The sequence below is a fragment of the Melanerpes formicivorus genome, unplaced genomic scaffold (assembly GCF_026170545.1).
Source record: "Melanerpes formicivorus ecotype bairdi unplaced genomic scaffold, bMelFor1.0.p_v2 SCAF_14, whole genome shotgun sequence".
NCBI classification, from domain to species: Eukaryota; Metazoa; Chordata; class Aves; order Piciformes; family Picidae; genus Melanerpes; species Melanerpes formicivorus.
The window spans coordinates 3224432-3336013 of record NW_027142366.1 but is presented as its reverse complement, the minus strand read 5'-3'; the positions used below and the strand labels follow the sequence as shown (position 1 = coordinate 3336013).

The following is a 111582-nucleotide window of genomic DNA, read 5'->3' as shown; positions in this document are numbered from 1 at the left end:
AAACCCTCTTGCATCGTTTTGATTGTCCCTTTGTACTTGGCTTAGCGAGGCTGCTGCTTGAGTTTTGGGTCCCTCCCTCCAAGGAGGGCATTGAGGTGCTGGAGTGGGTCCAGAGAAAGGCAACAAAGTTGGTGAAGGGTCTAGAGAACAAGCTTTTTGAGTTGCAGCTGAGGGAACTGGAGTTGTTTTGCCTGGAGAAAAGGGGATTTGAGCCAGGTGGGGGTCTGTCTCTTCTCCTGAGGAACAAGTGATAGGATGAGAGGAAGCAGCTTCAAGTTGCACCGGAGGAAGTTTAGGTTGGACATTAGGAACAATTGGTTTTTTCCCCAAAATGATTGTCAAGCCCTGGAACAGGCTGCCCAGGGCAGTGTTGAAGTCCCTGCTCCTGGAGGGGTTGCAGAGCCGTCTACACCATGTTGAGGGACGTTGTTTAGTGGTGGACTTCTTAGAAGGGTTGGCTTAGTGGTTGGACTAAGTGATCTGAAAGGCCTCTTCCAACCCAAAGGATTCTGTGATTCTCCAGATCTCTGTGATGTTGCCTGCAGCCTTGGCCAGCTCACCCAGCTCAGGAAGGGTGGGGAAAGATGGGGTCCCTGTCCTTGTCTGTCCCTTCAGGCACTGTCCTGCCTGGAGCACCTTCCTCAGGGATATGCATCCACTCCCTGGACAGCTATCCCCACTGCCCCATGCTGTTGCTTGCTTTCCTCCCTTCCCTGGTTATGCTGGGGAGCAGAGCCTTCCCACTTGCTTCTCTAAAATGCTGGGGGATTGCTGCACCCTGCTAGCCAGAGCTGCCTGCCATCCATCCATCCATCCATCCATCCTGCCATCCATCCATCCTTCTGACCATCCATTTATTCTTCAGTTTTTCCTTCCTCCTTTCTTCCATCCATGGGACAGCTCCTGCTGACCCCATCGGTCCTTCTGATGCCAAAAGCATTTGCAGGGTACAATCTCTCCCTGCAAAGCTCCTGCCCTAAATGCAAGTCCCTAATTAATCTCTCTTTGCAATTAGCTCCGGGCGCCCCAAATCCCCCTGATGTACCTATAGGCGGTACCTACAGGCAGGGGGATGATCGTGCTGTGTTGGTTGGAATAACCCTTCCCGCGGCCCCCGGGGCTAACCCAGCCCCCTCCACCGAGCCGGGGCTGGTGGAGGGAGAGGATGCTCGGAACGCCCTGGGGTTGGCGGGGAGGGAGGACCGGGAGGGAGCTCAGGAGGAGGGGAAGCGGGAGGAGGCGGGGGGACGGGAGGCAGAGCCGGGGCCGCCTCCGCTGCTCGCCGACAGCCGCCGCACTCAGCTCCGTGCCCTCCCCCCTATCCCCCCCCCAACCCCGCTCCCCGGGCATGGCGGGGCCGGGGGCTGGTGGCCGGTGGGGCTGAGCGGGGCGGAGCGGGCGCAGCGCCGGGGCCGGTGCCGCAGAGCAGCCGCCGCGGAGGGAGGTAAGAACCGCCGCGACCTGTTGTTGGACACGGATGGGAGCGGGGAGACGCCTCCCCTCCAGCCCCCCCTGTCCTCCCCGGCTCCGAGCATCCTTCCCGCGGGCGCGGCCGAGGGCCGGGGTCCCTCCCCGCTGCATCCAGCGAGGAGCCCGGGGACCGGGGGTGTTGGATTCCCCCCGTTTATTGCAACTTCGCTGCTTGCAAGATGTCGGGTACCCTTTAGCCCGGGGGAAAATCGTTTCTCTGCCCTGACAGGGTGGCGGGGCTCCTGCGGTGCTTGGGGATCTGCAGTGCACGGGGAGGCTGCACTGCCTGGGGGCCCTTAGGAACTTGGGGTTCCCCCCTCTGCCCGGCCCTGCAGGTGCCCTGTCCCCGCGTGAGACTTCCCACCCTAGCCGTGATGGAGGGACCTCTTCCTCTTTCTTACGGCTTCAACTTGCACTGCAGGAGGTTTGCCTTGGAGATTAGGAACAATTTCTTCACCCAAAGGGGTACTGGGCGCTGGAGCAGACTGCCCAGGGAAGTGGTGGAGTCGCCATCCCTGGAGGTGTTCAAAAGACGTTTAGATGCAGGGCTGAGGGACACGGTCTAACAGTTGTGTACAGGGAGATGTCAGGTTGTGGTTGGACTCAACGATCTTAAGGTCTTTTCCCATCAGGTGATTCTATAGTTCTCTCCCACCCTGGAACCCAAATCCCCCCTTGTGTAGAGGGGTGTCTAGTCCAAAGGGAAGGCATAATTTGATTGACCCTGGCACAGGGATGCTGGAGCGAGGGCTGGTCCAGCACCCAGGCTGTGCAGAGCATCCCAGGGGCCCCAAGAAGTCTGGGGTGCAGAGTGTGGGATATATCCAGCCAGTTTACACTGTCTGTTTAAACTTGCCTAATCTCACCTCCCTGGGGCTTGTAGTTGTTTTTTGAAACCCTCCATGGCAAGCCATGAAATCTGCTTCCCCCCAAATGCAGAGTGTACTAACCATCATCAACACAGGCTGCACAAAACTAGTTGAGGGGTTAGACTGAGAGGAAACAGCCTCAAGCTGCACCACAGGAGGTTTAGGTTGCACATGAGGAACAATTTCTTCCCCAGAAACGCCAAGCTGTGGAACAGGTTGCCCAGGGCAGTGAGTGGAGTCTTCAGCCCTGGAGGGATGAAGCTGTGCAGATGTGGTGCTGAGGGACATGGTTTAGTGGGGACCTGGCAGTGCTGAGTTAATGCTTGGACCTGGTGATCTTAAAGGTCTTTTCCAACTTAAACGATTTAGTGATTCCATCTCCTCCAGCTGGGATCTCCGCTATGGAAATCCCTGCAATAGGCTTTCCCAGCATCCCAGAAGGTGCTTCCACGCTGGGTTTTGTTGCCTGGGGGTAGCAGCAGGAGCGAGGCAGTGCTCAGTGAAGAGGATCCCAACCAGTTCCTCCACAAGCAATGGGATGGAGCAGTGTCCCTAGCCAAAATAAGCCCCCCTGGGGTGTCCTGCCTGCGGTGCTCTGGGCTGGGGGTCTTGGGGCCCATCCCAGCATGGCGTAGGGTGGGGTCCCCAGCCTGGCCGTGTCCAGGCCTCTGCACAGCCTGGGGGCCGTGGCAGGTCTGCTCTGTTTCCACCAGTCCCTGCAGCAAGCAGGGGTTTAGGCTCCATGTTTGCACTCTCAGACTCTGTGGCCACCATATCTGCCACCCACCTCAGGGCCCCCCCAGCATCCAGCCCATCCTGGCAGCCAGAGAGATGCTGGAAAAGCTCTGCTCCTGCAAACGCCACTTCTGGCAGGGAAACCAGACAAATCACTGCCATTGATTTTTTGCTCCCTTGCCTGCCTCACCCTGCTGCCTTGGAGGAGGGTTTCTTATGCCCCCCACCCCCCAGCCAGATGGGTGGTCTGCAGGTGGTGGGCACAGAGCCGCGCTGGCATCTACTGACTGCCACCGGTAAGGCAGAGCAGACCTATCCTGCCCCAGCCTGGGCTGAGCTGTCCCCAGAAGAGATTTGGGTGGCTCTGAGGAGGGTCACTGGAGGGTGCTCAGATGTTTGAGGAGCTCATTTTGGGATGCATGTGGTGCAGACTCTCTTGGGTAGCTGCTGAGCACCTTCCTGTGTGCCACAGTGCCTCGAAGACCTTAAAAGTCTGCTTGCATCCAGTCCCCTCCCTGAAAAGGCTGCAGGAGCATTGTCAGCTCGGGCTTGGTGGCTCTGCCCCAGCCCTGAGCAGCAGAGATGCTGAGGGAGGCCATAAATCAGAGCAGGCGTGTGCTGCCTGCTGAGAGCGAGGGCTTCCTGAGGCAGCTGGGATCTTCCCCGGCAGCTGCCCACCCTGGGTGGCTTTCACCCCTTCATCTCTCTAATTGCTTCTGGAAATCACAGTGGTGCTTGGAGGTGCCATCATCCCAGTGAGGTGCTGAGCTGAGCCGGGGTGAGTGCTGTGGCTCAGGCAGACTACCCTCCCCAGATTGCTGCTCACCACCTCGAGCCCAAGGGACCCTGCTGGCAGCAGGGAGAGCACTTCCCGGGTGGGAAAAGCACAGGAGGGCACTGGGACATCTACCTGACAAGGAAAGGCTGAGAAAGCTGGGGCTGGTTAGCCTGGAGGAGATGAGACTGGGCGGGGGGAAGATCTTCTCAGTGCTGATCAACAGCTAGAATAAGCACCAGGAGGATGGAGCCAGGCTCTTTGTAGTGGTGTCCAGGGGCAAGGGGCACAAAGTGGAACACAGGAGGGCCCAGGTAAACCTAAGGAAGATTCCTCACTTTGAGGGTGACAGAGCACTGGAGCAGGTTGCCCAGAGAGGTTGTGAAGCATCCATCTCCAGAGGCATTCCAAACCTCCCTTGATGTACTCCTGGGTGCTCTCTTCTGGATGACCCTGCTCTAGCAGGGGGGTTGGACTGCATGACTTTTGGAGGTCCTTTCCAGCCCCCACATTTCTGTGACTCTGTGAACGTGGCAGGGTGAAGGCTCTGAGCTACCTGTGTGCTTGTGGACCCCTGGCAGTGGCTGGGGGACGATCCCCAGGAGGGAACACAGGAGCTGTGTCCCAGGGGTGTCCCCACTCTCCCTCCCAGGTCGGCCACGATGGGCTCGGTGGGAGCTGAGCGCTTCAAGGAGCTGAGCCCGGTGGGGACCCCAGAGGGCAACGTGGTGATGAGCTTCAGCTTCGACAGCTACCAGCTGGAGGAGGACGAGCTGCAGCGGGGCAGCCAGGCCAAGGGCGTCCTCACCTTCATGGAGCCAGGTGAGGGCAGGCACGGCCCCAGCCCACAGCCAGGTTCCCTGCTGGTTTCCCACTCTTTTTTAGGAGCTTCCTGAGATGAGTTGCATGGCCACAAATGGCCTGAAGTGACCTTAAATTGCCTTTTTTGGGGACCTATTTGTGCCCATGTGAGCCACCACAGCATCCATGGTGGTGGGCTCTGCAGGTTGGCAAGGAGTTGAGGGTTCATGCCCCGATTCTCACCCCCAGCATGCAGCTCTTTCCCACGAAGGGCTCAGGAATGCTCCTGGGATTTACCCCAGCCCTGATCCACAGCCTGGGGCAGCCTTGCTCAACTCCAGCCTCGCTCAACTCCAGCCTCCCCTCGACCTCTCCTGCACCCTGACTTCGGCTGTTTGGTTGTTCAACTGCAACTAAAACTCATCAGCCCCCAAAGCTGTGGGTGTTTTCCTGCCTCTTGGGTCTCTCTTTGGGATGCCTTTACCTAGGGAGGGTGTTACTCAGGGCTGGGGTTATTTATTTGTGAGACTGTGGGATACTGAGCCACTTGCTGTGGGTGGAACACCTCCCTCATGTACCATAAAAGATAAGGAAGCACCATCCATCTCCCCAAGGCTAGCCTCTGCTGCGGGTCCCATGGGTGCAGCAGTGCCACTCTCACGTCTTTTTCTCTTTCTTTCCTCTCCTGGGGCAGTTTCTGAGGATCCTGAGCCCCAAGATCGATACCATGGGATCTACTTTGCCATGCTGCTGGCTGGGGTGGGATTTCTCCTGCCATACAACAGCTTCATCACTGATGTGGACTACCTGCACCATAAATACCCAGGTAACTCTCCAGCAGTTACAGCATCCCAGACACCCCAAAGCTGGGGGAGAGCTTGGCCCCAGTTCCAGAGCAGCTGGGCCCCTGCCACCCCACCCCATCACCTGCCTCTCTTCAGGGACCTCCATTGTCTTTGACATGAGCCTCACCTACATCCTGGTGGCTTTGGTGGCCGTCATCCTCAACAACGCGCTGGTGGAGCTGCTGAGTTTGCACACCCGGATCTCCGTGGGTGAGTGGAGCTCCCCCTGCCCCTCAGCAGTGCCAGCTCCTGCCTTCCCACCACCACCTGCCTCCATTTCCCACTTGCAGGCTACCTCTTTGCCCTGGGGCCCCTGCTCTTTGTCAGCATCTGTGATGTGTGGCTGGAGCTCTTCAGCCGCAGGCAAGCCTATGCCATCAACCTGGTGGCCGTCGGGGTGGTGGCCTTTGGCTGCACAGGTATGTGAGACAGCTGCTGGCACTCTGGCAAGCACAGCCCACCAGACAGGGGGTGGGAAAACAGCCCCATCCCCAAGAGCCTTGGGGTCTTGGGGCAGTTCCTTGCTCTGATGGCTATAAGCTGCCCCTCACACTCCCGCTCCATCCCCTCCACCTATGTCTGGGCACTGCTGGACAAGGGCACCAGCACCGAGCTGTGCATTTGCCCCAGACACCACCCATCAGGGCCACCACGGTGGCTTTGCTATGTGGGCTACCATGATGGCTTCTCAAGTCTCTGCTCCTGGTGGCCACTCTTGGTGGGAGTAGCCATGGCAGGGTAACGAGAGAGGGCAAAGAACTTTTGGGGCAAGGAGGCCTCATGTGCTGCAGCAGCAGTTCATGAAGGGCACAGCTCCCAGATGGCACAGCATGGGGGGGTACCCCCAGGGTCTCTTCCCCTTCCCTGGCGTTTCACCTGCAGCAATAATTCCTCCTTCTCCCCCTGGCACATGCTCCTGAAGTGCAGCAATCCAGCTTCTACGGCTACACAGGGCTGCTGCCCAAGCGCTACACCCAGGGAGTGATGACAGGAGAGAGTAAGTATCTGTGGCAGCGCCCAGCCACGTGGGCTTGCATGGGGCAGGGAGGGGGTCACTCCTTCACCTCCTCCTGGGGTCCCAGTGTGTCATACCCAGAGCCCTGCTGTCCCCAGCACAGATCAGGGACACCTCAGGCTGCTCCCCAGCAAAATGGTTCCTAAATCGCTTGCAACACTTGCTGTCAAGATGGGCTGGGGATGTCAGCCAGGAGCTGCCTTCAGTGCCCCAAAATTGCTGTAGCTCCTCCGTACCTGGAGGCACAGGGGTCCCTGAGCTGCGGGGTTCAGCAGGACCCAGTCCCAGCAGCTCTCCCATGGCCCCCAGGCACCGCTGGGGTCATCATCTCGCTCAGCCGTATCTTCACCAAGCTGCTGCTGTCAGACGAGAAGGAGAACACAGTCATCTTCTTCTTCATCTCCATCGGCATGGAGCTGACCTGCTTCATCCTGCACCTGCTGGTGAAGCGCACTCGCTTCGTTCGCTACTACACAGCCTGCTCCCGCCAGGGCCTCCCCGAGGGGCGGGGGGCCGGCGACCCCGGGACCGGCTACCGCGTCCACCACGACGTCACTGCCGAGGACATCCGATTTGTAAGCCGAGGGCCAGGGCTTCCCCGCTGGCCCCTGTGGTGCCTCTCGCTGCTGGAGCTCAGCGCTGGTGTCCCCTCTCTCCCTCCACCCAGGAGAGCCGGCAGCGAGGGCAGCCAAGCTCTCCCCGGGGCAGCCCAGGCGCCGAAGCGGAGCTGGCCGGCAGCGGCACCTACGTGCGCTTCGACGTCCCTCGGCCCAAGATCAAGAGGAGCTGGCCCAGCTTCAGAGGTGAGTGCTGGGCTGGGAGGGGCCAACCGTGCCAGCAGGGCAGCACTGAGCATCTTGCAGGCAGGAGCGGTTGCTGGCCCAGGGCTGTGAAGAAGGGTCAACCCTTCCTGCGTGTGCCCCAACCCATGGGGCAGTCTCATCTCCGGAAGCAAGGGAGGGCTGCAGGCTGGGGCTGAGCGGAGCTGCCTGTCCCCACCAGACATGCTGCTGCACCGCTACGTCGTGTCCCGCCTCATCTGGGCCTACATGCTCTCCATCGCCATGACCTACTTCATCACCCTGTGCCTCTTTCCTGGGCTGGAGTCGGAGATCCACAACTGCACCCTGGGGGAGTGGCTCCCCATCCTCATCATGGCCATCTTCAACCTCTCCGACTTTGTTGGCAAGGTAGGAGAAAGGCCAACAGCAGTGCAGGGTGGGCTTGGCTCCTTTTGTGTCCTCTTCCAAAGCCACCCTCCACCAAGGATCAGCTCTCCCCCCTGGGTATCTTAACCAGGGTGAAGTTGCTCACTGGCATAGCCCAAGTTGGGCTCCTGCAGCAGTTGGTCTTCCCCCCATCTCACCTCCTCCTTGCTGCTCCGTGTCGAGCACCAAGGTGCCCTCCCCAGCCTTCTCAGCCACTCCAGGATGATCTCTGCTCCCTGCTGCAGATCCTGGCTGCCCTGCCCTATGACTGGAGAGGCACCCACCTCCTCATCTATTCCTGTGTCCGTGTGGTCTTCATCCCCCTCTTCATCATGTGTGTCTACCCCAACGGGAAGCCCACCTTTGGCCACCCCGCCTGGCCCTGCATCTTCTCCCTCCTCATGGGCATCACCAACGGCTACTTTGGCAGCGTGCCCATGATCCTGGCTGCTGGCAAAGTGAGCCCTGAGCAGCGGGAGCTGGCAGGTAAGACTGAGCCCTCCCTGGGAATCCCGTGCTGGGTGGCCAGAGCAGCCTGACACCCTGTGTCCCTTCCCCCAGGGAACACCATGACTGTGTCCTACATGACAGGCTTGACGCTGGGCTCCGCCGTGGCCTATTTTGCCTACAGCCTCACCAGTACGTCCCACAGCAGCTGCTTCTACACCGAAATCTCCAACGGCTCCTTCACCTCAGGGTACTGAGACCTGGGGTGGGGTGATGGGGACAAGATGGGACCTGCTTCCCACTCTGGTTCCCCACTGCCCCTCTTGGCCCACATCCTTCCTGGAGGAGGGAGCCTGGAGCCAGAAAGCTGTCCTGGGGTGGACAGGGACCGGCACTGTGTTGGCATAGGGCTGCGGCATCTCAACACAGCCCATGCTGCCCAGGCAGATGCTGTGCAGGGATACTTCTCTTGGTGCCATTCCTCCCCTCTTGGGAGACAGCCCTGCTGCTCCTGGGGGGCTCCCCATAAGCCATGTGCAGCTGTTCAGTAGAGGCAGGGGGGGTTCTTCTTTGTGCCAAGCCATCACCAAGAGCAAGAAAATACTGCCAAATCCCAAAGGGCAGAGGACCTGTGCTGGGGAGAAGGGTGGTGGAGGGGTAGTGAGGAAGAGCAAGAGAGGAAGCAAGCAGACTTTCGAAAGATGAGCCTCAGCTTTCATCAGTGGTGCTGTAGGTTTTCAGCAGGTCTGGCTTGAAACGATGATCTTCCCCAAATATGCCAAAAAAGACCCAACTCACTTTTGCTGATTGGGAAAAAGTCTCTTTTGCTTGTGTCTTGTTTTCACCCTGCCCCTGATGGCAAGTGAGGCAAGGTCTTGGCTTCTCCACCCTCACACTGTGGATCATCACAATGGGGCAGAGGGGAGAGGGGCTTTTGAGGCCACAGCAGGGCAGATGCCACCCACAGATCACTGCTGAGCTTCAGAATTTATTGCAAGGGACATAAATGAGGCTGATGCCACATGAAATGTCCTTGCAGTGCTGCCTGGTCATTAGCCATGCTTATGGCACGGCCCTGGCACTGAAAGCACTTGGCTAACACCAGGCTGGGCTGGCAAATACACACAAGGTGATGCCTACTGATTGTCCTGTGGGGTTTTGGGGTGTTCCTTGCCCTGCTCCCCATCTCCAGAGTCCCCACTTGTCACCTGAGATGGCTGGACTTGTCACCAGGTCCCATCAAACCCCTGCCAGCCTGCAAACTGCTGCTCAAGTGCAACACTTCTGCGGGCAGCAAGCGGGAGAGGGATGGGGCTGAGTGGAGCAGAAATCAGCTCAAGAATGTGCCAGCAGCAGAGGCTGCTGCTGTTTGGGACTGGCTGCCCCTCACTGTGCCAGGAGCTGGCGGGGGCCACTTCCCAAGGGAAAAAAGCCTAAGGGCTGGAGGTGATGGGAACAGGAAGCAGCAGGCACCAAGGCTTGGCAACCCTGAGCCGGCCCCACCAGCACCAGCGAGCCTCACCCTGCTGAGCTCCCAGCTGCAGCTCACACCAAAAGGAGCAAACCCAGCATTTCATCCTCAACACAACATCCATGCAGGATCCAAGGAGCTGCCGTGAGTGTGGTCCCTTGCACCTTCCACCCCCCCATGCCCCACTGAGCAGAGGCCTCTGCTGCAGGAGGAGCACCCATCATCCATCCCATCCATCAGTGCCACCCCACAAGGGGACCGTCAGAGAGATGAGGTCTCCCCAGAGAGCCGCACAGAGCCTGGCTCGGCTCCCAAGCCAACAAGGGATCGCTGAACCTGCTCTGGGAGGGGGTTTGGACGAGATGCAGAACACAGGAATGAACCAGGCTGGAAAAGACCTTTGAGATCATGGAGTCCAACCCATCACCCATCACCAGCTGACCAACCAAACCATGGCACTGAGTGCCTCAGCCAGGCTCTTTATAAAGCTCACCTCCAGAGCTCCCTTCCACCCCCCCCACCCTTCTGTGATCCTGTTGCCACCAGAAGGAGGTAAAACTAACCCCAGAAGTCACCACAGGCAAAGACAAAGGGGGTGGGGGGAAAAAAAAAAAAGAAGGACTTCATTGGGTTGCTTTTTTTTTTTCTTTTCAATTAATTTTTTTTTTGTTTGGGTTTTTTTTTTCCTCTTTTTTTTATGAAAAAGAAAAAATAATGATCACACAGAGTTCTCCAACAAACAGAAGAATGCCAAAAGAAGAAGAAGAAGAAGAAGAAGAAAACAACCAAAAACCAACAAAAACCAAACCAAAATTGGGTTTAAACAAAACAGGAACCCTCCCCCCTCCAGGGAAGGAGAAAAACCAAACAAAAAGAAACCCCCAAAACAAAACAGAACAAAACAAACAAAAAAAGAAAGACAAAAACCTGGCTCTCCTTTCCTCTCGATTGTCTGAAATATCCTTGTGTTCCATAGAAGGCAGTGGGTTTTAAGTGCTTTCTATTTAACATTTTTTTAGCATAAAATCTTTTCTCTTTCTTTCTTTCTCTCTCTCTCTCTCTCTCTCTCCCTCTCTCAGTCTCTCTCTCTCTCTCTCTCTCCTCTTAAAATAAGCTCACACGAAATTTCGCTTCTAGAAGTACAGGACAGGACACTTTTGAGCAGGGAGGAAGCGGGGGGGGAGGTTGGAGGGAGGAGGGGTTGTGGGGGGTGTGTGTGCCTGTTCCCAGATCATTTACAATCACAATCCAACAGGAAATAAAAAATAAGGTTCTAAGAGTCAGGCTGTGTGTGTGTGTCCCTCTCTCTGCCGGCCCTTGGCTGCTTTTTGCCTTCTTTTTGGGGTGGTTTGGGGGGGGGGTCTGCTGTTGTCGCTGTTTGTTTTGCTGTCACTGTTTTGCTGTTGCTGTTTTGCTGCTGTTGTTTTGCTGCTGTTGTTTTGCTGCTGTTGTTTTGCTGTTGCTGTTTTGCTGTTGTTTTGCTGTTGCTGTTTTGCTGTTGCTGTTTTCCTGCTGTTGTTTTGCTGTTGCTGTTTTCCTGTTGCTGTTTTTCTGCTGCTGTTTTCCTGTTGTTGTTTTCCTGTTGTTTTCCCGTTGCTGTTTTCCCATCGCTGTTTTCCCGTTGTTGTTTTCCCGTTGTTGTTTTCCCGTTATTGTTTTCCTGCTGTTGTTTTCCTGTTGCTGTTTTCCCGTTGCTGTTTTCCTGCTGCTGTTTTCCTGTTGCTGTTTTCCCGTTGCTGTTTTCCTGCTGTTGTTTTCCTGTTGCTGTTTTCCCGTTGCTGTTTTCCTGCTGTTGTTTTCCTGTTGCTGTTTTCCTGTTGCTGTTTTCCTGTTGCTGTTTTCCTGTTGCTGTTTTCCTGCTGTTGTTTTCCTGTTGCTGTTTTCCTGCTGCTGTTTTCCTGCTGTTGTTTTCCTGTCGCCGTTTTGCTGTCGCCGTTTCATTGTCGCCGTTTTGCTGTCACCATTCTGTTGTTCACACATACATATGTATATTTTTTTGGTGGTATTTTGTTGGTTGTTTGTTGGATTTCTATTTGTGGTGGTTTGTCACTTTCTTTTTTTATTTATTTATTTTTTTTTCCTCTCCTCCTCCTTTTTTTTTTTTTTTTCCTTCCTTTTATTTTTTCTTCCTTTTTTTTTTTTTCTGTATAATTTCATAACTTTTTTTTTTTCACAGTTTTAAAAAGTTTATATTTATATATATATATTTATATTTATATTTATAATTAAAAAGTTGAATCCTTTTTTTTTTTTTCTTTCTTTCCTCCTTTTTTTTTTTTGTTGGTGTTTTTTGTTTGTTTGTGGTTGGGTGGTTGGTTGGTTGGTTTGTTTTTTTAAAGACTTATAATACAGGAAGGGGCTTCAAAGAGTCTTTTGGTACATTAAAACTGTACAGGCTTAGAACCGTTTAGCTATCCGCTGGGGCCCCGAGGGCTGGAGATGATGGTAGGAGCTCAGCACCATGTGGTTCATTTGAAGGACGAGGGGTAGCTCTGCAGGGGGGTGTCCCTCTCCCCTGAGCCCTGGCCTCCAGTCTCTGGTACTCAGCAGGTACCAGGGCGGATAGCTTCCGATCTGTCCTTGTCTCTCCCCACCGGAGCCTGGGGCCGTGGCTCCCGGCCGAGCCGGACCCCGCTCCGTGTCCCAGCGAGCTGTAGTGCCAGTCGGTAGTTGCAAAGATCAGTGCGTCTCTTGGAGGTTTTTTTTTGTGTGTGTGTTAAGTGCAAGGATGTTGCATCATTGCCTGGTTCTCCTCTGGTGTCCCCACCAGCCATGGGCAACCTTGGTGAGGCGGTGGTGGTGATGCCATGGCTTCGGTGTGCACCCAGCGGGAGCGAGACAGCAGCAGGTCAGCTCCACGAGAGGGAGGGAGGGAGGAGGTGAAGGTGGTGGCTCTCCAGGAGCCATTGGGGTAGTTGGCTGGATGGAAGGAGTGAGCTAAATGGTCCCCTCCCTGAGCCCAAGGTGGCAGTGGGGCTCTGGCTGTGGAAATGCTGCAGGTGGGCACAGCCAAGCTTCACACTCTGTCCTCGCTCCCATCAAATGGCAGGTGAGGACTCCACAGCAGCTCCACAGCTCTGCTGCAGGCAAAGCATAGGGGGTTAAGCTGGGTGAGGAATGGCACAATCCAATGGCCTGTGGTCTCCTATGCCCCAAGCACTGAGCAGCAGCTTCTCCCAGTCATTTCCTGGCCCCCTTCACTGCACACTCCAAGTCCTTGCTTCCCTCACTCTGCCACAGGCTTGCTCCTCCAGTACCTTTCCAGGGCAGGAGTCACACAGAGTGACAGGGAGGTGGGCTCAGGCTATTCATCTGAGGCAGTGGGAAGGCACCATCCTAGACTGGATGTTGACTCATCTTCCACCCAGCTCCTCCCAGCCTGGACGACTACTTCTACCATCTCTGTGCTGGGGCCAGCTCTGCCCCTTTATGTTCCACACTCCCAGCTGGGGGTCTCCACGGAAAGGGAACCACAAAAAGCGCTGAGAGGATCGAGACGAGGCGCTGAGAGAGACTCATCTCCTTTCTCTTTCACCCTGTCCTTCCTAAAGGGTCATGCGAAACTAAGCAGGAAAGGGAATCTAAGGACGGAGAAGAAGGCTAGCAGGTAGCCTTCCATGTACAGGTGGTTTCCAAGGTACTGATGGGGGCAAATGACACAAAAGGGATCCCTCCTGCTGGGGGGGGTCCCGCTGGTGAAATGATCACAAGACCCATGTGCTTTCCTGGACCAAAAGGAGGAAGGGAGAAGTCGGACAAACACTGCCTTGCTTGAAGCCACTTCCAGAAGAAGCCTCGGGGTTCGAGCATCAGCACCCCACAACGGCATCTTCCTCAAGTCCTGTCTGTAAGTGCTTCTCCAACCCCTTTCTTCAGCCCTCCCCTTCCTCCTCGTGTCGCTCACGCTCTCCTCTCTGTAGTGTGACACAGAAGTGATGAGCATTGAAAGAAACAATCATGTCGTCTGAACAGGCACGTCCTCAGGCTTGTCCCGGCCCTTCCCCGGGGGTGGCACGCGTCCCCCGGGCCATCAGCAGATGACAGGGACCCCGTCCGTGTTGAAGATCATGCCCGTAGTGGGCTCATAGGTCCCTGCAAGGTAGTAGAGGTCCTCACTGTCTTGGTATTTCTTTGTCTTTAGCATCTGCTCGTACTGATCCAGACCAACGACAAGACACTTGTGTGAGATGGTCTGGACATCGTTCTCGTCCACGTGAGAGGACTGGTAGAGGGCTCGCTGCGTTATGGGAACAGAGGGAGGGAGAGGGAAACAAGCAGAGCAATTAGGTCTCAATGCTTACAGCATCAGCTTCAATATGCAGCAAAAATGGCCACCACAGCTGGCCTGGGCTTGTGCTCATGCTCAGGCAGAACTCCCAGCTCATCCCCCAGTGCCAGCCCAGGGCCCTGCAGCAGGCTCCCCTGGGAGGTTGTGGAGTCTCCTTCTCTGAAGACTTTCAAGACCCATCTGGGTCTTGATACATTCCTGTGCAACCTATATTAGATCTATAGTCCTGCTCTGGCAGGGAGGTTGGACTCAAAGATCTCCAGAGGTCCCTTCCAGCCCCTAACATACTGTGACCCTGTCAGCATGGACACAATCTGTCCCATGCACTGAACCTGAACCCCTGCTGATGGGAATGCCATAGCTGCCACGAGAGGAATATGGAGACCAGAAGTTTTATCATCCACACTTGAAAGATGTACATGGAAAGGTGGATGCTGGACAACAACCCTCTCTTCCTTCCAGCATCTGCAGCATTCCCTCCCAGAAACACCCATCCAAACTCCTAGGCACTGCAGACTCAGCAGCAGAGGCAAAAAGCAAAAGCCAGAGAAGCTTAGGAGGCATTTCTCCAGCAGTGTTTGTTATGCAGTTCCCAGCATCCCCTCCCATACCTCCCCCAAGCTCACCAACCTCCATAAAGTCCTTCCTCTGGTTGGATGCCTGCAAAGCTGTGGACAGACTCCTGCCTGATTTCTGATCCCAGCGCTGTGCCCAAGGGTGAGAGGAAAAAAAGAGAAAGGTGAGTTTGGGAACAGAAGAGAGCAAGCAGCTTCTCACCCCCCTCAGCCAAGGTGCCCTGCCTACCTTGCCTTCGTTGAGTTTCTTCCCAGGGTTGGTTTCTTCAGGGTGATAAAACCATTTGACTCTGACCACCATGTTGTTCCCCCAGGACTCCCACATGCTCTGGATGCGGCCGATGTAGGGCAGGTTGGGGCGGCCGGCCGAGAGGAAGACCGCGCAGTCTCCGATGCGGATGATCTCCTTGCCCCGGACAATGGCCTTGTAGAAGAGCTTCCTGGCCTTCCCTTTCATTCCTCGCCTCTGCCAAGAGAGGATTGCACAGGTGAGCAGCCAGGGGTCACCAGGCTCTTCCCCATCACTGCTTGCCTTGCCCTGCATCCCATCCTTTGCTGTCAGGACAGCCACAGCATCCATCAGCACTCCCACGGGAAACTGGGCAGGGGGCTGCAGGCCAACTCCAATCTCATCCCTAACTGGAGACCTCGGCCAGGGACACACCATGCTAACAGATGACGAAGGGACTGGAGCACTGCCCTATGAGGAGAGGCTGAGGGCCCTGGGGCTTTTTAATCTGGAGAAGACTGAGAGGGGATTTAACCAATGTTTATAAATATCTGAGGGCTGGGGGGTCAAGAGGGAGGGGACAGGCTCTGCTCAGTTGCAGCCTGTGACAGGACAAGGGGCAATGGATATAAACTCCAGCACAGGAGGCTCCACCTCAACATGAGGAGGAACTTCACTGTGAGAATCACAGAGCACTGGAACAGGCTGCCCAGAGAGGTTGTGGCATCTCCTTCTCTGGAGGCTTTCAAGACCCATCTGGATGTGTTCCTGTGTGACCTGTGCTGGATTCTATGGTCCTGCTACGGCAGGGGGGTTGGACTTGATGATCTTCAAAGGTCCCTTCCATCCCCTAACATGCTATGATCCTATTAACAGAATTTCACCCCCTGCCAGGAGAAGGCAAAGGGCACAGGTTAAGAGGCACCACCAGGCAAAGGCCAGCACCGAGCACCACAGAGCGGTGGGAGAGGCTCCGCTCACCTGCGTGGGTTTGCCAAACCACTTCCAGAGCTGCCGTGCGGGGAGGAAAGCAGCGATCTTGGGCCGGTTCTCCACGGAGGGCAGGCGCTGGCGCTTGGCCAGCTCCTTGGTGGTGGGCAGGTGGATGCCCTCGCGCTTTTTGGGCCTGCTCTTGTTGCCGCTCTGCTGCGGCGCCGGCTGCTGCGGTGCCGGCTGCTGCGCTGGCTGCTTCTGGCTCTGGGGGTGGGAAGAGGCACGGGACTTCCCTGCCTGCTTGGTTTGCTTGGCTGGGAGGCTTTGCTGCACCGAGGAACTTGGCTGGGCCTCAGCTACTTCGTCGTCGGAGCTACAGGAGGAGTCTTCGTCTGTAGTAGAGGAAGAAGAGGAGCTGGAGCTTGATGAAGAAGAGGTTGATGAGGCTGAGGAAGAGGAAGAAGAGGAGGAGGAGGAAGAGGAGCTGCTGCTAGAAGAGGAGGAGGATGATGAGTTGGAGGAAGAGAGAGGGGTGGATGCTCTCGAGCTGGCTGAGCTGCTGTCCTGAGCTTCCCCTCGGTTCTTCTCAGCCTCCTCTTCTCCTTCTGACTCGGAGCTGCTGTCACTGCTGTTGCTTTCGGACTCCTCCACGGCTGCTGGAGCCGCTGCCTTTTCTTCCTGGTCCTTTGAAGCAGTGAGGGTCTCCACTGAGCCATCAAACTTTCCTCCAAAGCTAGCAGGGGAAGGGTCTCCCTCAGCTGCTTTGGCTCGGGAAGATTTCTGCTTCCCCTCTGCACCCACTGCAGGGGAATAGCCCAGCCCCAGCAGACCCTTGCTGTCCCTGCGACTGCTCAGGTTCGAGTCCTCCAACATCCTCATTGCCTCCTTCATTTTCTTTGTCTTTGGAGACATCACACCCTCATGGTCCAGCTTGATGAGGATTTCGCTGTCATGCTTCCTCTGAGCCTTGACCATGGTGCCAAACTCCTGTGTCTCCTCCGTGGGCCGCCCTTTCTTGGCCTTGGCTTTCGACACCACAGCATCGCTGGAGCCAAAGGCTGCCAGTGTCCCTGGGAGGTCACCATAGGGTTCTGTGCCAAGGATGCTGCTGAACACAGCAGGCTGGTAGGTGGGTTGTGGGGGATTATGCAGCTTAGTGGTAATCTTCATTTTGCTGGCTTTTGACCTCTTTTCCTCTGGTGGGGCGGGAGAGCCTCCAGTTGACAGTGGTTGTGATTTTCGTGAGCCCTTCATGCTCGGCTTGCCCAAGCAGGCTGGCTTCTCTGGGACTGAAGAGCTAACAGGTGAAGACTCAACTTGGTCCTTCTCTTCTGGCAAAGCAGCCTCCTCTGCAGAGGGGAGAAAACACAAAGGCATGATGGTATACATCCAGATGGGCTTTATTACCTCAGACACAGACACCAGTGTTGAGCTGTCTCTAAGGGTGGCTTGTTCCAGACTGCTTAGGTACCCTCAAAGAGGCAGAGGCCTTCACTGAACAGCCAGGCCTGGCACCAGTGCCTGTGAGCAGCTGATGGGCAATGCCCAGCAATGCTGCTTCAACTGCAAGGGAACCAAACTGCACATTTCCTGCATCTTTTGGGCATACTGATGACTGCTGAGATGCTCAGCTGAAAAAGAGACCCTGCTCTGCAGCCTTCACTGAGAGAAGGAGGCTCTTGTAGCACAGGACAGCTTCTGTAGCATACTTCAATCCCCAGAAGCTTCTGAGGCAGCCTCTTGCAAGCTATAGCCACAGCAGAGCAAGCTGATGCATCTGCACTTCCACCTCCAAATCCTGCCCCAAGCAAGAGCTCTTACATGGTGAGAGCAGGAGGGGACTGAACAGGGAAGTCCAGGCTTGGCAGTGGTGACAACCTACCAGCTTTTGCCTTGACATTTGGCTTTCTCCCTCGCCCTTTGCCCTTTGACACAGGCTCCTCTGACCCCAGTGCAGCTCCCTCTTTTCCTTCTCCAGTGTCCTTGCTGGATTTACGGCTACGGCGCTTAGTGCTGGGCACCAGGAGGGCTGGGGAAGGCTCAGCACCTGGAAGAGGTCATAGAGAAGGTGAAATGCAGTCAAATAAGACACACAACAGAGATGGGGTATGGGGAATGTGTCCCCAGCAATTCTGCAACGAGGACTGGGCCATTTCCCTGTGGACTATATCCCACCCCAGCTCTGCACATCCATAACTGATGGTGCAGGACCTTTTGACTGAAAGCCTGCAAATGCACCCCAACATTTCAGAGGCAGGTGGCCTAAAACTCTCTGGTTTTCACAGTGGGAAGTGTCATGCAAAGCAAGACTCACACTGGATCTTGTAGTCGGGTGGGAGAAGCCGGATGTGAGACAGTGGGATACGGCCTGTGTCCCCATCATCAAACTCTACTGTGATGAGATCACCATCTTCCTCCAGATCCAGAGCTCCTGTGGGTTTGGGGGAGCAGAAGATGGGATTAGGGACAAACACCAGAATACAAACCCCTTGTCAGAAGTGGGGACCTGGGGGAAGACAGGGTTCTGCACCAGTCTGCCCACACCTCTCCTAGGATGCGCAGGGAGAGCACAGAAGGCTCGCTCTGCAACAGTGTCCCTGGCAAGACCAAACCAGTGCACCTAGTGTAAAACCTCCCAGCCAGCAGAACTGCTCCAAGAACATAACCACCATTCCAATCTGACTTCCCACCTCTTTCCCCTATTTACCTCTACCCTTGCCAAAATTCACTTCTCTGTTTTCACCACAGTATCTTTTTGGCCTGCATTTGATAACTACTCTCAGCCATCACAAGCTGCTGCTTTTCACCTTCTCTCCAAGAGCAGACAGCTGTGTTCCAGCCCTCTCTTCTTGCAGCAGCATCCCTGAGCTGTAACTCATAAATAATTCTCTCCTTACACACATGCAGTGCAACCCAGAGCCCCAGAGCAAGACCAGCCATGGTCCAGGGCTCTTAAATGGGACCAAGCTGATGTGTCAGAGGCAAAGCTGTGAGTGTGCAGGTGGTTTAGAAACCACCACAACCACAGCAAGCTTTGATACCTGGAGTTAATTCTGGGTTTTTTTGCAGTGTGTTGAATTTCCCTGCTCTTTTAAGCTCCTAATTGGCTCAGACTTCTTCCTATGACAGCACAGCTCCTGGTCCAACAGAAGCATCGTGTCTGAGCTGGGCATGACTCACAGTAAAGGGCCAGGCTCTGACTTCCAGAGGAGAGCTCAGGGCTTCCCTCAGGACATGCAGGTCTGAGACATCCCTGGCTGACAGTGCAGAGCAGTCAGTGTGGACTTACCTCGGACAACTGTGCCTGGGTAGAGGCAGCGATACTGCTGGCTCCAGTAGGCTGCGATCCTGGTGCCCTCGGGCAGGAACCGCACGGAAGGTGGTTTCACATCGATGATCTGGGTGGGACAAGAGGGAGGCAATCACTGACACGCTCAGCACCAGCACAGACCCTCCCACCACACTTGGCAAGGAGCAAAGCAGCTCTGCAAAAGGCCAGGGAAGGTTTCCCTGCTGGGAAATGACCTCCTGTCTGCCTTGTGCCCACTGCTAGTGGGGTAGCTCAACCACATGGCAGTGACCCACATCAAGGGGAGTTCTGCCCAGACTGGCCATGAAGGCAGGACCAAGGCACCCCTGCAGGCCCAAAACAGGGCCCAGACACTAAGGACAAGCCTCACATACCGCTTCCTGCAAGAGCTGCTCCAGGCAGTAAATATGAGGTCGGTTTCCCCTCTCACCTTCCACCACCACACGGTATCTGAAACACAAAGGCCTGGTCAGACATGGTGCATGAAAGACATCACCCCCACCAGCTCACACCTCCCTCTGAGCCTCACCATCAGTTCAGTTGAGAGCAGTTCATGAGAGGGAATTGGATTTTCCTCAGTGCTGATAAACCAGAGTGAACTCACCTTCCCTCCCTGCCAGATTCTGTCAGCTTCTCTCCAGCCAGCTCTGCACAACCCCAAATCAATCCCTGCATCAGCTGGGATCCCCATTCCCACATCCCCATTCCTGACAGACCCTGGGTGGACAGTATAGCCCCTTGACTCACATGTCTGGTGAATGCACTGTCTTAACATGCCCAGCATAGAGCAGCTTGTCATCCATGGGGATGAGGACACGGAGGCCATCTTTCAGCTCATCCTTGTCAATTATGCAGGAGCGGGGAGCTGTGAAGTGTTGGAGCAAGGTGGGGATTAGTGAGCAGCATGCATGAAGAAGTGACAGTAAGGGGAGAAGGAAACCTCATACCCCCAGCACCATCCTCCCCAGGAAAAGGCCAGGAAGTTCTTTGCAGAAAGGGCTTACTGCCCGCAGTGAGTTCCAGGCAGAGGAAAACTTTCCCTCCCTGGTAATAAGTCGTCCCTCCTCTTGGTAGTAATAATAATATGCAATAATAATATTGGCAAGCCAAATTGTCTGGAAAAGTGGTATCTGCACCCCAAGGACCCATGGCTTTGGATGAGGAATGTGTAAAGGTAGCAAAGATCTCTGCTGAGCAGCTCTGGGAAACCTGCCCAGCTCCTCTACCTGTACAGTTAGCCCCAAAGCTCCTCCTGCCCTCACCTGGTGTGGATGGTCGCTCAACCAGCATGCTCAGTGGGATGTTCTCATCCTCTGAGAAGCTGCTGTCTTGGTTGGGTTCAAAATCTTCTTCTGCTGCCATGCTCTCCATGAGCTTGCTGACAGCTCCTCCTTTGCCTCGGTTCTGCAGGAGAGCAAGCGGCATGTCAGAGGCAAGAGTCTGATCCCAGCTCACCTTCGTCCAGCAAAAACCAGCCTGAGGATATTGGGACAAACCTCTCTCCATCCTCAACTCTGTTATCACACAGCATTCAGCAAATGCACCCAAACTTGTTTTTTTGGTTGAACAAGGACCTTTCTTTGTCTGTGTTTACCCCAAGCACCACTGACAGCTGGCCAAAAGCTATTTCACATTAACCACATCCCTCTCAGGGAAGGCAGGGCAGATCTGTGCAGTGGACAGCAGTAGCTCTGCATTCACCACCTCTCTGCACAGTGCTCCTGAGATCCTGACTTCACTAAGCAGGCAGGAGGCACTGCTCCTCTTCCAAAGCACCATGATCCACTTCTGGCTCCGTCACACACAGACACTAGGTTCAGAAGTGATGTGAGAAGACAGTAATACGTGCAATGAGAGCAGACAGGCTACAGCAAGGGAGCAGAAACCAGCTGTGATCTGGCTCACCCAGTGCTGAGCAAGGCAAGTCCGTCACCATCTCCTTGGTCCTTGCTATCCATGAAAGCTCTTCCCTCCACCCTGTGGCAGCCTTAGAGAAAATCCTGCCTGCTCATTAATAATTTGGGGGATGAAGGGAAACGAACACCAGATGGTAGCAGCAGGTACTACCTGATATGACTTCCTTGCACTTGAAGCTTCTCAAATCAGCACTTTCTTTAACACACCCAAGCAAAACCTGCCCAGCTGTATTCCCCCCCTCACACTGCAACAGTGCAGGACAGGAGCAGCCATCCTGCAGTTCACCAAGACTAGAACCAGCCCCTCACCTCTTTTTTCACCTCCTTGGCTTTCACCTTGGCTTTGCTCTTCTTGGTGGAGCTCAGGGCATTTGCCAGGCTGACACGAACATCAGATGGGGAGCTAGGGATGCCAGGAGGAGACATGGAGGAGGAGGAGGAGCAGCAAGGTGTTTCTTTGCCTTTCTTGCGCTGCTGAAATTAAAAACATTCCCATCAGTAAAGAGAGGACTGGCAAAGGTCTGGGCCCAGGGAGAGGGAAAAGGTGGAGCACAGCAGGCTGTGCACAGGTAGGATGGCATTCAGCCAGCAGTTAGTTCACTGACCACACCACACCCTTCCTCTTCCAGCTCTGCTTTCAGGCTTCATTTTGGGAAGAGTTTTTCCACTGCTTTGGAGAGCAAGTCCTGCCCATCATATCTTCCCCCAGAGAGCTCCAAGAAGATCCCAGCTGGGCCTCATGTCACAACTAACTTGTCTAACTCTCCCCACAATCATTACTCCTCTGTATCAGTGTTATGAACTGAGCTGGAGGAAGCTAAGCTTTCAGTCAAGATGAAGAGTCAGCAACCCAGAGATCACTGCCACCACCAGCCAGAGACAGCCCTTGGAAGACACAGCCTTAAAGACCACAGCTCAGCATGCAGGTAAGGTCATGCAGAAGGGGAGAAAAATTTGATGGTTTACTGCAGGATTGTCCACTCTGGCCAATCCAAGATGGGTACATTTGGAGGGTGACAGGAATAACCTCTCCTGTTCAAACACTCTACTGCCTGTGAGCCAGAGCCAAGCCTGACAGCTCCCCCAGCCCATGAGGGACTGGCAAGGGGCAGTCAAGCAGCACTGGGGCAACTGCTGAGACAGGACTCAACTGTCCTCTGCCCATGGGGAGTTAATCAGCCTCCCCTCACCCTCAGCTCCCACATCGATTCCGCCAGCACATTCCTCACCTTGCTTAGCTCCTTCCTGTCCTTCCCCTTGCTGCCTTCCTTTTTGGGGCTCATGGGTGCCCCCTTGCCGCAGCGCCCAGGCTTAGAGACGGGAGTGGAGCTGGGGGGCGCCGCAGGGCTCAGCATGGCCGAGGCCATGGTGGCATCGTGGAGGAAGATCCGCTCGCTGCGGCGCCGGTTCCACAGGTCATCGTCGCTGGCCTCCAGCCCGAACTCAAAGCTCAGGTCCTTGGGGGATTTGAACTTCTTCAGCTTGCGGCCTTTCTCAGAGCCCAGCTTGGCCTTGTCGGCGCTCCCAGATCCAGAGTCGAGGCTGCTGGGGGCCTGGCTTGCTGGGATGCTGCTTCCCTCCAGGGGTCCCTTCTTGCCCCGCAGCAGCCCTGACGGAGACTTCTTCCTGATCTTGATCTCGCTCTCGGAGTCAGTGTATTCAAACTCTGTCCCTAGGGGAAAGATTTAACCATTGGTCAAAGCCCTGGCGGAGCCAAGAGGGTCCACATCCCACTGGAAGCTTCTGGAAGCTTCTGGACTCCACAGGAGATGCTGTGCTTGTTCAATAGAGACCCTTGCTTGCTCCCCTTTCCAATCTGTACTTCCCTCAGATCTGCATTTCTGCCTCACAAAACATTGACTTCCTTGAAGACAAACCCACAAGTCTCCCCTGTTCCAAACCAGAGCCCAACCCATTCAGGCAGTGTGGTTCAGTATGCTCCCTGCCTCCACTTTTTTGCCTTCTGCCATAACCCAAACCCTGCTCTTAAGAGAAAAGATACTCCAACACTTGCCTCTCCACAGAAAGAAGATGCTCAGCTGAAGCAAAGCAACAATCCCACAGGCTGAGCTTTCCACCCCCTCCCAGTAGGAGTCTTCTCCAGCCTCACCTTAGGCTCAGAACAATTTCTTTAACAAACTGAATAAACCCATATTTGAAGCCTATTTTTTTCCCATTGGCCACGAGACACTACAGATCTTTCTATTGGCTCAGGCAATCACCCTGGAGTCAAGAGAGGATCTTTTGTGTGTGTGGCAAATGGAAATCCCCTCACATTGGCCTCTGCTCAGCATCCTAGGCACAGTAGCAGCCAGAGGCCTGAAACCTTGTAGTGATGCCAAGATGTTCACTACCTTCCCTGTGTTCCCCAGAACCTGATGAAGCAGAGCAAGGTCACGTTTCCAGGGGCAGAAGGGAAACTGAGGCAGGACCTACAGACCCAGCAACATGGGCGGGAGGCAGGCAAAGCACTGGATACAAATAGCCAGGAAGAACCTCACCCAAGGTCACACAGTAAGTCTGTGTCAGAACAGGAGACTGAGCCCATTTTGTAAATGATTTATTTTCCAGGGCACTGGACCTCCTGAGGTGGCACAGCACTCCTGGTGATGTGTACAAACATCAGCAGAACCTGGCTGTCCCTCTACAAAAAAGGGCATCAATCAAAGGTCCTCCTCCAACCTGCTGTGGATCTGCCCTCTCTGCACAACTCTGCCTTCAGACCAGTAAGACCTGAGATCAAGCCCTGCTTCCAGCCAGAGAGGTTGACAGAAACTCTTCTCAAGCCCAGTGGTGAAGAGCCCCTGCTGTGATCCCCTCAGTGTGCAGGAGACCCTTGAGAAAGGACACAAAGGACTGAACAACATCCATCTGGGAAAATGAAAACGTACAAGCATGGAGAGCATCTCCTCCCAGTCCTCCTCTTTCAAATACGGTCACCTCCCTGAGTTCATTTGATCTGCAGGAACCTGCTCTCATCTTCTAGCCAAACCTCTTCCCCTGAGACAGTCCCAGCCCTCACAGGAAAAGAGCAAAGCTGTCAAAATTAAAGCTGGCAAGGTTCAAAATGAAAAACCCATTGGAAATTACAACATTCCTTCTCCTCTCCAACCGAGAGGCAATTTCTAGATGCTTCCAGTTTCAAGGAGGGCAGGTTACAAGGTGATAAATTCTTAACAGAGGCTGTTGGAACAAGCTGGCAAAAGCCTAATATAGCATGGAAACAGTGCTAAAACAAGCCAGGCTCCCTTGAAGACATCATTTTCCATTCTAAAGCATGCTATAAATTCCATTATCACTTAATAAATATTAATAGAGAATTTATAAATGGAGCCCACATAGACCTGTCTGACCAAGAGCAATGCCACCAAGGGGCACTTGTGCAGCAGAGCACTGGGAGGGGAAGAAATGAAACTCAGATATTTGTAAAACTGAGAGAGGGACAGAAATGCAGGGTCCAGAGCACTGCAGACACAAACAGAGGAAGGGTGCTTGCTCCAGGTCTCACCCCCCTGTTTCTAGGAGGAAGCTGAAGAGCTGGGCTGATTGAAGGGGTACATCTTCTGCTTGGGTGTCTCTGCTCTCTTGGGCATCAAAGATCAGCTGCATTTGGCACCTGCTTCCTTCCCTAAAATGCACCAGCACTGCCCTGCCTCCAGTGCTCTGTCCAGGGGGACACAGTACCCCGTCACTGGCCTCTCCAGCATGAATGCTAAGGATTCACCAGGTTGGAAAAGAGGGAACTTTGAGGAAGCCTCCAGAGAAACCATGTCTGCATCTGCTAAACCTGCCACACTCATGACTGGCTCTTGTGCTCTTGCTGGGTGATTCCACACGCCTTCCACCATCAGGGCAAGACAGCGTCTGGGTCACAACCTGTCCTCTGGTACCACAGCTGAGACCTTCTCAACTTTCCACCTCGCCTCCATGCCGCTAACCCTGACCACAGAACTCACCCATCAAGCTCTGCCGCTCCTCCTTCTTCTTTGCCTTCTGCTTGGCCTCCAGCTGGATGATGGAAAGCGGAGGGGGCACGATGGGGCTGGGCATGGCGCTGGCAGCAAACCTCGCCAGGAGGCCCAGGCCGCTCTCATCAAGGGCAGAGGATGAAAGCCTGTCGGTGCCGTCTGTCCCATAGTCCTCTGCTTCCTCCTCTTCCTCTTCATCCTCCTCTTCCTCTTCCTCTGAGCTAGAATCTAGCACGCAGAAAAGAGGAAGCCCATTACACATCTCATGGAGCTGTGCATCAGCCACATTTCCACCCTGAACTCGTAACCCTCCTGCTGCTCTGAGCCACCCATGAGCTGAGCCAGAGGATGCTGGCCATGGACACACAACTGCCTGCAGCCATATATCTGGCATCACCCTGCCTACCACCACCCCTGAAGGACACATCAATCCAGGGAATGACAAAGAGGACCCAGTGAAGGCGAGGCAGGGAAGAGCAGGGTGTTGGCAGAGATTTGAAAAGGATGCCATGCACCCCTTCCCTGCAGCTTTCAGGAAGAATTAAAAGCTTAATTCCTTTGAAAATCCCAACCTCGGAGCTGTGGGATTCCCCTCCCTCCCACCACCTCTTCCTCCATAATGAAATCCATTAGTGTAATCAGAACCAGCGATCAGCACGGAAGGGGAATACCAGAGACCAGCCTGCGCCACGGCGGGAGGCAAGGAAGACACAGAGAGGAGAAGGGGCAGGAGGCAAAAATGCAGAGGAGGGGGAGGAAATAATAATTTGAAAGCAATGGAATTGGAATGCATCAGGGGCGAAGGTGTAGGTAGTGTTGGAGACAAGGAGGAGTGTTTGAACACTCTGCCTCTAAACTCTTCCGTGCCTTTCGCTTCCCTCTCTACAGCTCTGGCTAGGGAAGCCCAGCTCAGCACAGGCAGGTAGAGCTGCCCACAACCAAAGTCTTCTCTACAGCTCTGGCTAGGGAAGCCCAGCTCAGCACAGGCAGGCAGAGCTGCCCACAACCAAAGTCTTCTCTACAGCTCTGGCTAGGGAAGCCCAGCTCAGCACAGGCAGGTAGAGCTGCCCACAACCAAAGTCTTCTCTACAGCTCTGGCTAGGGAAGCCCAGCTCAGCACAGGCAGGCAGAGCTGCCCACAACCAAAGTCTTCTCTACAGCTCTGGCTAGGGAAGCCCAGCTCAGCACAGGCAGGTAGAGCTACCCACAACCAAAGTCTTCTCTACTGCTCTGGCTAGGGAAGCCCAGCTCAGCATAGGCAGGAAGAGCTACCCACAACCAAAGTCTAATTCTGGCAAAGGCATCAGCCTTGCTCCTGCCACGGCTGACACCCACCTAGAGCAGTGGGCTGGGGTTTTCCTCTCTGGTGTGTGTATACAGCAGGTATTTTAGGGGTAGAAGCTCTGAGAGTGGCACCTCTCTCCCTTCCTGCAGCACTTCCCAAGAGTCTGTCATCAGCTCAGAGGCAATTAATTTTCACAGCATCCCATCCAGGCAGTGCTGTGAGCAAGAGGCACTACACAAACGCACGTGCACCACACACACACACACACACATATATGAGCACATATACTCATCTATATATAGATGTATATATTTAACTGCAAAAAGTGGGTCTGGAAAAAGGTATTTCATTTCTCTTGAAATTGAAGGCTTAAGTAGGATCATCGAGGTTGCTGGAAAAAAAAATCACCACCACTAGCAGGAGCTCTGCTCTCCCTGCCTGAGCCCACTCAGCTCCCCACCAGCCCCTGCAGCTGAAAGCCAGCCAGATGAGAAGCCAGATCCCTTCAAAATGAGCTGGAATGAACATGAAAATCCTTTTCTTTTCATGTATGCCCCTCTGGGATAGATAACAAAACATCCTCAACTCTTGGTTGCTAAATATATATATATATGTATGTATGTATTACAGCAACACAAGAGGTAGTTTTCCACTTTGGATTATTTTTCTGTGACATGAGAAATAACAGGAACATCAAAACCCAGTGCTCTCAGCCTTGCATTTTACCAGCAGAAGTAATGGCCAGCTACTTTTATTTACACAGATATAGATACAGATATAGAGATACAGAGATATAGATTTAGATTTAGAGATATAGAGATAGAGATATAGATATAGAGATATAGATAGATATATAGATAGATATAGATATATTCCCCCCCCTTCAACAAGCAGAGCTTATCTCCACATCATACATCAGATTGTCACTAATTTTTAGCTGCATAAAAACCCCTTTCCACGTTTCAGTTGCTCAGGCTGGCTCCCTGTGATACAAAAAAACCCCGCTGCTTAAACCTACAGCTCTGCAGTAAATACCAAGAAAGCCACAGCCCTGGCTCACTGCTTGCATAAAAACCACATGCAAAAAGGACAAAAAGCAAAATAAAATCCACAGCAAATTAGGATCAGATTCCTCCCCCTACCAGATAAAGTGGCACAACTGCTGTTTTTCTGCTGTGTTTTGCCAAGATGAAAACAAATCCAGATGAAGTCAGCTACTCCGAGATGTGGAAACCACCTGCCTGAAAAGTAGCAAAACTATGCCCGAGCTCAACGACACACCACAGGGTGTTGAGACACCCCCACACACACCTTCCACACATCCCATTTGGTCCCAAAATTCAGCAGTTCTCAGCAAAACCAGGAAAAAAAAAAGGGAGGAAAATCAGTCAATCAATCAGTCAGTCAACCTGGACAGCCCCTCCTCAATGCTCCTCTGCAGCTGGCCAGGCTGAGAAAGTCTTGCTGAGCAGCTGGGGGAGGACAACAGGCCAAAAAAAGAAGGGGAAAGCTTGCAGGAAAATCCATGACCTGCCCCATGAATCATAGAATCGTTAGGGTTGGAAGGGACCTCAAGGATCAGCCAGTTCCAACCCCCCTGCCATGGGCAGGGACACCTCACACCACAGCAGGTTGCTCACAGCCACATCCAGCCTGGCTGCAAACACCTCCAGGGATGAGGCTTCCACCACCTCCCTGGGTAACCTGTGCCAGGGTCTCACCAGCCTCATGGGGAACAACTTCTTCCTCACATCCAATCTGAACCTACCCATTTCTAGTTTTTTCCCATGCCCCCCAGTCCTATCATTCCAAGACAACCTCAAAAGTCCCTCCCCAGCTTTCTCGTAGCCTCCTTCAGATACTGGAAGGCTACAATTAGGTCACCTCAGAGCCTTCTCTTTTCCAGACTAAACAGCCCCAACTCCCTCAGTCTGTCCTCACAGCAGAGCAGCTCCAGCCCTCTGCTCATCCTTGTGGCCCTTCTCTGGACACCTTCCAGCACCTCCAGATCCTTCCTGTCCTAGGGGCTCCAGAACTGGACACAGTACTCCAGGTGGGGTCTCACCAGATCCGAGTAGAGGGGGCCAATCACCTCCCTCGACCTGCTGGCTATTCCCAAGAACTTAAGGACTGTGCACTTGAGAGGGCAAAAAGGTGCCCAGCAGCTACAGTATTTCAAATGCACCAAGGTGAAACAGATGTAAAAGGCAGGATGGAAGTGGCTATTACTCACACCACGGCAAGCATGCAATACAATAACACACCTGGCAGTTATTCTAACCTCCTGCAAATATATGGTGTCACACCATGGAAAAGACAACTGAAGGGAGTCTCTTGTCAGCATTTTTACCAAAACACCTTTTTTTTTCCCTCCTTTTAACTGCATGAGGGATACAATTTTCAGCCTGAAATAAACACATTTTAACACATTCACAGCTCTCTCCTCCTCCACCTCTCTCATGGCGAGGGCGCAGATCTTGCTAACTCCACTCTGTGTGCACAGCACAATCCCTGCTCCTCTCCCTCCTGATCTTCTAAGGGACAAAAACTAACAGAGAAAAAGGAGGGGTGGGAAAAAAGAACACATTGGAGGTTCTGCTCTGAGATCCACATGCTTCTAATCTAAGCCCTCAGATTTATGGCCAGGGTGGCAAGTAAGCTGCTGGTGCTCTACGGCCATCTGCACAGCTCCTTGGAGAGACTCCTGGTGCCTGGGTTTAATGTGAAGCAGGAGTTTTACTCCTACTGTACCCAAAAATATGTGTGGGTTTAAAATGCAGCATGAACAGATGCCTTTACACAACTGAAACCTCTTGGTTTTTTACCCCCCCTGAAAAAGTGATTTTTGGTTAACAATGGGGAGAAAAAAAAAGACATTCAAAAGAAAACCAAACACCCCCCCCCCCCCCATCATTCATTTCTTTTTTGCCTTCAACACTAACTGGCAGGGGAAACCCCAAAAATCCAAGCTAAAAATACCTCTCCTAATTGATATTTTTAAGAGCATGTATATGTGCATATATGCCCACACACTCAACCACACATGTGCATACAACTCCACAGCCAAAACAAACAACAAATCCACATTTAAATGCTCCTGATGCCAGATAAACTGAAGTCAAAGCAGGCTTTGGGGTTGGTTTTGTTTGGGTTTCTTCTTGTTGTTGGGGTTTTTTTTTGGTTGTTTTTTTTTTTTTCCCCCCTCTTGTAGTTCTTACCTGCATTAAATTAAAATCCAAACCCATTTAAAACCACTACATTTTCTCATTGCTTTGAGCACCTAACCTGCCCTGGTTGTTTTGCTGTAGGAGAGCAGCAAATGAAGAGTTGTTAATGATGAACTGAAACTGGTTAAGCAATTTGGTTTACAGAGACCGATGGAACAAGATGGATTGAGGAGGGTGTGGAAAGGAAAGGCTTGGGAAAAGGGGGGGAGGGGAGGGAAAGGGAGGGGAGAGGAGTAAAAAACACACACTTGAAAAACAGTCATTTCACATAGTAAAAAAATAAGCATGATTTTCTCATAACACCAAGCAGGCCTACAGCATACAAAGCAGGCTAAGTACAGGCAGACTTTAGACAGCTACTGGGTCATTTGACATCTGATTTGTGAAATCTGTCCAAATTCTGGAAGTGACTTAGTTTTGAATGTCCAATTGCAGATTGGTTTGTTTGGGTTGGTGTTTTTTTTTTTCCTGGGATTGATTGGTTTGGTTTGTTGTTTTGCTGGGGGGGGTTTTGTTGTTGTGGTGTTGTTTTTTCAAACAAGCCAATTGTCATTGGAAGAGTTCTTTCCTTTTTTTTTCCCCTCCCCCCCTCCCTCCCCATATGTGCTGTGCTGCTGACTCCAGAAGTACTTATCAAAAATTAAAACCATTACAACTGTCACATGGGAATAACTGCAGGGAACCAGTTGTCCCTCACTGTTTGCCTTTTGTGGTGGTTGGGTTTTTTTTTTTTCCAGTGGGGTGAAATCATCTTCCAGGTCAGGGAACAGAGAGCAGGGAAGAAGGCACTAATTCCTTAAGGAAAACAGAGTGTGGAAGAAGAGGAACTATGGGTCTTCAGAAAGCTCAAGGTGTTAACCTATCTTGATGGTTTTCTAAAGTCCTATGTGGCTTTGGACCTCTCCAGGGTCACTGGATGGACACCCACAAGCTGTGCCCGTTATCAGAACAGCAAGGCTGTGTTTGGTCTGTAAGAAAGGGAATGTGCCTGCCTCTTCTGTCTCAAACCAGGGGAAATCAGATCTTCCTGCAGCTACTTCTACCTCTGACATAGATACTGGCACAGCCATGGGCAGGCATTTACCCTGCAGCTTGCACTGCAGCTCAGAAACCTTTAAGGACAGTGGCAGAGCCTTTGCAGGCAGTGCCAGGGCTTCTCATCTGGGACCCATCTGCAAATCCTTTCGCTGGGGCAAGGGATTCTCCACGAGACGGTCTGCAAACAGCAAAAAGCATTTCTGGAGTCCTCAAACACATACACAGAGGCCAACCTTCCGTGCAAGACTCTTCATGGACAGAAGAAAAGTCAACAAGTGGACAGCAATCATCTTCAAAGTTAAAGTAACCGAGGATGCAAAGAGCTACGTGTCATTATTCATGGAGGCAACAGCGAAACGTCTGAGGCTGACAGATGACAGAAAGAAAAGTTATTTTGCCTACCTACATAACAATGGTCAAGGTTCAGGTTCATGGCTAGTGACCCTCGCTGAGAAGTGTCTGCCCTACAACCAGCCAACCACTTTGCTTCTTTAGTGCAGCGTGAGAGCAAATGCAAGAGACCGACACAGACATTCAAAGCATCATGGATAGGGGCAGGGGTGAAAGGGTTGGTCAAGCAGCTGCAAGGAGAAAGCCAGCACTTCTAGAAAAGCTGAGGTTATTAATCGGTTTAGTATCAGGGAAAGCCATTAGAAAACCCTATTACCCAAATATCCCTTCAAATAATTGCTCCTGAGAAAGAACAACTTAAAGAAAAACAAAACAAAAACAAAACTGGGAAAAAAAAAAGAAAACAAAAGAAAGCAAAACAGCAACAACAAAATTGGGGGAGGGGAGGGAAATAAACCAAACCAAAACTAAACCCCCCCCCAAAAAAAATCAAAGCAGTAACCAATAATCCCTCCCAGCCTCCCCCTTCCAAGCCCACCTCCCACCCCAGGAGGTTTTGCATCTTTGGTTTCCCCACCATCAAATGACACCTCAGAGGGATTTACAATGCATGTCCCCATTTGTTCCAGATTCCCCAACCTCCTCCCATGTCCCCTCCTCCCAGGCTTGATCCCAGCAAACTGGGATTTTCTTATTTACTTAATTTTGGTTATTTTTAAAGCAGACAGGTTACTTGACTAGAGACAAAGCCAATTGAGGGCCAGGTTGCCTATCTGCTTTACCTGGAGCAAAACCAAAAAGCAAATCCCCAAACCCCCCTCAAGAGCTGAGCACCTACAAGGGATTGATATCCTCAAAGTTTCCAACAGCAGCAAAACAATTAAACGAAGGAAAGATGCAGGAAGGAAGAGGGAAGGGAAGAATGGAAGTTAACACAGACTCTTCATGGAAATGTGGCAATCTCACCCTCTCAGAAAATCCACTATCCCCAGAACTTGTTGGGTTTCTCTACAGAGTAATTTTTATGGCTGTGTTTGGTTGGGTTTTTTTTTTTTTCCAAGCCTTTTGCTTTTGGGGTTTGGGTTTTTTTTTTTGGCTTTTCTTTTGACAATGCTTTGGTTGGGTCCAGGCCAGAGCCGCATCAAACCAAATCAGCATTCTGTATCTTTCTGCTGGGTTTTGGTAAAATTTTTATTCAGTTGTTTGTTTATAGTTCTTTTTTTTTTTTTTTCCAGTTCCTTTCTTTGGAGGTTGGGTTTGGAGGGAAGAAAAAGGAACAAACAAACAAACAAACAAAGAAACAAAGAGGTGAGTGAAGGAAATTAACATCACAAAGCCAAAACCAAACAAGAAAATAAAACAACAAGAAGGAAAAAAAAAGCCAAACTCTCCAGCCCCATTTTCAATTAACAGCCCTCTGAGCAGTGCAAAAATACTAAAGGGCTTGTTCTGTGCTACATCCAGGCCTGCCATGCAACTCAGATGATAACTACTGGGGATGCTCTTGCTTAGCATTCAGCCCAGACGAGCCACTTTCTTTTGGGAGCTGAGGGCTCATTAAAATGACCTTTCCCCATGATTATTATTTAATGAGTGAGCTCTAAAACAGAAACCCCTTGTGTCTCTGGAGGAAAAGTCTCAAGTAATCTCCTTTCCCACTGAAGTACTAATGACAGGCTGACAAAAAAAAAAAAAGAGCTGCAAGGAAAAAACCCACAACCTGGGGTGAGGGTGAGGGAGGGAAACTGCAGAGTCAAATCTAATGCAGTAATTGCCACATCCTTGAACACCGTGGGTTACATCTAAGCATCTGAAAAAAGAAAATTTACCACCCAAAAAAGCTTGCCAGTGAAAAAAACAGAAGAATCATTTCTGGCTGTTAAAATGAGATGGGGGCTTTACACCCAGCACCCTCCTGCAGCAGCAACTAGGAGCAAGTGCCTCGTGTCTTATCTACCTGCCTCGAGACAGTCTATCAACAGAGAAAATCAACTGAACAAGAAAAGAAGAACAAAACAGAAATTAACTTAAAGGGGTTGGGGGAGGGTGGGGGTTTGGGTAGGGAAGGCCTAGGCTTTATCTGGACAAAGGCAGCAGGGATATTTGAATAATAGAGAGTACCCCAGACTAGGTTAATTCCAGTTCTACTCATGGGGAGTGGGAGCAGGAGGGGGATGCAGAGCAGGATGAAGTGAAGCGGTAACCTAATTGCCTGATAAGAGACACAGCAAGAGAGACAAGGTACACAGGTTTAGTTAAAAATGAACTTGATATGTTTAATAAAGCTTGGTATACCAAATCGCAGTACAAACATCAAGTCACACGGCCACACAACAGTATCCCGGCAGTAAAAAAGAAACCAAACCAAACAAAACACACACAAAGAAAGGAAAAAACAAAGCAAAACAAAAGAAAGCAAAACAAAACAGAAAAAGAAGAAAGGAAGGGTGTGGGGGGGAAGTAATTAAAAAAAAAAAAGACTTAAAAAAAGGAAAAAGAAGGAAGAAAAAGTAACTAAAAAGGAAAGGAAAAAGAAAAAGAAAGAAAGGGGGAAAAGGAAATTAAAAAAAGGAAAGGAAAAAGTGATGGAAAAAAGGAAAGGAAAAAGTGATGGAAAAAAGGAAAGGAAAAAGTGATAGAAAAAAGGAAAGGAAAAAGAAGAAAAAAGGAAAGGAAAAGGAAGAAAAAAAGGAAAGGAAAAGGAAGAAAAAAGGAAAGGAAAAAGAAGAAAAAAAGAAAGGAAAAGGAAGAAAAAAAGAAAGGAAAAAGAAGGAAAAAAGAAAGGAAAAAGAAGAAAAAAAGAAAGGAAAAAGAAGGAAAAAAGAAAGGAAAAAGAAGAAAAAATGAATGAAAAAAGTAATACAAAAAAGGAAAAAAGAAAGGGAAAAAGTAATTCAAAAAGGAAAGAAACAAGGAATTAAAAAAAAAGGAAAAAGAAAAAGGAGAAAGAAAAATGAAATTACAAAGAAGGAAAGAGAAATGGAACAAAAAAAGAAAGGAAAGAAAAAGAAGAAAGAAAGGGAGTAAAGTAATTTTTTAAAAAGGAAGGGGAAAAGTAATTAAAAAAGAAAGGAAAAAGAAGAAAGAAAAAAGTAATTTAAAAAAGAAAGGGGAAAAAAGAAATTTAAAAAGGAATGAAAAAAATACTGAAAAAAAAAAGAAAGGAAAAAGAAGAAAGAAAAAAGTAATTAAAAAAAGGAAAGGGGAAAAAAGTAATTCAAAAAGGGAAGAAAAAAGTGATAAAAGGAGAAAGAAGAAAGAAAAAATTAATTAAGAAATGAAAGAAAGAAGTAATTAAAAAAAATCAAGTAACTAAAAAAACACAAGAAAGAAAAAGATAAAAAAGCACCTTCCAAACCTCTACAAGGCTCATGCCAAAAATAATTAAGAAAATAATAATAATAATAGTAATAATAAAATAATAATAATAATATAATGGTGGTGGTGGTAGCGAGGAAGAAAGTGAGGGGAAAAACTGAAGGGAGGAAGGGAATAGGAAAGCAGGGAGAGGTGGACACTAAAACCCAGTTGATATAAAAGCTCCAAAAGAGCCAGCCAGTAATAATATCACAATGATACAGGTACAAAAAAAAGAAGGATAAAAAAATCCACCGTCGGGCTGATACAGCAGGCTACGCTGCCAAGAACAAAGATGGCCGCCCTGGCTCCGACCATCAAAATGGCTGACCCCGACCCGCCTGGCCCCTCGCTCGGCCCCTGCCCCGCCCGCTCCCGCACAGCCATGGCAGAGGGGTGCGTGTGGGGTTGCGTTTGCTATAAGCTAGTAACCTTGATCGAACGAGTCCTCCGAGGAGTCGCTGAAGGAAGATCCCGCCTCAGCCTCGCGCAGCAGCAGGCAGAAGGGCTGCTTCCGGCCCGCCGCCGCCTTCGGCTTCAGCGGCCGCCCAGCCGCCGCGCTGCGAGGGGCTGCCTTGGGGCCACCAGCCACCCGGCCACCCTTCCTGGCCACCGCCGCGCTGTAGAGACTGGGCGGCCGCGGTTTGGGGGCGGACGGGGGCTGCGCCGGCCACTCGTCCCTCAGGGATCCCTCCTCCTCCTCCTCTGAGTCCGTATCTGCGGTCAAAGCGGGTGGGAAGAGCGTTACATCAGGGAGTAAGGGGTTAGGGGGGTTGAAGTGGGGTTTTTTGGGGGGTGCTTTGGTGTGTTTCTTTGTGAAGAGGTGCGTGGTGGTGAGAGGGTCGCAAGGTGGTAAAAACCGGGAAGGGAAAATGGCTGCAGGAGAGGCTGTGTGCCACTATTTTCCACAGCCCTCACAGGTCCCTCCATCACAAGTCTTGGGCTCAGCAAGTGGGAGCATGAGCAAGAGGTATCATCTTCTTTTGGTCAGAAACAGGCACTCTCCACCTATGCTGAATGACTCCTGTCCTCCCTTCAGACAAGATCTAAGGAGCGTTTTTAGCTCAGGAGCAAAGAAACTACAGTAGAACACCATGAAGGCGTCCACCAAAGGCACAGCAAAGCCAACCACCAGACGTTGGCTCGAATTAAGTCCTAACCATGGTTGCGTTCAGTGCTGCGACCTAAGTCTCCTCCTCTCCGTGAACCAATTCTTCCACAGGGTTTTCACCATGGGCAGCCCACACAAGCCCAGCTGCCAAGCAGGCAACATGTCTAACTCCAAATGTCCAATTCCAACGTGCCACCTCAGATGTGCAATACAAAGGACACTGAAATGGAGCAGGGACCAAACCACTCCTTATCTGTGAACTACAGCTTTACAAAGCTGCCAAGCCCCATGGGTGGTGAGAAGTTACCCACGGGTCCCCTCTGACATCTGATGTGTGGAACAAAAAGCATATGGTACCCTGGATGCAATAAAAGCAAGCATGAACCTTCACCTCCCTGCTTGTGGGTGCACCATCAACCACAATGTTATGGACATTGTGGTGAGGACAGTTTGTGCCTATGAGCAGCAGCAGATGCTCTCCAGTGTCAGCCCAGGTCGAGCATCCCTCCTCCCCTCTACTGCATTGGTTGCGAAGAGGAAGAAATGAGGAAGTTTAGGAGGCCCAAAGCCCAAATATGCAAACGATTCTGGGCATCTGATTTCTGTTAGAATCTGTCAGAATAGGATGCTCAGTTTGCCTTTGGATCTATGCCCAAGGTTTTCAGGGCTCCAGCTAGAAAACCATGAGGTTAGGAGGCAGAATGACTTGGCCCCAGTCCCGCTTCTCCTCCTCCACAAGAGCAGCCCCACCAGTCATGGGAGGTGCTGCCATATGCTCGCCCTGCCTCCCCAAATCCATCACGCCTGAGTGACCAAATGACAGGCTAAAGCCCTTGCTTTGAACCTGCACACAGCTGAAAAACCACAGGCCAAAGCTGAGCCATTTCAGAGGCAGTTCTTCAGTGACAACAATCCTACTGACCTGGCAAAGGATCCACTAGGAGACTTGCTGGAGAGGAGAGGGCTCAGATAGGAGCTCCCTTGGGTCCAGAAGGGAGTTTTTGGCTTGGAAGCCATAGTACCAAGTGCAAGGGCGCTGCAAAATCTCCCTCTGCCATGAGCCAAAGCTTTTAGCTCTGGCGACAGCCCTTGCCTCCGCTTCCCGCCAGCTCCAGAGTTTAGGAGCCATGTGTCTGTCCTCGGGAGCGAAGCAGAATCAAGAACAGAACTGTTGGGTGGTGTATACAGCACGATCAGCCAAAGGCTGTGTTCAAGTCCATTGGACACAAGAGCTCCTATTTGGCCATGTAAATGGCTCATTTCATGCCAAACATTTGTTCCGTTGGAGAATCCCTAGCTCATCATCTTCCCCATCAGTGACATTTCTGAACTGGTTCTGCACCGAGAAATGTATTTGCTATGCACACAAACACCCCGCAAGGGCTTGAATAGCTGCAAGCCAAGGAAGAGATGTGCATGCAAGTGAGCTAAGACAATTATGCAACCAGACCTCAGACCATAAACTCCACGTCCCTCACATGATCTCTGCCCCACTGTCTACATGAACCATTAAAGATTCTTCTACCTCTGGTTCTGCTGTCCTCCTGACACCACCTGCAGTTCAGATTTGCCCTTCTGTTGCAGGGGTCCCTAGCTCTGCTCGGTGGCAGGAGCCTTTGCCTCAGGTGCACTTTGGGTTCAGACATGGCAATCATTACACAGGATGCTGGGATGGAGATGAACATTGATGAGACAGATGGGAAGGCTGAGCACAGTCAGCCAGGAACCACTGAAGGGCAGGAAAATGCTCATGAACATCAGTGCCCTCTGGCAGGCTTTGCCTTCTCCAACTGACTCCACAGCATAATACTAAAGCCAATTCCACACAACTCGACAAGGACTTCAAAAGTCAATTGTTAAGCACCTCCTGAAGCAGAGACTGTGAGTTCTGACAGGTAGGAGGAGAGTGTCTGTTCCTACCAAAAGCAAGAACGTGGGGCAACTTCTTTTTTAAACCATTTTTCCTCATTGATCACAGGCCAGGAAGAGACACACTGATACCGGCTACCTCTTAGACAGCAAGTTGGGGGGACAACTCATGCTGATCCCAAAGATTCAGTAGCATTGATTAGAGCCACCTTTCCACTCATGAGCAAAACCAGATCCATCTCCAAGACCCAGAAACCACCACCACAAAGCTCCCCCTTCTGCCCCCAACACATTGCACTGTGAGAAGAGACAAATGAGGAGTTACTTACTATAGGAGTAGCTGCTAACTTCAGATATTGCTGGTGAATGGGAAACCTTCAGCTGGTTTTTGACTTTTAACCCCACCTCCATCTTCTTCATTTTGGCAGCCACTTTGTTTTTACCTTCCTTGGTGGTTTTCAGTGACAGGCCCAGGTTCTTGGCCATGCTTTTCTTGTCCTCCTTGCTCGGCAGAGCCTCGTGGGGTGGAAGATACCTGCTTCCACCTCCACTAGTTTTCGGCTTTCCCCCAGAGCTGTCAGCAAACTTGAAGGGGGATTTCAGCTTGTCTTGTTTGGTGAGGGACAGGGCCTTGTCAAGCTTGCTGGCCAGCTGCTCCTGATCTGATGGCACCTTCTTCTTTTTGAGCTTTAACTGCCGAGGTGAAAGGAAGACACACAGGTGAATATAGACAGAATATCACAGCAGACCTGAGGGACTTTCCTAGCCCTCAGACTGGTCTCTCATACACATTAGCTAACAAGGCCTCAAAATTATGGTCTTAAGCCCCAGGTGCCATAACCCACCGTGGCTCTAGGGAGGAAGAAGAGGAAGACATCAGTAAACAGCATGGCTTCACCCTTATTGAGCACCACGAAATCACAAGCTTAACTTAGAAAAAAAATTGCATTTTCTCCCAGAGGAAGTAAGTTCCATCAAACAGCATGTTTTGGAGTTCTCTTTCCTCACCACCTTCTGGTTTTGAGGATAGGTTTGGGTTGGTTTTACAAGCTTCACTCCAAATCACGAGGATTAAAAAATCTTCTTTACCCAAAACCCCAGCCAAATAAATAAGGATTTCCACGTAATCAACTAGCTCCAGAGGCTGGGATGCCTAAAAGACCCAAATACCTCTCAGCAAGAGCATCAGCAGCGCTGCATTACAGCTGTTACATCCTTTTCAGCATTTCCTTGCTTCTTGAAGAAAAGCAAATATACTTTACATGTGCTACAGCCAGATAACAGCAGCTGTAACTCAGGACTTTGCCTGCATGCATTTAGGATTTCATCAGCAGCTTAAAGCTCCAGTAAATATCTCATTGCCTCAACAGGAGCAGAAGAAAACCCTGCATTTAAAATAGCAAGGTTGTGCTCCCCTTCCTCCCTCGCTTCAGGAAATCCATTCCCTTCCACTATCTCATCAGGCAAAGGGGTAAGGCAAGCATTACTCTGGATACAGAGCTAGTACAACGCTGCAATGCTCTGGTTGGCTTGGAGGCTCTCCACTGCCTACCAAACAGGTTCAACCTCCATAAGCCAGCGTTAGCCTTTGCAAACACCCCTCTGCTGCACAGTCAGTCAGTCCTCTCAGGAGGAGCTTCTAAATCCATATGAACTGAAAGCAGATGCTCTAAGATCAGGAGTAGTTGTCCAGTGCAAGTCAACACTATCAAAGCAGGAAAGAGATGTGCATCTGGCCCATGGCTCCATGTTCCCCATGAGGGCACTGACCTCACTTGAGAAGCTGGGAGCTGCATCGTGCTCTTCCCAGCTCTGGTTCCTCCCTTTCATCTTGCCACTGCCGCTCTCCATATCCTCATCCTCTTCCGGGAGAGCCCCTTTGTGCCTCTTCTTCATGCCCTCACCAGTCTCAGAGTCTTCAGAGAGCAACAAGGACTTGCTCAGTCTGCAAGCCAAGGACAGGAGGGGTCAAGGTTGGGAAGCTTTCCTCCTTGTGATCCCCATCAAGCTCAAAAGTGAGGTTAAATGCTTCCTAGGACAGTGGGGATCCTCAGTGGGAGCCAAGGCCACTGCGAAGTGACAGCACTTTGGACAAGGTTTTCCACCAAACAGGAGAGCCAAGGATTCCATCTTGCACACTCTTGGCCACCAGCACAGACGAGGGTGCCTGAAATCAGACACCTTGCAAGGTGGTCTCTGAAAGGAAGTTTATGTGGTGTTCTGAGTAACAGCCACCCAAAAGTGCCTGACTTGGCACAGAGCAGCAGAGGGAAGCACAGACAGCTGAGCTGGCACTGTAGGTCTTTTCCCACCTCTACTTTCATGGACTCTGTAGGTGCAGAGATTCCTGGGCCCCAGGGAGGTGCTTCACTGCCCAGACACTTGCTCTGGTTGCTCAGAGGTATGAGCAAGGAGATGGTAATAAAGGGCCACACAAGGTGACAGGGAGGGACAAGGGCAGTGTAGGAACTGGCTTGCTCAAAGGAGAGGCAAATGTGCTTTACAAGCCTGGCCCTTACGTGAGAGGCATTTGAGACCTACATCTTCAGTCTTGCTTTGGGATTTGGGGGAAAGGGAGAGAGTGAATAAGTAACTTATAAAAAAAATCAAAAAAAATGAAGTAGGTGAGACTAAAGCACATCTGTCACAGCTCTCCAGCTGCCTCCAGTAACTATCCAATGGATGGTCAGTAAACACCTCAAGACCTCTACCAAGCCTCCACTAAAAGCTCTCCTATGCCACCTCCTTCACACTAAGCCTGCTGGCCCAGGTCATATCACCACCACAAAGCCTCTAACACTGAGCAGCCTCCTCAGCTTCCAGGCACTTCTCCTCCCTTCCATCCTCTCCGCTGATCTCCACAGACAGCTAAACCAACACCTCAAGTCCTGGATGTTGGCTGAGGTTGTCTCTCCACCTCCTACACCAGGCCGCCCAAGCGCTCCTGTGAAGCAGGGACATGCACACGCAACACGAGCATGCACGCACACATGCACAACTCCAGCCACCTCTAGATGCCTCCAGCCTTGTCCAGCCATCCAAACACAAAGAGCAAAACACAGAGTCACCAAGAGGACAGAGTTTCAGAAGCGCAGGGTCAGTGGGAGCTGGGCACCTGACTCTGATTTGTTCTCTTGAAAGGACGGTTGCAAAAATATGCAGCACATGGGGAAGTCAGCTGGGAGATGCCTTCCCACTGCAGAGACCTGGCCATCTACAGATGGTCAGATGGCAAATGATGGCGAGATCCAGGCATCCAAACAAGAGCAGCTGGACTCGCGAGAGAGAAAAAAGCAGACGACAGAAAGATCCAGAGACCTGAAAGAGACAAGTCAGGTGAAACCAACTCCCACTGATGAAGGGAACAGAGATGAAGAGCAGAAACACAGGAGGAAGTCCTACAAAGTAGATAACCTGGCACAGCAGCGTCCTTCCAGGTTCTGACACCAACATCCCTGCAACCAGCTCTGCAACACCCGCTTGCACCGTCCGCTCTCCTGAAGACACACGAGGACGCACTCCCCGGCACCAAGAGCTCACCTCCAGGACCCTGCCCAGCCAGCTGCTTCCTATCACCTCACTGCTGCTCACCTCAGCCTGTTCTACTCGCACCCAACACCACAGACACATGCTCTACCGGCGGGGAGGGAGGAGGCTGGCACCGTATTCCCACTGGCAGGACACGCTCACGGCCAGCTCACACGCTGCCGGAGCCTGGCCTGCCAATGCAACACCACGGCAAGCCCCCGCTGCATCCGAGATGCTCTCCCCAAGTCAGACCCTGGTGCAGCGACCCTGTCATTTTTTTGCCCATCTTCCCCAAATTCCAGCCTTACTTTCCACTTTTGCTGTCACTCTTCCCTCTCTCCTTAATGGGTGACAGAGCGCTTGATCCAAGTTTCCTCTTCCTGGGCCTTCCAGGGCCTCTTCTCGCCAAGCTTCTACTTTTCTCGTCATGCTTTTCCCTTTAAAAAAACCACACGCTTCACTGTTAACCAAGGCAACAAAAAGAAATAAAAAAACAAAGCAAAGAAAAGGAAAAGGAAAGGAAAAACAAACAAAAAAAAGGCAAAAAAGCAGATTTTGCAACCAAAAAAAAAGCAAAACTAACAGAGGGGAGGGGAAAAAAGGTAAAAAAAACCAAAAAAGGCAAATAAATCCAAAATGAAGGGGGGAAAACAAACCAAAAGAAAGCAAGCAAGAACGGGAGGCAACCCAGAACCTTCTCCTGCCACCAAACTGCTAAACTGAGCTGCTGAAGCCAAGGTTGACTCTACCACGGCCTCCCAGCCGCCTTCACCAGTGCCCAGGTTGTCTCGGCACACAGCCTAGGAGTGTGTTGTGCAAAGCTCTGGCGGGATGTACCAGAAGAAGAGGAGAGGAGACAGGGAGAGATGGAGGGCTGCTGTCTCTCCTGGAGTGAGAGGCAGTGAAAGCGCCCAGCTGGAAGGAAAAAACCAAACCACAAGGCCAAGTGAGCAGCCAGCGACTTACTCGGAGTCCCTGCGGCGCTGCAGCTTCACCAGCTCCCGCTGCTTCTCCTTGTAGCGCCGCTGCAGCTCCGCCAGCCTCATCCGGTAGTCCAGCTCCATCGCGTCCATGTTCTCGATGGCAGACTTGATGGAGTACATCTGGGGTGGGGAGGCAAAAGGGGGAGACAAGGTCAGCACATGCCCAGACCCTCGCCCAGACTGATGTGGTGTGCACCTGGGGTGACCTGCAAAAGGCCGAGATCTGCAGCCCAGCAGAGACACCCTCCACGCTTACAGTGGAGCAGAGCACCCTTGCCCACAACAAGCACTTGAGCAAGTTGAAGATGTCCCTGCTCACTGCAGGGGCTGTGAACTAGATGATCTTTAAAGGTCCCTTTCAACCCAAATCATTCTAGGATTCTACGAAGCACAGCAGTACCTAAGCAAAACCAGCTGAGTGAAGATGTTCTGTGGCTTATGCACGGGAGGGTATCAGCTTTGAGGCAGAGCAACCCTGGGAAAGAGCCTGCAGAATTAAATACACCCATGGAGTCTCTTTTCCCTTATTTAAAAAGGCACATCAAAATATTCCCTGTCTTGGAAGGCTTAGTTGCTGGGTACAAAATAATTTGTCAGTCTCTCCCATGGGGAAGAGTCAGCAAAGATAAAAACAAGGAAGAACCCTCCTGCCACTATCTTTTTTTATCCCTCCCTGTCAAAGCACTAACACAGGAGTTCTTGCTGGCTTTGTATTACCAACATCACTTCTGGGGCTACCAAAGGTTCTGCTGAACTCAACAGTGTTGATTCCCAAGCAAGGGAGAAAGCTGTATCGCCCCACACAGACTCCTGCCCAGCTACAAACATGAGCAGAAGGGCAGCAGAAGCCGGTGGCAAGCTGGGGCTGAAGAGCAGGCGGTGGTGAGGGGATGTGCTGCGGCTTCAGAGGCTCTGCCACGCTAAGAGCTACTTACAGGTTCATCTTTCTTCTGCATCCAGCTGTACTTTTTGTTGGGATTCAGCTCTCGAGGCAGCCGGATGGTTTTCAGACTTTCCATGAAGGGGGTGGAAAGTACTTCCATGAGCATGTGGGTGCTGGCAGCCAGCAAACTCTCCAGTGTTGGCCGGACAGGGAAACTCTCTGGACCTGCTGTGAAGGGCAGAAAAAAACAGAAGTCTATAGAGGTTCACCTTCCAAGCTTGCTCCTCCAGGAGGCACAAGGAGATGTTGATGTCCCTTTCTAGACCATGGCATGGCAGCTCAACGAGCGTCCCAGCCACCCTTGGCCTTGACTTGAGCTCTCGTGTTGTACCCAGCCATGGTGCAACTGGCAGTTCCCATCACGTCTCGCCTCAGGAAGTTACTGGAAGGTGAGATCTTTTCAGGACCTGCCAAGCTCTTGGAAAGCATCATCTGGAGCTACTGGGGCCTCTTGTGCCAAACCCCGACAGACTGCAGACTCAGTGCCTGCCAGAGGGTGTTACCCTGGCAGCTCTCGGCAAGTGGGGCTCCGTTTCCGCTACGCATACCACAAACTGTCTAGACATGGTGAGGGCCTTTGGAAGGGGAGAGCAGTACAAAAGCCACACGTACCTCAGCCTGCTGCAACAAAAACCCTGCCCCAACCCCATCCAAAGTACCAGCCGCTCCTGCAAGTCATGGCAACGCTCTCCTCGCTGCCTGAGGTGGCAAGAGATCCCACCCTGTGCCTCTGCTCCTCTGTCCACACAGAGACCATATGCAGAGAGACCCAACCTGCCCAAAGCCGGCCAGACTCTGCACCCAGCGACCTACTTTGCATTTCTTGCTTCCGTTTCTCCAGCTCCATTTCTGCGATCTCACTCAACAAAGTGATCCCTTGCAGGAAGGAGTGCTCCAAAGCCTGGTCAGGTAACACCTCCACCTTCATCTGGGAAGGAGTGACACTGGTGGCAGTCAACAAGGAACAAGCTTGAGGCATTTCTGTGGCAGCCACCAAAGCATTCATCCCAGCCAGCGGGTCGCCCGGTTTGATGTCCAGAGCTGGGATTTGGCAAGAAATTGCCTCTTCTGTGTAAGAAGAGATCTCTGGCTCCTGCTCCCCTTCCTCGGTGGGCAGGTTGGGAAAATCCCCTCCCCGGGGCACATCGGCACCCTGCAGATCCATGGCTACAGAGGCCTCCTCCCGCTGGGGTGTCAGGTCCATCGCAGGTGGCTCGTTCTCTGCATGCACCAGTGAGCCTTCATAGTCCATATGCATGGAGCAGGCTTCTGCTCCACTCCTCGTCTCTGCCTGAGGCTCTGCTTCTGCAGGGCAGGGCACAACCTGGTAAGGAGGTGGACAGCTCTGGAGGTCTTCCTGGTCCTGCTCCATAGCACCCAGGGTTTCACCTTGGTGCAACAGGAGATTGCAACTGTCCACGCTCTGCACTGGGACGGCTGCAGAGGCCGTGATGTTCAGAGTCCCCATGTCCTGCTCACAGATGCCTTCTGGGCTTTCCTCCATCTGCACCTCTGATTTCACCCTCTCTTCCAAAGACTCCTCTTCTGCTGTTGCAGGGATGGGTTCCAGCATCTTGGACGGCGACAGGTGGATAGGCTTGACCTCTGGGGAAAGCTCCATGTGCTCAGAGCCTTCAGCAGGCAGGGGGACGTCAGGAGCCAGGCCATCCGCATCAGATGCTGCAGTGGGCTGGAGGAGGTAGGGATAGTGTCTTCCAAAGGAGGGAGGCAGGGACTGGAATGGATATCCTGGGGGGATCTCTGCAAAACATCAGAAGGGACAGGCTGTGTAATGGCTACGCCTTCAAAGCTCCTTCTCTCTCTCTAAGGCACACAGATGGATTCCCTTTGCTTCCATCATCTCTCTTATCTTCCCATTCTCAAGCAGTAGCTGTTCTGGGCACCTCTCTCCTGGCCAAGCTGCCACCAGCAGCAGTGCCCCAGAGGTCCCTTCTGCACCTTTCCAGCTCTCTCCTGCGACTGGAGAGAGATCTGCTTCTTGCATCCTTCTTGCATCCTCCTCCCACTGAGACTTCAGCCCTGGAGGAACCAACCCAGGCTCAACCCAAGGGAAGAAGACAGCCTACAGCCCCAGGTGCCCCTATGTCCCAGGCATTGATGCCAGTTCATCACCACCCCTGGTCCTTGCCTCTACCCTGCCTTTTAGAGGAGCTACATGGTTTTCTCTAGGGGAAGGGATGGAAGCAGGAAAGAGACGAGGAGAAAAAGGAAGGCAGGCACAAACACAAGGGGACTCTGTCAAAGCAGGGCTCTCTTACCTGGGAACAAGGCCTGATACGGACCAGCAGCCTCTTTTTCCAGCTCCAGGTCTTTCTTCTCCACGGTCTCAGGTGCCTCTTCCTTTGGAGGGATGGCAGGGGCAGGGGGTGGAGAGGCAGGGGGCGGGCTGGAAGGATGGGAGCTGGGGGTGGCAGGGTAGGAGTAGGCTGGCTGCGAAGGTGGCTCCTCCATCTTTTGGATCACCTCAGCTTTGAGCACAGACACGGGTGAAGCCCTGGGAGAGAGGGGAGGTGGACTCACAGACTTGCTGTAGGACGTGGAGGCGCTGGGAGACAGCACAGGCGGCTTTCGGTGCACCAGTCCCGGGGCAGAGGAGGAAAGGCCTGATTTGGCACTGTCCAGGCTCCTTTTTGTCACCTTCTCTTCCATATCCACACGCTGCTCGCTCGCCTTCAATCTCTCCTACAAGAAGAACAGAGCAAAATTCAGCAAGGCATCTCTGCTGCTCCTGGAAAAAAGGCCTACCACCAAGCAAGACCAAGACAGGGTCAGAGCAAATGTGCACTGCAATAAGGTGGACATTCCCCACTGCAACACCCTTTTAGGGTGACACTCATCTGTGATTAGCTTTCTTCAGTTCCCAGTTCCAGGGGTCATGTGAGGGGTGGATCAGCTTTCACTTGCAAGCAGAACAAACCATTTCTATTTCCAAGCCTCCAGCCTAGCAAGCCCCCATGTAAAATGAAGGCTGAAAACCAGATGACCACTATAAAAATTAAACGGGTGTAAAAACACCCAAATGAAAGCTCATGACTTCCAAGATGGTTTGATGAGTGGGAGCTGGCTCCAGGATTGCCCCCAGTAGTGCAGCTGCTTCACTGAGCCACTCAGGAAGTGACCAGGGACAACCCCTTTCAACTACACTGAGACATCCTTAAGGAAGGAAGCAAAGTGAGGGCAGCTCCCCTCACACTGCTCAATGGCTTTACACCAAAACCCACCCCAACTGTGCAGGATTCACCAAATGCCTCATATCCCAGGGACCAGGGTAGGATCACTCAATGTATCCACATCCTTGAGACACACTTGCCACACCAGCACAGCTGCTTTTCCCCCTCACACACCCCAACTCCAGACTTGTTTCACATCCAAACAAGAAGCTCCTGAACACCTACCACAAGCTGGGCACTCCTCTGTAGCTCCATGGCGTGGGCTGCTTGCTGCTGCAGGATGTACAGCTCATGCTGCCGCAGCAGCTGCTGATGAGAGAGGAGCTGGAGCTGGTGAGCGTGCTGGAGGGAGCTCCTGGTTGGGGGGTACATGGCAGGCCACAGTGGGGGCGCCCGGTCCATCAGCTCCGCTGGGGAATGAGCAGAGATGCAGTCAGGAGGATGGGAATGGCTGGAGGACTGTAATGGGTTGGGGCAAACCCCCTCCCCACCACGGGCAGGAATAACAACTCAAAGGGATTGCAAAAGTGATGGAAAGTTGAAATAGCAAAACAATAAAAGCAACAATCAAAGTTTTACAGAGAGCCACAAGCACTGTGATAAAAGAGAGAAATCTCACAACATACCCAAGAACGTCCCACCCCCACCTGGGGGTACACCCAAACCCCCAGGGCTCCTTCCTCCCACCCCCACCCAACCCAGCCTTGGGCCTGGGCAGGCCCAAGGGAGGCGGCTCACACCTTTTACCTAGGCAGCAGCTGGGGACAAAAGAGGAAGTGAAGACCCTGCATGGACATTTTATAGGGGAGCAGGGCACTATGGGAATGAAATACCTGGTTTCCTGTGACCACCCCCTGGGCTGGGCCCACCCCTTGGGACCTCCCAGGTGTGGTCTGTGCAGTGGCATCCGGGCCAGCACCCAGCCTAAACCACCACAAGGACTCAGCACCATTCAAGTGTCTCCACCTCAGTCCCAGGGTGAGGGATGCTAAACACTGGGCTAGGCAGAAATGCAACCAGAAATGCAGAGGGGAAACATGCTGGCTTCCCCTTAGCAGTACCACGCCCAGCACCCCATGGGTCCTGGAGCTGTCTGACTCATTTTGCTCTCTTGGCACCCATGGTCTGACTGGCCCTGGCTGAGCCCATGAGCAGATTCTCCTAGTCAAAGATTCAAACTCTACAGGGCCCTGCTGGGAATAAGGAGCCACTGTTGAAGATGAAACATTTCCTTCTCTGAAACACACCTAAGGAGGTCAGCTCCCATCCACACCAGAGCTGTGGCTGCTGGACCCCAGAGCTATGGACACTCCTGTCTCTATCCAGCCCCCTTCAAAGTCTGTTTCATCCACAGCTGTCAAAGCATGGTCCTCAGGGACACACTCACATCCTTACCAAAGTGTGGTAAGTGCTCGCTGGGGATCACAACAAGCTGCCCTGACTGTGGGTCTCTGGCAAACTGGTAAGCAGAAGGGATTGCTCCCCCCATGGCAGGAGGGAAGCCTGGAGTCATGCCCTGGTGCAGGGAAGGGTGACCGAGACCTGGAAGAAGAAAGACACAGTCACAAGGGATGCAGACCACACGTGCCCACATGAGAAGCTGTCTGCCATCTGATTGCTCCAAAGTATCTGCTTCCCCTGGGATCAGGCAGGAGCCTCACTGGGCACTCAGCACCCTCTCTCCCTGCACCCTGGGTGTGGGCATGCCACGGCCACGCCGCTGCCCTGCCGGGGCACTCACCATAGGGATGGCTGGCCAGCCACATGGAGGGGCTCCCCGTCCTGGGGAGCCAGGGGTGGGCTGCCAAGTGCGAAGCTGGGTCTGCAGACCAGCGCCCAGAGCCCGCCAGGCCTGGGCCTCCTGTCACCATCAGGTTGGAGTTCAAACCGTTCGTGGCGCAGCCGGAGGGGTGTATCCGGGCAAAATCTGCCAGCTCCTTGCTCTCTCTGGGGATGGAGGAGAGAGGGAGAGATGGTCCCAGTGCTGCAGGTCACTACATGCTTGCAAACCAGGGTCAGACACCCAAGGACAGCCACCATGGAGGTGGTTAACATCATGTCCACAACAAAACATCTCATCTCTCCAGCCCGCTGGAGCAGGTATGGATTTGCAGTAGTCAAACACAGTTGCTCTGCTGTGGATTCAGGATCTGCCTGTAAGCCCCTGGTATCTCACTCAGAATCACAGAGTGGTGGGGGTTGGAAGGGAGCTCTGGACATTATCATCAACCTGCTAAGGCAGGTTCACCCAGAGAAGACTGCATGGGGCTGCATCCTGGTGGCTTCTGTCTGTCTCCATACAATCTAACTCCTCTCCAGCAAGGCTGGTGCCAGCACCTACACTGGCATGGATGCAATCCTGTCCCATTCTCCAAACAGGCTGTCCCTGAGCAGGACTTGTGGCACTGTGGCAAGAGAGGTCATCTCCTTCCCATCCTCACCTGAGTAGCTTCTCCTGATCCCGCTCCAAGCGCCCTGCCAGGAGGTGGCTGTCCCGGTGGCGACTCCGCTCATCCCCACAGTCATCTTCTGAGCGTCCGTGCCCTAAGAGACAACCCAGCACCATCAGACACAGGAAGCAGTCTGGGGAAAGCTTTCCCCTCTCCTCTGGGCATGGAGAGGCAGTACCCTGGGAGACAGCACACCCAAAGCTGTCCCCAAGCCTGTATCAAGCTCAAGCCCTAAAGCAAGGCTGACCAAGACGCTCTCACTAAGGTGGCTTCTAGTAGCACCCACATGGAGGTGGTTTGAGGTTTGTGTCTCCAGACCACCAAGGCACCCACTCCCCAGGCTAGGCCAGTCTCCCAGGACAGGACAACCACCAGTTTTGGAGCAACAGGACCAAAGGCACCATTTCTGCTGACGGCCAGATCTCCCATCTCAGCAGGAGATGAAGTCCAGCTAAATCCCTGCATCAGATCACACAGTCCTACTTAGCACATCCCACAGGGTGGGGATTTTATCTCTGCACCTTCTGCAGCACCTTCTGCTCTTGTAAAGCAGCCTGGGAGCCCTGGGTATGTCTGCAACGGGCAGAACAGGCACTGCAGACCCTCACAACCAGTGTGCTCCGCACTGCAGAGGGAATCTGACTCCTTGCCCTGAGCCACGCAACAAGAAAGGGTCTGGTGAGGAAGGGACACATATGGCAGATGAGGCCAAGACTCCAAAAAAGGGGGCTGGATGTTTAGCTGGAGAAATGGCCTGTCCAGAATCAGAACAGCTTGTGCAAATGCAGCCTGGCACAGCAGTAACTCTGTCTATGAGAGGTTATGAAGCACCCTCACAGGAGTGAAGAGCAGCACCTTGCCCAGCACTGCCAGGACCAGTACTGGAGCCACCTTTCTCTTATTTCATCCAAAGCCTCTCCCACAGCTGCCTGCCTTTACGGCTTGCTTCTCCCTAGCTTCCTTGTTACACATGCATTTTTTCCACACTCCCCCACTGCCTCTCTCCATGCTGCGCTTTGGGGACATGATCCAATCCTAAATCTCAGCCCTGCTGCTTGCAGTGACCAGCTGGCCAGTGTAAAGGGGCCACAGGGAAGGTGTTTGCTTTCCCTCTTTGCTTCCATGCCTGAGCAACGTTCTGCACCCCACAGGGCTCACCAGTGCAGCACGGCTTTGCACGGCTGCACCCTGGCTTCCTGGGACAGCCCTTCCCAGTGCCCTCACTCTCCTGCCTGGCTAAGGTTTGGCACACAGGAAAGCATCTCAGAATATCAAGTCTACTCTGCTGACAGGAAGGCTTTTCAAAAAGGGCTCCACTGGGTATTGCCACAAACCTGGACAGCCCATGGGGTTTTTTTTGCTGTCAAGTCTCCAATTCCCTCAGCTTTTACTGTCAGAAGGAATCCAGGAACAAGACAACATCTCTCCCAGCTCCTCTCCCCAAGGCTCCTTCCACAGGCTTCAGGCACAAGAGCAAAGTTGCTTTAAAAACCTGGCACACACCTCTCCCTCCCAAAGGACTTTCCAGGGTCACTACACTGCCCTTGCACCCTGCCAGGACATGGCATGCAGTGGCTGCCCCAAGCCAGTCCCTCCCTGATTCACAGAATGATGCCCCACACAGCTTCTGGGGCTTCTGTGGAGCTACACAGCCTCCACAGAACGATGCACAGGGGCTCACAAATCCCTCTGGAGCCCCAGTACCCCTCCCTGCCTCTCTGCCAGCACCCCCACTCACTGACAAACTCCCTTCCACCCTCCAGCCTAGGATTTCCACCCTGCAGCCTCTTTTCCTTATTTCATTTCCCCAGCTGAAGCCCAACTGCCTCTTCAGCGCCAGCCACACGGAACAAGCCCCTGTGGAGCGCACAGCACCAACTCCCTTCCTTGGCACAAGGTGAGCTGCCAGCCCCCTCCAGCCTTTTCTTAGAAACACATTATTTGGTTATTTCACCTCCCTTCCTCCCTCTCCCATCCGCATCACTCTCACTCCGTTATTTATAGCCGGCCTTTATCATCGTTTTCTCATCCCTCACCCAAACACACAACACACACACACACACACACACACTTCTCTTACTCCTCTAACTCCTGCCTAGCCCCCACCCCACCGACTGGCCCAGTCCCTCTTCTGTACAGACCGATGATTGTCCGGACACTGAATGATCATTTTGTCTCTCTATATGAACATGACGCACGGCCTGCATAGAAAAATTCAATCAGTTATGCATGGAGGAAAGGCTTAGGGCCGTCTCCTTGACAACCAATGCCCAGCACTAAATACTTGCCTTTTACTTGCCAAATACTACAGATTAGCCAACTAAAGCCTGCTTTCTCCTTCTTAAAAGGTCTAAACATTCAAGCACCGTCCACTCGGCGCAAGCAAGCTAATGTTATTAGACGAATATCTCCTGGCACGCAAAGTGGGGAGGGGGGGTGGGCAGCCTTTGGGGGGGGGGGGGGGCGAGAGGAGGAGAAAAGCAGTCTTGTTTTCTGTCTGAAAGCCAACTGCATCACTTAGCAACCGGCCCCCAGGCCTGCCAGAATCCAACCCTTGTTTGCAGCCTTTTAGCTCGGCTCGGTAAATTACATTTAATGCAAGCTGGGAGGGTCGGGGACGATTGAAGGGCTGAACAAACAGCTCCCTGTGCTGCCCACGAGGGTCCTCAGTCGGCTCCCGCCCGGCCGTAGCGAGGGCGATGGGAATGGGGAGAGAGGAGCTGCTGGCTGGGAGAAACTCCCTCTGGCTGCTGAGGTTTGGGAGAGGAAGGCAAAGGCAGAAAAATGGGAATGGTGAAGGCTAAAGATGCAAAGCCAAGCGTTGCTCACCAGGCACTTGCACTGGCATTGCTCCTCGGGAACACCACAGCTGAGCCCTCCCCAGGATGGGCAGTGCCCAGATGTCATCTTGCTACACAAACCAAGGAGAGCACCAAAAAACTCACCAGAGCCATCCCCCTCCTGCCAGCATCAGGGCTGAAATCAAACCCATGCAATTATAAACACCAGCAGAAAGGTGGATTCAGGAGTTCCTCTGTCTCTCCCTTTGCTAACTGGGATCAAACACACGGAGAGGGGTTGTCCTCAGAGATGAGGATGGGAAAGGGGAACTCTGTGGAGTCTTGTAGTTTACAACTTGCCCTTGGCTGGTAAGGGCAGGCAGAGAGCTGAGGATGCCAAATTCAGTTCATGCCACACAGCCTGCACTGAGTGGCTGCTCTCCCTAGGGCACAGATCCCACAGAGACATCCTGAGACAGTTCTGGGGAACCTACCTTTGATGCTGCTGAGAGACAAGGAGCGATCCCGGTCTGCCAGGCTGGCTCCCAGTTTGCTGCTGCTGCTGCTGTTGTCCTTCTGCCGGGCCACGGCCACAGCAATGCCAACAGGCAAGTGCCTCACCTCCACCTCGCCTTGGGAGCCAATGCTCTCACGGCCAAAGGATTTGGCACTCTCAGGTCTCTCAGGGTCCCTCTTCAGTTGCTTTGCTGGCTGCTGCAACAGCAGCTGCTGCACTTTGGAGGCACCAAGCTGCGATGAGTCCAACTTCACGTTGCCCAAGCCACCAAAGGGGCTCTTCTTGCCACAGCTCTGCCGGGATGTGGTCTCCTTGGCAAAGCTGCCACTGTACTTGATGAGGCTCTGCATGGCTGAGCCCTCACCATGGGAAGCAGGGTGGAGGACGTCTGCAGCACCCCGTGAGCCCACCACCGAAGACCGTGGCAAGCCGCTGGGGTCTAGGTAGACTTTCTTGGCTTCCTCCTCTGCCCGGCTGACGTGGTTGTGCTGCGCGGCCAGCACCGCCATCTGCGTGGTGGCAAAGTTGCCCATCTCAAAGGGCTTCCACTTCTGCTCGGGCGGTTTCAGCTGACCGTGGTCCAGGTGCTGCCGGGAGGAGTCCAAAGTGCCATAGACCTTAGCTGCTTCTTTGGAGCTGGATCGCTGGAAGCGGTCCCGCTCGCAGGGGCGATGCTCTGCCTCTGGACTCGGTTTAAGCAAGTCCTTGGAGGCCAGGAACTCCCTGCTCTCCGGAGAGCCCAGCCCTGGCCGGTTGAGGAAGGGTTCCGAAGCGACCTGTCTCTTCAGTGCCATGGAGTTTGCCCTTATCACTGAGCCCTTCTCCCTCAAAACCTCCATCCTTTTGGCATCACTGTGGCAAGAGAAGTCCTGGGACAAGAGTGTGCGGGAGGCATCCGCAAGGCACCGTTCCGTGGGCGACTGCAGCACCCCCACCTTGCCGAGGTCCTTCTCCTTGGCCTTGTTGTCACGGGCCTGGGAGGCGATCTGGATGGGCCCGCTCCTCTCGTCGTAGGCTTCCACCGAAGGCACAAAGGTGGGGGCGATGACTTTGTGCTCCCTCCCCAGCTCCTTGGCCGGTGGGAAGATGGTGTACATGCTGGAATGGACGGGCTGAGGAGGGAATGTCGTGGCCGGCGTCATCTTGCCCGGCTGCGAGGGGTGCGGGGACGGGCAGCTGCAGGAGACGTGCAAAGCGCCCATGGAGGGCAGGAGGGGCTCCCCCCGCTTCAGCCGCTCGGCGTGGGCGTGCGCGGAAGGCCTCATGTTCTCGTCGTGCCGCGCGGGGTCCTTGGCACAGCGGTCCTGCTCGGCACCCAGCACCTTCAGCATGGGGTCCCCGCCGCCGTTGCAGTTACTAAGGGAAGAGCTCTGCAGAGGGTTCTTGGACTTGGGTTCCCCCCCACCCACTCCCCGGGTTGGCATGTGCTCGGCTAGGAAGGGCGAGAGGCGCTCGCCAACCTTCGCCGCCTTCTCCACCACGCTCACTTTCCGGTCGCTGTCGGGCTTGGTGTCCTGCGTGAGGTCCACCACGCTGCGGGGCCGGGGCTCCTCCTTCGGCTTGCTCTCCTTCTTGGCAAAGGGCAGGGACAGGTCGCTCCGGCATGCCCGCTCCTTCCCACCAGGGTCTTTCAGGCCTTCTTTTGAGCTCTTGTGCAGCTGCCCAAGGTCCTTCTCCCGGAGCAAAGTGCTCGACGTGTGGTTGCCTGCAGTCCTTGAGAGGGGAGGTTGTGGGTGCAAAGAGGACTGGCCCGCGTGGCTGGGCAGGTAGAACCCATCTGCGGAGCAAAAGCAAACAAAATGACCATGGGCTTCCTACCCCTTCAGGCCTACACAGACAGGTGAGAGGTAGCAAACTGGGACAGAATGGGTTTCAAGGGTTTCTTAGACATGGCCAGGAAGGACCAGGACAGAAGAGACCAGGTGGGATGCAGAATAGCCCTGTCTTGCATGCATGCTGAGCCTCGTCATGAGGGGGATTCAAGAAGGGACCTATCTGGGCTCCCTTTTTAGCACAGCCACACCCAAGAGCCTGGGGCTGCTAAAACCAGGAAACATCCCTGGAAGATAACCCCAAGGGGTTCCTGCTCTTCAAGGGAGTTCCTCAACATCCCAGCACCCAGCAGCTCCACCAGACAAAGCAAGCCCAACGGACAGGGCAAGCACCCAGGGGTGACGGAGAGGAAAGGCACGCCAGCCAGACTCACCTTTCTGCGACTCAAAGAGGCTGTGCTGACCCAGCTGGGCCAGGAGAGGACTGCCGGCGCTGGGGGGCTCGAGGTGGCTCAGGGGAATGTATGAGGGGTAGAGTCCGTTAGGCAGATGGGAAAAGCCTGCAGGAAACGGGAAGAGAAGAGGGAAACACGTTTCAGCCCGAGCAGCACGCTGCCTTGGAAGGAGCCCCTCAGGAGCACAGACTGTTGCGGCTGTCAGTCCCTCACGCGCCAAGCGCGACGGCTGTGGGGACGCAAGCGGCGACGCACACCATGAGGAGCCCAGGGTGGGGCAACGCCGCCTGGGGACCCCCTTTCAGGTACAGATCCCCTACTGCAGTTCCCCCAGCTCAGCCCTTGCATCAATGCAGGGCTCTTGCTTTGCAGCAGGTGGATCTGGAGGTGCTGGAACTTGTCTAGAGAAGGGCCATGGGGATGAGCAGAGGGCTGGAGCTCCTCTCCTATAGAGACAGACAGAGAGTTGGGGCTATTCAGACTGGAGAAGAGAAGGCTCTGAGGAGACCTTTTTGTGGCCTTCCAGTATCTTAAGGGGGCCTAGAAGAAAGCTGGGGAGGGACTTTTTAGGGTGTCAGGGAGTGACAGGACTAGAGGGAAATGGAGCAGAACGAGAAATTAGTAGATTCAGATTGGATGTTGGGAAGAAATTCTTCCCCATGAGGGTGGTGAGACACTGGAACAGGCTGCCCAGGGAAGTCACATCCCTGAAGGTTTTTAAGGCCAGGCTGGACGTGGCTCTGAGCAACCTGCTGTAGTGTGAGGAGTCCCTGCCCAAGGCAAGGAGGATTGGAACTGGATGACCCTTGAGGTCCCTTCCAACCCTACCAACTGTGTGATTCTATGATTGCACAGGGATTGTGCTGCTTTCTGAGCAGAGCCTTAAATCTGCAGGCTGAACGACTGCCCCATCTGGCTGATAAGTTGTTTTATCACAAGCAGAGTGACCTGTGGGCAAGGCCCCTCCCCAACACGCCTCCCCAGCAGCGCTAAGATCCTCTTGCCAGCATGGCTTTGCCACCACAGCCCAGCCCTGCTGCAGCTGCCCAGCTCCAGCTGCAGGCTTTGGGAAAACGCAAGAGCATCAAATCATAGAATCGGCTGGGTTGGAAGGGACCTTTAAAGGTCATCTAGTCCAACCCCCCCACAGTGAGCAGGGCTATCTTCCACTAGAGAAGGTTGCTCAGAGCCCCACCCAACCTGGCCCTGAATGTTTCCAGGGATGAGGCTTCTACCATCTCTCTGGGCAACCTGTTAAGCATCTTCTCCAGCAGCTCACACAAAACATAGTTTCACATACCCAAACCCAGCATTTTACCCCAGAGGAAAGCAAAACAGAGCAGAAAATCTGCCACTCATCCACAAGCTGAAATGAAAGCAGCACATCCCTAAGGCCCTGCTGCCAGTGGTCTGGATTATGTCCTGCACACTGGGGGCCTCCTCCAAGAATGAAGCCCCCAGCAAGGCAAACAATCAGCAGCAGCATTTCATCAGCGGACACAAATCACCACAGCAGCGCTCACACCACAAGCGCCTGGCTGCAGGCAGCAACTCCTCTGCAGCACTGCCACCAAGCGGCGCACACGCAGCACTACAGGCCGCAACGCTCTGCCAGAACCAGCATCCGTCCCAGTTGGTGCCGTCAATTATAAAACCAATAAAAGCCATCAGCAGAGTCTGAAGGAGCCAGTCAAGCCCTCTGCAACGCTCCTCCCTCCCCCTCAGACCCCCATTAGCCACCAACTTCCCCAAATTTCAACGATCCCACCGACAGCGACCGGGCAACAGGTTTGTCAAGAGTCCAGCATCCAAAGCAACATCACACCCAAAACCCACCAGGAAACAAGAGAAGTTTGGTCCCCAAAGCTGCACGTGGAGCACCATCTGCGAGAGCTAGTCAATATTTCACATTATTTAGACAGCCAGGATCTCTTTCGCATACATGTTTGCATCCCGGCATATGTGCCTCACCGACGCGGTGCTCCGCGCAGCTCCTGGCCAGGATCCATCACCCAACAGCTCCCATCACCCGCAGACACCACTCAGGACCAGGGAAAACTGCTGTGCCCATGACATGCAAGGCAGAGCCCACTGCCAGCAGGTAAAAGCTTGCCATTTCATCTTGTGCAGGCTGCTGTAAAGGCACTGAGCGTACACACACACCTTCACACCTCTCCTTGGTAACCCCAAAACCTTCAGGTTGGAGTATTTCCAAGCGTTTTTTCTTATTCCAGGGCTGCAGAGCACTGAGTAGCACCCAGCAGCACCTACTCCAGCTTAGCTGTGAGCAGCTCCACTCCCCAGCCTGTTTGCCTCAGCCATGCCACCTCCACCGCACCGCTTCAGCACGGCTGGGCTGGCGAGGAGCCAGCGTCTGGAGCAGGAGCAACACATTTCCGAGGGAACACGAGTCCCATCTGGCAGAGCACATGGCTGCAGCACGGTAAAACCCCCTGGAGCACCCTGTGCCACACCAGCCTGGCAGTCCCAGTCCCAGACATTCCCACGCGAGCCTCTTCCCCAGCCAGACCTCGATCCCAGCTGCAGCCACTCCAGCGAGTGAGAGCACGGGTATGGAATCATGGAAAGGCACATCCCACACTGCAGACACCACCGAGCACAGATGCCTATGGCAGGCTCCCTCTTGCACATGGTGCAAGGACATGAAGACACCTGCAGAGCTCCAGGAAGGGGACACGATCCAGTCCTGCCATCCATCACAGGGACACCTGCACACAGCTTAAGCTACTGGCACTCAAAGGAGCATTTTGGTACCAGTTGCACTCCTGGTCCCACTGGGGCAGCTCCCTGTCTGCAGTATCTCATCCTACCCAGGGACAATGTAGGGTCAGCCTCAGTCCCAAATACTCAGCAGTTTCCTTCACAATCAGAACTATCACAGCCCACCACAGGGAATCAGCCCCAGCCCTGGACTGTCAGGAGGAGAAGGAGCAGAGGGAAGGTTGGATGAGGAGCTGTGGGCTGAGAGTGTCCGAAGGGCAGATGAAATTCCTTCCAGCTGCCTAGTGTAAGACAAGCTGTCATGGAGGCTTTCCAGCTGCAGTGCTGAAGCAGGAAGCACAGTGCTAACAAGCAGCTTTACACGCAGTCTGAGCTAGAGAGGTTCAGATGGACAGGTTGGGGACCCTGCAGGGCAGGATCACCACCCCAGCTGGTCAGCAGCAGAATTGAGCTGATGCCATCAGCCAGGCCCCAGACCCACCTGGCACCAGACAGCCCTTCCTGGTGCCACAGCAGCAGTGCTGCTCATGGTAGAGATGTAAGCCCAGCATGGGGGCTCAAAGCACATCCCAAAGCTTTGCAGGTGGAGAAACTGGGACATGGGCAAGCACAGAGACTTCCCTGCATCACCCAGCTGTCCAGCAGCAAAGACAGAGAGACACTTGAACCTCAGCACTGGGTTTACCAGCAGCAAAACTCTCCCTTGCTAACTGCTTGGAGAAGCTGCCTGGGCTGTGTTTACCTGGTCTCTTCCCTGTCAGGAACCAGAGCCAGGGCAGGGAGGAGAGATTCAAGCCACAGCCTTCCTGAGGATGAACCCAATGCAAATTCAACCTGGAGGCACTGCCAGAGCATCCCTTCCTCCGTGCAGCCCTGCAGGAGCAATGCTGATGGGCTGGCTTAAGCCTCGCACACAGCCCAAAACTCACTGCCCTGCTGCCCTGGGCAGGACCTGGAGCTGAAGCTGCTCCTCTGAGCAACAAGCAGCTGCGTTTGCAGGAGGAGGCCGCGGGCAAGTCACTCCCTCTTTGGATCTCTGTGCCAGAAAGTGATGCCAAGGGGAGAAATTCTACTGCAGTGAGCAAGGCACGGCTCACCCCAACCATGGGCTTCTGCCAGGAGAAAGGGAGGGGAAAGGGGGAAACCACAACCATCTCCATCTGCCCGGGGCCAGAGCGTTTGCTGAACCAGCGCAAGATCTGCTTCACCCAGGGACACGCCAACAGGTCCCAGCAGGCTGAGCCACGCTCCTGCAGCCGACTGCTCGCCTGGAGGTGTGCTGGCACCACAGCACAGGCAGGGAGGTGCAAGCTGGCAGCGCTGCCAGCACCAGACCTGCTGTACCCCTTTCCCTTCCCTGCCACACCAAGCAAGTGTGCCCAGCAGTACAGCCACTGGCCGCCCGGGCAAGGTCCCACCAACATGAACCACGTGCAAGCACTTTGCCAGCACGGGCACACACCACCCAAAGCAGCCCCGTTCGGAGGTTACAAAGCTTCAGGGGCCAGCACATCCCTGCTCCCATCCCCCTGTGATGCTCCAGTGGGTGCAGAGGATGGGCATGGAGAGGGGGTGCACACTTGTCCCCCTCCTTCCCAGCTCCAACACAACCAAACGTACCTGCTTGGCACCACTGAGACATAAATCACTGAGCGCTGCTGGGAGAGGAACTTGGCGGGTGCAGATGTGTCAGCTCAGTGGAAAACATCTTCATCTCTGCTCAGCTCTCCAAAATGGCACGGGCAAGGGAAGAGGTATGGCAGAGTGACTCACCACCGAGAGGGGATGTGACTGATGGGGAGATGAGATACCAGCAACCACACAAACCACACACCAAACGTCTGGAGGCCGAAGGTCTCGCCAGAGGAAGCAGGAGGGAAACGAGCCCCACGTGCTCAGCCTGCTGGGGGTTTGCCCAAAACTCCCTGGGAGGAGGGAGCCACCAGAAAGCATTGCCTGGTCAAAGTGATGAAGGTGGGTGGGTGGATTTGCCCATAGGGGAGCAGGTTGCTGCATGCCACCAGTCACTCATAACCTGCAGGATCTCTCCATCTCAGCTCCCCTGGTCCCCAGGCCTGAAACCCAGCCCCAGCTGGATGAGTTGGCTAAGGCTGCATTGTGAAAGAGCCAGGCAGGATGGGGACATGATAGGGCCGAGCACATCTCCCCCCCAGTGGACACAGCACTGGCCAATGAGCCAGCCTGCATGCCTGGTGCAACACTGGTGTGCACCAGCGCTGGGAAAGCTGCTCCACACCAGCTTGGCTGCAGGCCACCAGTTGGCACCTTCACAGCATGGCCCTGCTGCCATCCATGCTGACTGCCAACCCGGCACAGAGGTGATGGCTCACTCGGGCACCCACGAAGGGTGAAGGACAGCAAGTGGGAGGTGACAGAGAGACACCACTCAATGCAGAATTCACTCCCTCAGTTCAGTTTTCCCAACCAGCTGGCAGCACCGACACAGCAGGGAGAAGCAGCATCCACGAAGTCTCTGCTCCTGTGGAGAGCACCTCCACCTCACAGGGAACCACACAATGGGACCCAGCTGGGCGGCAGCGTTGGTGGCCTGGGCAGGCAGGAAGCTGGCCACGTGTGGTGCCAGTTGCACAGCACGCCCCAAAGCCGAGCCTTGGGCACGAGCCATCTTTGCCTGAGAAGCCACAGCCCTGTCACCACAGCACTGACAGCCTCCAGCAGCCCACGAGAGGTGAAGTAACTCTCCCCCATCAGCCCCATCTGCCCGTTACAGGTTTCTGACTTATGAAATACTTCCAACTGCCAGCATCTCACCCCTCCTCCCTGGCCCATGATGGATGGACACACTGCCAGGAAGCAGGCATGCCACCACGCAGCGCTGGGCAAGGGGCTGTGGCAGCAGAGGGGCCCAAGCTGAAAAGCCTGGCCCCAAAGTCCCTCTGGTCTGAGCCCAGCAGGGCTGGGAAACACAAGCAGGGAGGCTTTGGGTTTATTTCCACGGGATGCTTTCAGCTCTAGACACCCAAGGGAGATTTGCAGCCCCATTACAGCCAGGGTCTCAGCCGGCTGCTGGGCTCTGGCATGGAGCAGGAGCTGCAGCCGCCCTTGGCCGGGAGCACAGTCACCTCTTCCCCCATTCGGCTCTCAGAGCCTTACAGGCAGCCAACTGGGACACCAGTCCATGCCACAAACAGCTGGATAAATGCTTTTGTCCTCCTGAGTTCCCTTTCCCTGGCGGAGATGGAAGAGAACTAGAAGCCCAAGCACAGCAAGTACCCACTGGCTGCCAACCCCCACAGGGCTCCCTCCCACTTCTGGCAGGATGGCTGCCACACCAGCACCAGCACCATCTGTCCCATGCTCACCATCATCAGTGCATCCCTGATTCTCTCCCTGCAGAAGCAGCTTCCCAAAGGGGACTCTTTCAGGGACCCCTCCTGCAGCACACAGCTTCCCAGGCCTGCCCCACGACACAGGGGCACACAGCACAGCAGGGTACAGCCACAGCTATTTCTCCTGCACAACTTCATGTCTGCAGGCAGCTGAGCTCCAAGAGTGCTGACAGGGTGAGTCTTTGCCTGCTGGGGCAGCTCTAGTGACACCGGAGCTGCCCTGACTCGGTGCCACGCACGAGGCACGCATTGACACGAGCCCTCCAAACACACCAGGACACAACCAAGGCACCTGGACCACAGCCTCACCAGTGCAAAGTACAGAGGTAAAACTGACACCCCCCCCTCAGATCCAGAACAGTCAGATTGATTTAACTCCCCATTTCATCTGCTAAGAGCCACAGTGAGCTCGGGGAGGGCATCCTCCAGCGGGAGGTCCACACTCCTGGCCTCTGCCAGCTCCAACACCACCGTGCTGCTTTCCTCCAGCTGCAGGCATCACCACCTTGGAAGCCAAGGCAAGTTCTCCTCCCAGCTCAGTGCAGCTCCCCATTGTTGCCTCTAATTTTATTTTCTTCCACGTGGGAATCTGTGTTCAGGCTCCTTTATTTTTAAGTGGCTCTTGCTCAATATTTACTACTGCTCACAGCTGTGTCAGCACAGGAACACTGTGCTGGGTTTCCAGCAAGCCCTCCTGCTGGTGCCTTGCCATGATTTCAGTGCCTTGCTACCCTCCTGGTGAAGCACCACGATGCCAGGCTCCTGCAGCCGAGGGACACCAAAGGGCAGGGTGCACGCACAGAGCAAGGGGGGTTCCCTGCCTCTGGGGAAATAAATGTCATCAGGTTAAGCCCTACTGCTCACCTCCTCCTCACCTCAGAGCTGGAACAGCCCCAGTGCCCTGGAGATGGTGGAGGAGGAGAAAATGAGAAGTAGTGGCTGCAAGGGTTCAAGGGATAGGCGCTCCTGCCCCAGCTCTGGCCCCAGCATCCTGCAGACTCAGTTTCCAGCGTGCAACAAAGCAAATGCAATCTCAGGTGCATCAGTGCCTCAGGGCCTGGGGCCACAGAAGGACATCACTGCAATGCCCTGAAGATCAAAGAATCCCAGCATGGTGGGGGGTCAGAAGGGACCTCTGGAGATCACCCAGTCCAACCCCCCTGCTAAAACAGGGTCACCCACAGCAGCTTGCCCAGGATCACCAGGCAGGTTTGGAACCTCTCCAGAGAAGGAAACTCCACAATATCTCTGGGCAGCCTGCTCCAGGGCTCCAGCACCCTCACAGCAAAGGTTTTCCTCATGCTCAGATGGAACCTCTTGCTTCCAGTCTGTGCCCACTGCCCCTTGCCCTGTCACTGCACACCACTTTAAAGAGCTGGCCCCATCCTCTTGCCCCCCACCCTTCAGCTCTTGCTGAGCATGAAGAAGATGCCCTCTCTTCTCTAGGCTAAAGAGCCCCAGGTCTCTCAGCCTTTCCTCCTCACACAGATGTTCCAGGCCCTTCAAGACCTTTGTAGCCCTCCACTGAACTCCCTCCAGGAGTTCCTTGTCTCTCTTGAACTGGAGAGCCCACCAGGTTACCCACCACCTCCCTGCTGGCAGCATCTTCACAGAGGATAGTGAGAAGTTACTAAGGTAGGGACACAAATCCCTCTGGCAGAGGGTAGATGTTTTTTCCTCCCACTGGAGGGGCCAGAACAGAAACCATCTCCCTGGGACCCCTGACATGATGAGCAGCCAGCCCAAAACAGGCAGTCTGGGAAGCACCAAGCCAGTCCCCACATTACCCCTGATGCAAAAACACTCCAACCACTGTGAACACTCCTGGGCCACTGCTGGCTGCTGCAGCAGAAGCTTCTCCTCTGTGTCCCCAGCCTGCAGTCCCCCACACCACGTTGGCTGTCTCTCTTTCTGCTGGCATAATTAAACCTGGCACCCCAACAGGGGTCCACCAAAACCTCCAGGCTCTCACTACACTAACACAGCAAGAACCAACTCAGTGGGCTCTTCAGCTCCATGTTTACTAAGATGCTGTATGGAAATTAATAAAGAGTCATTCTAACACTCAAACTGATTAGCAGAACCCTCAGGAATGCAGAAGGTGGCTGCTAGACTGCAGTCTTGCCTTCATTCCTCCCCTGATTTTCTAGGACAGCATCCAAATGTTTTTTTCTCTGGCCCATTCTTCATCACACTGAAGACCCTCCAGCTACTGGTGGCCAGCACAGGGGGCCTGAGGATGAATCTGCCCCCAACACCAGCCACACATCTTCACTGCAGGTGCTTCTGCTCCTTCCTATGCACAGAAATTTGACACACACCCCCATTTTATGGCTCTGAGCTGCTGTCCTGTGCCTTTGTCAGCAAAGAGCTCAGAGCTCCTTACCCATCATTGGCAGGGCCCTGAGAGCTACAGGCACTCGGGAGGGGGAGGTTGTTGTGGGATGGCACCGGGGTACTGGTCCCCACATCACCTGCACCAAGTGCCTGCCAGCAGCAATTAAATCAGCCTTCAAAGAGAGATCCCAGCTTTCCCAGCGCCATTAGCCGTGCCCTGGAGGGAACACGTTCTATTTTCAGCCACAATGACTTAAGACCAGGTCACCAGCAGGTTAAATGGGACTGTGCAGCATTATCTCCCTGCCCTCCCATTGAGAAATTAAACACCACTGCGTGACGGGCAGCAGCCGGCCCTGCGGACACACGCCGGGATGCCCACTGAAAGGGAAATGCCACCTGCTCGCCTCTCCCCTCAGCTTCCCACGGCTGGCCTGCTCACCCACTGCCCTGGCTGCCTCCCTTCTGCGTGGGGGGCCACCGTGAGATCACCCCGAGGTTTATCCCTGCTTGACCTCCTGCCCAGCATGGTGAAGGTTCACAGCCGGGACAGTCCCCACCAGGCCCAAGAGCAGGAGTCTGGGCACCCCCCATTCTGCAAACCCAAGTCCACACAGTGCCAAACCAGGACTCTCACCTCACTCCTTCTTCCAGAAATCAGCTGCCTCAATTGCAAGTCCCCAAGCTGGAGGCTGCCCCACACCACTGGTTTCACCAGAGCCACCAGAGAGGTGGCATCTCCCCATAGCAGCTTGATCTGCTCTCTCAGTAGGTCCACCACCAAAACCCAAAGAGTCACCACACCACCAGCATCTGGTGGGGAGGTGACATCTGCATGTGGGTTTGTTTTGTTGCCCAGGCCCCTGCCAGGCACAATCAGCACGAGCCAGGATGGCTCAAAGCCCTGGGAGCTGCAGCCTCTCCATCGCTGCTTGAAGTCTCTTTGCAAAGCACCTGTCACAGCTCAGCACCCCTTGGGCAGCTGGCCTTGCAAAGGGAAACTGAGGCACAGAGTGTCCCAGCACGCTGTTCACACCTGAACACCACAATGCCAACGTGTGCATGCTCAGCACACAGCCAGCAAGTAACCCCCCACACAAACACAGGCAGCACGAGAGGACTGGCTGCAAGGAACGCCCCAGCGCTGCAGTGAAGGCATTGCCATGCCCCCACCATACTTGATGGGCTCTGGCTTCACGATCCCCACTTGGACACAGCATGGCTAGGATGGCATAAGTGCAAGGTGCAGCCAGAGGTGCCCACATGTCCCGCTCTGGGTGCCACGGGGGCAATGCATCCCTCTCCCATGGACCTCCATGGATTGATTCTACAGGGACCAGAACCACCCCAGGAGAAATGCAGCCATGGGCTGTGGACACCTGGCTATGGAGGAATGAGATCCAAAGATGAAGCACAATCCCGTAAAGCCTCTTTAGGAAAACTTTCCCTCCAACCCTGCATTCAGCCTATTTGCTTTCCAGAGGCTCCTGCCCTCCTCACATCCTCCTGACCACCAGTCCACACCACCTTTTTTGCACCAACACAGCACCAACACCACAAGCCTCGGCCGGTAACAGGAGATAAACACAGAGGCAAACATTAGGGTGGTGCAGTTTAACTCCTGATGAATTATGCAAATCTGTATTCAAACTGAAGCACAGCCCTTGGGCTATTGACAAAGTGCCAACCTGGCCCCGAGTTCACAAGGCAGGGACAGCCAGCCCCCTCCCTCAGCTGAAGCACTAGATGGATGTCCTACACACGTATAGATACACACACCTAGGTCTTCACACAGCTCAACGAGGGAGACCAAAGGGCACCTGCAAGAACCATTCAAGAGTGACCTCTGCATTTCTCCTTCCTCTCAGCAGTGTTCAGCCTGACCAGGGAAGGACACAGAGCTCTCAGGTCCTGCACAAGATGGAAGCAGCTCGGGTTGATGGTGAGATTCAAGGTAGGGATTCCAGTTAAAATACACCAGGGCCAGGGCTGGGAAGGAGTGGAGGCAGAGGGGAGCAGGAAAGCAAAGCCTGAAACACTTGTGCCAGTATGAATGTCAGCCCTGAAGCTGAGGAAGAGAAGATCTGTCCACAAACTGCTCACAGAGAGGGCTCATCTGATGAAAACAGGAACTTCCAATCCCACACAAACCTGAACACCCATTAAGAGCAGCAGAAGAACGGCCACTTTGTGTCACTGATCTCATTAAGGAGAAAGCCCCACGGCAGCACTGGGATCGCAAAGGGAAACCCCAGCAGGGCACACAGTGTGCCAGCCCAGCTCCCAGTGTGCCTACCCAGCTTCTGGTGTGCCTTCTTGGCTCCTGGTGTGCCTGCCCGGTTCCTGGCGCTCCTGCCTAGCTTCTGGCGTGCTGGACTTTCACCCACAGCCCGGGAAGGCGCCTGCACCCATCTGTACTCGCCTGCCCAGATCTTTACTCGCTGGAGTACTACCCATTTGGCCTGCATGTGACATGGCATGTGGGACGCCTCCCCACCCCAGACCAGGACACAACACAGCAGGATGACACACGCTGTGTGGAGATAACACGGGGCTGTTCCATTCACGCGCTGTACCGCCTGCGAGCCAGCCAGGAGCTGAAGCCCTTCAAAACCACTGCCAGCTCTTTCCATTTTTTTTTTAATTATTTTTTTTGTTGTTTTTATTAAAAGCAATTAAACTTAACATATTAAAAGCATGTTCAAGCCACAGGGAATTCTGCTGAGAAGAGATCAGGGGCAGAAAGGGAAGCTCGGGCAATATATCTAACCACCAAACGTAAAAAGGGCTCTTTGCTGGCAGTAACGCGGCAGGGGAAGATGGATGGCGGCAGAAGCAAGAACAACCTTTGCAGAAGTTGCTGGGGATAGAGACCCAGGCAGATGGGGTCGAGTGCCTTAAAAAAATCTCTGATATTCCCCCTAAAAGGGCATATTTCCCCCCCCCCAACCATCAAGCCCACCATATTCAGCTTGCCTGCCTGCATCCAGCCTCCCTCAAAATGGCTCTTTGGCCACTGCTCTGCTGGCAACAGAATTTATTCCCAAGGTCAGTCCAATCCTTTTGCTGTTATTTCAGGTCTGGCTGGATTTAAACAAAACCCAGCCTCAGATAAACTGAGCCCTCCCTCAACCGCCCATCACCTCCCTGATTTAGAGATACCAAACTCTCAACTACCTTTTCGCTTCCCATCACCGTCAGGGACAACAGCTGGAGAGGGAAAGCAGAGAGCATATTGTGCACCCAACAGCTGATCCCCGCGGCGTGGGGAGAGAGCCCAACTGTCAGCGCCTTGGCAGCGCCGTGCGGCGCGGCTCCTGCCGCCCCGGCCAGCGCCCACGGGGCTGGGTACAAGGGTTTGGTGTGGTTGCTGTCCCCTTGGTGCTTTGAGAGCTGGGGAGTGGGGAATAATAAGCAAAGCAAATAAATAGCAGAGCGAGACGAGGGCTTTCCCCAGAGTCACGATGCCTGCAGACATCCAGCTGTGCCATCCCGGAGCAAAGCTAGCCAGGAGCATGGGGATAGGAGGAAACCCCCAAATCATCATAGCCAGGGAGAAGCCACACTGGAGCACTCCCCTCCCAAACTTTGCCTGTTTAAGAGCATCCCCACCTGGAAAAGCCAGCGAGAGGCTGCCACAGTTGGACGCAGTGCTTGTCCCTCACCACAGCCCCACAGGTAGGGAGCTCGGGGCTGCCCTCGGCTCCCTGCCCACCCCAACCCCGCCTGTGTTTTGGGGTCGGTTCAGGGCCCGCTGCGCTCTCCATTTCAGCAGTGAGGCAGAACAAAGCACTCCCTTGTCCTCAGCACCTTGAACAGGCAATGCTGGATCGCGTTACCCAACCCAGACCAACATCTCCTCGTCCCGGCAAGGCAGCTTTCGTGTCAGCACATGCCAGGCTGGCCCCGATTCCCTGCACCACCTCCCGCCCCAAGCTTTAACTGGACCAGTTCAGTAGACGCTGAAAACACACAGGGCCTTGTTTCAACTCGTCGGGCGCTAACCCCAGTTAAAGGAGGTGATCCGACAGCCTCCTGCCGGTCGCAGCCCTGGCCGAGCCGCGAGGCTCACCTGGAAGGCTGCCGTGAGGACGTTAATTCCTCTTAACAATGTTCATTTCCATATTCATCAGAAGATGGTGAAATGACAAGATGGGCGGTTATTTGCTATATAATTATAAACTAATTTCAGCTTTACCCTGGGTTATCCTAAGAAGGAGATCTAAAATTTCCCTTACGAAAGCCCTGCTCTGCTAACCACGTCTGCAGGAAGATTAATTCCCGGTGATTTCCATCTCTCCAACAGCTGCTGTGCTGGGAAAGAGCAGGAGCCTGTCCCCCAGCACCAGGGACCTGCTTGGTGCCCCATGCTACCCCCAGCTAGAATTTCTAGCACTAGTACATCCTCCAGATCAAATTTTCCCTGGCACACCATCAGTCAGGGCTAGGAACGGTGGTTGTCCAACCCCACCAAGGAGACTCATTGCTGAGTGGGGGGCAGGAGAAGGGCTGCCAGAACCCATGCTGATAAAACACATCTTTACCAGCATCACATATCAGGGGCAGGGCCAGGTTATTGCCTATTCAGCTGGGAAAGGTATTAGAAACCCTAACAAAGTGGAGGATCCCGCAGGACCTTGCTCTGAGCAAGTTTACGTCACCACATTGGCCCTTGGGCTCTCGTCCGCAGTCCAAGCCCAGCGTCTCAGACACCAGTTACCACTAGTTATAATGGGAACTTCAATGGGTGCTGGAAAACAGACTACAAAGTCCTTCCCACCTGTCCTGAGGGATGGAGATGCCACCCCACAACCCATCCAACCAGCAGGACCTTGGGAAAACACCAGCATATCCGAGAAACCATGCTCCCAGCATTCCAGGAGCACACAGTAGATGACTCCCATAAAATACCCAAGTCCCATTTTTCCTCCCATTTCATCCCCGGAGCAAAACCGAAGAGGCTGCTCCTGCCTTGCTCACGGAATTGGCTGCAGGCCCGTGGGAGCTGCAGGGGCATCACTTAATGGCCGAGCGCTTCCTCCCGCCCCCGGGGATGCCTGGTGTAAACGGGAGAGTGTGACGGGTCCAAGCACAACATCCCCGCTCGGCACAGGCCGGCATCACCTCCCCGAGCACTGCCGGACAAGCACGCTCGCTGCTCTGCTTGAAAACACATATCAAAAAGCATCTAATTTCACCAGGGCCCCAAGGGAGGAGGAGGGAAAAAAAAAAACCTCCGCAGGCAGGTCTCTGGCCGCGGCCGCATTCCTGCCGGTGTTACGCAGAGAGCGCCCCTGCCCCAAAGAGCCCCCCGCGCTCAGCCCCTCGCACCACCCCCTGGGCGGGCAGGGATGGGGGGGGAACCGCGATTTCAAGGGCCATTAAACACCGATGGTATTTTCCTTGCAGCATCAAAACGTGACCAAAAAGAGCCGCGTCAAACCACAGCCAAAAATCCCATCACTGGTACGGGAGCCTTGCCGCTGCTCCCCAGCCCCGGGCAGGGCTCGGTCCAGCACGGTGTCAGCGCTATCCCGGGGTCTCCTACCAGCCAAGGGATTTTAGCATGGATGCAGTTTCATGAGCAAATTGTGCTTCTGCTGGCACTGCCGACGGCAAAGCCTCCTCTGCAAAATCTGCAGGCTCAGCAGAAGCACCATTTTGCCATTATAAGGATGGCTACAGTGGGATTTTGCTGGCACAGCAAAGCTACCCTTGAGGGGGGCGGGGAAGGGTATTTTGGATTATGTTTTTTTTCCCCTACGCTGCTACCCGACCCAGATATCTGGAAAACTTCTCCCTGAGCACTGCAGGCCTGGAAGCAGGGATGGTCCTCAACCCACTTTAAATCCCTGCATCTGAATGCAATGCTAATGTGGAAGCAGGAAAGCTAGCGAACCCAAACCTCTCCCCTCTGCCTGACCGATTTCCTTCCAGCCGGCACTCCCGAGCTCAATTTAACACCACCAAGTCAGCTCTGCTCATACAGGTGTGTCCCTTTTCCCGGGCCCTGGAAAGCATTTCTGAAACGGGTTTGAATGGAAGACGCTGGGCATCCTTTTATCCAAACACAGACCCGTTCCAGTAGCCCTCCCCGTCCATATCCCAACCCAAGGAAGGACACCTCAGTATGCAGCAAAAAAAAAAAAACCAACAAAAAAAAAAGCAGATTTTTATTATTATCATTTTAACCTCAGTCTTTTTGGCACACGAACGCTATTTGCTCGCACACAGACCCGCTGCTTGGCAGGGACATGGTCCCACAGCAGCCCTTCACAATTACATCCGAGGGAGTCTTTTCACCTCCCCCCAAACACAGAAGCTGCCAAGAACATCGCAACCGCCGCAGGATGGAGCCGAGCCCAGGACACTCACTTGGACCCAAAGACGGTGGGGCAGGGAAAGAGCACAATAATGAACCCCCCGTATTTTGAGCTGCAAGCTGCAGAGCAGGGCGAGCTTCTGCTTTAATGCACTCGGCCGCCCGACTCCATCGACTGCAGCCTCTTTTTAGGCAAGGGCTTCCTGGCGACCGCTGCCAGGGACGAAATTCCATTTCAAACAGTCACTTTCCTCCCACGGCAGAGTCCGTTGGGAGCACCCTGCTGCTCCCCAGCCCCCTGAGCCCCACTGCCCGCCTTGGGGACGGGGAGATGGCAATGGGTGAGAGCACAGAGTGGGGCACTTCAACCTCTGTGTGCTTCCAACAAAGGGGCTTCTGTCCCCATCCCCTCGGCATGCATGGCGGCATATGAAACGCTACCACAGACTAGAAACCCCCCAGAGAGAAACCAAGGGTCTGGGGGTCACCAGACATAGCCCAGTGCCTGTGTTTTGGCGCTGGGGCAGAGCCGGGACTGGCATCATGAGCAGAGGGTCTGAGAAAAACAAGAAGCTGGTGCTGGAGATAGCAGGATTCTCAAATATGGCCAATCCTGCTATTTTTACAGGGGCTTATTTATTTTAGGAGAATGCTGGGACAGATTCAACAGCCTCTTTCTTCAGCCCAGTTGGTATTTAAAGATCAGTTTGAACTGACTCTATTTAAAGGCTTTGCCTCCTGCCCACTTTTCTTAACCCCCTTGCACAAGCCTTTGCTTTCCACCCTTCCAAACCCCTCCTTAAAACAAAACAGAGAATAAAAACCACCACCACCACAACAACAACAAAAAACTCCACACGGCAACATCGACGCTGCAAATGCAAACCTACAAAGGGCCCCTCCTAGCAGAAAACAATCCCTATTTCAAACAATGCTGTTGAAGCTCTACAAAAAGCACTATTAATAATCCCAGCCTATCCCACTGCTGGGGGATAATGGGAATTTTGATTAATTGTAAGGATCTTTTTATGGTAGTTTCACCCTGTTGTGAATTGGAAGCCGCTGGCACCAAGCAAGCTCTGGGAGCAATCGTCCCAGGGAGCACGCAGAGAGAGATGGGCACCCGGAGGAGCTGTCAGGCGTAAGGGAGGGTTTTCCAAAGAGTTCAGAGAAGTAGAAATTAAAAATAATGCATTAATATATGTTGGAGAGATCTGAAAACTCATTCCCTTATGTGTGAGGCCCCGGATCTGAGGCTCGCTCCCAGCCCAAGAGCTCACGGACGGCAGCGCGGAGCAGGGCTTTGTCGGCTTGGCTGGAGCTGGTCGCTTCCCTGCAGGACTGCCTGGAATTCAGGGAAGCACCAGAGAAGGAAAGTTTGGGAGGAGAAATAAAAAGGAAAAAAAGGAGGGGAAAAAAAAGATGCAAAGGGGGGAAAAAAATCAACAACAAAACCCCAACAAAAACCAGCAAAAAAAAACCCATTACAACAACCCATGCTCGGTTTGGCTTGAGATTGTCCAGACAGATTTTTGCAGTGATTGTATTCAGCTTTAGCAGGAGGGGGAGGAAGGGAGGCAAAAATACCCAGAAAAAAAAAAAAAAAAGGGAGGAGGGGAAAAAAAAAAGGACAAAAGGGAAGGAAAAAAAGGTGTTTGCCCATGTGCTTGGCTTCATAGCCGTTCTCTTTACACCTCTCCTCCTAGCACCTGGGAAATTGGCACTGCCACCTAGCCTAAAACTAATAAATCTTTTTCCCTCGATTCGGGCTGCTTCCTTCTCTGCAGATGTTGGCAATCAGGTTTGCAAATTTCAAAGTCATTCATCCCGGGCGGCTGGGAGAAAAGCAGGTTTATTATTGCAAAACCTGTCACCCTCCCAACGCCTAAAGTAAACTCCGAGTCACCTCTCCACGCCCAGGGGAAAGAAAAGGGAAAGAAAGAAAGAAAGAAAGAAAGAAAATAGCCAGCGAGGGAAATCAAACGGTCAGAAATCCCTCGCGTCCTCCCCGGGAGAGCTCGGCGGCAGCTCAGCAGCTGCCCGGCACAACACAGCGGGCAGCGGAGTGGGTAGAGCCCAGCCTGCCAGCCGCTGGGAAAGGGAGCTTGGAAAGGGGTTAAAAACAAAATAATCCCTCACCAAAAAAAAAAAAAGAAAGAAAGAAAGAAAAAAAACCACCACAAACAACACCGCAGTGGAGGCAAGTAAATAAAAAAGCTGACTGTGGGAAAAAAATAATAATAAAACCTCGTACATTCCAATGTCTGGTTTTGTTTTTGAAACGGAGAGGCAGCAGCCGTGGGACTGCCCGGAGATGGAGCGCGGCGAAAAGGCAGGAAAAAACACCAGGAGGAGGAGGGAGCAGTCCCTGCACACAACTTTGTTTGCAGGCTTAAAAAATAATCAGCGAAGGGAGGAAAAAAAAAAAAAAAAAAAAAAAGAAAGGAAAAGAAAAGAAAAAAAGGCACCACACCAAAATTCTCCCTGCCGGCAGCGCTCCCGGGGCTGGCGGGGACTGCGCCCGGGCTTGGGAGCAGCAGCTTAGCTCCGCGGAGCTAAAAATCACCGAAACTACCCTGTTTTGCCCCATTTCCCAGCCCGCGGGGATGGTTTTGTGCCCAGCCGTGAGGCAACCCAGTGGAGCAGAGCAGCCTCTTCCCCTCCGCACCCCGATCGCACCAGCTTTCCCGAAAATTCCCATTTATCCCCAGGATTTACTCCGCAAAACACCCGCAGCCGCCTCGGCAGGGACCTTCCTCGGTGCCAACAAGACCTTGCGCTGCGAAGGGGGAATTTTATCGGCTAGGCGCGATTTTTTCCCCCCAGTTGCCCTATTTTTTTCCCCCATATTCCATTACTTTTTCCCAATTCCTCTACATTTTCCCTATTTTTCCTTCATTTCCCTATTTTTCCTTCATTTCCCTATTTTTCCTCCATTTCCCTATTTTTCCTCTAGCCCTCTCTTCTCTTTCCCGTTCCGTAGCTTTTCCTCTCGTTCTCCATTTTTCTCCTATTCTCCATTTTTCCTCCCATTCCCTTATTTTTTTCCCAACCAAGACAAGCGAAGCACCAAACCCGTGGGGAAAACACACCAAAAAGCAGCAAGCAGACATCCAAATATGTATTTTTTTTCTTTGTGTTTCGCGTTTGAAGCCCCGCCGCTCCCGGGAGTCCGCAGCACAAGCGGAGCGAAGGGGAAGGCAGGCAAAGGGTGGACGTGGGGGTCTGCCGGGGCGGGGGGGGGGGGAGGGTCCGCGGAGCCTTACCCGGGTGGGAGTGGAGGCTGATGCCCGATGCGAGGAACTTGCCGGGCTGGAGGGCGGCGGGAAGCCCGGCGGCCATGGGACCGGCGGCGGGAGCCAGGCGGCCGGTGGCTCCCAGTCGGTGACTCTCCATGGCCAGCCCGGAGAGCAGCGGAGGGGGGCCGTGAACCGAACGGGGGGGCCCGAAATCTCGGCCATCCATCATCCACTCGCCGGCTTCAAGGAATCTCCCGGATCGCTGTCGGTGCCCGCCACCGCCTTCCCCCCCACCCTCCCCTCCCGCCCCCCCACCCCCCTCCTCCTCCTCCTCCCCCAAAAAAATCAGATGGTTTTCAAAAATAAGGCGTCCAAGCGTCCCATGGCGCGGTGCAGGGAGCCAGCCCCGGCGCGGCGGTCTCGGTGCTGCCTGCAAGAGAGAAGTAGGGGGGTGGTGAGAACCGACCTGCCTCGACCCCCCCCCAAAAAAACATCCTTCAAAACCCACCCGGCACCTTCCCCACCGGGGCGGAGGAAGGGGAGAAGGGGGAGGTAACAACAATCCACGGAAAACTTGTGGGAAAGGACCCGGGTTGGGGGTGGGGGAGGGAAAGTAGAAGTATTTTTTAAAGTTTGGGTTTTTTTTTCCAAAGGGGTGTTAAATTTGTGTCCCCCCCACTAAAGCGGGGAGAGCCCACGGCGGCGCCCGCAGCCCGGCTCCGGCGGGACGAACCCGGCGGGGATGCGGCACGGCATTCCTCCCCGGAGCGCAGGAAAACAGACCCAAAAAGAAAAACACCCAAACACCACCCCTCAAAAATGATAAAAATCCCTCCGCTTTTCCCCTTTCCACCCCCCTCTTTCATTTTCTTTTCTTCGTGGAGCCGTTTTACTCCTCCAAAGGCCTCACCCGGGAGCGGGGAACCGGCGGTGGCACTCGCCGGGAAGGAGGCTCCGGCGGCGGCATCGCTTCCCCAGCCCCGGTTCTCGCCTCTTTTCCCCCTTGTTCCCAAGACTCCAAACCCTTGGAATGTGGGATTGTTGCTTTTTTTTTTGGGGGGGGGGTGTTTTTTGATTATTTCCTCCCCCCCCTCCTTTTATATATAATTTTTTTTTGTTTTCCCCGAGCCGCTCCCGCTCAGGCAAACGAAACTACTCGCTTCCCCCAAAGACTGGAAAAAGAAAATTATTTTAAATTATCTCTAATTGTACTTGCAGACTGATGAAGCGATTCCCCCGCCCGTCGGGTTTTACATCAGGACAGTGAAAAATAATAAACACGGCGAAGAATAAAGTGGGGGGGGGGGGGGGGAGGTGGTGTTTCTCTGCCTGTCCCCCCCCACCTCCGCCCCGTCCAGCGGCTCCCCGAGCCCCGGGAGCTGCCGCTCCGCTCCGCCCCGGCCCCGACGCCCTTCCCCGGCTGCTCGCCGGCCGTTGCCAGCACGGGAGGGGAGGCAAGGAAGGGGGGGGGGGAAAGGGGGTTGCCGTCCAAGAAATGATTAACAACAAGCACCCACCCCACCCCCCCCGACCAAAAAAAAAAAAAGCCTTAAAGAGAAGAGAAAAATGTAATTTCTAAAGCCAGACCAAAGCGGTGGGATTGTTGGTTTTTTTCTGGTTTATTTGGGTGGAATTTAGGAATTGAATTAAATTGAACGCTGCCTGCGTGGCTTGAGCGGGGCGAGTCTCACCCCGGGGCGGCCGGATCCCGCTTGGAAACTACTAAAAATGCGGGGAGGAAAAAAAAAATGGCTTTAAAAAAAAAAAAAAAGAGGTGAAAAAAAGCGGGTTGAGGGAGAAGGAAGCGGGTATCCGGAGAGAGAGGCCGGGGCGGGGGGGGAGACGCGACGTTCCCCGCCTGAGACCTCGGCCGGGCTTCCCCCCGGTGGGGAGGGAAGCGGCTCCTACCTCGGCGCGGTCAGGCCGCCTGATCGCGGGGCATGGCGGCGGTGCGGGGCTGGGGCGGGGGGTGCCGGCTCGCCGCCCTGCCCGCCGCCCGGCTCCGCTCCGCTCCGCTCCGCTCCTCAGGGGCAGCAGCGCGGGAGCAGCAGCAGCAGCGGCGGCGACGATGAGGAGGAGGAGGAGAAGGAGGAGGAGGCGGCAGCGGCGGCCGCGCCATGGAGCGGCGGGGCCCCGCCGAGCTGCAGCATCGCCTCCACCCTCCCCCCCCCCACCCCCCCAACACACACCAACTCCCCCCCCCCGCCCCGCTCCCCGGGCTGGCCCCGCGCGCGGCTCGGCGGCGCTTAAAAAAAAATTTTAAAAATTAGAAAGGGGAGGAAAAAAAAAAAAAAAAAAAAAAAAAAAAAAGGCGCGGGGCGGGAAGGAGGGGAAAAAAAAAATAAAAGAAACAAGGGGAGGGAAAAAAAAAACCGGCGGCGCCGGGGCCATGAAACACGCATTGTTCTCCGCGCGCCTGGGGCAGGCCCACCGCACCTTCGCGCCGCTCCATTGGTCAGCCGCGCTGTCACTCATCCGCGGGTAAACAGGCGGCGGTTTCCAGGCTCCCCGCGGCCCCTCCCCTGGCGGTCTCGCTCCCGCTGCCGTTTCCAGGCTCCCCCTTCCCCAGCTCCCCTCAGCGCTCTCCCGCTCGTAGCTGGCGGCGGTTGGCTTGGGAAGCGGCTTCGGGTTGTGTGTGTGTGTGTGTGTGTGTGTCCCCTCCCGCTCTGGGGAAGCTGCTGGGGGTGTGAGTAGAAGGGAAAGGGGGGGGGGGGGGGAAGGGAAGCCGCCCCACGACCCCCTTTATTATCCGCGGAGTTTCAATCGCTCTCCTCCCCGCCGGGCCCCGAGCGGAGGGATGTGAAGGTTTTCTCCCCTCCTCGGGAAAAAGCTGAGGGGGAAGTGCCGGCGGGCCCTCTCCCACGGCCCCGCCGCGGACAAAGCGGCCTTTCAGGCAGAGGGGCAGCGGGGGCGGGGAGGCTCCGGCCCCCCCTTCCCCTCCCTCCGAGCCCCGCCCCCCGAAAGATTTAAAAATAGGGTGAATCGGCTGGAGGAGGAGCCCACCACACACACACCCCCCTTCGGATTTAACCAAAATTCTGTTTTTTCCAGCTGGGTTTAGCGCTAGAAACAGGCGGGAGAAGCCGCCCGCGGGGAGGGGGGGGGGGGGGGGGCGAGGGGAGGGCCCTGGGCTGCCCGCCAGGCCTTGAGCTCTTCCCCGCCGGCCAGCACAACTTTTACTTTTCCCTCTTCTGTCATTCCGTTCTTCCCCGCTCAGCCCAGCGCAGCACCCCCGGGCACCCGGGGGGAGGGCTGCCGACACCACCCCCCCAGCTTCCCCATCCACCGCTGCGCGCATTTACTCAATCCAAAATCGGCTTGGGGGGAGGGAGGATCGTTCATTTCATCACGGTCTAATTTTTCGTTTGTTTGTTTATAATAAACACCCCCCAGGACAGGAGCGTTTCGAGGTGTCCGCCGTGGTATGGACGAGAAAAAACAGCTCTAGAAAGGGAGAAACAACTCTTAAAAAAGAAGAACAACCTTGCCCTAGAAGTGAGAAACTGCTCTAAAAGGGGGAGAAATGGCCTCAAAAGGGGAGAATGAGACCCAAATAGGGGAAAATGTTGTCCCATAGAGGAGAAACAGCCTCAAAAGGGGAGAACGAGACCCAAATAGGGGAAAATGTTGCCCCATAGGGGACCATGAGCCCCAAAGAGGGAACAATATTGCCCCATGGGGGAGAAACAGCCTCAAAAGGGGAGAATGAGCCCCAAATAGGGGAAAATGTTGCCCCATAGGGGAGAATGAGCCCCAAATAGGGAAAAATGTTGCCCCATAGGGGACCATGAGCCCCAAAGAGGGAACAATATTGCCCCATGGGGGAGAAACAGCCCCAAAAGAGGAGAATGAGCTCAAAAGGGAAGAAAAACCTAGCCCTAAAAAGCGGAGAAGGAGCCCCAAATAGGGGAAAATGTTGCCCCATAGGGGACCATGAGCCCCAAAGAGGGAAAAATGTTGCCCCATAGGGGAGAAACAGCCCCAACAGGGGAGAATGAGCTCAAAAGGGAAGAAAATCCTAGCCCTAAAAAGGGGAGAGTGAGCCCCAAATAGGGGAAAATGTTGCCCCATAGGGGAGAATGAGCCCCAAAGAGGGAAAAATGTTGCCCCATAGGGGACCATGAGCCCCAAAGAGGGAACAATATTGCCCCATAGGGGAGAAACAGCCACAACAGGGAAGAATGAGCTCAAAAGGGAAGAAAAACCTAGCCCTAAACCAGGGAGAATGAGCCCCAAATAGGGAACAATATTGCCCCAGAGGGGAGAAACAGCCCCAAAAGGGGAGAATGAGCCCCAAAATGGGGGGAAATGTTGCCCCATTGGGGAGAAACAACCCCAAAGGGGGAGGATGAGCTCAAAAGGGAAGAAAAAACTAGCCCTGAAAAGGGGGAGAATGAGCCTCAAAGAGGGAACAACATTGCCCCAGAGGGGAGAAACAGCCCCAAAAGGGGAGAATGAGCCCCAAAACGGGGGGAAATGTTGCCCCATTGGGTAGAAACAACCCCAAAAGGGAAGAATGAGCTTAAAAGGGAAGAAAAAGCTAGCCCTAAAAAGGGGAGAATGAGCCCCAAATAGGGGAAAATGTTGCCCCATAGGGGACCATGAGCCCCAAAGAGGGAACAGTATTGCCCCATGGGGGAGAAACAGCCCCAAAAGGGGAGAATGAGCCCCAAATAGGGAAAAATGTTGCCCCATTGGGTAGAAACAACCCCAAAAGGGAAGAATGAGCTCAAAAGGGCAGAAAAAGCTAGCCCTAAAAAGGGGAGAATGAGCCCCAAAGAGGGAGCAATGTTCCCCCATAGGAGAGGATCAGCCCCCGAAGGGGAGGCTGGCAGCGCTTGCGCTCCCCGGCGCATCTCGGCACCCCCGGGGTACCACCGCCCACCTCCCCGGCACTTTCTTGCTTAGTTTTTAATGGTTTTGAGCGAACCGGCGGCGTGTTCCCGAAGAAGCTCTCACGCTCCGAAAGCTGCTGTGTTTAACACGGGGAAAGAAAGAAAGAAAGGAAGAATTATATATATGTATATCTATCTATGTATGTGTTTTTATTTATATCTTAAGAGCAAAACGCGGCTGCGTCAGAAGCGAGGGCTCGAAGCCCGCCGCTTCCAGGGGGAGGGTTGTTTTCCCTATCTCTTTTAGTAAACGAAAAAAAAAAAAACCCAACATGGAAGGGGGGGGGAGGGGGAAGGAATTGGGGAAGGAGGAGGAAAAAAAAAAAATTAATGGTTTGATGGCTTTTATGTGGCTTTAAAAGCATATTTTATAAATGTTTAATGCCTTCACGCCCGGACCTCCCCGCCGCTGTCCCCGGGCCGGGGGGTTGGCATGCCATAAATCAGCGAAATGCTAATAAAAACCCCGGGTGTGGCGGGGGGGGTGGGGGTGGTGGCAGGGACTCCCCCCTTCCCCCCTCCCCTCGCCCCCCCCCTTCCCTCCCCCCCCTTTCTCCCCCGCCGCTCTGGACCTTCCTCCTTCTCCTCCTCTTCCTCCTCCTCCCCCGATCGGGAGCCATCTTGTAGCAGGAGCTGCGGGCTGGGAGAGAAGAGCTGCTGCAAAGCGCCGAGCTACCTCCCACCCCCCTCCCCTCCCCCCCAAAAAGAAGAAACCCCAGCTTCCCCCCCCGCATATCTATATCATATCTGTACATCCACATGTTGTTGATGATGATGATGACTTTGTTCCCTCCCAGGCGGAATGCTGCTGTTGCCGCTGCCCTGGGCGCAGCCACCATTTTTCCACCATTTTCCCCTATTACCCAGCCCCCTGCCCCCCCCCCCGTTTGTTTCCCCCAGTTATTTCCTCAAGAGGACTCCCCCTCCCCTCGCTGCAGCTGACCCCCCGAGGGGCGAAGGGGTCAACATCATAAACCGGGGGGGGACGACCTCGCGAAAGTCCCAGGAAAGTTGGGGGAGGTGGCGGCGGCTCTCCCATCTCCCCCTCACGGCTGTAGAGCGAAGACCTTTTTCCTTTTTCTCTAAAAATACCCCTTTGTAATTAAAAAACGATCGGGGGGGGGGGGAATGGGGGAATGGGGAGGGGAGGTCGGAAGCAGCAGTGCTTTGCCCCCCACCCGCCCTCCGTCCCCGGTGCCGATGCCCCGGGGCTCCAGGCTGGTTCCCACGGTGCCGCCCGCCCCCGGGCCGTCCCCCGCCCCGGTGAGGGGGCACCCCCGCCCGCCAGCCCTCCCCCTGCCTTCCTTGCCTTCATTTTCTGTATTTTTCCCTTTTTTCTTCCTTTTTTTTCACTTTTACTCTCATTTTCCTTTTTTTTTACCTTTTCCCCCTTTCCCATTTCCCCCATTTTTAATTACTTTTTCCTCCTCGTTTTTCCTTCCCCCCCCCCCTTATTTTTTCCCCCCTTTTTATTTTTCTTTTCCTCTTTATTCCCACTTTTTCCTCTCCCCCGCCATCGCCGGTCGAACACGGAAGCCTCCGGGCCGGCCCCTCCTTTCCCTGTCCCTGCCAAAGCGGAGGGGAGCGGGCAGAAGCCAGTGGAACGGAGCGGAGCTCACTGCCCCACACCGGGCACTGCCTCCCCCCGATCCCCACAACCCTGGGGACTCAGGTAGGACTCGGGGCAGGGCTGAGGATTTGGGGTGGAACCTTCCTGGGGACTTGGAAGGCAAAGAAAAGTGGTGAGATGCCCCCCACCCCAATACATCATCCCCCCTTTTGGGAGGCTGCTGAAGTCGGGGGGGGGGGGGGTGTGACAAGACCTGTGTGGAAATTTGAGGCAAAGCAAACTGATGCCCCCCAGCCCCCCGAGTGCATCTTGCCCTGTTTTGGGGTGGCATACTAATTGTTTCAGGGTGGGGAACAACAACCTGTCTGGAGACTTGGGAGGCAAACCAGATAGATGCACCTCCTCCAGGGCATCTTTCTCCATTTGGGGGGGCTGCCAAGGTTTAGGGGACACACACTCCCCCCTTTCACTGCAAAACCAGCGCTGGACTTTGCACACACCCCCATCTTAAAACCAGAACCGAGTCTGACAGCAAGGTCCTCTTCCCCTTCCCACCCCCCAACTGAAACCCTGTGAGGGCAGAGGTGGGATTTAAAGCAAGGGGCTCCCTGCTGGGATTTATCCCCATGGATCCTGGGGGATTTATTCATCAAGGAGGGGTCAGTTGATTCAGAAACCTGGGGGTGTCCCCCTAACCTCCTTGTCTGCAAGGAAAGAGCTGCCGTCCATGGAGGTGGGTTGTGGGGGGGGATGGTCCTGATGAGGAAATCCCTGGGGAAGCAGCTTGGGAACCAAGTGAAGAAATCCTGATTAATGACCAGAAGAGCTCGGGATTGCGTTGTTCTCCATAAATCCTGGCTGATTATAAACCCCACACACAGCCTGCCTGCAGCCTTCGCATGGGGTGGGGAGCAGCCCCAGAAATCCACCCCCCCTCCCCCCACCAAGGGGCTGTAGCTAATGCCTGGGGCTGCAGCATCCTCATACCGTGCCTCTGCCGGGGTGAGGGAAAAGCCGGGGGACACACACTTGGGAAGTGGTTGGTGCCCCCTCCCCGCCGTTCACAGCAGTTCCAATCCCACAGCCCTGAGTTGTGGAAAGCCTGACACCTCCCGAACTGCAGCCTGCTTCTCCAGTCCAAAGAAAGCCTGATGATTTATTTTCCTGACACAGCACAGGAAGGGGGGGGGGGGGGGGGGGGGGGTATGTACAAACCCACCCTGCTTTCCCTACCTCTGTCACCTGCACACCTATTTGTGCCCCCCCTAACCCTCAAGCTGAGATCCACCGTGGCAGGACCTGCCCCGTGCTGGGTGCTTCTCCCACCCTCCACGAAGCCCCTAACACCAGGCTTTGCTCACAGCCAGACCAGATCTTGGCTAGCTCAGGGTGGGTTTACTCTATATTTTTTTCCCCCTTTTTACCCAATAATAACCTTTTTTCATCCCAGATCAGGGAGATTAAAAAAACCAACCTAGGGAAGCACACAGAGCCCACAGAGAGCTGTGAGAGGAGCAGGGCTCCCAGAGCTGTAATTACTGCCTGCACTTTCCAGCTCCGGCCCGGCTGCTAAATTGGTTGTAAGGCAGGGATGAGACAGTTACACCTTCCAGCTGAAAGGAAAAAAAAAAGAGAAATGAATGTGCTGAAGCAGAGAAACGTGCAGGGGGAAACCTCCCCAAAACCTGCAGTGCCTCTTTTCACACCCCCAGTACTACAGGGTCTTGGGGTGGGGTGGGGAAGGGGGTTGCAAACAGCCCTGCGTGCAGGCGCGGGGGAACGCCGAGCTCGGAATGACAAGAGGGTCTGCATCAGCACAGTGAAACGGGCAATTTTTATTCTTCTGCCTTCTTTTTCTTTCTTTTTCTTTTTTTTTTTGCCTTTTTTCTTCCCCTTGATCTGTCAGTTTAATCAAAAATAACCCTCGTGGATGCAGGACACGAGCGAGCGAGCGAGAGGCGGGAGCCTGTGCTATTTTGAGGTCTGATAGAAAATATCTCCCCTTGGCTCCAGCAGCTCTCCGTAGCCCGGCCCACAGGAGCTGCAGGTACTTTTCTATGCATACAAAACATTTTAACATGGAAAATATTCACAGCTGCTCTTGCCGTTTTGACAGGGAGGGAGGGGGAAGGGAGAAGGAATCGTGGGGCATGTTAAGGAGATATTAAAAGCTGCGGTTTGAAGCTCCTAAAAGCATTTACTCAGCGGGAGATCTGCAGAAAGAAGTTTAGAAGTTAATGGCAGACTTGTGTGCCTTTGCTCTGTCCTTCTTAAAATTCACCTCTGCTATCTGCTTCTAATTTAAACAAGCAGAGCCCTCCAGGAACTGGAAAATCCAGATTTGCAGCATCTCCCAGGGAAAGACGATTTCCTACGTGCTCCCCCAGCGCGAGGGTCCTGCTGAAGGTTAAACTTGTGAGCGCCTCTGGTTTTGCACTGACTTAATCTCCTCCTAAAATAAAAGGCTGGGGGAACGCTGGTGAAAACTGCCCCCACGTTACCAGCCAGTCCCTGGCTTGGTCCCATCCCTTTTCTAGAGCCAGGCAGGGATTAAATGCTCGTCCCCACACCGTGCCCTGGCCTGTGTCAGCTTCTCCACCTGAAAGCAAGGTAAACCCATCTGCCTCCCCGGGGTGCATTAGCGTGGCTTAAAATTAACACTCACAAATGCATTTTCCAATCCCTTCATGAGAGGCACCAGAAGCTGTAGGTGTTACTGGAGTAGATCTTTCACCTTTTAACAGCTGTTAATTGCCATTAAACCCCAACATCCTCAGCTTTATGGGAGCTGTATCTGAATTTCCATGTCGCGCACCACGCGGTGCAGCGCCCGCCTCTGCTCTTGGTCTTGCTCTCCTGCGCGTGCCAGCCTGCCACAACAAGGTGCACTCACTAAATCCTACCTCACTATTCATTATCTTGCCTGCTGGGACCCATATTTGGAGTTCCCTGACGCCAGGCTTTTTCCTTTGCCCTCCCCACCACGCCACAAGTCGCTGCACAAGATGTGCCGTCCTTGCAAGAAACTCAACCTCCCCCTGGACTTGCTAGCAGAAAAGAAGACTGGGTGCAAAACCTGTTGCCAAAAATACCCCACCCCCCCCCAAGATGCAAGCAGGAGCCTGCCCTCGAGGAAATGGGTTCCTGAGGCTGAATCCAGCCTGCAGCTGCCAGAAGAAGCACAGACTGCGTGTCACAGGGATGGGAATAGCTCACTGTGACGAAGGCACCATAAATCAAAGTCATTAACAGGCAGAGCCAGGGAGAAGGCTGCCAGCCCTGCCATGCCATGCCCTGCCCTGCCAGCAGCCACCATGGTGGGGGCTCCTCTCCTCATTCCCTTTGGGCTCTGTCGAGCTTGCTCCATCTGCAGCATCCCTCCATCACCTTGTGAGCATCCCTCCCTCACCTTGTGAGCATCTCTCCATTACCTCACAACTGTCCATCACCTTGTGAGCGTTTCTGGATCACCTTGTAAGCATCCTTCCATCACCTCATGAATGTCCCCCCATCACCTCATGAATGTCCCCCCATCACCTCATGAATGTACCCCCATCGACTTGCATTTTGGGATACAGACAAGCCGAGTGCTAGACAGAGGAGAAACCCATGAGAAGATGCTGTGGCAGGAGTTTTCTCCATGTCCAGGAAGCTGCTGGCTCCTCACAGACTCCCTGGGTGTTTTATGCTTCCACCCAACACTCACACCCTCCCGGGAGTCCCCAGCACAGCCTGCACCGGGCAGCAAACCACTGATGCTACAACAGTGAGATGGATTCAGCAGGGCAAGAGGGGAAGAAACCTGCGTGGTTCTGAGCCCTTGAGCATCGTTAGGCCCCAGCGTTTCCTTTCATCACAAACCTCAGCCCGAGGAGGAGTTGTCCGTGGCTGGCTCCTGTGGCTGTCCCCTCTTTGTTCTCATCACCCCAGTCCCCTGCACGGCCTTGAGTGGAGCCAAGGGGGAAGGAGCAGTTGGACAAGACAAGCCCTTTCTGCTCCACAAAGCTCGTCAGCCAGCAGCACTGGGCTTATAATTATTATTTCCTTAAAGACGAGCCCAGCAGCTCTAGACAAAAAAACGTCTCCCCTTGTCAGAGCTGGAATGTGATGTCCTAACGACTGTTTTTGTACCGTGCCTGTTAGAGGAAAGAGCTCGGCAGGAGGGGGAAAGAGAGATTTAATTATAGAGCTGCATTGTGATTTTGCACACATAGCTGGCTGTTGTAATCAGGTTACAAGTGTATCTGATTTTCTTGCCTCCCCTCCCTCTTCCTCCTCTTTCTTTTTCTCTCTGTTTCCCCCCCCCCCCCTCCCCTTTTTTCCTTTCGGTGGTCCAAATTAGTTGCTTATGTTTGGGTGTTGCAGAGACAAGCTGCTATTTGGCTTTGCTGAAGATCTTGATCAAGGGAATAGCGTTTCCAAAGAGCCTCACTGGAGAAAGGCAGCGATTCCTAGCTCCAGCAGCACCCCCTCAGCTGTGCTGGGCACTTGAATCCCACCATCCCTGGGATCCTCCCCCCTCCCAGAATAAGGGGGAACACACATAGTCATCTGCCCCCTCCGTAGTCCCCACCAAATTCCTGTGCATCCAGGACTCCCTCAACAGAGCCATTTGAAGAAGAGGAGGAGCTCTGTTTACCTCTGTTGGGCTGGGAGGAGGAAAAGAGGAGACAAGAGCTGGTTTAAAACCAACTCCACATTTTTCTGTCGGAGGCAAGTGATGCCACACTTGGACTGGGGACTCTTGTTGGGTTCATTTAGGAACCTATTGTTGTCCATGTGAATTCTTTTTTACATTTCAAATAACAGGATTATTTCCCCAGGGGGTAATATCCTGTAATTTGAACACAATAATGGGAATAAATTACTTACTTAGAACTAATAACGACAGCCTGATTCCAATATATATAGGAACTGTAACAGCTTTGGTTAGTTAAAGTGTAATTGTGTCGACGGATGACATTTTCTTTCAAAGGAATCTGAATGACTTTTAATTAAATTTGCTGGGGGTGGGGAAGAGAGGGAGAGACATGCTGGGAGATCTCGGCTGCCAGGGCTGCTGGCAGGTCCCAGCCCTGATGCCCCAAGACCAGCGTTGCTCCAGGCCAGGCATTGGTCCAAGCTGAGCATCGCGCCAAGGCAGGCATCTCCCCAAGCTGAGCGTCAGCCCAAACTGAGCATCACCCCTACACAGGCATCCCCCCAAACTGAGCATCTACCCAAACTGAGCATCATCCCAAGGCAGGCATCTCCCCAAACTGAGCATCAACCCAAACTGAGCATCATCCCAAGGCAGGCATCTCCCCAAGCTGAGCATCAGCCCAAACTGAGCATCACCCCTACACAGGCATCCCCCCAAACTGAGCATCACCCCTACACAGGCATCCCCCCAAACTGAGCATCATCCCAAACTGAGCATCACCCCAAGGCAGGCATCTCCCCAAACTGAGCATCAACCCAAACTGAGCATCACCCCAAGGCAGGCATCTCCCCAAGCTGAGCATCAACCCAAAGTGAGCATCACCCCTACACAGGCATCCCCCCAAACTGAGCATCAACCCAAACTGAGCATCACACCAAGGCAGGCATCTCCCCAAGCTGAGCATCAGCCCAAACTGAGCATCACCCCTAGACAGGCATCCCCCCAAACTGAGCATCAACCCAAACTGAGCATCACCCCAAGGCAGGCATCTCCCCAAACTGAGCATCAACCCAAACTGAGCATCACCCCAAGGCAGGCATCTCCCCAAACTGAGCATCACCCCTAGACAGGCATCCCCCCAAGGTGAGCATCAGCCCAAAGTGAGCATCACCCCAAGGCAGGCATCTCCCTAAACTGAGCATCACCTCTAGACAGACATCCCCCCAAGCTGAGCATCATCCCAAACTGAGCATGCCCCCAAGACAGGCGTCCCCCCAAACTGAACATCCCTGCCAAAATGAGCATCAGCCCAAACTGAGCATCACCCCTAGACAGGCATCCCCCCAAGCTGAGCATCAGCCCAAACTGAGCATCACCCCTAGACAGGCATCCCCCCAAGCTGAGCATCAGCCCAAGCTGAGCATTGCCCTGTGGTTGCAGAGTTTTCAGACTAGTCACGTAACAGCAGAAGGAAACATCTGTCAAGCCCCATGGCCAAGGGAAGTTTGCAAGGTTGGAGACAAGAAGTGGCAGCTTCCCTCACCCCAGTTTGCCCAGTTCAGCATTCCCAGGGGGCATATTGGTGTACTCTAGGCCAAGGGCTCTCCCCCAGGCATTGCTGGGCCATCCCTGGCCTGGAGCATGGGTGCTACCGTCTCCATCAGGACGCAGGAAAGCTGTGGTGAGAGCCCTCCAGACCCCCAGGGCACTCACCCTGTTCCCTATCCCAACTTGCTGCTGCTTGGGATGGGCAGGGAAGGATGGGATGGAGAGATGGAGGGCAAAGAGGGGAGGGAGAGGATTGTAGGGATGGGGAATAGCGTGATGGAGCAACAGAATCATAGAATTGTTTTGCTCAGAAGAGGTCTTTAAAACCACGAAGTCCAATGTTAACGTCATCAAGTGCAGCTGCTAACGTCATCAAGTCCAACCATTAACCCAGCACTGTCAGGTCACCACTAAACCATATCCCTCAGCACCATATCTACACAGCTTTTCAGCCCCTTCAGGGAAGGTGACTCCACCACTTCCCTAGGCAGCCTGTTGCAGGATTCAACAGCCCTTTACAGGAAGGAATGTTTCCAAGTGCCCAACCTAAACCTCCCCTGGCACAACTTGAGGCCATTTCCTCTTGTCCTATCTCTTGCTCCGTGGGAGAAGAGATCAACCTCCTTTCAGGTAGTTGTAGAAAGCAAGAAGTTCTCCCCTGAGGGGATGGAAAAATGGAGTCCAATCCGTTTCTCAGGCTGCAGTCTGGACCAGGCAGAAGGCAGGGCAGTGCCCATATCCTGCCCTGGGCATCACTGTGTGGGGGAACAGAGGAGCCGATGGAGGGCAGGAGGCACCAGCAGCCAGGCAAGGCTGCCCAGACTGCCACCACGGGGGCTCCCCAGGGGGTACAGCTCTGCCCGAGGGGGCCCTGCACCAGCAGCCACGCATCCTGGCTGCTCACCCTCACCCATATCCTGACTGCAAGCCCTGGGCTTTGCACCTCTCCTCTCCACCCCCAGCTTCGATGCCAACTGCTGCTTGGGTTGGTTTGTGAGTCAGCGGCACGCGAGGTTCCCTTCAGACACAGAGGCAAAAAAAAAAAGCATCTTTCAGCTGCAGCACGCAGAAAGCCAAGTTCCTGCCCCAAAATAGCTGGGAGAGGAGCGGCATGCTGCTGCCAGCGGCTCCAGCCTCCTCCAGGACTCATTTTCCCTCTGTTTATCTTGAAAATATTTCTGTGCTGAGGTCCCACCCCGCGCGGCGGAGCCCTGCGAGGCCACCTCCAGCCCGACACACGGCCTCTTGTTTATCCAGAGCCAGCTTTACAAATAGCTTATTAAGCCCAGAGGTCTGTTTGCTGAAGGAAAACCTCACAGAGCAGCCCCCCCTCTGACATGCAGTGAGCGGCTCAGGTCTCTGCAACTGCAGGCACCGGTGTCTGCAGGGTGTTGGTTTGAAACGACGACACCTCTGCTGCTAATGGAGCTACCACCACCTGCAGGTCCTCTCCAGCCTCCCAGGGCCAACGTCCCAGCTGGGACTGCAGTGCAGGGATGCTGTGGCACCGCCAGCTCTGGTTTGTGTGACCCATGCTGGCAGCCATCAGGCAGTTTGTGCTTTTTGCAAAGGCTGCTGGGCTAGGGGGAGGTCGTAGGGGTTTGGACTGCTGGCAGTATGTGTTTGGGTGGTTGATGGATTGTTCAAGCTTAGGAAGTTGCTGAAAACTTGCCCAAACTCCTGAGAGGTGAGGGCAGTTGGATGTTGCATATGGTGGTTCTGGCAGGAGCCTGGTGAGACTGTGCCTCAGTTTCCCTGCCTGTGCCTCTGCTGCCCACATGGCCTCAGGAGCCCCTAGGATGTGATGGAGAGTTTCAGCCTACATCACACAGGGATGCCCCATGGCACTCAAGCCCCAACCACCAACACCCCTGCAGACACGGGGTCTGTCAGACCTGTGCCCGAGCACCTCTGTCCCTGCTGCCACCTTTGTCCCTTGGCAAGCAGGACAGGAGCCCATCTGTACCCCCTCCTCATCCCTGCTCCCCGACACGGGGCTCAGCACCTCCCCAAGCTTTCCCTCCCCGAGACCCCCTAAAGCCTCACCCGGGGCGCTCGCACCCACGCACGGCTCCGTAACACAGCAACATTCACAGCCCGGCCGAGGAGATTGAATTACCTGCCCCTGGAAGAAGAAAGGAGGCATTCAGCCATTCCTTTTTCACCTCTTTTCCCCTGCCAAGGCCAGACACCACGGTGACTGCCGTGCACAGAGGCACAGAAACATGAGCCCTGGCCTCTCCCTCCGAGGGTGACCCCAATCTGCCCTGGGTCCCCCCCTGCTCCGACCCTTTAACACCCAGGGGAGCACATGCGTGGCTCGCCCGTCACCAGCTCCCTTATCTTCTAGTAAAACCTTTAAGAGCAGAAGTCAGGCAAGGCCGGCACAAAGGCAGCTCAGCCTCCTCCCGGGACATTAATCATTTTCTTTGACACGTTTTGCTAATTAGCCAAAGCGTTTTGCCTCCACGGGGGAGAAATTGGGGCCTGGGAAAATAAAATTAGGAAATAAAAAAAAGAGAGAGAGAAGAAGAAGAAGAAAGAAAAAGGGGGAGAGGTGGAAAGGGAAGAAGAAAGGGGGAAAGGAGGAGATGATGTTGCTGCAACATCCCTGGGCGACACCTTGCTGGGACAATACCCAGCCATCATGAGGTGGTTGGGAGCTGGTGATGTGTGACACACATTCTGTCAGGTGTGGAAGGGACCTCAAGGATCACCCAATTCCACCCCCCCTTGCCACGGGCAGGGACACCTTCCACTAGATCAGGTCACCCAGAGCCACATCCAGCCTGGCCCTAAAAACATCCCTCTCCACCCCAACCCTTCTTCCTGCAGTCATGAGATACTGAGCAGAGCTGGGTTCTGTGGAACATGCTGTTTGGAGGGTTAACCCTGCTTTATCTTTTACAGGGCTGTTAATGCTCAGGACACATGTTTCCTATCAGCTGTTGATATTTAGCATACAATAAGTGTCTTATTAAATCGCCAGCGACTGGCTCCATGCAGACCACTACCCCTAACCCCATCCCCCCACCCCCCGGGGGCACCCCAGCTCAGACATCACTTCTGGGTGCACAGCGTGTCAGACCCAACACAGAGAGAGCAATACAGCGGGGTGAAGGCTCCCTGCAGCAGGAATTCAGCTTTGAAACTGGGTCTTGGAGCCCCTGAGCAGCCACCGCTCCTGCCCATGGGGAGAACCCTTTCCAGCTGTTTGAAAGATAATAGCTTTAAGGCTTTGCTGGCAGCTCTGGGCTGGCTGGTGAGCACAGGGGTGAGCCCATCCCAGACAAAACTAGGTAATGCCCCGGCATGACTTCTTTTTCCAAGAATCCAACCCAGTTTTCATAGGATCACAGGGTTGGGGTTTTTTTTTGGGGGGTGGGGGGTGGGGTGGGGGTGTTTAGAGACCACAGAGAGAGCAACCCGCGGTGAAATCACTCTAATCCACCACACTGAAAAGAAAACCATCCCAGGGGGAACCAATCTCTTCCTTGCACCTCCCTCCAGCTCAGCACAGCAAAATATTTCCTCCTGCCCCATCACTTCACAGCAGCTCTCCATCCAAACCCCCCGGGGAAGAGCGGGGCAGAAAACTGCATGGCACGATGCCCTTTTCTCCCTCCCCTCTGCATCCCCCCCCTAAAGCAAGTGGAAGGACAACTAAATTGGGTGATACTGGAAGGGTACCCACCTGGGGGTCTGCCCTGCCCATGGCAGCTCAGCTGTGCCCATCGATGGGTGCAAGGGAGCGAGAGCAGCAGCCCGGAGCCAAGCCAGTCCTTTGGGGAGCGTTCAAGAAATAAATCACAGCTCTTTTGCTCCTCTTCAGCACGAGCTTCTCATTGCTGTGGGATGACACACACCACCCCCTCCAAAACAAGGCACTTGATTATTATTCTGTTTCTAATTTGGGGCTTTGGAAATCATTTTCCAACCCAGCTTCCAAATGAAACCATCCCAAAAGGGGAAAAAAAAAACCAACCCAAACCAAAACACAGCCTTAATCTGCTTCCCAGAGAGTGGCAGCAGCGGGGTCAGGGCTCTGCCAGGGAAGGGTGGAGGTGTGCTAAGTCAGGTGTGTGGTGAGGGCTGAGGAACATCCCTCTCCACTCCTGTTTCCAAACCAAAAGTCATTTCAGAAAGCCACCTGAGTTTAAATTTAGAGTTGTGCCAGGTTCCTTCTCTGATCCCACCAGGAAGGGGCCGTGCTGCATCCCTGCCCTTGGAAGGATTGGGGGGAATGGAAAGCAGATCCAGCAAGGAGCTGAACTGCATGGCAAGGTCCCACCTCATCCCCTCTTGCCCTTGGGGACATCCAGAAACGCTGGAGCTGACTTACATCCCACCCCCAGCACCATCACCCCGGGCTGGGCCACAAACATTACCCAGAGGCTTTGTGTGGTCCCCTGGTGGCGCTGGCAGGAGCGCCAAACCCAGCGCTCAAGGAGCTGGCACAGGGTCCAAGCTTCCTCTTCCATTTTATGAGAGCTACTCAAAAACAATAATCCCAAGAAAATTCAACCCTGGGAGTGTGAGCAGGTTGGTTCCCTGGCAGCTGATGGAGCACGGTTGCACAGCCAGCCCTACACACACACAGAGGGGGACACAAATACCTTCAGGTGAGGTAAGCTCCACAGGAAGGATCCCAGATGTTTTCATGCCATAGATCTTTAAAAAACCCCAGAGAAGAGCGAGGCACAGAGGCAGCAACCCCCAGCATGCTCAGCTGCCACTGCAAAACAAGGAGTTTTCCATGAGTCACCAGTGGAAAGAGCAGATCAGGTGTCCCATGGGTGGGATCAGCTGGAGCCTACTCCCCATCCCTGCCATGGCTGGAGGATGCTCAGTTTAGGGATGCTGCTTGTGCAGCCTCCAGCACATTCTCTGCACTCTTCTGGGCTGCCTCGGGATGCCTGACCCTGCTGTGGGGCTGTCTTCAGGCTGCCAGGAAAATTGCTCCAGGGAGATGCTGGGATGGATTCAGTGGAAAGCCCCAAGTGTTGAGGGCCTCCAGGACACACTCCAGTGATGCTTCGTTGTGGGGAGTGGTGTTCAGTCTGTACCAGCGATGCAGGACTTTCCTGACCCCTGGGGTTTTTTCCCAGCCACCAGCATTTCACCTGGAGACCCAATGTGTGCCCTCAGGGCTGCTTCCATGCTCTGCCACTGTCCCCAGCGCCTCGGCATCCCCTCAAACCCTCGGGGACTGAGGGAGGCAGTGGCAGGGGGGGACATGGAAATAATAAAGGAAGGAGTGGGGAAGGAGCAGCCCAAAGCAAGGAGGTTTGATTTATCAGTGGCGGGAAGGAGGCGAGCGCGCTGAAAGGCAGCGCAGGAAGCCCCGGGGGCCGTAAATCCCGGCGGGATGTGCTTCCATGTGCCGGGAAAGCAGGAGGTTACCGGGAGGACGGCTGGGTGAAGTTAAGGCAATCTGGGGTTGGGGAGGGTCCGGTTTCTAAAGAGGCACTGATAAAGAGGAGGCAACACCACGGCCCTGATCTCCCTCCCTGCAGCAGCGCCCAGGGCTGGGTGCCAGCTGCAGCCTGGCAAAGGCCAGGATGGCATCGCTGGGAGGGCTGCAGCTCTGACCCATCATCATCACCCGCAGAACAGCAGCAGCTCTGGCTGCGTGGTGGGTACAGCAACGGCACGTACTTGCTGCTGGCCAGCTTTCCTGGCAGCTCCAGGCAGGATTTGGCTGTGCAGGAATTTGGAAGCTGCCTTAAATCCAGAAAGAAATGAGGAAGAGGCTGAGAGGAGCTTTCTGAGCAGAGTTCAGCTGCGAATCTCGGCTGGGCAGCAGCTCGGAGCAGGAGCATCAGCCGCAGCTGACCTCTCCTCCTCCTCCCCAGGTTAGGGATGAGGTTGGAGACACAGCTACTAGGGATCACATTCTCCTCCATGGGGACATCGAGGAGGGCTCCCAGCATTCCTGGGCATCTCATCTCCCCCCTTCCAAAAAGCCTCCTTGGCTACAACGCACCTCAGCGTCCAACCCCCCCATCCCACCTCCCGCTGTCGAGGCAGCGCCGGCGATCGATAGCAGCGATCTGAAACCACATCAATCGTCCTCACCTTTGCCCCGGGGCTGCTGCTGGCCGCTCTCACCGCCAGTGTGCTGGCTCAGCTGTGGGCTGACACCAGGCTTCACCCTGACCTTGAGACTGCCGTGGTGGCGATGACATTGCCGGGAAGACCCACGGTCTGCAGCCGTCCTTGCTGCTTGTTTGGGAGATATCGAGGAGAAAAGGGATGGGAAAGCAGCAGGAGGTGCAGAGCGCTCTGAAAGTCATCAGCAAAAATGCAAAGAAGTGAAAAATCACCCCAGGGGTTCTTCTGGATGCTCAGGAAGAGGCTTCTCAACCTCTGGAGCTCTGCACGGGTGACTATCCTCACCCAGGCTTGGTGCTGGGGTCACCTGAGCCCCACAGGAGTCTGGCTCTGGCTCTTCACTCCCCAAACCCCACTTCCAGGGACCTGCCTGCTGCTTCCTGGCTCTTCATCCTCACAGGAATTTCAGAGTTTCTTGGGAAAAACCAGGCCCAGTGCCTGTGATGGGGAATCTGCCCTAAACCACTGCCCACCCCGAGGCAGGATTCTGCCCCTCAGCCACAGCTGTCCCTGCAATAACCGAGATGTGGGAACGGCCACACCAGCCTCAACCTGGGAACTGGTGTGAGCCACCACCACCCCCAGCCCACTCCAGTTTCCTAGCCAGAGCCTGGCATCCCCAGTGACATCCCCAGGTGGAGAGGGTCAGGGTGATGGATGGTACCCAGCCCTGCCTCCCCAGAGTAGACTCTGGGATTTTGCTCCCCGCTCACCCTGGAGAGCTGAGGAAGAGCAGCAGAAGGCTTCCCACTGCTGGGACTTTCTTTTTCTTATTATCTGCCTTAGGAGAACATTTTTAATGACTATTGCCATTACCCTGTGCACTTGCTGCCTAAACAAGAGCTCTCCTTGATGGTTTAAACGGCCTGCAATCACACACCTTAATTAAGGCATCCACCGGGGTAAATAACTGAGCTTGCTGCTCTGCCAGGGGGAGCCCAGGGCCACGTTTGCTGCAAGAAGGTTTGCTGCAAGAAGGTGTGCTGAATATAGCCCCCCCAAACCCATCACCTTTCTGTTTCCCAGCTCTCTTCTCAGCCAGGCATAGAGACTCCACACCATGCCCCCTGCAAATCCCTGATATGTGCCCTGGAGGGATTTTTCTGCCTTATTTTTTGTCTCAGCTCAAGCACCTAGGACATGACAACTGTTATTCACCATCCCAGCTGGGTCTGAAATACTCATCCTTTAACTCCCAAACTGGAGCTTTGCAGGGGTAAAACCAAGTAGGATAGGATAGGATAGGATGGGATGGGATGGGATGGGATGGGATGGGATGGGATGGGATGGGATGGGATGGGATGGGATGGGATGGGATAGGGTAGGGTAGGGTAGGGTAGGGTAGGGTAGGGTAGGGTAGGAATAGAAATAGAAATAGGAATATAAATTAGAATAGGGATAGGGATAGGGATAGGGATAGGGATAGGGATAGGGATAGGGATAGGGATGGAAAAGGAATAGGAATAGGAATGGAAAAGGAATAGGAATAGGAATGGAAAAGGAATAGACCAGACCATGTTGGAAGACACCTTTGAGATCATTGAGTCCAACCTATCACCCAACACCATCTAATCAACTAAACCATCACACCAAGCACCTCATCAAGTCTCTTCCTAAACACCTCCAGTGATGGTGACTCCACCACCTCCCTGGGCAGCACATCCCAATGGCCAATCTCTCTTTCTATGAAGAACTTCTTCCCAACATCCAGCCTAAACCTCCCCTGGTGCAGCTTGAGACTGTGTCCTCTTGTTCTGGTGCTGGTTGCCTGGGAGAAGAGACCAGCCCCCACCTGGCTACAACCTCCCTTCAGGTTGTTGTAGAAGGAAGGTTGCAGCCAGGTGAGGGCTGATGAGAGTGGGATCCCAGCCCCAGCATTCCCTGGTTTTCAGGCATCTCAGTCAGTGTGGCTTTGGGGAGCAAATGGCCTTTCCATATTGGGCTGTGGCTCGTGCTGCCTCTTCCTGACGGAGAAGACCTTGAGCAACGTGGGAAGGGCTCAGCTTCACTTTGGCAGGAAGCTGCTTTCTTGGCAAAAAATCTCACCAGCAAAGCTTTCTGTCAGGAGAAAAAAGAAAAGCAAAAGAGAGAGAGAGAGAGAGAGAGGGTTTGGAATGACCAGGGGATGCTCAGCAGGGATTTAGGGCTGCCTTTGGTCGTCCCCCCACCCAGTGCTCACAGCAGCCAGCACAATCCCCTAACAAAAAATAATGGCACCCCCCTCCCTCCCCCAAATTAAAACACATTAATTAAAACCAATAATAATAATAATAAAGAGATAATTTTGCTGCTTTTTTACTAATCCCCTGCAAAGAGAGAGGGGAAGGGGGAAAGAATAAATGGAAGTCTCTTTGCACCTTAACTTATGCACAGAGGAGAAAATGTTGTGAAACTAAAGCGAGCAAACAAAACAAGAGGCAAAGAGAGAGAGAGAGAGAGAGAGAAATCACATTAGCCCAAATCATAAATGGCAGAGAGGGGTATTTACAGGGCTGGCTTGCCAAGTGCATTGACTCTGCAGAGAATCCCAAAGCAGATCACCATAAAGGCAGACAACGGCCCTGAAAAAATGCTTTGATTAGGATCTGGGCAGCATTCAGCCCAGATGTTCATTTGTCAATGAAAGAGGGATGGGGGGGAGGTGAGAAAGGCTTTAAATTAATCTTTGCAACTAGAAAGGAGCTTGTAATACACACCATATGGGGAGAAACGTCCTCCGAAGCCCCTCAGCTTCCCCCAGCCTGCTGGCTTTGGAGTCAGGCTGGGACCCTCCGGCTGGAGCGTGTCCTCCCCGTGTCCTCCTCCCCCTTTCATCCCTCTCTTTTTCTCCATGAACCCAAACTGCTCAGCTCAGCCCCCCCCCCCCCCGCCCTTCCACATATGCTTTCCCCCCACACCCCCTGAACAAAACAAACTGCAATTCCTCTTACAACACCAGCTCCCTTTTATTGTTTCCCCCCCTGAGACCCAGATACCTGCTCCCCCCCCTGCCCTCCACCTCCCATCCCTCCACTATCCACATGTGGTTTCTCTTTAACCCTTCTGAGATGGCAGCAGGCAGAGGCAGGGAGGGGAGAAGGGGGGGTTGGGGGGAGAGGAGGGCTGAGGCTGTTTATTAAATGCCAACCATTCAAATTAATTCCCCTAATGGACTCGCCGACATCATGGTGTGCATTTAAATGAATGCTTTGTCATATTTCATAGCCAACCTGCAGCCCTCTGCAGAGCAGACCTGCTGGAAAGCCAGGCTGGGAACGGCAGCAGAGACAGGGACAGACCTAGGAAGAAACAAATAAGAGCTCCATGCAAATCCCCAACGTGACATGGGAGTGGGCAGGGGACCCCCTGGAAACTTGCAAATGGGGTGCAAACAAGATCCTTAAGGGATGCAAGAAGAGCTTTGAAATAGCAAGAGGAGTTTCTCCTCTGTATGGGTGGAGGAAAAACCCTCTCTCTGCTGGGGCAGGAGGGGCCAGAGACCCCTCACCCAGCACAGTGCCCCCTTGCCCAGGCCAGCACAAAGCCAGCACTTCCCAGCTGGCTTTTGGGCTGTGTTTGTTCCACCAAAGCCCCAGGCAGCCCCACCACAACAGGTACCAGCCCCACCACAACAGGTACCAGCCCCAGCACCTCCTGCTCAGCCTCAGGGGCCCAGGGCAGAGGCAGACCAGGAGCCAATGCATCCCCCTGGGCCGTGGATATGGGGACTGGCAGCGGAGCTCTCCCTGCAGCGCAGGCTGGGATGCTGAAACCCAACCCCTCCTCAGCAAGCTGTTACCACCACAGAGCTGACAGCCCTGGCTCCTGGCAGAGCATCCCTGCTGCTCTTGAGTAAACAGGCCTTTCCTCCCCCCCCCCCCCCCCCCCAGGACAGCCACAGCTTACTCACTTTGGCTGCAGCTTCAAGAGCTCCTGGTCCTTTCATCAGCCTGGTGGAAAGCTGGCGTGCACACACACACAGAGGCACACACACACTGAGGCACACACTCACACAGAGGCACACACTCACTCAGAGGCACACACTCACTCAGAGGCACACACACAGAGGCACACACACAGAGGCACACACACACAGAGGCACACACACAGAGGCACACACTCACTCAGAGGCACACACACACACTCACACTGAGGCACACACACACACACACAGAGAGGCACACACACACACTCACACAGAGAGGCACACACACACACTCACACAGAGAGGCACACACACACACTCACACAGAGGCACACACACACACTCACACAGAGAGGCACACACACACACTCACACAGAGGCACACACACACACACACAGAGAGGCACACACACACACTCACACAGAGAGGCACACACACACACTCACACAGAGAGGCACACACACACACACATGCACACAAAACCACACACACACTCTTGCTCGTTGCAAGCACTGCCTGTGTCATGCTCCAGCCTCTTGTCCCATCTTATTCCCTCTCTTTCCCTCCATTAAGAGCTGCCAGGGTGATTTCTTTCTGCCTTGGAGGGTCTTCCTCCTTTTCTCCATCCTGCCCTACTTAACTTCCCTAGAGACCAGAGGAGGAGGAATCATAGAATCACAGACTGGTTTGTGTCAGAAGAGACCTTTAAAGGTCATCAACCCCCCTGCAGTCAGCAGGGACATCTGCAACTGGAGCAGGTTGCTCAGAGCCCCAGACACCCTGGCCTGAAATAGTTCCAGGGATGGGGAACCTGCCACCTGTCTGGGCAGCCTGGGCCACTGTCTCACCACCCTCAGTGCAAAACATTTCTTCCTTCTATCTAGTCTGAATCTCCTTCTTTTAGTTTCAGACCATCATGCCTTGTCCTATCACAACAGGCTTTGCTTGCACCCCAGGTGTTACTGGCTGGAGGGGATGTTCCTGCCCTGGAGCCCTTGGAGGACCTGGGATAAAGTCCAGAAGGACTTTGAAGAGGGGATGATGATCTGTCTGGACTGTGACACCAGGGCTGACCAGGCCATGCTCCTACACAGAGCTCAGAGGCTCCCAGTTCCAGCCTCTGAGTTTCCACACCCAAGACCAACTTGACCCTCTCCAGACACCCTCACACAGGCATCCCTCACCACCAGCTCCAGCCAGAGCCCCCAGAGCACTGCAACCAGGGGATAGGGACAGCACCTCCCTCCCCTCCTCCCCAGTACCCCAGGCTCCCTGGGGTGGGGGTCCCAGGGGTGGTTCACAGTACCTCTGAGAAGACCAAAGAGCTGAAACCCTGAATTAAGGAAGAAAATGCACAAATCAGGAGTGGGGATAGGGATGGGGGGGGGGGGGGAGAGTTGTTTATCTGGAGCTGATTTTGATTTCCTTCTTTCAAACAGCAGCAGGATGCTGAGCCTCGCCTCATTATGCAAATAGAAGCAATTAGAGCTCACCCAGGCTCTGCCCACGTGAGGGGTTTATGGCACTCGCAGAAATCCTTCCTGCTACATGAGAGGAATAACAACAGCAGCCCTGCACCCGCTCCAGCCCCCCACGGCCGGGAGCCCAGGATGGGCCAGGTAAGGGCAGCCCCTGAGCCACGACAAGCTCCCCCCCGCCCGACCCTGGCCCCTGCAAAGCCCTTGGAGAAGGACTTCCTAAGGAAGAGTCTCCTACTCCTCCGTGGAGACACTAACCCCGCTGGCAGCAAGTCCTCTCCTGCAGCAAGTCCTCCCCGGCTCTCGGGGTGGGATGGGAGAAGGAGATGGAGCAGGAGAGCAGAGCTGGGAGCATCTCCGAGGCGTTTTTCCCAAGTCAGAGAGCCAGTCCCCGTCAGGACAGCGCCACGCTTTGGGAGCAGTGCCCCCACAGGATGTGCTTTGCTGAGCACCAGCGGCAAGAGGCAGAGCAAAACCACTGAAACCCCCCGAACTGGGCTTCAACAGCGAAGCAAAATCACCCAGGCTCACCGCACCAGCCCCGGGCCCACCTCGGCTGCAGCAGGATGCTGGTGTGGGGAGCCCGTGGCAGGGGGCAGGGTGGAGGCTCTGGTGCCCATCCTGCTCCTCCCCTGCCTGGGGGCACACACGGAACGGACCTGCAGGGACCAGACACGGAGCATAAATCAGGGACAACTCAGATAAATCCATCATCTTCCTCCTGATTTACTTCAAGATAGCCAGGAGGATTTATTCCCAGTACCTGACTCGAGTTCCCTACCCCCAGGAGATCAGGTAGAAAACCCAAGCCAGGCTCTTTCTGTATTGATCTTTCTCCTAAATCTTTTCTTCTTTGCTTTTCTTTTCTTTTTTCCCCTTTTGGATGCAAATGGAGATTGATGAGCCCGGGCAGGCAGCTCTTCACCTCTGAAGGCAATTTCTATCGGTGGTCCAGGTGGGAGGAATGAGCAGTGGGAAGCCTGTGAATCCTTCTCCAAAGAGACCATCACCCGTGGCCAGGGGAGAGCTCCCAGGCACCTGGTTCAGCCCAGGAACTTCCTCATGGACCATTTCCCATCACGGCAGCAGTTAAACCAGCGAGCATCCCTGGCAGGCAACCCTGAGCCTGTCTCTCCATCCCCTACTCCATCCCTGCACAGGCAGCTCTTCCCAGGGCTTGTAGGTGGGAAGAGCACCCAGGGAGCCTTTCCCATCTCCCCCAGGTGGAGCTGCACAGGCTCACATCCTGAGGCAGCGTGAGATCACCATGGAGAGATGTATCTCTGCAGCCAGAGGGTGGTTTGGGAGCAAGATCCTCAGACCTGAAGGAAAGATGCACGAGTGACCAAAGCTGTAGCAACCACCCAGGCAGCCAGCAGAGTGGCTGCGGCTGCCTCGGGACACCCCCATGCTGCCCACCAGAAGTGGAACTCTTGCTCAGAGCTTCTCCACGCACTGAAAGCACTCAGCAGCACCCAATGTGACACCAGACACGCGGATGAGGACCCTCCCTGGTGCTACCAGCAGACGGCAGAGTCCTGCTCAGCCTTCAGCTGCAGCACTCTGGAGCTGAGCTGCCTTTTTCCCCAAGGATTTGATGCTTTCCAGACCTTCTCCCACTAAGGTGCAGGCAGAGCCTGTGGGCAGGGACTGCAACAAGAGTTGGACACAGTGATCTTAAACATCTTTTCCAGTCTAAATTCTATGGTTCTAACCTTACAGGCAGGCTGCTTCTGAGGGACTTGATGATCTTAAAGGTCATTTCCAACCTAAATGTTTCTCTGACTCTATACTGCTGCCTGTACAGCCTGCAAGACCCCACCTGAGCAATGCCTTCACCCCTTGATGGGACTCACACGAGGGCTTGGCCACACAGGATGGCTCCAGCACAGACAGAAAAGAGGAGCAAGATCTTAACCCCCCCCACTCATGGGTCCAGGGAGGAGATGGAAAACTGTGTAGGGCACAGGGCTTTAACTCCCTGAAGGGAGGTTGTAGCCAGGTGGGGGTTGGTCTCTTCTCCCAGGCAACCAGCACCAGAACAAGAGGACACAGTCTCAAGCTGCACCAGGGGAGGTTTAGGCTGGATGTTAGGAAGAAGTTCTTCACAGAAAGAGAGATTGGCCATTGGGATGTGCTGCCCAGGGAGGTGGTGGTGTCACCATCCCTGGAGGTGTTTAAGAGGAGACTGGATGGGGCACTTGGTGCCATGGTTTAGTTGATTAGATGGTGTTGGGTGATAGGTTGGACTTGATGGTCTCAAAGGTCTCTTCCAACCTGGTTAATTCTATTCTATTCTATTCTATTCTATTCTATTCTATTCTATTCTATTCTATTCTATTCTGCTCTGCTCTGCTCTGCTCTGCTCCTGCTTCCCTGCCAAACAGTGCATTCAAGGGGAGCTGCAGGCAACAGGAGCCAGGAGCCGTGGGGAAAGGGCTGAGTCAGCACCAAGAGAGGACCTCCCCCTTCCCCCCCCCCCCCCCAGCCAGACCAGTTGGCAGGCCAAGGTTGGGAAGGAGCTTTTCCTCCGTAGCAGGGCCGAGCAAATCATTCCTGGCAGATAAATAATTCAGCAGGAGTTTAGCCTTCCCCTGGCTGCGCGCTGCCAGCAATTACCTGCGATGATTTGCCACAACGAAGTTTTAGCTGAATTATTCAGGCAAGTCGTGGTTGGGCTGAGGAAAAGCCCGAGGAGAGGAGGCAATACCTGAAACGACAGGAAAGATCATCATCAGGGTGATGGGGATGTTATGATTATTTAGCATCTGTAGAGCAAGAAACAACCCAAGAGCTCCGGCGGGCCCCGCGGCGGGAGGCCCTGCAAGAGGAGGCACCGGATCCTTGGCTTCCCACCACCCAGCTCCATTGCAAGCCAAAAGCCCCCTCGACATCCCTGGGTTTTCTGCTTCCTACCAGCAAATTCATCTGCTGGGAGAGCTGCAGGAGAGGATGCTGGAGGGAAAAAGAGGCTGCTGGAGGGAAAAAGAGGAAAAGAGGCTGCTGGAGGGGAAAAGAGGCTGCTGGAGGGAAAAGAGGCTGCTGGAGGGAAAAGAGGCTGCTGGAGGGAAAAAGAGGCTGCTGGAGGGAAAAAGAGGCTGCTGGAGGGAAAAAGAGGATGCTGGAGGAAAAAGGATGCTGGAGGAAAAAGGATGCTGGAGGGAAAAAGAGGCTGCTGGAGGGAAAAAGAGGAAAAGAGGCTGCTGGAGGGAAAAGAGGCTGCTGGAGGGAAAAGAGGCTGCTGGAGGGAAAGAGGATGCTGGAGGAAAAAGAGGATGCTGGAGGAAAAAGAGGATGCTGGAGGGGAAAGAGGCTGCTGGAGGAAAAAGAGGATGCTGGAGGAAAAAGAGGATGCTGGAGGGAAAAAGAGGCTGCTGGAGGGAAAAAGAGGAAAAGAGGCTGCTGGAGGGAAAAAGAGGAAAAGAGGCTGCTGGAGGGAAAAAGAGGCTGCTGGAGGGAAAAAGAGGCTGCTGGAGGGAGAAAGAGGCTGCTGGAGGGAGAAAGAGGCTGCTGGAGGGAAAAAGACATGGCAAGCCAAACAAATCCACGTTTCTGTTTGGCTAACATCTCCAGGATTGGTTTAATGAGATGCCTGCCTGCTTTGCTCAGCAGCAGGACTGCTCAGTGGCTCTTCCACAGCCCCACAAGCCCATGCCATGGGGATACCCACACGACTCTGAACTCATCCGGAGTCACCAGCCCGAGGGGTTGGTCGCTGCCTCCTGCGCGCAAAGCAGGGCTGGCCCGCAAAGACACATGGAGATGAGCTTTGAGGGGGAGGGAAGAAAACCACCCCCAGTGCTCTCAATTCAAGTGAAAAAGACATTTCCTTGAAGAACAAAGCAATGCTTCCAGCAGAAGAGGAACAGGATTGCAGGGACACAGGGAATGAGAGCATCGACAACCAGCAGCAGCAGCCTCATGCTGTGGCTCCTCAGGCTGGAGCTGCTCCTGGGGAGATTTGGCTCTTCCCCTTGCCCAGTGCAGAAGATCCTCCAGAGCAGTGATAGGACTGGCTTCTGACTCTTGCCCAGGCAGCTCCATCTGCTTTTTGTTCCCAGAAGAACAAGCTGGTGAAGGAGAAGATTGAAACCATGCAGGGCTGCCTGCCACCTTTACCCAAGATACAGCCACGGATGCTCAGGGCTGGAAGTGCTTTTCTGCAACAAGAAGCAGCAGTGTCCACCCCACCTGCACTCCAGGCCTCTGAACATTCCAGCTGCAGAGAAAAGCTTGGTAGGTGACTCCTGAAGGCACCCAGAGATACTCAGGTGTCTAATATTGACAAACACAGCCTTCTAGTTGGGTTTTTAAAGCCCATCTTGTGATTTTAAAGGTTATTGATTCCTCAAGGCTAGCAACCCAGCACACCAGGGCTGGTGGTGACTGTCCCAGCAGCACAGCCAAGGGTCCTCATGCCTTCCCATAGTGGACAGCAGCTTTGGCAGAGCTGGTGGCTGTGTTCCTGCCTTCCCAGTGCTGCTGTGGGCACCACACAGTGTCCAGGGACTACAGCAAACTCTGCTGCCAGCTCCCTCAGAGGGCTCCAGTCCACACTGCCACAGTGCCCACTCCCAGAATCATAGAATCAATAAGGTTGGAAAAGACCTCAGAGATCATCAAGTCCAACCTGTCACCCAACACCTCATGGCTACTAAACCATGGCACCAAGTGCCACATCCAATCCCCTCTTGAACACCTCCAGGGATGGGGACTCCACCACCTCCCTGGGCAACACATCCCAATGGCTAACAACTCTCTCTGTGAAGAACTTTCTCTTCACCTTGAGCCTAAACTTCCCCTGGCACAGCTTGAGACTGTGTCCTCTTGTTCTGGTTGCCTAGGAGAAGAGACCAACCCCCTCCTGGCTACAACCTCCCTTCAGGGAGTTGTAGAGAGCAATGAGGTCTCCCCTGAGCCTCCTCTTCCCCAGGCTAAACAACCCCAGCTCCCTCAGCCTCCCCTGGTCCTGCAGGGCCTTTATCAAACTCCCATCCTCCCCAGACCAAGGCTTTGCAGGACTCTGAATTAAGCAGCCTCACTCTCCCTGAGCCAGCTGCTGTAGGCTCTGGATCAAGGGAATAGGCAAAAAGGAGAAAAGCAAAGGAAATCTGCAGGACTGGCCCCTGATGTTCCACCAGAGCACACACCACCTCCAGCTGGGCTGAGAGCCTCATTTCTTCTCTTTTCTCTTCACTTGCTGGTCATGCATTTGAAATTATTTCATGAAGGGGGGGGGGGGGAAAGAAATAAAAGAGAAAGAACAAGAAGTGATCCCCAGGGAGATGCTGACTCCAGTCCCACAGAGAGGCATGCAGAGAAGAAGGAGACACCAGACCAACACCTGCTGCTTTCTGGGCTGCCAGAGCCTATCCAAAGGAGGACAAAGCCCCACTAGAAGAAGGATGAAGCCCACAGGAGAGATTTCCCTCTGCCTTGAAGGGACTTGCTAATGAGAGTCACACACTGCCTTCCTCCACTTCTTGTTCCTCATCCAGCTCCCCAGGATGTGCAGACAAGTGGTCCTCAGCCTGCAGGCATTTCCACCTCACCAGGGCCAGCCCAGGCAGAAGGTCTTGCTGAGTTCTACACTCCTTCACCTGCATTTGGTGAGGCTGCCCAGGTGCCTTCATGGGGCAGGGGCTGGGTGGGAAGGCTGCAGCTAGAAAAGGCCATTGACAACTAGGACAGGAAGGCAGCAGCCAGGAAGGCAGCAGCCAGGAAGGCTGTGTGGGGATGCTGGAGTCCCCCTGATTAGCTCACAACAAACATTTCTTCAGTGGGACCCAAGTGGGCCACTGGGTCATGCCTCTCCAGTGCTGCTCCTTCCACAGCTACCCCAAGATGATCCATTTCTTCTCCTCCAAAACTACCATTCCTGCTCTTCCTCTCTCTGCAAGGCTCCCATTGCACCTGCAGAGGCTCCTGGCACCCACTGGAACCACAATACCTGAGCCCAGGCTCTGGACATCTTCACCCAGACCAACCAGGGTTGGTGATTTTGCCCCATTGCTGGTTCTGGAAAGGCTGCTGGGTGCTGGGAAGGCTGCCCAGGAGTGGGGACAAAGTAGTGTGCTAAGATGTGACATCTGCCTGGGGAGAGGGTAGGGCAGAAGACCCAAAGTAACCACAGAAGCAACCTCAGCATCCATCCTACTGCCTCACCAGTTGAGCTAGAGGTGGCCTAGCTCAGCACTTTCCCAGGGCTGGGGTCTCCCCTGCAGACCCTTCCAGGCTGGAGGGTCCTGTTGGTGCTGGGGGTTCCAAAGGATCTACTCAGCCAACAGAGCTGGGATGGGAGTCAGCACCTCTTCTGCTGAGATCAGGCACTGGCACATGAATGCAGCATCCTGGAAGGAGCCCACAGTGTATTGGGGAGCAGCCCACAGCCACCAGAAGACCTGCCCCATCCCATCCCATCCCATCCCATCCCATCCCATCCCATCCATGGGAGGCCAGCTCACCAGGGATGCCCTGTGTCAGCATTTTGCCACAGATAAATAGGGGAGGAATGTGGCAGCTCTGGCCCCCAGGATTTGCCAGAGGGAAAACCAGGGCCCTGGAGCTGCTGGTGCCCTTGCCTCTGCCAACACCAGCCTGGGGGGTGGCAGTGAGTGTGCCCAGAGCTCCTGGCCCTGCATGGCCCCAGGGAGCAGAACGATGCACAGCACAGCATCCTGTGACCTCCAGGATGGAGGGAGAAGCACAAACAAGAACAGCATGAGCTGTTATACCCAAAGCAGACACTTCCATCCCAGCTGATGTGCAAGGAGAGGAAAGGGAGGGGGGAGAGAAGCAGCAGCTGGGATCTTGGAGAACAATGTGGAGAGGAAAAGAAAGAAGGAAAGAAAGAGAGAGGAAGATGAGTGCAGCTGAGTGGCCTGCGGTTGTCAGCCCCTTCTGGGGGAGGGCAGCAGGAAGGTTACTGATCAGCCAGATCTGAAGCCAGACAAACTATTTCCACATGCCAATAAAACCCCAAGCACGAGGGGTTTGCAGGGCTCTGGGGGCCCCATGCTGCCTCTAAAACAAAACAGAAGAGCTGGGAAGCTCACCCAGGCAGGAGCTGGCATGTGGAAGGGAGCACAGTGCTGGCATCTGACCTTTCCTTCCTCATCCTCCTCCTCAGCAGCTGCAGCTCATCCCTGCCAGCATTGCTTGGCCTGCCTGCAGTGGACACATGGAAAAGCACCTGGGCAGTGCAGCCTTGGCTCAGTGGGGTGGGTGATGCTCAGCCTGAACCCTTGCCTCCCACGTGGGACTGAGAACTGAGAACCTCACTCTCACCTTGCCCCTGTCTTTGGTAGGCTCCAGCACGTGGGGTCAGGGATCTAAAGGCTGAAAGCATCCCCAGAGCCAGCCCTTCAGAGGGGCCAGGCTGAGGCAGCCCACTCCCCAGGGACCCTGGCAGCCCCAGCCCTCCCCATGCCGAGATGGGGACATTGCCCAAGCCACAGCTGACAGAGTCCTGCTGCCCCCTGTGCCCTGTCACACAGCGACCTTGGCTGAGCCTCTGGCTGGCCCAGGACTCACTCCCAGCAGCCACAAACACCACTGCAGTCGCTGAGACCTCACTGGAGAGGAAAGCAGCTGCTGTAACTCACCCAGACAAGGCACCCACCTCCCCAAACCAGAGTGGCTTGTCAGGGGAGGCCACAGCACCACCCAGCCCAGCTCAGCCCTTGTAGTGCCCACATGGGTCCCCCACACTCCCATCTCTCTGTGGGGAAAGGAGGAGGATGCCTGCTTAGTATTAACTGCCCAGTGGCACTTGTGGACATACCAGAGGGGCAGTGGGCACCTGGTGTCTGCCAGGCTCCGTGCCACCCAGTGCTCTCTCCCACACTCAGGGTGACCAACACCAGTTCCAGGCTGCCAGCAGAGCCCAGCAAGCTCTCAGCATGTCCCCAAGCCACCCATGTGCTGTCCCACAGTCCCAGAGCTGTGTCTGTCTCCACATCTCTGCCCTCTTCCTGCCATTTGGGGCAGTTGGAGAGTCAGGACTCCAGCCCAGTGCCTCAGCCTGCAGGAAATCTCTTCAGCCTTTGACCATTTGCTCCCCAGGCACAGGGACTGGATGACTGCAACCTTCCCTGCTTTGTTGCAACAGCTGCAGAAACTTTGAACCCCTCACTGCTGGGGAAACCTCCTGTTGTGCCCTGGGTGCAGGAGCCAGGAGGGGAGGGCAGTGCTGCCATCCCCTCTGGACACGAGAGAAGGCCATTGAGGAAGACATCCAAGGACACACCAAGGTTTGTCCTTGTCTGCTTTGGGCATATTTGGCAACTGAAGGGTTTCAGCTGAGAAGGCAGCCTGGAGGTCAGAGCCTCACTGCTCCCTGCTCACACACCACCAGTGCTCATGCCTCCAAGAAATGCTCCACCTTTGCTGTCTTGGCTAACAGTGCAGAAGGAAAACTGAGCAAAGCTCTGTGCCTTGCCCCCTCATCCCATCCCATCCCATCCCATCCCATCCCATCCCATCCCATCCCACCAAGGTAAAACCATCAGGCTCCGCAGCTCCAGCTGCCCACAGCCACTTCCCAGCCTTTCCCTGCTCCGGGAAATCCACAGATTTCACCAGAAAGCCACAAAGATTCCTCTGCTCCGCGGGGCTGTCCCCTTGCCCCCGCTCCCACCCTGCCTCCCGCTTTCAGCACCGGCTGCTATTCTGCTCAGGTCCTGCTGGCGTGCTCCTCACCGCAGCATCCCAGCCGGCAGTGACTAACATCTGTCACATGTTTGCTCTCTCATCCTCGCCCGGAGGCAGGAAAGCTTCTGCGTGTGTGTGCACGCAGCCTTCCACATGCCAACGCAGCAGCCCCGGGTTAGAGCCCGCAGCTCGCTCTGGTGCTGGGAGGTGTTTGCAGCAAAGACAGAGCCTTGCCTCGAGAGCAGGAGGTGCTGCTTGGCTGTGGTCTGCAATCCCAAGGCAGTTTGTGCTCCTCCATCACCACAGAGCATCTGCAAACACCCAGGCTTGGCCAGTGTGGCATCCTGCAGGCCAAGCAGCACCCAGCACATGCCTCCAGCCCAGCTCTCCATGCTGTCCTGACCAGCACTGGCACACAGGGCTCACCACGACACAGCCTGCTTCATCCTGCCTGATCCAGGTTCTGGGTGATGCTGGTGTCAGCAGGGCTGCAAGCAAGGAAGGAGAAGGTGAGTGTGGTGCCCCCAGAGGACCAGAGCTGTGGAGGGACCCTGAACATCTTGGGGCTTCTTGGAGAAGAACAGCTCCTGACACTGTAAGGAGAGATCATGTCCTGCTGCCAGGAGGTGAAGGCTCCCACACCACCCCCATGCCAGGCTGCTGTAACTCATAAGCCCTTTGAGACAGGCACCCTTGAAGCTTTCTCCAAGTCTCTCAATGTTTGCTCTTTTTCAATCCAGGGCTGCAAACAGAGCTGGATTCCACTGGTCACACTCTCACCACACTCAGTGGTCCTCATCTCCCACCCAGACAGACTTAGTGGTGTGCTGCACCCAACATGGAAGAGCTGGGAGGCTGGAGACACAGAACACCTCTTCATCATCACCTGCCATCAGGAAAGTGGTTTGTGGAGCTCAGCAGGGCTTACAGCTCCCCAGCCCCAGTATCACAGTATCAGTACCACAGTATCACCAAGGTTGGAAGAGACCTCAAAGATCATCCAGTCCAACCTGTCACCACAGACCTCATGACTAGACCATGGCACCAAGTGCCACATCCAATCCCCTCTTGAACACCTCCAGGGATGGGGACTCCACCACCTCCCTGGGCAGCACATCCCAATGGTGAATGACTCTCTCCGTGAAGAACTTTCTCCTCAGCTCCAGCCTGAACTTCCCCTGGTGCAGCTTGAGACTGTGTCCTCTTGTTCTGGTGCTGGTTGCTAGAGAGAAGAGACCAACCCCTTCCTAGCTACAACCACCTTTCAGGTAGTTGCAGAGAGCAATGAGGTCACCCCTGAGCCTCCTCTTCTCCAGGCTAAGCAACCCCAGCTCCCTCAGCCTCTCCTCACAGGGCTGTGCTCAAGGCCTCTCCCCAGCCTTGTTGCCCTTCTCTGGACACCTTCAAGCCCCACCGAGGCTGTGGGCTTCTGAGAAGGTCTGATCCCAGAAGGGACCTCAGGAAGCCACCTAGCTCCATCCACAGCATGGCAGGACCTGGTGCACCCCAGGCTCTGCTGTGAGGGAAGTGCTGGTTGGAAAGCCATGCTGAGCACAGCCGTCCTGCACGGTCACTGCTCCCCTCCAGGGGATGGAAACCACAGCAGGGTTTTACGATGGCATTAAACTCGATGTTCCAAGCAGCTCTGGTCCTGCAGGACCTTCTCAGAAGGGTTATTCCAGCCTGAAGGGCAGATTTGCCAGCAACAAATCCAAATGAAGCCAGCAGCCACGGGGCTGTTTGCACACCTTCTGCCAAGAAACGCTGCAGCCTCCAGCACGAGAGGGGCATCAGTGTGGGGGTTTCATCCTCTCTCCTTTCCTTTTCCTAGTAAATTAATAATAATGGTAGTAAACTCCCCTTGGCTTTATCCTCCCCCACCAGAGCAGATTCAATTAGCAGCTTCTCTAAGAGGCAGAGGTGGGATTTACTCCCAGAACAGGAGGCATGAAGATGTAGGGCAGTGGGAAATTTCCATCTGCCCCTCCCCAACCAAATTCCCCTCCCCAACCATTCCCAGCACTGAGGATCAGATAAGCTTCCTGGCTTGGCTTCCACACTAACAGGCTTGAGAGGCACAGCCTGTGGTTGGGATAAAGAAGCCCATGGTCACCTTGGGGACCTGACACCAGATCCCTGTCCTTGTGCAAAGTGGATGCCATCACCCATCCCTGGATGCTCTCTAAGTCTTAAGCATCCCTCAAAGCTGCCTTGGCACCCACTAGAGCTGGGTAAAAACTGAGTTAGTAGCTGCTGATGGCCAAAGTGCCCCAAAATATCCCAGGCTCAAAGTGAATTCCCGTGCTACTGGTGGGCAGCTGAAACCTTAATAGGTCTTGTATCAAAAGGGCCAATCCCCAGCCCAGGATGGAGCTGCAGCCTTGGGGCATCCAAAGCATTCAGCTGGCTGGAGCAGCTACACCCACAGAACCCCAGCATGCTGGGGCTTGGAGAGGAGCTTTGGAGATCTTTTGGTTCAACCCCTGCTAAAGCAGAGCACCCACAGCAGCTTGCCCAGGCTCACAATGTCCAGGCAGGTTTGGAATCTCTCCAGAGAAGACAATTCCACAGCCTCTCTGGGCAGCCTGCTCCAGGGCTCCAGCACCATCACAGCTTCAGATGAAACCTCCTGGGTTCCAGTTTGTGTCCATTGCCCCTGGCACTGGGCACTACTGAAAAGGAGCCTGACCCCATCCTCACAACATCAACACTTCAGATATTGATCACCATTACCATCCTCATCCCAGCACCATGCCCCACACAAGGGACCAGAGGACCCAACCCACCCCTGTATCATCCTGCTGCTGCTCTCAGGCAGCTTCCCAGCTCCGAGCTCCCAGTGAGGGCTGCTGTGGCCACGCAGAATCATAGAATCAACCAGGTTGGAAAAGACCTCGGAGATCAGCAAGTCCAACCTATGACCTAATCCCTAACACCTCCTGACAACTAAACCCTGGCTCCAAGTGCCACATCCAGGCCTTTGTTAACACCTCCAGGGACGCTGACTCCACCACCTCCCTGGGCAGCACATTCCAATGGCCAATTACTCCTTCTGTGAAGAACTTTCTCCTCACGAAGGAGAGGCAATGATGCACCATCAAGCCCTCCGTGTCCTGCAATCGCTATTTGATTCCCTTTTCAAGGGGCTGCAACGTGGGGCGAGTTTGTCTTTCAAACCAGCTTGTTTGTGGAATTGCCAAAAAAGGGGAAGAAACAAATAAAAGAGGGAAGGGGAAAAAAAAGAGGGGAGAAGGAAGCGGCAAAGGAGGGAAGGGAAGCAGCAAAGGAGGGAAGGGAAGCAGCAAAGGAGGGAAGGGAAGCAGCAAAGGAGGGAAGGGAAGCAGCAAAGGAGGGGAGAAGGAAGCGGCAGAGGAGGGGAGAAGGAAGCGGCAGAGGAGGGGAGAAGGAAGCGGCAGAGGAGGGGAGAAGGAAGCGGCAGAGGAGGGGGGAAGGAAGCGGCAGAGGAGGGGAGAAGGAAGCGGCAGAGGAGGGGGGAAGGAAGCGGCAGAGGAGGGGGGAAGGAAGCGGCAGAGGAGGGGGGAAGGAAGCGGCAGAGGAGGGGGGAAGGAAGCGGCAGAGGAGGGGGGAAGGAAGCGGCAGAGGAGGGGGGAAGGAAGCGGCAGAGGAGGGGGGAAGGAAGCGGCAGAGGAGGGGGGAAGGAAGCGGCAGAGGAGGGGGGAAGGAAGCGGCAGAGGAGGGGGGAAGGAAGCGGCAGAGGAGGGGGGAAGGAAGCGGCAGAGGAGGGGGGAAGGAAGCGGCAGAGGAGGGGGGAAGGAAGCGGCAGAGGAGGGGGGAAGGAAGCGGCAGAGGAGGGGGGAAGGAAGCGGCAGAGGAGGGGGGAAGGAAGCGGCAGAGGAGGGGGGAAGGAAGCGGCAGAGGAGGGGGGAAGGAAGCGGCAGAGGAGGGGGGAAGGAAGCGGCAGAGGAGGGGGGAAGGAAGCGGCAGAGGAGGGGAGAAGGAAGCGGCAGAGGAGGGGAGAAGGAAGCGGCAGAGGAGGGGAGAAGGAAGCGGCAGAGGAGGGGAGAAGGAAGCGGCAGAGGAGGGGAGAAGGAAGCGGCAGAGGAGGGGAGAAGGAAGCGGCAGAGGAGGGGAGAAGGAAGCGGCAGAGGAGGGGAGAAGGAAGCGGCAGAGGAGGGGAGAAGGAAGCGGCAAAGGAGGGGAGAAGGAAGCGGCAAAGGAGGGGAGAAGGAAGCGGCAAAGGAGGGGAGAGGGAAGCGGCAGAGGAGGGGAGAAGGAAGCGGCAGAGGAGGGAAGGGAAGCGGCAAAGGAGGGAAGGGAAGCGGCAAAGGAGGGGAGAAGGAAGCGGCAAAGGAGGGGAGAAGGAAGCGGCAAAGGAGGGGAGAAGGAAGCGGCAGAGGAGGGGAGAAGGAAGCGGCAGAGGAGGGGAGAAGGAAGCGGCAGAGGAGGGGAGAAGGAAGCGGCAGAGGAGGGGAGAAGGAAGCGGCAGAGGAGGAAAAAGGAGGAAAGAAAAAAGATGAAAGAAAAAAAGGAGGAAAGGAAAAAAGAGGAAAAAAAAGGGGGGGAAAAAAAGAGAAAGAGAAAAGCCACCAAGCAGCCCTGCTACAATGACTAATTAGCTGGCTCCTGCCTCCTACCCTGTAAACAAATGTATTTGTAACCAATTTGCAAGCACTTTGCATAAGGGGCCCAGAACACTCGTGCCTGTTTGATGCATTTTGACATTAATTTGATAATAGCAGCTTAACAAGGAATCCAGGCTCCCCAGCTATAAATATGCTGCTTTCCCACTTCCTTTTATCTGCACAGTGAAATAATGTTGTTTTTCCCCCTGCTGCAGTAACCACCATCCAACCCTTTCATGAATGCCCTTTATGTCCTTTAGCATTTTCAAGGCTTCTTTTTTGCCTTCCCCCCCCCCCCCCCATTCTCCCCCTCCTCCTCCTGCTGGAGAAAGTAAAAAGAGGTTTATTAGTTGTATTTTTAATTCCTGTTCGTCAGGGGGGGAAAGCAGAGGAGAGGACAGAGATGGTGCTCTGATAATGCTGCTTCCAGGAGACAGGGATGAGAGACTTGTTTGCTCAGAAAGCTTTCTCCATGCCTTTGAGCTTCACAGGAGAAAGCAAGCTCATCCTCCTCCTCTCCTCCACTCACAGGACCACAGGCTCACAGCATGTCAGGGGTTGGGAGGGAACCTCCAGAGACCATCCAGTCCAACCCCCCTGCCAGAGCAGGGCCGTAGCATCCAGCACAGCTCACACAGGAGCACATCCAGGTGGCTCTGGAAAGCCTCCAGAGAAGGAGGCTCCACAACCCCTCTGGGCATCCTGCTCCAGCGCTCTGGGACTCTCACAGACAAGAAGTTCCTCCTCATGCTGAGGTGGAACCTGCTGTGCTGGAGTTTGTATCCACTGCTCCTTGTCCTATCCCAGGGTATAGCTGGGCAGAGCCTGTCCTCCACTGGCACACCAGAAAGCAAATCCAAGCACAGTGAAGTGGGGCCAGGACACTGGAGTCCACTCTGAATGCCAGCCAGCAGAGCACCATGGCCCCCAGCTCCAAAGAGTGGCACTGTAGGACCACTCTACTGAAGCTCTGCTTGAAGGGACAGTTCCACATCCACCACAGGGGAACAGCATGGAAAGGGCTGGATCACAGGGACTGAAGTGGGGCTACAGCCCCAGCACTGACCCTCCTCTGCCCAACACAGGCAGGCTGCAGAGCTGCAGTTAGTAGGAACCTGCTGCTTTCCCAGCAGGCTGGTACTTGCTGCCCAGCAAGCCCAGTTAAATCAGGCAGCAAAAAGCCAGCTGGGCAGAAAGCAGAGGCAGAGAGGTGGGGAAGGGAGGAGAGGACAGCCACAGCCCCACTGTGAGGTTCCTGGGTGGGCAGGGGAATCATTAATGACCCAGACCTCCATGTACAAGGTCTCCTTTCCTTTCCCCCTCACATAGCACAAGCTTTCTTCTCCACCATGCCTTGACAGCACTGTTTCTCCCCTCCTCATGGTCCCCCCCAAGACTTTCCACCTATCCCTGGGGACAGAACCTTGCTCACACATTGGTTCTCACTTCTGCATCCTTCACCTCTGTCTTGTGTTCTTCCCTCTTCCCACAGCTGGGTCTAGAGGACAACAGGGATCTGGGAATGGTCTTCTGCACAGCCACACTCTGCCGTGAGCCCAAAGATCTCTCACTGCCCAGGGGCTAGAGAGCATCTCCAGAGCTGAAGGGCTCCAGCCCTGTGGTCATCCACCCCCACCAGGAGGTGGGTAGGAAAGGAGAGAGAAAATCCACAGAGCAGGCCAGCAGCCTTCCCAATGCTATTTCTTCCTTCCCTTTAAAACCATCTTGGATTGCCATGATCTAATTTGAGGCACTTGCCCAGCCTCCTCCTTCCCCACAGCAAGCAGAAGTGCCTCTCACCCCTTCTCCCTGCCTCTCCTCAGAGATCAATACTCCATTTGCTCACATAATGGCTGCAAGGGTGAGGGCAAAACCAGAAACACACTGAGACATCCAAGTGCTTGCAGGAAGCTCTCTCCCAATGCCAAGGGCAGCTCTTCACCCTCATGCCTTCACTCCAGTCCCCTCCTCTGGACAATGAGTTGTCTCCCTCCTCTCCAACACATAAGCTGGCAGAGAGCAGAAGATCAGCACCAAATGGGGAGAGGCTTGTTCCATGCAGCCTTCCCCAGGTCTCCTCCCATCAGTGTGCCCTACCCACCGTGGCCCTCTCAACTGTTTCCCCCTTAAGTCGTTCCCTGGGATGGTTAATGCCAAAACCCCAAGGCAAGTCCCAGAGATAAGCTGGAGGCTTAGCAGAGGCCCAAAGCACATTCTTTCCTCAGCCTCCTCCCTCCTTATCTCTTCCCTCCCTCCCCCCACAACACATTTAGATAAAAGTTACTGGAACAATAAAAATCCATAACTTAAACACAAGCATAGGAAGGATGCAGGGAAGGTCTCTGCTCCATGCCCTGGTGAGCAGACCTGGCAGAACAGAAAAACAACAGAGGAGAGGCCATGAGCCTCTCCAAAACAAAACCTGGTGCAGGACCTTGGATCCCTGTGAGGTGAGATCACAGCCCTGGTGCT

General features: G+C 54.2%; 2 protein-coding genes and 1 long non-coding RNA gene across 7 annotated transcripts; 2 read left to right on the top strand and 1 right to left on the bottom strand.

Annotated features, from left to right (window-relative positions):
- Positions 1-1379: 1379 nt before the first annotated feature.
- On the top strand, positions 1380-10366 carry SLC29A4 (solute carrier family 29 member 4). The gene is made up of 11 exons (XM_068146641.1): positions 1380-1444; positions 4502-4671; positions 5345-5476; positions 5592-5705; positions 5786-5914; positions 6418-6492; positions 6820-7085; positions 7178-7313; positions 7513-7700; positions 7964-8204; positions 8280-10366. Exons 2-11 carry the CDS (start codon positions 4512-4514, stop codon positions 8420-8422), a joined length of 1584 nt encoding a protein of 527 aa, XP_068002742.1. The 5' UTR covers positions 1380-1444; positions 4502-4511; the 3' UTR covers positions 8423-10366.
- A 321-nt stretch (positions 10367-10687) lies between these two features.
- Positions 10688-72025, bottom strand: TNRC18 (trinucleotide repeat containing 18). 3 transcript variants are annotated; one of them, XM_068146638.1, is made up of 28 exons: positions 71751-72025; positions 53692-53817; positions 51463-53262; positions 48180-48282; positions 47480-47685; positions 47134-47280; positions 45964-46148; positions 44827-45250; positions 43361-44308; positions 42540-42715; positions 41588-41724; positions 40930-41058; positions 38864-39038; positions 37423-37786; positions 34546-34830; positions 24844-25083; positions 22117-22559; positions 21197-21361; positions 20234-20375; positions 19719-19836; positions 19346-19421; positions 18951-19059; positions 17976-18092; positions 17544-17708; positions 15710-17010; positions 14729-14965; positions 14555-14629; positions 10688-13873 (listed from the first exon to the last, which is right to left on the bottom strand). In XM_068146638.1, the coding sequence occupies exons 1-28, from the start codon at positions 71950-71952 to the stop codon at positions 13667-13669; spliced, it is 8802 nt and encodes a 2933-aa protein (XP_068002739.1). In that variant the 5' UTR covers positions 71953-72025; the 3' UTR covers positions 10688-13666. The 3 variants fall into 3 exon arrangements, with proteins under 3 accessions (XP_068002739.1, XP_068002740.1, XP_068002741.1); XM_068146639.1 differs by having other exon boundaries at positions 21197-21358; XM_068146640.1 differs by lacking the exon at positions 40930-41058.
- Positions 72026-77909: 5884 nt separating this feature from the next.
- On the top strand, positions 77910-83073 carry LOC137445148 (uncharacterized). Of its 3 annotated transcripts, none has more exons than XR_010988344.1 (3): positions 77910-78290; positions 80125-80235; positions 80502-83073. It is a non-coding gene; the product is annotated as an uncharacterized lncRNA (long non-coding RNA). The 3 variants fall into 3 exon arrangements; XR_010988343.1 differs by having other exon boundaries at positions 80095-80235; XR_010988342.1 differs by lacking the exon at positions 77910-78290 and having other exon boundaries at positions 79376-80235.
- Positions 83074-111582: the final 28509 nt, after the last annotated feature.

Bases quoted from the DNA above. Each gene is read 5' to 3' on its own strand.
- SLC29A4 (XM_068146641.1), top strand. From the start codon at position 4,512: ATGGGCTCGGTGGGAGCTGAGCGCTTCAAGGAGCTGAGCCCGGTGGGG. The intron at 7,086-7,177 runs GTAAGCCGAGGG...CCCTCCACCCAG, and splicing joins CTGCCGAGGACATCCGATTT to GAGAGCCGGCAGCGAGGGCA. The intron at 7,701-7,963 runs GTAGGAGAAAGG...TCCCTGCTGCAG, and splicing joins TCTCCGACTTTGTTGGCAAG to ATCCTGGCTGCCCTGCCCTA.
- TNRC18 (XM_068146638.1), bottom strand. From the start codon at position 71,952: ATGATGGATGGCCGAGATTTCGGGCCCCCCCGTTCGGTTCACGGCCCC. The intron at 48,283-51,462 runs GTAGGTTCCCCA...GTTGTCTCTTAG, and splicing joins GTCTCTCAGCAGCATCAAAG to GGCACGGACGCTCAGAAGAT. The intron at 44,309-44,826 runs GTAAGAGAGCCC...GATGTTTTGCAG, and splicing joins GTATCAGGCCTTGTTCCCAG to AGATCCCCCCAGGATATCCA.